Source organism: Athene noctua, chromosome 3 (genome assembly GCF_965140245.1).
Source record: "Athene noctua chromosome 3, bAthNoc1.hap1.1, whole genome shotgun sequence".
NCBI lineage: Eukaryota > Metazoa > Chordata > Aves > Strigiformes > Strigidae > Athene > Athene noctua.
Genome location: NC_134039.1, coordinates 38,697,474 through 38,841,652, shown reverse-complemented (window position 1 = coordinate 38,841,652; position 144,179 = coordinate 38,697,474). Strand labels below are relative to the sequence as shown.

The following is a 144,179-nucleotide window of genomic DNA, read 5'->3' as shown; positions in this document are numbered from 1 at the left end:
ACATGTTGTCCTTTTCTTGCTTTTACTGTTGATTGCCAAGCTTACCAGAAAAGTTCATCACAAGGGAAATGACTATCAGGTACTGGCATTCCAGTCCCCACATTTTCCCTTTTGGCCTTTCACTTTTATTTTATTTTTTTTTCCTTTTTTTCTTTTGTTTTGTTTTGGTTTCTTTTGTTTTTCTTTGTTTCATGAAATGCTTAGGTTGCAAGTGTGAGGAATGAGTGGTTTTAAGAGCAGCAATAGATGAATGACACTGTGTTCCTATATGTTTTTATCCTCTTGCATTCTCTTTGGGGAATGCTTTTTTGCTTCTGTCAGTTTTGATTCCTAAGGCCTTAACATGACTTGGAAAAACTTGTTGGTTTAGGTATCATCCAATTACAGAAGGACTGGTAAGAATACAGCAGAGCTTATGTTCAGTTCCTGTAAGTTCCTCATAGATTTGTTTTTTCTAAATCACCACCCAGTGTATTACCCACACTGCGACTTGGCAATTTCTTGTGGTCACTTGTCTTTGGTTTTGGTTAAATCAAATCCATTTTTCATTCAGGACTTAATAGTTTCAGCTGCTCACCTTAAACAACATTTCTAGTTTACCAAGGTACTTGATTGCTGTACTTAGTTATGATTTCAGTATAACTCAGCTGTTCATTACAGCCAAGTGAGATGATTCAATTTTCTTGCTGATATACTGAATTCTTGTTATAGCAGGAAACAAACATTTTCTTGGTAAGCTAAACTCATTTTTTACGGTGATGAATGACTCACTGAGAAATCATTCTTGACAGTGGCTGCAGCCATTTTTAAACACTATTTTTCTAAGGGAGGAAGACAGTGTTTAGTAGTTTTATTTTATGGTACAGACTAGCACATCTATGAGTATTATTAACATTTTACATCCTTTAGAACAGAACTGTGGCATCCATACCAATATTACAGGTTCTCATTTTATTTCCCATGACAGCCAGAAGGACATTTTGATCTCTTGCTAGGTAGAGAAAGCACATTTCTTTCAAGGTGAATTTATCAGTTCACAAAAGAAAAGTAATACCCACACTTCATTAAGTCAGTCTTAAATACCTTGTACATACAACAGGCCTTTTTCCTCTAAAGGAATGTAGGTAAATCCTAACAATTGTGGGGTGGATAACAAGAGTTGTCTGAGACTGAAACTTATCTACAGTGTCTGCAATATCAATATTTCTCTCCACAGGCTAAAAATTTGGAGGAGTGTTTAGATTTGCATCTTCTATACAACAGTGGTTTCCACTCTGACATTTTATTTGCCAAGTCTTGGCTCTCACATCAGTAGTCTATGCCCCTAAAATGTAAAGCTAATAGTAAAGATGGTGATGGATCTTGATTTGTCCTACTTCTCTCCTTATACTGTTCCCTATGCATGTGCCAATGTGTGCTAGACAGAGGGAAAAAAAAAAAAAAAGATTCTGCAACCTTAAAAAGTATATGCTTTAGAGGTCCTTCTCATGCAAACACATGCATCATTGTATAATCTACACCATGAGTATTTCCATACCTGTTTGTAGGATCAGGGCTGTAAAGTCTGGCCATGATGCTTCAGGAGTACCTGTCAATTTGAAATTACTCAGTCTTTGATTGTGCCTGTCCAGGCCTCTTGAGTAGAGTTGAGAGGAGCACAGTCAGACATGAATTCAAGTGGCTGGGCTAAAATATCTCAGAGGTGAAACTCCGAGACTCACCACTTGCCACTGTGCAAGTGTGGCACAGGTGAAAGTTGCCATGCCTCCAAATTCAAAGAGTGCCAAACTCTATTTTAATAGTTTTCAAACACTTTGCCAAATATGTCACTGACAGAAGTGGCAAAAGGAGGGTGGCCTCTGGATCAGGACAGAGAGAGAGAAAGAAATTTGGACTGTCTGAGCACAGGACAGGAGAAGAGTGGAGTCAGAGACTGAATGAGAAGGAGAAAGTTAAAAAGGGGAGCTAGAACTAAACTCCCCTAAAAAAGGGAGTTACAGAGAGTCATAGAGAGAGAACTAGCAGAAAGGGGCAGTAGGACTGGAATTTAAAACAGAAACCAGAGAACAGGAGGGGCTTTGCAAACAGGCTCATCCTCTTCTCCAAAGCTTAAAAGGGCTAAAGGGCTAAAAGGGTTGTCCACAGAAACACAGTTTTAAAGCACAAGTTTCAACCTTCCCAAAGATAATTTGCAGAGAAAACTACCTATTTCATACACTATCTGCCTGGTGCCATTTATTCTGTTAACTCCAGAGGCTCCATAGATATCTGCCACTGGAACTAATTTGTCTACCTTCCTGTGGAAGAAGCTGATATAATACTCAGAATGGAATTTCACCCTGTCATTTTCTCAAAAACTATGAAATAATAATTAAAAAAAAGCTATATTCCAAGAACATGAAGAAAGAAGATGAGCAAACTCAGAGTTGGTCCAGATGATTTCCTTGAGCAACCATACACATTATGATAGCCAGGAATTGGATAATTATACATTACCATTATTTGCATAAGATACCTCCTCTATCCTTGCCTAAACTACCAATACCATTTCAACAGCAGGTCTTCAATATTTTGGTTTTCCCATAGTTATTTCCCCAAGCCTTATTTAATGCTTACTACTCACCATCCCTGAAGGCAGAATAATTAATTACCTCACAGTTTTTTTATGGTTGTTATGACTGTAGAAAAAAGGTGTTACCTTTACCCTACACTGATATGTGGGGGGAGGTGGAAGAGAATTTATTTTCCCATATTTATTTCAGAACTGTGACTCAAACTAAGGTTAAAAATTATCGACCAGTAACGACCATTCATCTGAGACACCTGCAGCCTGTCTTTTTAGACTACTTAACAATCGAGATGTGAAGCCTAGCTCCCCTTGACTGTATCTGTACAGAAGATGAGGAACATAAGTTTGGAGGCATATTGTTGTTTGGCCTATCACCATGTGTAAAGTCTCTGGTAGAGGCAGAAGTAGAGTTCCATTCTGCAAGGAAAAGTTCAAATATCTCAACCACAATGTCCTGGTTTGAGTAAGTGGCAGGTGTTTTTTGCTAGCAGAGGAAGGGCCTACAATGGTGGCTCAACCCATGACATATGACCATGTCATATAGGTACCTCAACTATGAGCCTATCCTTGCTGTTTCTGATGATGTCAGCTTCATTCACTGCACACCTAAATTTCTCCACAACGGAGGCAGAGCAGATTTCTCACTTTACACTCCTGATCTTTTCCTGGAGAACATAATAGTGTACACTGTTTGGGGCAGGGCTCCTGAAAAAAAGAAAAGATTGTGTAATTAAATATCGTATTGCTCCATCTTTAATTCTGTTGTGTCTGCTCTTACAAATACTCAGCTTTGCCATCCAACTGATCCTTTATTTTGTTTTTCATAGAACCAAATGCAGAAGAACGCAAAATTATTTCTGAGTGTTGATATAAATTATTCCCATCTCCTATTTCTTTTTTAAGCATGATTTCAATGAACTTTCAAGATTTGGACTAATATATACCTTATCAATGTCACTACACTGTATGTACCTCCCACTACGCCTGAAAACTGTGTTTTCTTTCTCTTGCCCTTATGCTTTGCATTTTTTTCTGTTCTCACTTAAAATACCAAAACATCTACAGCAGCTCTTCTTACTCCAGAGCATCCTCTCACACTGGATTGCCCAGCCCATTTTATCTGTCCCACTTAATTTATATGTTCATGCACCTTTGGCAGCAAAGTTTTCTCTTGACCACATTCAGTGCGTAGCAAAAGGCTAAGAATATATTTCTCAAGTCACATATATAATCCACATTCATTTACATCAAGCATTACGGGATAATGGCATCTGAAGCAATGCTCAGCAGATTTGCAATGGACATTACAGATGCTTGATCTCGTCATGACCCAATAAACCTCCACATCATTGACTCCTACCGTAACCACTTCTGTGTAGATGTGACTCTAGCCTCTGCGATGGCAGTGTCTGTGGAGCTTAAGGGAGGTGTCTTCACCATTTTTCCAGTTTGCTCAAGCCTTCTTGTTCTGTATTCTTCTCAAGCCCTTCTCTGTCTCTGTCACAGTTTCCAAATATCAGAACAGGCAAAGTTCTCATTGTCGAGCTAGAGGAAAGACACAGACAGGCTGCAGGAGAAAGCCAACATGCAACTGTTGTAGCAATATCAGACTTCTTCAAAGTAGCCAGCAAGTCCATTCTAACAACAGTATGTAAGTCTTTGCCTTATTCATAGTTTTCTCCTATGTGATTGTACATCAAAACTGGCAAGGACAATCTTTGTGTGGGAGTATTGTGGGGGTTTTGAATTAAACCATTTGAATTCCTTTTTTTTTTTTTTTTTGCATTATTTTTATTTTCCAAAAGAGTAGGTGGGGAGACAGTCAAGCTGGATGGAAAAGGTGTTACTGACTCATAAGGATGAGAAATAGCCAGCCTTAAGAAGGCATTCTGGATTTATGCTTGCTGATTCATAACTTCCTACATACATGTGGGGAAAAAAGTGTGGATTCTGCCCTGAGCTATATTCTGCAGGAAACCCACCCTCCCTTCACAAAGTGAGACAGGAGTTTCAAAACTGTAGGAGGATTCAACTTAAACTCCCAGAAGATGTTCCCATGAAAAACGTTGAGAATAATGGCCTGGAAACACCGTCCCCAACCACTAAGTCCTACTTTCTCTGCTTTCATGGAGAAGTCCAAAACTAGTTAAAGCTCAAATTTCACAGTTAAATCATCAGGTAAAACAAATATACTAACCAAATAGCAGAAAACAGTTGAACAGGAAAGGTAGTAAGGGTTTTGTAGAGAACTGTTTTTCCTTTTCCATGCAAGTGCTACTAGATCGGTTCTTTCCCTTATGTCCCAAGTAATTAAATCAAATAACATAAGAGGAACATTAACAAAACCAAGAACAACAACAAGACAATTAAATAAGGCAACAAGTGTTTCATTTCAAAGGGACTTAAACCTCTGTTTACATCCAAGTAGTTTATTGATTAATTACACCTTCGTATGGCTGCATGGAGCCTGAAGAGGGAGGATTTGGTAGGGAAATAAAAGGGATTTCGGAGAAAAATTAAATGACTCCCATTCAAACTGCTCAAAGCTAAATGTGTGTTGCAAAACACGAGTAGCTGCAGATCTCATTTTCCCTTACTTCTTATTCCCTGAATATGGCTGCACAGTGGACATATTCAGCCTAAGGCACTGTCTCAGTAGTGTGCAAGATATGCCCGAGCTGGAAAAAAACCCAAGATATTCCCAATTTCTAACACCATAGACCAAAGGCCAGATACTGTGCCTAACATGGTACAGGCATGGCCACTCATATTTAAGTCCTTTGTTAAAGTTGGCTTGTTTCTGAAAGTATGTGTTCAGGGAAAGATGATAGACAGTTTTGTGTTCTGAAATCTGTCTCAACTATATAATATATGCCCATGGAAGCAGGGACAGTTAAATCTAGAGAGGCTTAAGTACTGTGAAATTATTCTATCTTTTTCCAGCACTCTTACATTTGCAGGTTTGAGCTTTCTTGTATTTCTGATTCAGGTCAGAATGAGGATCAGAAAAGGAAAATAATAATAGCAATGAGAGAGAGTTGTATTTAAGAAGTTGATACGCTTAAGAGATTTTATGTAGCTTGTGCTGGCAAAGTCAAGGCAATTATTACATAATTTAACCAGAGTCAACCAGAATCATCCTCAAACTCTATGAAGCAATAACATGAGCAATGGGAAACATTTGACATTGGTGGAATTATAGGAATGAACAAAGCAGAAGCTGGTTTAAACTGTTTAAACACAGCACTGCATGGTAAATGATTACACAGGGCATAGTGGAGTCTACAGTTAAGTTCACAGTCTTTCTCTCATATCAGTTTATTTTACTCAGAAAATACTGTTTTTCCATCTGTCCTTCTGGGCAAGCTTTTCTGGCACCTAGAGAGTAAACAGATTAATATCAGGGCAATAATGGCCTCCAGCCAGCAGAAGAGGCTGTAGTCCGTGGAGGTGCCCTCACCCCAGGAGCCTTCAGTGGACTGAGGCATGTCCTGATGCACCAGCTGGCTGTCACTCAGGAGAAAACTCACTGTTTCCTGGATGAAAATACGACAGCTGGAATTGTTATCTTCCACTTCCTAACACCTGCCATATTCCTAGTGTGTTGCTTGCCCTCACACCAGCCTTGGAGGTCCTAAGGCCTAAGGAACCTAGTGGGTCACGGGCAGGCGCTACTCACTGCCACCTTACATGGACATGGGGAGCAACCACCACACACCTCACCAGGACATGGGCATGCACCAGGCACTTCAACAGGACACGGACACCCTGTGGGGATGGGGGCTGCTCCTCTTGAGACATAGGCACCCACAGTGCACCTCACAGCCACGACCCAGGGTGGCTGCGAAGGGCAGTGTCCGAAGCCTGGCACTCTGCACCCGTGGGCAATTGCATTAGGCCCTGTGAACCGTGGACCCTACTCCTAACTCTTAGTGAGCCGTATTGTGGAGCAGGTGGCCATTAGATGCGGGCAAGCTTGTCACGTACCGTTTCCTTTAAAAGGGTCCTGGGAGCCTGGGAACCTAAATGGGACTTAGAACAGAGCTGCTGCTGCTGGATGGTAGGACCATGATCCCCCAGTGGTTGGTGTTGCCTCCACCATAGGCTGCTTCCTCTGAGGCTTGAGTGAGTTTTGTAATTGTACTTTGAGCTCAACTTACGGTTAATTTGTTAAAATAACCCGATCTGCAGACGATCTCTTATACTAGTTTTGTAAAAGGAACCAATCCACAGAGGGTCCAGGTTAAAAAAAAGTTTTGATTTTAACAACTTTTTCTGTTATTGTTCTACCAAGGTTCCCAAATAAATCTGTCTGTTCCCATAACTCTGGGTGATAGAATTAATTGGTGTAGTCAGCAGGATGCATTGGTTAGAATGACGAATTATTCCCCAGATAAATCTATTGCAAAAGGGTTTTATGGAAAATGGATGGCAAGATGCTAAGTGGGATAAGGAGTGACTGAAGGCAATAAGCCATGATCTGAAAGCTGTATGGAATGAATTCAGTAATTGGAAGGATATGTGTAAAATAAAGAAAGACAGAGGCAAGGAAGGGATGTGCTGGCTGTTAGCTGCAGCATGGAAAATTGAGAACTAACAGGCTGAGAATTCAGAAGAAGAAATTAGAAAGTAGAAGAGTGAATTTTCAACAAGGGATTGAGAATTAAAGCTAAATTAAAGGCTGGTAGCAAGTCTGGGAAAAGTACACATCTAAAAAAAAAAAACAGTTAGTGCCACAGGCTATAGGGAAAGCAAGAAAACATGGTGAAATACTATTACAAGGTAGTGATCTAGACACTATAAAAGTCTGTTAGCAACTGGGATGAAGATATTTGGAATAGGGCAGATGGATCTGATAAGGAAGTAAGTAACGTAAGTGACTCTGTATCAACACAGCCCCTGATTAAACAAGAAATCACTACTGATGACCCACTTGAAGATGAACCACTAAAGTTCATCACTTTAATACAGATGATCTGTGAAAAATCAGATAACATGTCAAGAACAACCCGGGAAATCAACAGTTTAGCAGTTGTACCAACTTTGGTGTGATAGGGCAGAAGGAGCATCTATTTGCAAGAGGCAAAAGATTTAGACTTAGGCCCTGGAACTTTCCTTACCTTCCAAGAAGATGCTGCTCAGACCTTATGGGCTCTATCTATTAGACGGGGAAGAGGGGTCCATTAACAAGACTGAGGTGAGGAATCCATGTTCTCTTGGCAGGGCCCAGATGAATTTCAGGGAGCATTGTTTACAAGCGGCTGTTGTAACATTTCATTGAACCAAAGCCCAAGGTGATGAACCTAGTCCTTGTGTCATTTCTGTTACATCCCCCTGATTTGAGATGTGTTGGGAAGGGGGCTGTGGGGACAGAAAAATTAGGTTTTATGCAGATATGTCGGGAGCTATCTGTGAAATCCCCTTTCCACAAGTGCTGCAACAGACCGTTTTGCAAATGCAAGAATTAAGCCCCACAACTAAGACCCTGAATGGCATCAGGTCTTAATCATCTTGGCCTGACCCAGAAGTTGAAAGAGTGCTCCATGAGACCAATGGACTAACCCAATCAAATAAAACAAGACTGTTAGTGGATTTACCAACCAAATTGCAAACAAGCTAGACATGTGAAATGAGTGGTGACACACCTGTCTAGATCAGGGGTACACTCACACAACTTCATTTATAAATGACAGGACAAAAGAAAATGGCCTCAAGTTGCACATGGGGAGTTTTAGATTGGATATGAGGAAAAATCTCTTCATCAAGAGGGTTGTCAAGCATTGGAACAGGCTGCCCAGGGAAGGGGTTGAGTCACCATCCCTGGAGGTCTTTAAAAGATGTGTAGACATGGTGCTTAGAAACATGACTTAGCGATGGATTTGGTAGAGTTAGTTGCACTTGGTGATCTTGAGGGTCTTTTCCAACCTAAAAGATTCTATGACTATGAATACAAGTACAGAAGAGTCTTTGGGTCAAATTGTGGTTTTAATTGCATCTGTGTAAAACTTACTCACAAGCTCTGCCCGCAATCTAACTGAATCAGAAGGTTATGTATGGCCTGTGGGAACAAGAATTTAGAGCCATTATTGAACCCCTGGAATTTTACTCTGAAGCCTGCTACAGGTTCTGTTTGTGTTTTTGCAGTCCCCAAGGGACTGCATTTTTTCTGGAGTCTGATAGAGACTTGGGTCCCATCACCATTTTAATGAGCAGTCCTTTCCCGTATGTAGTGACTCTTGGAGCAGCTAGAATAGAAACTTTTCTTTGTTAACTGCACTGAATAACTTTATGAACAAACACAGAGAAAAGGATCTGTGGTACCACTTCTGTTCTGCACTTTCTCAGACAATGTTGCCCTTTACAAATGAGGAAGGTTGGAGGCAAAATGCAAGGTACAGATCAGGTTTGCAAGTTGTCACAGTATCTGTGATTGTTCAGAGATGAGGTTTTCTTTCAGGCACCTCTAGATAAGGAATTATCTTGTTTACTTTCATCACGCCAGATGTCATCAAAGTAATTTTGATGTTCAGTGGCTAACATAAAAGATTTACAATGTGAAGCTGTGCCAACAAAACATTTGAAGAGCACAAGGGCTGCTTCAAAAATAGACGTGGATTAATAGCAGCAGAGTTCATTAAGACAACAATTTATTATATTAGGAAAAGGCATGATAGTTTCATTAGTAATAAAAAGAAGACTCCTTAACAGTTTAAATCTTAGTGTATTAGTATTTATATTACTCGTAAGAAATTGATATTTAGGCCTTTTTCTTGGCTTTATCCTAGTTGCTAGGTAACAGAGATGCCTGTGACATTCTAATCTTTAAGGATCGAGATGTAAGAAAATCATATCCAACAAAGCTATGTGTGAATAATTGCTCTTTTTTCAATCCCACTCTAGGAAAAAGAGGAGCCGGGAGAACATGCTTTTAACAGTTCTTGGAAGAACTCTGTCAGGGTTACGGAGACCTCCACCTGCTCCCCTCCAATGAAGTTTTAAGATCACATGACTGAAAGAATAAAGTTCTTTTCTCACATTCCCTGAAAGTGACTGAAACCAGCACAAAGGCGAATGACCACCCCGTTTGCTCCTCTGCAGTGATGGGTGCTGGGCTCCTGGTGCCCTGCCATTCTTCCACCTGCCTTTCCAACCCTGAGTGCCTTGTCCTGCCTACCCACAGCGGTTCCTGCAGGCTCGGTTCCTCCACCCCTGTTACTGTGGAGTAGAAGGGAGCTTCAAGGTCAGGGGCATGGCTGCAGTTTTGCTCCCTGGTAACTGGCTGCCAGAGTTCAGCTTTGAGATTTATGGGTGAGGCAGGCTGCAGTGGGTTGTTCTTTTTCCCCCATGCTCTGGTGGGCTGTCAGTCACCCATCAAAGCAGACGCAACAGTGGCAGAAGCAGGTTTTAATGTCATCAAGCACAAGTCATTAGCTTTAACTAGACAAGAGAAACAGCCTTCAGGGATCCACTGTAATCTCTAAAGGAGACAGAGGAAATGAAAATGTGACATGTCTCTGTGGGGTCTGTAGAGCTCCAAGTTCATTTCTTTTAGTGCCTTAGGAAAGGAAAACAAAGATGGATTTCAGCTTTTAGCGCTTTGTTACTAAGATTAATGGTTTGTAGTGCTCATAACTATATTATTCTTGTAACAATAAGAATTATTATCTAATAGTTTTCACATCGTGCTCCTCCTGTGCTTGCAGCTTTGAAGTATCTGTCACACCTGCTTGGTTGGAACAAGGATAATGAATGGTTTACTTGACAAATTCCAACTTTCTGCTGGCAAAGAGCAATGACTTTTTCAAGTAAAGGGATCGCCACAGTATTCTGGGGGCTAGCTCTTCTGTTGATTGCTGGGACCTGATTTTGCCCCTTGTTCACATTGTTTGCAAAGGTTTCCACGAAGAAAAGCAAACTGATTTCAGCAGATATTTCACCACTTAACTTACAAAGAGACATCATCAGTGAAGGCACCAGACAAAGGCCACTTCTGAAGAGTTTCTTGAAAATACTGAAATGTGAACTCTGTTGTGTCCTTGTAATTGGTTACATAAGTCGTGTGTACCATTTTTGTTCCACAGATGCAGCAGTGTAACTCTTAAGAATTACACTACAGTTACAAAGATTTTTCTAATTCAGATAACAAGAATTTGATCATTACTTTTTAGAACACCTGTATGTGAGGATTCATGCCCATTTACAATTAAACAAAAGAAATGGAGCAGAGGGGACTGAAGCCCAGATATTTTATGTTTTTACATATATATATAGTATTTGCAGAGAACCTTAACTAAATATCTAGAGGATGTAAGTCATAAAGTGCGAAGGCACATTAAGTTGGGTATTGTAATTCCTGTGCAGTGTTTTACATGCCTGGTTCCCAGAGGAAAATCCCAAACCCAGAGTTAAGCATTTATCTGTGGTAAGAAGCTGACATTCATTCAGATGAATGTCAGCTTTGATTAGGTAGTGATATAAATACAACCAATTAGAAATTGCACAGAAAAGTGTCTTAGCTCACTCCCTTTTCAGAAGTTGAGCTCCCACTTCAGAACTACCAGCAAGCACCTCCAGCCTCTTGGGATCTGGAGCCTACCTCTTTTCTCCTACAGCTCTCTTTTAAAGAGCTGGGGAAAAAAGTACTCTTTTTTTCTGTCTCCCTGCAAGAGCATGAGATGAAGATCCCTTATCCCATAGACTGTTGCCTAGGAAGTGGAAAGCTGGGACACTGATCCCTCCTACTCTGCCACAGCCAAAACCTGACCACTCTCTTCAGCTCCATTTTCTCCTCTAGATCCCCAAAAGGTTCATTTAAAACATGGAAACAGCTGTGCAACTTGTGCTGTCAGGGAGGTGCAGTCAGTGAGGGCATTTCTGGAGCTGTATCTCCAAGGCTGGATGGTCCAGGTGCTTGGAGAAGAAAGTGGGTGTAGGGCTGCTTATGCTAAGGCTGCTGGAGACAGCCCTGTGGGGACCAAAGGACCTTCAAAGTCACAAAATCCAAGGGCTTTTCCCTGTAACTTTGTGTTAACTCAGGTCACTTGACTTCTGATAGCAGGATGGCAATCTGGGATTTTAATTAACATCCTCCTACACTCTAACAAGTCAGAGGCTAACCACTGAATTTGGCTCTTTGTTTTGCATCTAATAGGTACCACTGGCAGGTTTGGGAGGATTTATTTGTGTTGTCATAAAATCTAAGTACTGCAAGAAGTTAGGAATACATTTTTATTGCTTCCAGATCAGGCTAAAAATACACAAAATCTTCTGAGTTTATAAAAAATTATTGCAGGTTTTTCATTTCTTCCTAGCTTAACATAAAAGGAAACTCAGTATAAAAAGAGATATAAAATCTCTTATACTGCATCATTAGAACAGACTGAGAAGATTCTGTTCTATTTGAATTATACTACATTTTTATGCACATATTGTCCAAGCAGACAGATGAATAAATATACATAGAGTGAATCACACATGCACAAGCCACTACTTTTTTCTAGTCATAAATATATTTTCCTTTTGGGACTATTATTTTCTTTTATATAAAGCTAGTCCCCCAAAATATACAAATTTTCTTTAGGTAATCAGAATGACATGGAGCGAAATCCTGAATGATTTAACAAACTGCATAGAGCCATTCAGTCTGATTCTCCATTGTACACTGCAAACGATGTAAAATGAAGATGAGTGAAATCATAGCCTGGGTTCTTCATGCTTGGCTTGAGGAGAATGATTGTTCAAAGCGAAAAGTCAAAGACATTGGGCTTTTGGCAGAATGAGGAATGTGGAAAGGATTTTGCCCTTTACGCCCATTATGAAAAACATACAATATGTAAACTCATACAATCTCCATGGCTGCAGCAGAAGATTTGACAAGAGTTGCAATGAACAATAAAGATGTCATTTTGCATTATCTGGATCTGCAAGAAATTGCCTTTTTAAGGGTCTGGGGTTTTTTAAGTATAGAGTAAGAGAAGGTATATTCCTGCAACATGTTTCAAGACATGACTCATGCACTACATTTCTCTTGTTTCAGTGACAATTTCTCATTTAGATCTGCAAAATATTTGAGTAATACCAGCCACTTTAATCCTTCAATTTTTTAAATTCGTAGACTTACTTATGTATCTGCCCAGATATATAAATATGTCTGTCTATCTATTTCGAAGTATCTACCCGTGTATAGATAGATAGCCACAACATTTACAAGGGTGTCATGTACACATTATTACCAGGCAGGCATGAACCGCACACATCTCAAACACTCAGAGTAAACATCAGAAACCTTGTAGCCTGGAATCTATGGGAACACTCATTATTTCAAATCCACCATGTCACCAAAACTTACTTTTCATTTGAAATTATATATTTTTATCACGGAATATTTGCCACTCTTTAACAATAGATGCAACATGGTGGCTTTATTGTTATTAATAATTATTCATGCTATCTGGTGCAAATACACACAGTGATACTAACCACAGACTGGCCTGTTTACATGTTACCTTCACCTTTCAGGAGACTGGGCACTTACTCTAATGAAGCTGTTACACAATTCTGTATCTTTCATGGATTTATAGGAGCCCAGTAATACTAGCTGATGGCATCATTCTAAGGGCCTGCTGAACCAAGTTATTCAAACTTCCATTCACAGTAATTACTATCAAAAATGCAGTAATTCAGCTTTTTTTTTGGTAGTAATTAGGAAACTACAATCTTTCCTGGTTTTTCACTTTTGCACTTTGATGAGTATTCAATATTTGTCCTCATTTTGCCCTGAGGCCAAAGAAAATAACAGTGATAAACTGGCTTTAAGGTTTGTTCTTGAAATCTTACAAGTCCTTTTCCTAGGCCTAGAAGGGTCCCAGTGTAACTTAGGCTGTCATGGCAGAGTTACAACAGGGACCTGAGGGAAATAAAGTCATTTTACAGAAGGCAGTGTTTTCTGAAGCAGTGCAGGTGTCAGTTGGTGAGCATCATGCTGACCAACATGCTGAGTGATATTCATCCCAGAGGACCACACTTAGGCACAGTTAGTTACTGCATTGTAGATTAGTGGCTCATAGCAGAAATGGTAGGTGATACATTCTCATTGGTGCAAATAATTTACCATGACTTGAAAGGACCATATTCTTTCCTGAATGAATTGGGAAAGGCTTTTGTTGTGACCTGAAATGCTTTTATGCAATCATAAGACACCTTCTTTATGACCTGGAAACAGTTTCTATCATAGAGGTTTTTCAGAAGATGGGGTCATTCAGGATGCACTCTGTACAGTTAAAGGCACCAAACCAGCCCTAAGTGGCCAGTTTCATGCCAAAACATGAAGCTGTACAATGTCTTGATTGAAACCTAGAAATTTATGTCAGTCATCATAGAAGTTTTTTACGCTTACCACTAAAGAAACCTCAGTCATCCACTCTACCACTCAGTAAAGCCACTCTGACAGCACTCAGGGTTTAGTTCAAATGGGAAAGAAAGGAGGCCAAAAGCAGTTAAACTTTATTCATGTGGCTGCAGCCAGAAGGACTGAAAATATTTTTATTTTGCAGGCACCATTTGTAAGTGCATGTTTTGGTGGTCCTTTGGTCTCAGAAGACAGGGCTGTAGCAGAGAGACATCAGATGACTGTGTACTGTTACACCAGGGGCTCAAAGGAAACACACAACTGCTATGCACCCCCCAAAAAATTAAATCCTCCCCAAAAAGCCGTTTGCAAGCACAGAACTTAAGAGCTGTAATAGACACCATCACAAGGAAAATAGCACCCACCTTTCAGTGCCACTAAAGCAAAGCCAGGTCTATGCTTGCCAGACATCATCTTTACAGATGTCCCTTCTCTTTGTACTACAACCCTCTATCCATCATGTCCTGTCTCTGTATGTCCCTACAGTCCCCTTTTCCCAGTCTGATTCTTGAGTGTTTTCCACCAATTTCTCTCCTCAATTTCAACTTCAATGCAATTTTCTGTAATACTTCAGATCCTCTCTTGTGTTACCCGACAATAGCAAACACAGACACCAGACTTGTGAATCATTGTGGGGATGTGTGGAGTGCTATATACCTGCTCTGCTAATCTATTTCTTTCTAAAAGCATAGTGATACTAATAAGGATCTGAATATCTGAATCATTTGAAGATGAGAAGCTGTGCATAATTCAGTGTTCAGCTCTGAAGAAAGATGAAGGGAATTGCAGGGTTATGTCCTGACCTGCACATTCACACCCACACATCACACATTCGTTGGTCTCATTTCAGATTTAAGAGATTAAAAGGGCAGTCTTCAGTTTGAGAGATGCAAAATTGGCCTCTGTTTCTAATACCTACATAAGGTATTGCAAAATTGAGTGAGTTTAATTGGGATGGAGGAGATTTCCCTCTAAGAGAATATGCTTGTGTTATTGCTTTTCTATGATTAATGACAAATCTGTCAACTTGACTTCTTAAGCACCTAGTAATAACAAGTCAGCATTCATATGTGATACTGGACAAAACAAAATTCAGCAAGGGACCAGAGGGTTTTTCATGTTCCTAAGGGGAAAATTATTTTAAACATTCTGGAAAGTACTTTTACCTTTTTCTTTTCATCTGCTTTAACTGATTTTGAGGCTTTCATTCTCCTAATGATGACCAGAGGCAAAAGCAGATGACAGAAGATTCTCATGTCAGGCAGAGCAGGTTCTGCTGATCACAGAAGAGAGACTTAATTAAAGCCCTGTCACTAGAATGGTGCAGTTATTTGTCACACAGGAGAGATTCTTCAACACAGAAATATTTGTACAGTCTGTTGGTGGAAGTTCAGGGACAAACACCCAGCTCCACATCTGCAGGCAGTTTTCACAAGTGCTAATGTCAGTTGACTGTGAAATTTGAATGCACCAATCAATGAAGTAACAAATTTAAGGCAGACTATTATTCCTAGTTGAGAAAAATTCCTGGCTTGAATGAAGATAAGTATTATAAAACCAAGATCATCTGATCCTGGAAATATTTTTTGTGACATGCCTGTGAGACTTTTAACTCAGGTTATTATTTTCTGATGAAAAATGAGATGGTTCCCACTCTCTGAAGTGTGATTTTTAAATTGATTCTTGAATTTAAGTAATCCTGCAACTAGTTTTAACTCTTCTTCTTTGAATTTTAAAAGATGTTTCCCAGTAATGTATTTGACACCAATTTTGAATAGCCAGTTCAGAACCTGGAATAGCAAAAAATTCTGCCTTTGGAGCAGTGGAATACTACATTTATAAGAATTGCATATTAAGTCTGTGTAATACATTGTTCTAGTTACCATGACTACCTTGAATAAATGTTTGTATACCTCAGCAGTGTCTACATCCAGTTAAACACCCTTTATTGACATTCACTTCCTGCTGCATTTGGCACAATAAACTGAAGCCAGGAACAATTATGATTTTAAAGGAAATAGATATTGCATGTTCACACTTTCAAACCTGTTTTTTCAAAATCCCAGGTGGTTAGAGTAGCACATACACAATTAGAGCATGCACAATGATTTCAGTCATTTATGGAGCAGCCAGTAGGAGGGCTGATGCCTGATTTGCACATACAAAGACATGCTCAGGCGAGCCTTAGTACCCGTCTCAGTATGTTAGCTGCGATAAAGTACAGTTTTCTATGCAACCTGGAGCACAAAAGGTTTTCTAAGTCCTACTTCTTGTCTAATTACTTTGTCTGAAAATATCATAGACAATGGATACAAGTTGAAACTGGACTTTAGGAAAAACTTCACAAGAAGAGCAGTGCAGCACCAGAACAAGGCTGTCCAGAGGAACGTGGGATCTTCATCCCTGAAGGTTTTCAGGACTTGGCTAGACAAAGTCATGGCTGATGTAATCTGTTGGTGGCAACATACAACCATTTTGTATTGGAGACAGTACACATTGACCACTGAAGTCTCTTCTAAGCAACATTTTAATGACTTCTGTCTCTTTTTTAAAATTAAGAGTTATATGAACTAGATGCTGTGCATTTAATATTCCTGCACATTCACATAGCTGTATACATGCACACATATGCTTACACATACAGAAATTGCAAGTAGATAGACAACCTGTACTTTTAAGAACGTTAAATATGCGTGCGTTTTCATTCATACCTTTGCAGACAGGTTCCAAAAGAAGGCTTCTAAATATCCGCTTGACATATGTGTGTGCATTATTTTCGCTCAAGTTGTGGTTGTGGCCTCCGTTGGGGTTTGCAAGATGATTCAGGGAAGGGAAGGTTGCAAAACATAGAGTGTAGCTAGAGTGTAGCTGTCAGCAGCAGTTCAGGTCTTCCAGGCTGGAGGCATGAGCATAACCAGCTGCTGCAGGTATTTTTGCTAGTTCTTACTCTCCTGCCCAGGAGGAACTGAATGTCTGCTGGCTCAGGAGATTGCACAAAGATAAGATAAAAGTGTGTCACATTTTTTAGGTGTTTGAGAGGTACTGATGTTATCTGTCTCTTGCAGTGCAAAACTTCTGAGTTTTAAGGTTCAATGCACAGGATAGGTTTATGAGGACTGGACTCCAAGCTTCCATGAGGGTAAGCTGGTTTTGACAGCTAGACCAGGCTGTAAGTCAGGCATGTGCAAAGAGAAGCAGCTCTTTTGTGCAACCTCAATAAATCTTTGGTTATCTGGCATGCAATAAGAAGGGGAGTACACCTCTGTGGAACAAGGCCAATCTTCCATTAAATGAATTTTGCTGTGCTGGACTGATGCTAATTTGCAGTGCACATTTTGATGGGAAGACACCATCATTTTAATTGAGAGTTGATTTCACTCTAAATCTCTCAGGCACTGCAGTGCCACTTGCAGAAAAAATAACCTTTGGGCCACATCCTCTTGTTCTTTAGTAAAAAAAAATACTTCTAGAAGTTTGATAAAGTCTACTTTTAAGAAGCACATAGAACAGGGCTTTTATCTGCTTTCAGAAATATTTACTACCCTCAAAGGACACTTAAGTTGTAGATTTAATCACCTGTGTATAAAGTTTACAGAAAAAGAAACAAATCCTGCAGATCTGATATGTTTAGCACACTCACTGCCCACAAGACTGGGAGCCAATGTGTATCTTTAAGGATCTGTTTTAGGGTTTCCTTATGCAGAAATTTTCCAGCAGCCAAGGTAAGCAGCAGTGGCAATGCAGCATAAAATTTGTTCAAACACTCTCTAGCATTTACACTTATGACTGAACTGCAGCACTGGATGCAGATATATTGTTAACATATTTATAAAATTCAAAATTTCCTTAATATTGGTGTCATAATTCTAAATAGTATTTGTTCCTGTCTCTAAACCCTTCCTCACAAATCCTTCTGTTTCCTGTTCTCTATTCTCAGCCAAGACACCCCTTGCAAAAATGAGCTTGGACTCCCTGGTGCATACCAAATCACACACTTTTCCATTCACCTCTCCCTGATCCCTGATATTTCTGGCTCGGTGCAGTTCTTACTCTTTCCCAGACCTCAGTTTTCCAATACATTGCACCTACCTCAGCTGGGTTTTGGCAGAAGGGGGACAGTGGGAACCAGCAACTGGCAAGCAGCAGCTCCCAACAGATGCACAGTGCAGGGAAGGAAGGAAATTCTGCAGCAAATGGTGCAGATGGAGCCTGACCCTATTGTGTTTACTTGGCCCTGTCATTCAGTGAACAAATCCTTTCCTTAGCTTTCCTTAGCTCTGAGCAGCATTTTCTGTGGCTGCCACAGACCCAAGTCTAGTCAACAACTCATTACACAACTGGACACTAAGAGTTCTTGCTTTCTTAAATGTCAGATGACACAGGTTTAGTCTGTCACAACGAACAATAGCTTCTGCACCTATGAAGAAGTAACCGTTAGAAACAGTAAAACAATAGGAAATTGCTAAGAGTTACTTTAACAAGGTGTCAGGCAGGAGAGGCATTCCAGATGAAAATGCCTGAACATCTTTTGGGAGGGTGTGTTTGATAAATACAGCTATCTTACTGCTATAGATTCCTGGCAAGCAAGGCACACAAGCCTATGTTATACACAAAATGCAACAAGCTGTTCTAGCAAGCAAAAAACAAACCAAAAAGTCTAAAATCTATCTTCAAAAAACATCACGAGAGGATTTTATTAAATTGTAGAGTAACATCCTCATAAAATTCCCTCTAAGACAATTTATTAAATGATGTTTTCTATTTAGCCTTAACATACAACTTCCTGTTTACCTGGAATTGTAGTATGTGGTTTATTTTGTCTTGTGTTTCTCTCTTTTCTTTTCTTTTCTTTTCTTTTCTTTTCTTTTCTTTTCTTTTCTTTTCTTTTCTTTTCTTTTCTTTTCTTTTCTTTTCTTTTCTTTTCTTTTCTTTTCTTTTCTTTTCTTTTCTTTTCTTTTCTTTTCTTTTTCTTCCCTTCCCTTCCCTTCCCTTCCCTTCCCTTCCCTTCCCTTCCCTTCCCTTCCCTTCCCTCCCCTCCCCTCCCCTCCCCTCCCCTCCCCTCCCCTCCCCTCCCCTCCCCTCCCCTCCCCTCCCCTCCCCTCCTCTCCTCTCCTCTCCTCTCCTCTCCTCTCCTCTCCTCTCCTCTCCTCTCCTCTCCTCTCCTCTCCTCTCCTCTCCTCTCCTCTCCACTTTTTTTCTTTCCTTTCCAAATTATTTCAATGACATGTAAAAGCTGATAGGGAAGTTCATTCCAAAAAAGTTAATAAGGCAGCAGATCTTTATTCCTTACAGAATAAGAAAACTGTGTCCATGGAAACAAAGTGAGAAGTAAAACTTGACATTCCCCTTCTCTTCTGTATGATGTGATGAGAAATAATCAGTGTAGGTATATCTGAGGACAAATATTTTGTTGTGGCAACTCCAAGACACAAGGTTCCAGGAAACTAGCATCAGACAAGCTCCAAATGATGACATATGCTAAAAGGTAACATCTGCCATTTCCCCAACTACTGTGTCTTCGCACACTGCTTTGCAACAAGGATCCCTAAACTAATTGTCTGTAGGTTTGTATTGGTTTTCCAGTCATACCTTTTTCAACACTGAGCAACTTAATCTTTTAGATATCTTTTGAGATATCTTCTACAGGAAGGCTAATAGTTTTTCTTTAATGCAGATTATCTAAACGCTTCTTCACACTATTTAAACATATTTAATTTCTAACCTCAGAAGGTCATTGCCTTCATTGCAGTGTCAGAGGTGTCCAGAGTGGGTGCTAAGCAACATACCTCCCAAACTGGCATCGACATTATGCTGTTACGCTGCTGCAATGCTCCCCTTGGGCTAATTAGCCCTGATTCAGGGGCATAACACTGTGCTAACAGCTATGCTGCTGCCAGGGTCCCCAGATAACTCACATGCAGAGCTAGCTCATGTACCTGTGCTGTCTAGGCAAATCTGTAGTGTAATTTTTTCACTCACACTCCATAGAGAACTTTTTAGAAGTCAGGGATTATGAAGTCCTTAGCTTACCTTTAAATTTTTTTCTGGCAATTCCTCCAATTAGTCATGCATGACTTCATATTTAATAGCTGTAATTAAATCATAATTTATCTTATGCATTAAATGCGATCTACATTAACAGTTTTGCTTTCCCTAGATAGAATAGTTACTCAAGTCAATAGTTTCCTGGCTATTCCATAGAGGCAACTCACATGGTAAAAGCAAGATTAACTTCTGGAAAGTGCTGAAATACCCCTCTTTCCAAAAGATGGTTAAAGTATTTGATCTCTTTTCTTTGCCTGGGGACAACAAAAAGAAGCCTTCCTGGCACAAGAGCTTCATTATTTGTCCTAGTTTTTGCTTTTTCAGTTTGCTTCTTGTAACATCTCAGTTTCTTTGAGTAATTCTTCTTCTTATGGAGGAAAAAAAATCTTTCCTATATCTACTCCTTTTCTTTACCTTATATGGTGAAAATTACTGTAATGTTTTAGCAATGTCTTTATAAACAATTTGCCACCTTTTGGAAGCCTGGTAGCCTCTTTCAGATGTTTCCTGTTTTTCCTATAATAAAAAGCACTGATGTGTTATTGATTTCTGTGCAGACTTGTTTTCTGTTAGTACCACCTGGTTTACAGTTATGCCACTATGTCACTGCTAAAGTGATACTCTGCTTAGGCTGACTGTTGTGGAAGGGGAGACTGGTCCTGCCTCAGGAAGTGCAAACAGACCACACACATGGAGTACCAAAGGCCAAACACACTACAAAACTTGACTGTGACTACTCAGGAAAGTCCACTTAGAGCATACCCAATACCTTAATGCATAGATCATGCTTTCATTGTTCTATTGCGCTTTTTTTCCATTTTTCTATCTTTAAGGTCATTCCAGACAAGTTCCAATGTTTTCCTTTATTCTTTGACATTTGGGCCCTGAATCATGATTACAGCAATCTGAAAAACAACTTTCAAATCTAACATTATTAATAATTTTCAGCAAAGGTACCAAGCACATAGAACACAGAGTGAAAACAAGAAAAGATGAGTATTCTTAGGCTTTATTCTTGCCTTTTTTCTTTTTTAAAAAACCTTGCTAGCTTTTCACAATTAATCTCAAATTACTCATCCTTTTCTCCCCCAGCTGCTGGAAATGGGTCCTATCCTAATTTACTTCCTTCCCTGGCCAGTTCTGCTGCTTTTAGAATTCTCTTTCATCTTTATTTCCCCATCCTGGAACAAAATAGTTCATACTAATAAATTAGAGATTTGCTTAGGCATGATTGTCCACTGTAATCTCAGTTTACTGGGATACTCTTGGTCAAGGTCCATATTTTAACTTTCCTGCTGACTTCCCTAATATCCCTTTATCTATCTAACTTTCTAGCAACAATTCATCATATCAGTTAAAATGACACTTATTTCCTAGTTTGTCATAAATTACTTCTTTAATTTGAGACTGTGTATCTTTCACCTTTCAGTCTGCCATTTTTCTACATTTTCTTTGCTAGTTATATAAACATTATCTGGTTGAAATTGTTTATTTGTCAGACAAAGAGCAGAACATTAAAGTATAAGAACTGATGTACTTTGGTTGATCAAAAATCTATCTAGCCCAATCTACCAATCTTGATAATAGCCAGCAAAAGTTGTTTAAGGAATAGCAGAAGTATATGCAACTAATTCAGTGATCTTCCCCTGAGATATACAACCTGCTTCTGACAGTCAGCTTGCAGACTTTCTGAGCCAGAGGTTCCATCCAAAATAGTTGGCCAGGGCTGTTCTTGCAAGAATTTGTCTGATCCCTTTTTGAACATATGTAAGCTTTTGGCTTTCAGAACACCCTGTGGCAATGAGTTCCGCTATGTATGTATGTGTTGAATGAAAACAATTCTTTTTGTGGGTGTATTTTAAATCCAGTCACTTAATTGGGTATGTCCTAGTTTCCAAATTGCTACAGATAGTGAATCATAGTTCCAAATTTTTCTTCCCTTCACTGTATATATTTGAACTTCCCGCATAGGCCCCAGCTCCTTTTTAAACTCAAATCCTCATCTATTTAATCCTTTATCTAGAAGGAGATGAATAATCATTTCCAAAAGGCATCCAAGAACACTTCAAGCAGACCCACAGAGTATTTGATTTGGGGACAAATGCTCAGGTTCCAAACACAGCCTCTCAGTTGTAAGACAGGTAGCGCTGCCCTGCATCACTCTTCAGTCATCTGTGTGGCTCATTTTTGGACTTATTACAATGTCTTTGAAGCCTGAAAAGTGTGGGGTCACTTAGCAGCTTAACCTGCCAGAGGAGACTTACAGCTGTAAGCTGTGCATCAGAATCATTTAGCAAATATTTGTAAAGCAAGAGCACAGCATGGCAAGATCCTTCAGATCCAGCACATCTGGAGCTTGAGCCTTTGGGACATGCAGGTAAGCAGCCAGACAAGAACCTACTTAGTACTCAGCCACCTCTCTGTTACCACGTTGCTTAAGAAAAATGTGTAATTACTCCAGCAAGCAGTTTTACATGATATGTAGGCAGACTGTCTGTGCTACACTTTAACAGCCTCTAGCTATAAATAACATTATTAGGAAAGCACATTGCCTTAGATGGAAAGAACAGAGATAATCACCTTTCTGACTGTCTAGAAACATATTTAGATTTCATGTTTAAAGATTAAAAATAGACTCAACAAATGCATTCAGTTTTAGACATTGGGTTAAGCTTCTTACCCAGATGATACAATTGACACAATAATGCCAACAGTTTATTAAAAATTTTAAAACTCATTAAAATGTTGGTCAAAGATACGAAACCTTAAAAGGCTCTCTAATTAAAAGGTGAAATTAGATTTGTTCCAGGAGGTAAAACACAAGTGGCTGACACAGCTACTCCCCAGCTGTGTAGGTGTGCCACCCTCCTAATGGACAGATTTCAGCCTGGATTTCCATCCAGTGTTGGGACTGGTTTATGTAAAATATCAACCTGCAAATTCTGGCTGATTTTGAGATGGACATTCTGCATGAGTCCCTGCCAGGTCAGGGATGTTATGGGCTAAAGCCATGTCCCTGCTCTCTCTGTCCCAGGGTCCAGTGGTGGGGCTACTTGGCATGGCCTGCACTGTCCTCTTCCTCAAGCTAAATAGAAAAGCAGTGGCTGCAGCCTATTGCTCACATCTTTCTTGCTCTCATACCTTCAAGTCTTCCTTCTTTACATGGTGGGAGGAAAGACCCTGAGCCCCATGTCTCTGCTTCTGCTTTTGTGCCACTGTGCCCATTCCCCTCCTTTCAAGCACCATTGGCCCATGGACATACTGACCTGCTGAAAAGACTGAGTGTCCCACCTGGCAGGACCTAACCTTAAAGCCTGACAGCCATTTGCCCAGCAAGCATCTCCCCAGGAAGCTGTGTAACCACACAGCATGCATCTCCCTATGGGTAGCATACCTTCTGACCCAAGAAATTGTATACAGCTTTGTGGTCAGCTAAATGAGCAGATTTTCACTGCCAGATTAACCCAGCCACCTTCTTGCAGTGTGTGAATGTTGATGCCACAGCTTTCACAAGTGTTGTTAGGACGCCCAGAAGGGTCTGCACTGGGTGTCTCTGGTATACACCACCCAGACCATTACTGCCGTTTATGTTGTTTCTTTCCGTTTGGTCCATTAAAAGTCCAAGCAGCTTCAGAAAGAGCAGCATTGCTTCAACGCCTGCCAGCCTGACCTGTGACCAGCTGTAACAAGCAGTAGGTTGTCAGGTAGAATTTTGCCAAGTGGATATGCTTATCTCTGTGGAAAAAATTAATTGGCCAGACTTATTGAACTAGTGAACTACCTATCAAACTAGGCCAGCTAGGTTGGACTTCCACTTTCTGTTTGTAGAGATGCAAAATAAATACATGCATACACTGAAACACAGCGCCTAGCGCAAACAACAAGCAGAGGACGTAACTGGTCTGCAACCCATACAAGATATTCATTCATACAGATTACCTGATCTGAACACTCCTTGCTATAAATTTTGTTTTGGTTGTTTTCCTGACAGAAGGGCAATCCCACACCCAGGCACTCCCCATATGTTCTCAGCAAAGTTGTAAAACGAGCTCTCTGAGTCAAGAGTTACACATTGTGAATAAATATACCTGATAACAAACCACAGCCTCCCCAAAGGCTTAATGTTCTACAAGGATATCTGGTGTGGGACTTCATTGGCATGAACGGTCTTGTCTGAGTGCCAAATCCAGATGAGATCTCCCATGTAGGATAACTTATTTTTGTAGTTTATGAAGAGTATAAATAAGGTAAAAAAAAAAATCTGTATTTTTGTCTTCATTGTTTGGTCCATCTGAAATCACATATTTGCACTTTCTGATGATTATCACAGACTTGCCTCTGCTCATCATCTGTTCACTTAGCCAGAACAACTTGTCCTTGATCTTCATGCGTTTCCAAACTTCATAGGATTATATATAATAATCATATATAATACATATAATAATATATAAACTTCATAGGTTTATTATAGTTGTTCATCTCAATTATTTCTCTAGACGGAGAGAATGACCACAAATAGAGATGTGTCTAAACATAGAGACACTTGAAGACATAAAAGCCACCTTTATGTTAACAGTTATATCACATGTGTACAATATTAACTGAGTGGCTGAGAATATAAGTGACATCCAAATGAAAAACAAACAGCTTCATTATAATCCAGGCAGTAGACAGACCGCTGGCTTCTAAAGGATATACTACTTCCTGCTGCTTTCCACATATGTAATGTTTATTTTAAATTCAGTGGGTTTATGCAAACTGGACAGCTCTACAAACTTCTAGTTAGATTGTTTAACTTTCTGGTAAATGAGTGGTACGAATCCCTCTTTGTGATAAAACCCAGAAGTTAAACATATTGCAGACTTTTGCCATAGAGATTTAGCTCCTTAACTCAACCTGTAGCAGCTCAAAGTCCTGGTGTGATGATGAAGAAAGAATCAGGATCCTTGCTTACACACAACATTGAGTCAGTGGGTAATATTTGATATGTGCAATATTTGCTTGTTGGATTCTCAAAACATCTACTTTGCAATTGCTAAACAGGGAAATTAGAAGTTTCATAATAAGATCTTTCTTTAATTAAACCAATTTCTTCCCAGATGATGAGGCTGTTACCACACACTTTGATCACAGCGCCTCTAAAGCAAGGTGAGTTACACAGTCTCTTTGCATGAGCATTTCTTACAGAATTTTTTAGATTAGCTTTAATTGCTATTAATTCTTATGAATATTCCTGATCTAATTTTTCTCCCTAGAGGCATGACCCAGCTCTCAGCAAAATAGATGGGAACCTTTCCATCGATTTCAGTGGCAAGTGATCCCTAAAGATCAATTAACAGACCACTGTTTAGTTATGTGCAAAGCACTGCTAGGGATGGATTTTACAACTGTTTTGTAAAGGAGCCTTCCAGAAACTGCAAGTTTGTTTCCTGTAATTCATGGCCCCATCGGGTAATGCAGTAGAATCCATTATGAGTGCTAATGTGAGCACCAATATCTAGAAAAATATCTCATTTATTCACTGCCATCAGGGCTCTTGAAAAGAGCACCCCATAAATTCTTAATGATAAGTACCTAAAATAAGTGTCACTGAGACACACTGGATCAGAGCAGAAAACAAACAATTTATCATATTCTAAGATCTTTTTAGTAATGTTTAATTATTAGATCTGAAGGGAGTACTGTCCCTTCTGAAGGTGATATTTTACAAGGGAGAGGGACACTTTACAAGGGAGAAGTCCCTGTAGAGGGACTTTTTTTACAAGGGCACGTAGTAAAGGGGGTAATAATTCAAACTGAAAGAGGGTAGATTTAGATTAGATATAAGAAAAAGATTCTTTACTGTGAGGGTGATGAGACGCTGAAACAGGTTTCCCAGAGAGGCTGTGGCTGCCCCCTCCCTGGCAGTGTTCAAGGTCAGGTTGGATGGGGCTTTGGGTAACCTGGTCTAGTGGAAGGTGTCCCTGACCATGGCAGGGGGGGTGGAAGTAAATGATCTTTAAAGTACCTTCCAACCCAAACCATTCTATGATTCTGTGACATTTACGCAGATCATAAAATAAAGTCTCCCAATTAGAGTAGATGTGTGGAAGTCAGTGCAGGAAAAAGGTTGCCTCACTGTTTTGTACTGCCTCCCAGCCTAGAAAGTTAAAAACAGGTTTCAATTTCCAGATAATCTACCTTTGTCCAGAACCAAATATCAACACTTCCCATGTTTTTTGTTAAATCAGTAATAATATATCTACATAGCATTTTGAAGAAATATTATTTAGAGATGTAGAAAAAAAATGAAGACATCAAATAAAGTGCAACATGTGTTGACCATGCCAGGCTATCCAGATATCTTTCCATGATAACTGTCTTTCAGGATGAGTGAAAAGTGGGTAAATCATTTGAGAAGTGTCACTGGGAAATTATTAATTGAGCAAAGAGACAATGGGTACTGTTGAAAGGGGAACTTCTGGCTACCGGAAAGCTAGCAAAGGAGTTTCTAAAAGATCAGTCAGGGCCCATCTTGTTCAATACTGTCATCAGAGAATTTGGCACAGAAATTAAAATGAGCTAATGAAAGCTGGTGACAATTGTTACTTGAAAGTATTTGTCATTGCAGTGAGAGAGCAGGCTATTCTAAAGGAAGAATGGGACAGCTTTGAGTTCTAGAGTAATAGAAATGACATAAAATGCAACATTATGATTACAAAGTCTTTAAATTACCAATACAATTTTTTTCTACAACACACTACTTGAAAATAAATGAGGGAGAAATAACTGACAGCATCAGTTGCTCACAAGATGATTATGATCCATCAATGTGATCTGACTGTGAAGAAGGCAAGGGCAATCTCCATAAATCCTTTTTCCAGAAGACATAAGAAACTATTAATGTCATTGTACTTGTGAAACCTCCTCTATATGTTCTGATTGCTCATGTTCAAGAAAGATGAATGCAAGCTGGAAAAAAATATAGTGAACAAAGTAATGACAAGCAACTGAAAGAGCTTAACTTGTCTAGCAAAACAAGAACTGTGAGGTGGTATGTTTGCTGCACCTGAGGGGTAGAACAGGAGAGAAAAAAAACAGTAGAGCTAGAGGACAATGTCAGGGTGATTAAGGCCAAGTATAAACTGGCCATGGATGAACATAGCCTAGAAATTAGGAAAAAATTTGTAACCATCAGAATGTTATGACCTGGAAGAGCTTTTCTCCTACAAGTCTGGGGCCATATTTTTGCAGTGAAGCTTCATGTGTTTGTAAAGAAGATAATATAATGTGATCACCTGAGATAGGAAAGATTTGCACTTCCAAGTTAAAGTTTTATATACATTGATTTCAGTCTTCACTTACAATCTCCTGGGGTGTTTTTGATGAGTAGATAGGTGTATCTGGGTCATTCAGGGCCCCAGGTGTTAGTTTTGCCACCAGCCCTTGAGGCTGATGACTGGTTGCAGCAAGTTCAAGAGCAGATTAGTAATCAGTCTGTTAGTCAGAGATAGGATGGATGTAATCGTTGCCAGAATATTTTCCCTTGATGCCGCACCACACAATATGAAGTGCATTGAAGAGATGAAACAAACTTTTTTTTCATTCCTTTCCCCTTTTCCCCATATTTACCTTCATAAATATAGCCCATTACATTGACTGATGCATAAATATTCCCAAAGGAAAGAAGCAGGGCAATTCATATTTTTGACTTATTCCTGCTAACAGCTGAATTTAGGATTATTCTCTGTGGACGTTAAAAAAGCTTTCCACAGGTAGAAACTATAGAGATAACAGTGTTTCTTCAATAATCACTTCTTGGTATTGCCAAGATTTATGTTCAGATCTATAGTTCCACTAGGCATCTGTGTGGCTTAATTGTAAAAGAAAGAACTGGCACAAGTTATTGGAAGGATTCAGATACCAACTGTAATTTTTGCATGATTTACTTTCATTAGCAGTCTTCCCTTTTGCTGAAGGAATCTCATGGTGTTGTGTGATGTGCTGTTACCTTTGTTTTACACATGGGGACTGAGAGACTATAGGATTTACTGGAAAAAAAAAAAAAGTATAGAAATACTGTGAAGAGATCACAGGCAAGATCTCACAAGGCCTGGAGTAGTGTTCCAGCCATTGAATAACCCTTCTCTTTCACCCTAGAAAACTTCAGCTGAGGTTACCAGGGGTTCCTGCATGTGAAAGGCTGATGGGATTCATGCCTGGAATAGAAAGTACACAGTGAAGCCACATATATTTCTAGTGCAGCTGAAATGACAAACAAAAAGCCATCAATACTTCCTACGACATAGAAGAGATGTGGCTACAGAAGGACTCCTGGCACTCAAGCCTGTTAATTTTGGCTCTCTGAATAAAGGGTTGTGTTGTCCTGCAAAAAAAGACATTCTGTTTCTGTTGTAAAAGGGGCCATGTAAGAGTGGAGATAGGCAAATACACAAGAGAAGTTAAAGAAGGAAACCTCTGATGCACTATGTGTTTCAGACCTTTATCATTGATTTAACTTGTCTGTGGCAAGGAACTGTTGTTTATAGACCTCATGTTTCTCTCTGATTAGTGATTTGGGCTGCGTTGATTTATAGAGTGAATGGTCTGACTACGTTTTTGAGTTATCTGCTTTACCTACTAGCCCTGTAGAAGTCACAAAGAAGATTTTCCAGTGACATACTCTATGTGGCTTCTCAAACAAGGCCGCACCTCGATTCCTGTGTTCAGTTTTGGGCCCCTCACTACAAAAAGGACATTGAATGACTCGAGCGTGTCCAGAGAAGGGCAACGAAGCTGGTGCAGGGTCTGGAGCACAGGTCGTACGAGGAGCGGCTGAGGGAACTGGGGGTGTTTAGTCTGGAGAAGAGGAGGCTGAGGGGGGACCTCATCACCCCCTACAGCTACCTGAAAAGAGGTTGCAGAGAGCTGGGGATGAGACTCTTTAGCCTAGTAGTAAGCGACAGGACAAGAGGGAATGGCCTCAAGTTGCACCAGGGAAGGTTTAGACTGGATATTAGGACGCATTTCTTTCCAGAACGGGTTGTTGGGCATTGGAATGGGCTGCCCAGGGAGGTGGTGGAGTCCCCATCCCTGGAGGTGTTTAAGAGTAGGGTTGATTCAGAGCTTAAGGATATGCTGTAGGTGGGAACTGTCAGTGCTAGGTTAATGTTTGTGCTAGATAATCTCCAAGGTCCTTTACAACCTAGATGATTCTGTGATTCTGTGAAACTTTGGTTTATATCATCTGTTCAGGCTTAAGCACCTATTAGAAACACAGGATAAAGTTATATTCACACTGCATTACTTCTAGGGACATAAGTCTGTCAGACACCTGAGCATCCAGTACCAGCTGCTAGAGTTAACACACCTCAGACAGGTAATTTAAACTGCCCACTTACTAAAGCAGTCATTTAGTTGGTCAATAAGAAACACCAAGATTAGGGTTGTGTTTGAAATCACTTTTTATCTGAGAGCTAACGTCTCTGAGAGACACCTGCAAGGAAAGATCTTGTGATATCCTTGACATCCAAACCCCCAGACTCTCACCTCTGGGCAGGGTGAATCTGCACTTTTTCCTTACATAGTATTCCTTGAGAAGGAACTAACCTTTTCTATTATGGCCTAGCGGTTGTACTGTCTTTCTTTTGCGTGCAGAGGATTAGAGCCGTATCTCCCCTGTAAAGTGAGATTACATGGATAGGCAGAATATTGATTAGCATAGAACTGAGCAGAATCTTCTCTCCTTTTGATAAAGTATTAAGCAAAGATGTAAAGACTGGTGAGAAACAGAAGGAATGACTCCATTGTCCTAGCAGTCAGCCTGTCCCTTACAGGAGAGCTCTGCAAAACGACTGCTGCAGTTCTGGCCCCTTGCTGAACAGTGGCATCACTGATAAAATAGATGGGTCTTCCTGCAAGCTGGGTTTGAAATCTCATGCTGAGGAGGGCTCCAGGTCTTCTAGAGAAGAAATATAAGCCATTACAGAAAAGCTGGGCTCCTAAATCTCTAGCTTTTCAGAAGTGGCCAGCACTGCTTTTCTGAGTGGCTTTATGCTACCAGCATATATTAAGGATACTCTGATCCTGTCTCCCAAGGAATTTAGATGATGGAACAGCTACTGTTGGTCTCAGATGAGACCTACATGTCCATTTGCTCAAAAGAGATCTCTGTGACAAAGCACAGACTATAACTCTAGCCACCAGAAAAATTTCAGGTTAAAGAGGTAAGCACATACTGAGATTAGCAGCTTTCTATACCAACAGGGTTTTCTATCATGATTTTAGGTTTAGGCTCCTCAGAAACCTTTTATTCCTGCTTTAGGATTAAAATCCTCTGTGGTATATAGCCCTTGGTCCAGTCACATGCATTAGCTGTAAAGTCCAAAATCAAAAACAAGCATGAATTTTCAGCTTTGTTCACACAAAAATACTCATCAAAAGTGCAAATGCAAAAGGTGTCTGCAGGCTGTTGCTCTGGATATGCACTGTGTCAAATTTTGGACCCTGCTGACTTCAGAAGCATGTAACTGAGAACAAATCTTCACCATGTACATCTAAAGGGCTTTGCTTTATATGCATTATCATCAGTTAACTCCCCTTGGGTGACTTAAATATTGAACGTATAAGTGAAGCTAAAGTAGTAAATAATGTGTAACACTGCATTGTTACATATCCAAAAAGCCTCTTTGCTTAATTGTTTGAACTCTGCCTGTTGGTACTGGTGATATCGTGGTATCACTATCTCCCAGACACTGCAGTGACATTCCTTGCAAATACACCAACCTGGCAAGAAGGCATAAAGAAATCACATTTAGAGGAACTTCCTTTTCACCCTGGTCACACTATGTTTTGAGAAAAACTGGCAGAAACCAGCTTTGAGAAAAAGCTTTGCCCTGCTTGGCAGCTGCATTCTCTGTGCTGGCTGCCAGCAGAGCTCCAAGGTGATCTCACCATCACCTTCTCTTTAGCCTCATTTCCTGAGGAACTTGAGCTTCTCTATTCGTGCTGCCTTTCCATTTGTTTGCTTGTCATACTCCTCCTGCCCTGGTAGCTTTTAAAGCTGACAGCTGCTGGCAATCACGTCAGACAAAAAGGGAGAATTTCCAATGGGAGATGGGTTGCTACAAGCCTTGTATAAATCAACAGGTGGGTAGAGGAAAGTAACTAATGCAAATTAGAGAAAAGAGAAAGAGAAAAGTTTCAATATGATCTCCACCAGAACTTCTAGCTGGACAATCACCATGCATGTGTCTGCTTGCTGATCAACATGCATACAGGCTACAGCATCTGCAGCACTATGCTACCTCAGCCCATAGTTAAGGTACATGGGGGTGAAATGAGGTGAGGAAAAAATAGGGCAATAGAGGAAATAGGACTAAATTAGGATTAATGTGAGGATGTGTAGCAGACATGAGGGGACCGGGGAAGTCTTATGGACATTTTAGAGAAACTGTGATTATCGTGGGAAGGTCAGATGAAAATCCATAGGAAGTTGGGCTTCCTTGTTCTCCTTCTCATGAAACAGGATATGTGACATATTTAGAACCGAACCAGCTCAAAGTATAGTGGCAAATATGCAGATCTTCAGAGTACAGCCAAGCTACAAATTCATTAGCTACTGTTTTAATTCCAGATTAGGCCAAATTTGACAACAGATGTAGCTGCGCCTGTGCAGTAACCATATTCAGAGTGAAAAAGTACTTGCAGCTAAGCTTTCGATAAGGGCCCTTGCTGAGTAGTTCCGCTGCTGAAAACAGTACCTGAGTTTAAACTAAGGAAACATTGGCTGCATCAAGTACTGAATGTGGGTTATTTTCAAGCATAAAAGATATCCTTGCCATGGTCAAAACAGGCCCCCATGAAAGATCAACAGACGTCTCCACTGTCACATACTTCAGCTCCCTATTTGCTGCCAGCATCGGATCCTCTCATCATTCATGCTGCATATATGCTCACTCACTCCCAGGCTCCCTCCTGAAGCAAAATGACTAGTTTCCTTGGAGAGGAAGCCTGGATGCAGTTGACAGAATAGTTTGCTCCAGGCTCCACTCCAGACACAAAATGGACTTGGACTGCAGCAAGTTTAACTCCCTCAGCCCATGACAGTTGTCTGATGTTATTCCAACAGGCCTTGGTGTCCTCAAATCCCCTACATGCTGTCATGGCACACCACAAGCAGGCAATACATATTTTGAATTAGTAAATCACAAATGCTTAATAATAAGCTCTCAGGGTTACATGGGGCCAGAGGAGACCTGGGCCAAGGTCTATCCTAAATCTGGCCACGCTGCCCTGAAGAGAGTAGTTACTCCTCAGCAACACGGTCAGGAGTCATCTTGCACCACTTGGCCTGGGCTCAGAGACTACCCTTGCAGCAGCTGTCCTGGTAGCACAGACGCAGACCCAGAGAAGCCAGAGCAGACACCAGAGCTCCCAACAGAAGGACTTTGCTTCCAGGCTTATGGCTGGAATTTGAACTATTCACACCCATAGGTGCCACCTCTCACCATCAGCTTTCACTCAGGAGACTCGGGTGGCCCCTCCAGCCCTTCTCCTCAGAGGCCAGTTAAAGTATTCTCTCAAAATAGATAATGAGGTAATAATTGTATTTTCCTAGTTGCTTAAGGAGAGTGTTAGAAGAGTTAATCCAGGGATCAGAGGTCTTTGTTAGCAGAGAGTCTTTTGAATCCCATGTGTGCTCGTCACAAAAACAACACAAAAAGTGTACAGATCTGAAAATAACAGCCAGGATGGAAACCAAATCAGCCACTACCTTCTAATGGCATTTGGTGTCTTTTAAATGTTTTAGTCAAGTTTGATTTTGCTGGTTTATGTAATTTGTTGTGGAATTTAGCCAGCTGCTGAATCTTTTCATGCAAGTAAAACTTTCCAAAAGAGTCTTAAACTCCAGTGAAGAGTACAGTTACTTGTATGTCAACTACAGCTTCTATTTATAGGATGATGAAAATATCCCCCAATCAGTAACTCTCTAAGAGACAGGCATTTCATAAAAATAGATTACAAAAAACAAACAAAGAAGCAGGCGTGTTTCAGATTAACAAAAATACTGATATTCCAAACTCTCCTCCTAACCCTTATATTTAAGACATTGTTAAATTAGATAGTAAACCCATTCAGACACAAACACACCAGCTTTACACAGGATAAGAAATGTGAGTATTCAGGGAAAAGGAATATTAATATATGGGCATTTTTAATGACTCACATAACATAAAATTAACTGCTTTCTGTGATATCCAGTAGAGGTTGCATGAATGCACTTACCAGAGGTGTATGTGCTTTTAAAGGGTGTTGATTTAAGACCTGATTTGTTTGAAGACTGACTTGAAAGAATTTCAAAGGATGTAGCTTAATTAAAAATATTCCAAACTTTGCATTCCTTGCAAAACCTTTTGACCTCCCATGACATTTAATGCTTGAAGGTGAGGAGTTGACTGGCGGCTTCTCACTTCACTAAAGGCACTCCTTATACTTCTCCCCATGCAACAACCGTCATTAATTGTTGATAGGTGCTCATTACACGAACCTAAAATGAGCGTCTAGAGAAATGGCAGGTTAGCATGTTGCAGGCACCTACTGCACTGGGGGTACTTTTTCCAGTTGTGCCTCAACGATGTCTCATCCTTACAACGATCCCTTTCAAAGATCTCAGAAACAGAGTGCACATGTGAAGGTCTGCGTGTTTCAGCCAACGTGAAATCTGGCATGCCTGTTGACAGAGGAATCAAATGGAACTATCCACTAACAGGCCAGGAAGAAGTCATTAGAGGGACTCTTCCGATCCCTGCTGCCTCCTGTGACAGATGGCCTGCTGTCACCCCCTCCAAGGGGGCCTCTCACCATGCAGGCTGTTTGCATTCAGTCAACACTTTGCTTTTATAGGCCTGTGGAGCCAAAGATTGCTAGACTTTTGAACCCCAGGCTAACTTCTGTCTGGCTACAGCCTCATTTTCTGGAGCCAAAATCTTTTTTAACAACTACACAATAACAAGTAATTAGGGTAAAGTCTGCTAATCTTCTCCTTTGGTCCTGGAGGCTGTGTACTCAGAATTGGTTGGGGTGAAGGTAGAATTACTGCCATCAAAGCCTGAGGTTACTTTGTAAAAGGGGTTGAACTCTAGGTCAAGGAAATGTTAACTGGACAAAGAGAGATCAGAGCAGATAGTGTTAAAATTAAAACTGTCCTACTGAGATAATGCAGAATTGACCGCTTTTGCTCTGGAAACTAGCTGAATGCAAGACATGAAGGGAAAGCTAGTGCATTTCTTTCCAAAGGTGAAAATATAGTTAGCAATAAAGAATCTATTGACTTACTTTCATTTGGGAATTTATTTTTAGTCTCTTTATTCACTAAGACAAAGTAAAAGATCTATTTTTTTTTTTAATGTCACCTTGTGTTTGGGCCATCCTGTTTCCTAAAGCTGTTTGATTTACTAAATTAAATAAGCTATTTCTTAAATACCTTCTCTCTCTCTCTCTCTCCCAAAAGCCCCAGCACAAAATTCATTAGAAATGGAGAGGTTTCTGCTCTTAAGAGTCCTGAGGACAAATTGGATTTCCTGGGTGGCCGGAAGGATGAACAAACCCAGACTCAACACGTACATGGAGGAAACATGCTCCAGAAGAGAATGGTGTCTGTGCAATATCCTGGGTATAGCACAAGGCCAGTTTTAGTGCCTCCACTGCTTGTACATAGCATAGGTTGAGGAGAGATTCCAGTTTGTCAAGGGATTAGAGCCTAACCAGTGAAAAATCTTCAGTGAAAATCTTTAAACATTCAAAATAAGATCACAGATTTTGCCTGGAAATCCATCACAGAGCAAGGCAGCCCTCATTCCACAGTGTGGAGTCACTCCAAAATTAATTCTGCTCGCTGCCATCAAGGATAACAAATAAGCTGCTACCTCCTTGCCGGTATCAAAGCTGACAGCTCCGACAGGATCTGCGGCACTTTGTTCTCCCCTGTTGCTGCAAGGAGGCCTTTGCCTGCTGCTGCCAGTGGATTTTGAGTCCCTATATGGGAGCAGAAGAGCGGAAATGTTGAGGCCAGCTATTTCCCATGCCAGGTCCCGCTGTGTTCTGCCACGGCACGCTGGCCACCTCCCTTGCTTTCGGGAAATGGACAGAAATGCTTCGGCTGACACAGGCAAGGGGTATCTTTGGAAATCCTCAGTATGTGATGGCAATTAGCACAGCAGCAGAATTACCTCGCAGTTCAATTCTCAGGGCAACGATGTGTTTAATGGTGCTGCAATTGCCAGTTGGATTAAACCAAGCACAATAAAGGAGATACCTCTTTCTGCTTCCAAACTGAGCTATCAGAAGGATCCTCTTGTGGATACTCTGCAAAGTTGAAGGCTCCCAGAGTAGTTGGTACAGGTACCATCATGGCAGAAAAAGTGTTTTGTACAAGACAAATGGTAGCAAGACTAAATCTCAGCTGTGTGGTGGCACACTTGAGTGCACAGAGAAAAATGTCTCCAGGCCCGTATCTTCATCCCAAGGAGGTGGCATTCTAGAGCTCACCCCTGGGCTGTGGACAGAAGGAGACTTTCCAGACTCTCTAGAAAAAAAAGTCAATAGCCAGTCTTCTTTAGTTCCCTGTCATTTTATTGGCATTTCCCAGGGGTTTTAGGAGCCGAGGTTGGCACTAGCTTCATGAAGATATAAACTTTCTCCATACATGATTTAAATGAAACAGGTTTCATCAGTAATAGCTTTCTTTTGTGATGGGTAGGTTTTGCATGTATTTTCTTCTAATTATATCAGAGTAAAACAAATTAGTGGTGATGACTAATCATGGACACAAAGCAAATTTTTTTTCTTTTGAAGCATTCTTCTAACATGGAGATAGAAAATGACAAGTGCATTTTTATGCTAATTATGGCCATGTGAATTACCCCAGATAGATGGCACAACAATGATAAAGTTCACCAAAGTGAAGGGTGCATTTCTTTTCTGAAACCTAGCACAGGAGCGGTGTCCATGGTGCAACATACATTGGAATGTGTTTCTTCAAGGCTCAGATCAGAAGTAACTGCTCTCTGCTACACTAGAAGCAACATCGAAATGGGTTAACTTTTGCCTGGTTTAAATGCCTCACAGATTAAACTAACCAGTGTAACCGTACCATGAACAAACACTGTATTTGTGTGAATATAACAAATAGGTCTTCAGTCAGATACCTCTCAGACTGAAACGCAAAACTGTCTCCTAATTCAAATACCTTCATCCATACTCTTTTCTGGTTTAACTCCGCAAAATGGCATTTTGTGGCTACCAGTGAAAACACCATCAAAGCACCACACGATACTTCTTCAGTTAAGACAGCTTTTGTTTTTAGAATATTATTTATAAGCACATTGTGGCTGCTACATAAAGGTCTGTTCAAAATGGGAAGAAAAAGTAGACAGAAAATGATGCTGCAGAATAAAAACCTGGCAGCCCTCTGTGAGGAACTAGTTTCACACATGGGTATTACCCCATTGGGCAGCTAGCAAGCCGGTTTAGGGGTCTTGAAGGCTTGTTTCCTTTAGGAAAGAAATCGAGTGTGTGAGTCTGGTGTGCCCTCTGGTACCATCCCATTTTAATTCTTGAAGATTTTTTCCATGAACCCAACAGAAGCAGGTATCAAGAAGCCGTTTCCCTGCCCAGAAACACCACAGCCTGTCTTTCCAATTAATTCTATGCCCAGACACTGGAGCCATAGTTGGATTTTATAGCTAAGCCAATCTCAGCTCAAGCTAACGCCAAAAGATTCAGTTCTGTCCATCCCTCTATTGCCACTAATTGCATCTTCCTATTCCTGGCACTGCACTGTGTCTGATGCTTTTCTGACCTCATGGTGTGCTACATCAGGGCTAGATCACCAGAAAAAAATATTGATAAGTTTTGCAGAGCTTTTCAGACAGGCAAGTGCTTATGACAGCAAAGGAAGAAACAAGAGTACACAACTGAAAACTGAGAAGAAAGAGAAAGGGAATAGACGGCCTTTTCAGAGGCATCTGATCATCTGATTGCCTGGCCTAAGATCAGACTGTACCCTGCACCCTGACTGTCTGCTCTATCTCAGTGTGATGACCATGACTGTTTCCCTTATAGTCTGGTGACTTTTTTCTTTTCTGTACAAACAACAGCTTGTCCATCGTATGCCTGTTCTTGCACGCACAGACAAAGTATTTTAGTATCATTCAAGCTTTGTCACACACTCCTAGCCTTGGGCCATAACCCATGTCTGCTTCCTACCATCTTTGTATAAAAGAACATTTATTAAAGTCTCCAGTACGAGTCCAAAAGAAGCAAACCCACTGTCTATAGCCAGGTCCGTGATTACCAACAGATCAAAGACCTGCCTGACAAAAATTGTGACTCCTAGGCAGACACCCAAGATACGAAAACAGCTAGAAACTTCTACAGGGAATGAATCAATGTTCATCATCATCACTGTAGGCAGAAGGCACAAGGAACAGAATCATCTGACATTCACTTTGGAATAATACAGGTTCCTTTCTACATTTCTTGAATAACAGTAACTCACATTTACAAGAATACATTATAAAGCCTATTTTTCCTTTTTTCCTCCAAGTAATGGGACTCACACACACGGTTCCTGGGCCTGATTCATCACTGTATTACTTCAGCTTTATTTCAGGGACTCCATTTATAGTGCTGCAACAACATGAACTATGAGTCCTTCCTGTGGTACTCTCAGGCAAAACAAAAGGGTAGGATGGACTTTTAAGTGGCTCATGACTTAGGACTGAGTTGCCTAAGTTCCCTGCTTGATGCTCATCTGTGGGACCAGCTTCCCAGGGTGTGAGGGCTCTGCACTTCCCAAGCAAACTGCTTCTTCCTCCTTTATGCTGAGCAGCCAAAACACAAGGGCATTTAGGTCATTAGTTAATTCATAAAATTATAGTAATGTGAGAAATCGCCCTTCTCAAGAATTCCTAGCTTCTTCAATCATTAGTCAATATTATCAATTATTATGCAGCCTGCAGCACGCAATGTGTTTTCACAGACAAAAGAATCCCCAGTGTCTGATTTTGCCGATAGTTAAGCATGTAAATAACATTATTGACAGGAATAAGCTCACTGAATGCTGTAATAAGGCTCAGCAATCCAAGGATGTAGATAAGAACTGTCATTCTGGAACACAGCAACATGAACATTATTTAAGTCGAGCTACATGCCACACCTAGCTGTGCAGCACTCAGGAAAAAGGGAAATTTTCTTTTGACCTCAGATAATTGTCATATTTATTATTAACATCACAGTAATGGCCCATAGCTCTAATCAGCTCTTATTAGCCAAGGTACTGTATAAACATACCAGATGACTAAATCCCTGCCAAAGGAAGCTTACCTACACACTGAAGCATAAAAAATGAGAATCCTGTTAATTTTATTCCACTGTAATTGATAGTCTTTTAAAACCTTAATACTGTAATAACAAACTGAGGGCTCGAGTGTGATCTCTGCTACTCTTGTGTAAATCCATAAGAATGCCATTCATTTAGACCTCAACAGAGAGGCTGAAATATCTATTGCTGGCATGAAGTAAAAACACTGTTAGAAGAATATTATTAAGGTTGCAATGTCAAGCACTTTGAAGCTTACAGAAGAACTTGTGCACCTAGCTGCCACCTGAGACTCCTCAAAGCGTACAAAGTTTAACTGCTGATGAACCCCTGAAATAGCCACATTTTCTCATCTCTTGCCTTTCCAGCAATATCACCAATGTACTCTGCCTTCTGTCAGATGACATGCATTTTCTCCTCTGCCTAACACCAAAACTGTTCTTAGATGACTGATATCGATATTTTACCTGGAGAAAACAGGGATGTGAAGAGTATTTATACTGCATAGTGCAGAGACACTCGAGACAGCTGTGATCAGTACTGGTCAGGTACAAAACCAGTATAGCTGTGCAGTCAAACTTACCAATTTTGGGTCAAACTTACTGCACAACCCTCTACCTCGCTGACACATCAGCACACTTCCCCTGCCTCCTCCCAGGGTGCTGTGCCATCGCTATTCCACGGGGCTGGCAGCTCAACACTAGGAGCTGGCTCAGCTAAATTTCGTCGCTGCTAACTTACAAAGTTCAAGATGCAGTTGCTTGGCATATGCAAATTACCATCTTCCAACTGCTCAAATGTTGGGCAAAAGGAACTTTTGGGGGAAGCAGTGCCAGGCGCATTCCTGACACACCCTGCCAGATTTTGTGTCCCTTCCTCCAGGCACAGAGTGCTGAAGATGTTCAAGGAAACAGTAACAGATTTTGTTACACAGACAAAAAACAAGGCATTTTCTTCAGAAAAAAAAAAGGGCCAAGTCTTTTAGGATGACATTTTCAGAGGGATATTAATTTCTTTTCATCTTTATAGATCAGCCTGAGGCATTTATATTCGAGCCCAAACAAAGTCTAGCAAAGTTGTAAACATCTGAAAAGTCCCCTTTTAAGAGCAAGCATTGGTCCACCTGAATAACAGACATTGTCTACTGTCTGCTCTGATGGTAATTTGCAAATATACAAAAGATTTTCTTCACATACAGTAGCCTGCAAAATTTCACGTAAAACAAAAAACCTGGGTGAGGGATTGCAAACGTGTGTGTGAAAGGCTAATTTGTTGTTCCTGATCTGTATTCCCAGAAATCAGACACATTTTGTCTTTATTTGTAACAAAAACATCCTGCACACAGAATCCGAGTGTTACTCAATTCCTAATGCTTTAATTGAATATCAGCTCAGTGCTGGACTTCAGCATGGGATGAATTTCAGCCCAGATGAGAGGTGCTGTGCTACATTTCTTCACGGAGAGCTGGGTTGGCCTAGAAACACCTCAAACAAATCAATGTCACAAAAATACTGACACAGAAAATGCAATTTAGATCACTGATAGCACAGGAAATCCTAATCAGTTGAGCAATAGCTGAAGCCTCACTGATCCTGAATTTATTTATTTTTTATGTGTTAGTAGATCCCCAGGACCCCAGGACACTAAAATTACAATTTTTTAAAAATAAGGATAAATGTTCTCTCTCACCGCATTGAGAAATTTTGACTTTCTAGCTCTATGTCTAGTTCAGAATCCTATAATATTACTGTATGCAGGGAGTAAGGATCTACAAAAATCACTAATGTCCCTAATGGTCTCCATATAGAGGCAGATAATGTCTTTGAGGGGTTCAAGAGTGTTACGACCACCAGTCTGTGTCAGAGTCTCCACTGGCAGTCTCTGCTGCTGTGCTGATTTACATCATTTGAGTGTCCAGCCTACCAACTGAACAGCTAATGTGTTTTCACAAATGCTAAATACTAGTGCTTCCAGTCTGTTTTTGTAAGGACATCATTTCCCAGCAAAGGGAAAAAAACCCGCCACCTTTAAACTACAAAGAACTTTTGCCCTGAGTAAACCAAGTGTCAGCCATCAAAATGTTTTTCAGATGGCTTCATTTGCAGATGGGGATTTATTTCCTACAGAGTTGAGGTCAGCAGGAAAAAAAGATGAAGAAAAGAAACTTCCGTAATGCCCCAAAACATGGCTTTAACAGAAAAACAGAAGTTCATTAAAATGAAAGTCTTGGAGTTAAGCAAGGACATTGCCCATTTGGGAAGGTGGAAGATCTTAGTTAGCAGGACTTTCCAAAACACTTGTGCCTCTGGCAAAATGAGCAAAGTGCTTCACCATGGTCTCCACATTATGGTAAACAGACCTCCCACACAGTATCATTTTATGTCGCTGGTATCTGCAGTGCTGGAACAGCCTAGGGACGGGAGAGCGCCAGCATTTCTGCGTGCTTCCTGCGTCCGGGGGATCGCAGCTGTGAAGTAGAACAGGGCACACTTTCTGTTGCATCTCTCAAATATAGTCCTGAATGCAACTTCTGTCATTAAAAATATTTCCTAAACAGACTCCATACCCCCACTTTCCATCTGATAATCATCTCCTTGTGTTTGTGGTAAGTCAACATCCTTCATCTTTGCCTTATGAGGAAAAGCTATGGCTGTGAGCACTCCAAAATTCCCTCAGTGCTTGCAGATCCCTATGATAACAAACAACAGAAAGCATCTAATGTGCTTTTTTCCTTTCCTTACAGAGACAAGCACTTTAATCAAAAGAGAGCAGCTCCCATACCAGCCTTTTGCCTGTGCTATCTACTAAGTTACAGCACATGCTTCTCTCTCAAATTTGGCAATGAAGAAAGGAGACACATGATACAGCACCATACATTTCTGGCTGTTGGGGGAGGGAGGAAAAGGCAGAGTTCATATACCCCAATGTCACCATATGCCATGAGAAAACACCCTCGAGTAGCCTCTATTTCATTTTGACTATGAGGTGTTTGGAGCAAACTCAGCCACCTTCCTTGAATGAAGAATCTCTCTGGAGTCCCAGGAGTGACCCATATGTGCTGCTGTGTGATGGAGGGCTTTGGCCCCATACTTGTGTTCCTGGGGTAACTAAGCAATGCTGAACATGCACACTGCAGGCCTAGGGGGGCACTGAACTGAGCTCAGCAATTTGTTCCACCATCTTCACTCAGGCAAAGGTTTTAGTGATTTATAGCAGTGTGGAGAGAAGGCCTAAGCTGTAGCCTCATTTAAATGTTCAAATGGAATTGTTTTTCCTGGAGCTCTGAATAGTGTGTCATCACCCTTCTCAACAGGGAAGAAATTTTGGATAAGCTTTTCAGAGAAACTGAAGAAATCCGGACAGGCTGGAGCGACGGGCTAAGGCCAACTGTGTGAGTTTCAATAAGGCCAAATGCCGGGGGCTGCCCTTGGGCCACAACAACCCCCAGCAGCGCTACAGGCTTGGGGATGAGTGGCTGGAGAGCTGCCAGTCAGAGAGGGACCTGGGGGTGTTGATTGACAGCCGGCTGAACAGGAGCCAGCAGTGTGCCCAGGTGGCCAAGAAGGCCAATGGCATCCTGGCTTGTGTCAGCAATAGCGTGGCCAGCAGGGACAGGGAAGGGATCTGACCCCTGTACTCGGCACTGGTGAGGCCGCCCCTCGATTCCTGTGTTCAGTTTTGGGCCCCTCACTACAAAAAGGACATTGAATGACTCGGGCGTGTCCAGAGAAGGGCAACGCAGCTGGTGCAGGGTCTGGAGCACAGGTCGTACGGGGAGCGGCTGAGGGAACTGGGGGTGTTTGGTCTGGAGAAGAGGAGGCTGAGGGGAGACCTCATCGCCCTCTACAGCTACCTGAAAGGAGGTTGCAGAGAGCTGGGGATGAGTCTCTTTAACCAAGTAACAAGTGACAGGACAAGAGGTAATGGCCTCAAGCTGCACCAGGGAAGGTTTAGACTAGATATTAGGAAGTATTTCTTTCCAGAACAGGTTGTTGGGTGTTGGAATGGGCTGCCCAGGGAGGTGGTGGAGTTCCCATCCCTGGAGATGTTTAAGAGTTGGGTCGACTTAGCGCTGAGGGATCTGGTGTAGTTGAGAATGGTCAATGTTAGGTTAATGGTTGGACTGGATGATCTTCAAGGTGTTTTCCAACCTAGATGATTCTGTGATTCTGTGAAATGCTCTCCGGACACATGGTTGTTCAGCCCGGCTTCAGTTTTCTAGCAGAAATGCCTTTGGCAGCCACATTTTTGGTCTCTCCCAGCTTTCCTCACCACTCCCCACTCCTGAGAGGCAGGTCAGTGCACTGTGATGCTGGACGGGCCCTGAGGAAAAGCTGCTTCTTCGCACCCACTTTCCCTGTTAGCAGTAGCAGAGTGCTGGGTGCTATACAGAGAGGACCCAGGGAAGCCATGTGGATCTAAATCTATGCAGCAACCAGGAATGGAGATGGAGAATAGATCATCTGCTAGGAAGCTGCAAGAATATGGCAGTGATATTTTCTTACTTCTTCCTCTCATATACATCTTTCCTATCGCTCACTATAACTGGGTCCATGAGACTGTGAAAACAAAGAGGAGCAGGGAGGCTTAAGGCTGGGAGAAAGTGGAGTTGATTTAGGAAATGTAAGACAAACAGCCAGAGAGTAACATGGAAAAAAGAGGGTAAGAAAATGAAAGAGAAGAAAGGACCATGGAGCTTCAGAAAGGGTCTGTGAAAGAACAGAAGGCATAGGGGGAAGAGCGGCATTTAAAAAAGGACAAGAGAAAGAATGGGGAAAGAGAAAAATTATGGCTACAACAACAAAAACCAGAAAGAGTTGGAAGACATTTTGAAGGTGGTCATAGAGTGATTTGAAAAGGTGTGAGCGGGAAAGAGGAAATGCAAGTGGAACCAGCACAATGAGCTACACCATGTTATTGCACAGAAAATGGAAAGCAAAGTGCTAAGCACATCCAAACAACGAGGATAACGTTGGCCTTAGCAGAGCAAAGGGGACACGGATGCCACAGGACCTTCACCCTTTGCGTTAAAGGCACAGATGGGTCATATGAGAAAGCTCTGATCACTCTTGAGGGTACAGTTTTCCTTCCTAATATCTCCGTAAGTTCCAGAGGAATTCAGTACCTCGCACTCCTGCAAACAAAGCAGGCTCCCATTTTTTTAGCTGCAAATTGGGGATATTTCCCCCTTTCCCCTACACACATGGGGCCTGTCCCTCCAGGAACAAAGGATTTATTCTTCACTGTACAAATTACCAGCTGAGGAACTACAATAGCTGCCAAAGCCCCCAGAAGCCCAAGACCTCTGCCCCATCCCAGCAAAGACTGAAACGAGGGAAGGGAAAAAAGGAGGAAAGTTATTTTGAAACAAGTGTGGGGTGGGGAAAGGGGGGTGAGACACTGCAGGAGTAAGCAGAGCCCAGCTTCTGAAAAACTGTTGTAGCATGAGCCATTCCCCTCACTGTGCTGAGGCAGAGGTACCCTAGTGCCTGTGTGGGGAAGGTGAACATTGCTGGTAAGAACCCTCACTGCTTTTCCCTCAAAACTATTTGTAATTAAGAGCTGGCACATAAGTGAGCATGAACACCCCCAGCAAAATCAGAAGTTGAAGCAGATTTTGGTTTGGCTTCACTTTTGGTTTGGGTTTGTCTGCGACCAGAATTGTTCTTGCCCAGTCCTGGTTCAAGTTCAGCCAAGGTTTCTGACTAACAGTCCTTGTTCAGGCATCGCTCAAGGAAAAATCTGTAGCAAGTTTTCTGCCCGATTCTGCTGTGCGTGCCTCTGTGTGAGTGAAGATCATTGCTTTCTTGTCCCAAAAACTGATGAATTGCAGAAGTACCCATTTGGTGTTAGTCATTCAGCAAAGCAGGAAGGAAGTAGGAAGCCCTTGTGAGCAAACTTTTCAAAGCAGCTTGCAAAGAAAGCCAAGGCCCTCCCTGCCCTAGGCTACATCGCTGCACACTGCTCTTTACCGCTGCTTTTTACCCCTTCACCTTAACCCGCACATAGTCACAATTAACATTTGCAACTCATTCAGCCGGAAATATTTGCCTGGTGCAAACAGCTGAGGCATTCGCCTTGGCCCTCTCTCTGTGCAAGGCATATTAAGAAGGGGGAGGAAAGAGGAGCCCTACACTTGCTAAGCAGGAGAGGCCCCATCGTGCTCAACAGGTTCAGTTCATGCTGTGACCCTGCCTGGCTTCCTGCTATTCAGATGTGTTACTTCCCCTTTGTGGTAATGGCCTGTGGCAGCCGGCCAGAAAACACTATTAATTTCAGAAGTGGCCTGACAACAAACCCACAGCAAAACGAGAGGAAGTGGCGGGGAGGCCATCTGTTGACTTCAGCAGAACAGTAGGGACACAGCTATGTAGGTTCTACAAGGAAAGCAGATTAATAATCCACAAAGAGGAAACTGGCTAAAATTATCCGCAGACCATATTAAAAAAAAAAAAAAAAAAGAAAAAAAAAAAGGGAGTCACTTGAGCTGCAGCTGGACAGGAAATTGCTAGAGCTGCTTGCAAATCTCCACTTTGAACAGAGCAGCATAGGGAATGCCAAGAGCGGAAACCGTTCAAAACTGGATTAGCACAAGCCAAGTTTAACTGCAACCCACTTCTACTTTCACAGTTTATGCACTCAATCTAGGCCACTACTGCATGAGACACTGACTCACTTTTTTCCCATGTTTTGTTTGCTTTTCATTTCACACACTTGCAGTTTCTAAAATTACTTGAAATGTGCTCCGGCTGCCAGGAGTTCTGCAGAACCCCAGCTGACAGCCCCAGCTGCAGCATCAGCCCATCACCGTGGTACTGCACAGATTTTGGCACCACCTCACCTTGGGCCACTTCTCATCAGGAAGGATGTTAATGAAAATAAGTTGCAGCAGGAAGTTTTGCAATTGCTGTAATGTCCCTTTTTCCTTCTGCAGAGGCAGGACTCCTTTAAGGGTCCAAAGAGGAAATGAGGTGACTAAGGGTACTATAGAGACTTTTGCTCCTTGCGTTCACCTGCTAAATTGCAACATGGCTGAAGAGCAACAGAAAAATCATCTACAGGCTGCAGACTGTGCAGATCTCTGAAATGAGTTCCTGCGAGACAGATAAGGAAAGCATGAACCCATCTCCTGGCACCTGTAATAGAGTGCCAAAACTTGTAAATAAACCCAGAAAACAGCAGCGCCTTACTTAAAAAAAAAAAAAAAATCCTTATGGCCCGGGGTCAGGTGCATCCCTGGGGTAGCAAAGGGATGATAGAATACTTTGCAACTAAGCTAAAGGCTTTCAAAAGCATTCCCTTCACCAAAGCAAGACAAGAATCCAGCACATGCACTGTTCATTCATTTAGGCACCAGTGGACCAAAGGGGAAATCAAGGCTTTATTGTTTTATGGGCTGTACGAAAGCTATTGCAAGCAATCATTACCTTTAAACATAACCATATGTGTATGTGCAATTAACCACACCCACACAGAAGGGAAAGGGGGAATAAAGCAGCCAGATGCTCAATAGCCAAAAATAGTTATTTATTTATTAATAATTTAAGGTTTTACATTCTTATAATAAATTCCATCTTCAAACTTTTACACTGTGAATTAGACTCTCCCTTATTGGCAACCATGTGCATGTTCACTGTGTGTACACACAGGTATAAATGTTCGCACATACTTCCAGTTTTATACAAAAAAAAAAAAGACGCAAAATATTGCATTTGAGGTGAAGCTCCCTGAAGAATTTGTACAGAGGTAATGCACTGTTTAGCACATCCGAAAGTTTTAAAAAGTGATCAAAAACTCTTTTGCATTCAAAGACAAACTTCCTCCCAGGTGATCTATTTACAAAAGGTAAGGCAAAAAATTAATTTAATTTAAAAATATATATATATATATAATATGGAAACTACATCATGAGCATGAGAAAAAAGAAAATCACCACAAGGAAAAGAAAGATATATGAAAGAAGAGACTGTACTCGCTCACAAAACATGATTTGAAAACTTCTCACCATTGCCATTTCTCCCTCATGGAAAGCTTGCTTCAGCTGAACAGTAAAATTAAGCATGCTGCAAATATATTCTTTGCAATTAAAAAAAAAAAAAAACACAAACAAACAAAAGCAGAATTTATGAAGAAAACAAAACCACAGATGTCCCTTGGATTGATTTCTTGAATACATGTGAATTCAAAAAAATTGCAAATCGATTTAAGATTAAATATTTACACTGATCAAGTAGGATACTACCGAGCTCCCAGCAAACAAGTACTCCAAATACACTAAGCTGAAATCTCTTTCTTTGGCTCCTCTAAATTAAAACAGACAAACAAACAAAAATAACTAGTCTTCACTGAAGACAAAGATGTGTGTCACAGATCCGAAAGCAGAGAGGGAAGCAGGACAGTTCCAGTCCTCTAGAGAAGACGTGCCCAGCCTGTCCCGCCTTACCCTACCCCCCCGGGAAGTCCTCGGACCCAAGCCACTCCGCAAGCAGGGATGAGCACCCTGCCACCTGGTCACCACGGTTCTTCCCAGAGAGCTAACCATGTTCCCTCCCTTCGCAATAGCCGATTCCATACTGTGTAAACCTTTCCTAGCCTGCACTGGCAGCTGCTTTTTGATTGCAGAGGCCAGAAAAAGAGAAAGCTGCGTTTTCTTTATCACTGCCAAAGAGAAACCATTGAGGAGTGATCCCATGAAACAGACAGGAGAAGGGAGGCAGTGGGAGCTCACGTGGACTGCAGGGAATCCACCTGGAAGACGTTCTGGTTGGAAGGGGTGGTGAAGTACAGCTGCTGGTTCGGCACTCGGTTGTCACAGGGGCTGCTCAGCCCCAGAGTCCGCTCAAAGTCTAGCAGCTGACCCATGAAGTTGAAGTTGGGCGAAATGTTAGACTTCTTCATCTTGACAATATCGTAGGCATCGTTCATGGACAGGTTGAGCTTCTGCATGAGGTAGGCCACCGTCACTGTGACTGAGCGGCTGATCCCTGCTAAGCAATGCACCAGGACGCCGCAGTTCTTCCCTCGTGCTTCATCTGTACAGGGACAAAGAGGCAGAGGAGGACACATAAGACAGGGGGTTGGTAACTGATCTCTCAACACAAGTGAGATTATTATCAAGTAGGAAGAAAGGACGATTCTGATCCCAGTGGCCAGCAGCGCAATGCAAGAGTTAACTTCACGGGCTTAAAACCAGGACAAGAGGAGAATCCACCCCCCTACGTGTATGTACCCGAGTCCAAGAGCTGAGAGAACTAAGAACAAGACAAAGGGAACAGGATACGCTGCATGACACCGTTTTAAGTCAGTTTTAAAAGACACGCTTTTGCCTGGAGATTTGCCTTAAATTCTTACAGTCCCCTTGCCCCAGCATGGAAATCCTGCAATATGTCACTGAATGCCTTTTATACAGACCAGCAGACTGCAAAGGTCTATTAAATTATTCTCCAACTGTTGTGCAGCTAACAATGGAGGTATTCAGGCATTTTAAAAGAATGAGGGAAGTCACAGGGGACAGCCCATTAAGAGGAACAGGATGTCAACATTGGTTGAAAATGGGTTCCTTTGTAATAGGAAATGCATTACAATGCCTGGAGATTAGTTTCTTTGTGGCTTCCAGCCCACATTTCTTCCTGCTGGGCTCAGATTACCTACATTCTCCACTATTACCGGTATCATTCAACCGGATTACAGCACAGCTTCCCAACAGATAACGCGATGCCTACCCCCCCGCACCCCGATGGCATGATTTCAGTCCTCCTCGAAACGAGGGAGAGTGCAAATTTTAACCAGAACTCCTTGAGCCTAAAGGGACGTGTTTCCAAAGCTGATGGATAATGTCTGAGAGTTGGCTAACCGAGGCACCGAGCCCGAGGGGTATATCATTATTACCACGAGATTTAATTAAAGCTCCTACATTTGCCAGGGATACCGTTTATGAATAACTTGTATTTCAAAGCTAAACTTAGCTTCCCAGATAGTTTCTTTTTATTATACTGCTCTTCAGTAACCTCAAGAAGGAAAAAAAAGACCAACCGACCAAACAAAAAAAGGACGAATAAACCATCAAACCCGGGCTCATCTACCTCCCCCAGGAAGAGATTTAAAAAGATCTCCCATCCTGCTCATTGCTCAGTCCCCAGCTCCGACAGAAGCGGCTCAGGGAGGAATCCCACAGCCAGTCGAACCAGGTACGCATTTGCAACGTGCAAACGTCGCTTACAATTCACCGGGGCCCCTCAATAACCCCACAAACAGTCCCCACCCGCCCCTTAATTTAAACCGCCTTTAAAAACATAAAGCGGGGCATCCCCCAGAGACTGCCAAAAACGCTGCTACTGCTTCTCGACCGAGATCTCCTGAATTCTGCAATAAGAAGCTGAAATCTGACGCTAGACATATATAGCTGTTAGCAAATAACCGGGTCTCACCTATAAAGGAGATGGCCTCCGGGAAGAACTGAGACAGATTTTGGCTCCAGTGGTCTGAGATCGGGATCTGTTTGTACTTGAATTCGCCGGCGTTTTCAAAGAGATTAGGCAGGTTGGGGGTAACATTCAATATGTATTTAATGCCAAACTCTTCTAAAACGTCCAGATTAGTGGAGTCCTTGGCACAGCCTAAGTAGAGGTAGGGTAAAATCTCCACCGGGAAGGAAGGCTGGTTGTTGGAGAGAGGGCTGCCATCGGAGTCGGTGGCACTGTTGGGGTCTCTGTCAATGTCAGATTCAATGTCTGATGAGGAATCGGAGCTGATTCGGAGGCCTCCCAAGCCCAGGACTGGCAAAGGAGGAGAACTGCTGCTACACGAACTGTCTAGGTTAGTTTCGCAGTGCAGGGCGAACTCGGCCTGGAACTTGCTAAAACCACCTGGGGAGGAAAGCAAAGGGGGGCGGGGGTGGGAGGCGAAATGCAACCTGATATAAGATGGCAAGCCGACTTATTTCTCTGGTTCAGCCCTGTCTGCAAAGGGGCATCTGCTTCCCACCCTCTCGAGCCCCGGGAAAAAGAAAAATAACCATCACACACGCAGGACTAACCTAAAGAAAGGTTTAAGAAAACCGCCCGCTGCAGCGGAGGACTCGGCACGTTCAAAATTAAAATCCTGTGCCGCTTCGCCCTGCGGGGACCTCTGGAAAGGTGTCTCGGCGGCAATTCCTTGTGCCCACCCCGGCTCATACCGGGATCCCCGTTAGCCCTGTCCTCCCCACGCTGCTACAGCGATTCCCGTCCTCGAGGTCTCTTTAAACAAAGCGGGGACAGGGATGCCGGGACGGTGGGGGAAGGGGGGGTGGGGGGGAAAGCCCCCTGCCCAGGTTGGTACCCTCCCAGAGCGCCAGTGTGCAATGCCCGGAGGACGCTGCGGACGTCCCCCCCCCTCCCCTCCCTTTCCCCGGGCAGCGAGCCGCGGGGTTCGCCTCCCCGTCGCCCCCAGCCCCGGCCCCCAGCTATCTCTTCCCCAAGCCCGGGCGGCCCTTCTCACCTTCCAGATAGAACGCCTTGCAGCCTTCGTCTTTGAGGCGCTTGAGGAGCAGCCCCAGCACGGACTCGCCGCCCGTGTTCTCGTTCCAGTCGCGGCTGTGCTCGTCGTAGAGCACCACGGTGTCGGTGCCGCACCGGCGGGCGAAGCGCTCCCGGTCCTCCTCGCTGCTGGCGACGAGGGACCGCAGGGGCAGGTTGCCCTTCTGCAGCCGCCGCAGCATGATGCCGGGGATGGCCACGTTGATGGCCGACTCGATGTGGGACGACTCGTACAACTCCTGCGGCCGACAGTCCATCAGCAACAGCCGGTCGTTGCCCATCTCCAGCTGCTCGTTCAGCCACGCCACGGATTTACTAATCGCCATTTCCGACGCGAAAGGGACGGGTCTGAACGTATCTAGCATGAGGAAGGACGGGGGAAGCGGAGCGTGCTCTGGAAGCGCCCCTCTCTCTCACAGAGGCATGCGGCTGGCTCGGCGGGCGGGCTGCACCCCTCCAACTCCGCACAACTTATCTCCCTCCGCCCCAGGAAAATGAATCACGCAGCCCCCCCGCGCCGCCTCCCCCGCGCCGGGCGGCGGTGGAGTCACGGGGAGGGAGCAGCAGCCCCGGCCCCGGCGTGTGTATAAGTGTGTGTGTGTGTGTGTGTGTAAATGTGAACGTGCGTGTGTGTGTGTGCCTGCGTGCGCGCAGCCAGCCTGCCCGGTCTCCTTTTTTTTTTTTTTTTTTTTGTCAATGAATCCCTGAATGAACCCTCCTAATCGCCGCTGCAAGCTTGAGCCCTTGGGCTTTTCCTCCGCGCAGAGTGAATGAAATCCAATTAACGTGCCGCCGAGCGGGGCTGCCCCGCTCAGCGCGGACACACCGCGGCGGTGCCGGTGCCGCTGCCCCGTCGCCACCCGCAGCGCTCCTCGGCCGCGGCCCCGCGCCGCCCGGCGGCTCCTCAATGGGTACAACCGCGGGACGTCTCAATGGAGACATTCTCGGGCGCAGCCAATGGGGGCGCGCGGAAGGGGCTGTTGCCGCGGCGACGGGCCGGCTGGAACAGGTTGTGTTGATGAATCGTTAATGAGTTTGTCATTCACAAAAACGGAAAGGAATTTCCGCTCCGGATAAGCCGAGTGCAAACAAGCGGCAGCCGCGGCGCGGCGGGCGGGGGCGCTGGGGGCAGGTGAGGGGGCGCGGCCCCGCCCTCCCCTCTCCTCCTCCGCCCCCCCCCTCCTCCTCCTCCCCCTCCCTCCCCGCAGCGGGCACCGGCCGCGGCCGGCGGAACAAAAGGCACCTTTACTCTGCCTTCATATTTTTTTCCCCCAGATCTGCCCCCCCGCGGGGGGGGTGTCTAATTCCCCAGCGCTGACTGCGGCCTGGTTTTGCGGTAGGGCGCTCCGGGAATCCCGTTTTTAGGGAGGCGGGTGGCCTCTGTCCTCAGCTGATCCCTACACGGGTGAAGGGTAAACCCCGAGCTAATCTCTTCCTACGCCGCTCGGGAAACCGGCGGCACTTCAGGAACAGCCTGCGGGCACCGCTAAGGCCCGGGCGGGCCACCCCAAAACCGTGACCGGGGAAAGCGGCCCGCCTCAGCGCGGCCGGCCCCTCCAGGGCGCCGGTGACCGAACCGCTCTCTCCCGGCTGCGGCGTGAGGCCCCCGCCACCGCCGAGCCCGCGTCCACCGGCCCGGCCCGGCCCCCGCACCTGGCGGGTGACACCCCGCCGCCGCCGTCCAGCGCTCCCCCGCCGGGCCCGGCCGGGCGAGAGGGCGCTGCGGTCTCCGCCGTACTGGGAGGCGGGGGGTGGCGGGGTGCAGGCTGCGGGGCCCGGCGGAGCGGGGCCGGGTAGCTGAGGCCAGGGGGCACCGGGTGGAGCAGGGTTGCGCTAAGGTGCGGGTTAGTAAACGCGTAAGTGAAAAGCGAGGAGCGAAAATAAACCGGGAGAAGCCTGGCCTAAATGCTAATCCCGTCGCCAACATGTTTGGGAGTAAAATTGTTCTGAAGCGTCTAATCTCGTTTACACTGCTGCTCTGCTTCAGGGCTCGTTATTTTTAATCCCAGCGGAAGGAGGTTCCCTGGGTCGCAAGTAGCTGGAGAGCGTTGACCCTGGGAGCAGATCGTGGCATGAACAGTCCTGTGTGTTCTGCGCAGAAAACATCCGTGATGTTAATTGAGGTTGGCACGTCAGTCGCTGCAGTTTCAAGAAAGGCTGACACCCAGATGGCATTAACAACATCCTCCCCAGCAAGGATTTCGAGAGGATCCCTGCTTTGCCACCTTTTTCAAAGACTTTGAAAGTGTTACACAAACCTCCCCCAGCTGCTAAGCAGAGGGTTTGGCCAGGCTGATGTGCAACTTGCTGGACACAAGACCACACATACCTTGTCCCACTGCTCAGCGGGGGCGAATTGTCCAGTCCACCTTGCCCACCGTGGTCCTGCATTCTCTCATGAAAAAGATTCCAGGCTGTTCTTGCCAGGTGCTTCACTTGCTCTTTGGCTCTGTGTGTTCAGGGTATGGTGTTTAAATGTTCAGAACAGTGACAGATCAAAGCAGGAGCCTTTGATATTTATTTATTTATTTGTTTGTTGATATTTTCTCCCCCCTCTCTGCTGTATTTAAGTCTTTTGTTTTCACAAAAGCTCAGGCAGGACAGCAGATTCTTCGAGGCATGCACTGTTCGTTGCTCTGCATCAGCATGACAAATAGCACAGTCCTGGTAAAATGAATAATCAGGTCATAATTTAAGTACTACTTCCACACCCACCCCACCCCCCAATTGGCACCATGTTTATTATTTATCCTTTTCAGGTGTATCAGATCAAGTTTTCTTAAATTTTATAAAATAACACAAACCTCAGCCTTACTAACCATGGATCTCAGGCTTAAGAAATGAAAGTACTGCAAAGCACGAGCAACTGAAATTCTCAAACCATCTCAGCTGTAGTTATCTGTTAAGGTGCAGTATGATGCAATGCTTGTCTTACAACCATCTCAACCATTTTGTAATACTCATTTATTCTAACAATAAGCTGTATTTTCTCTGTTAACTTTCATCCCAACAGGAGCTACAGCCAAAAGAATTCTCAAATGATCAATTGTCACAAAAGGGATCAATTCAGAAAACAAGCAGAAGGAGTCATATTAAACTATAGTGAATGTGACCTGAAACTTAGACAGGGACAATTTCAGTATAACATTGTGACAATTCCCAGCAAGATCGGCGCAGTGATAAATACAATTTGTTCCTCATAATCCATGTTATTGTTAATTAACATGATTGTTTGGGGTTACATTGTACTTTGATTACTTTTTCTTAAATGAAGATGCACAGAAAAACATCACATTGCAGAGTTAGGATTCAAACAAAACAGAACAAGCCCCAAATTACTTCTATCAAAAGCTTCCATATTCATATAAGGTAAACTTGCCTCTCTGATGACTAAAATGTTTTAGGATGAAAATATGTTCTGATTATCATCTTCAGGGCATTTTCAGTGACGTTTTATGGCAGTGGTTTAAAATAAAAATCTTAGTCATTCAACATTTTAACTGAAAGCTACATATTATGCAAGCAGTTTATTAAACCCACTGAAGGTACCTGCCTAGTGGTAATGCAACAATAAATAATAATAGCATTTAAAGAGATTTTTATCATTAGTACTGTCAGATCTGATTGAAATGTTATGAGCATTAAGGTTAAGTATATGAAAGCAATAAAATGTTAGATGAAGAACACTCAAGAGAGTTGTATTTCCCCAGTGGAGCTGGGGGCAGAGACTTGTAATGTTGACAGCTGTAGCCAGCTCATTGCATGGCAGCAGTCTGAGGGTGGCATTTGGCAGCTTGGGAGCCAGGCAGGAGATTTTGCAGTGCAGCAGTTAAATAAACAACTAAAACATAAATGACACCCTATGAATTTTTAGTAGTACCTCTCTCAGCACACACCAGCTGAAGAACTCTAAAAGACAATGAAAACTACGTGGTACATGGTTATTTTTGTGTTTTCATGCATGTATGCGCTCACTTTTCCTCTCTCTGTCTGAACCACATTGTCTGTTAGTTGCTGAGGGATGCAGAAGTGGACTCAGTTAACCACACTACCATTTGATGCTTTGTCAGAGACCAGAACTACAACCTAAGCCTCACCAGGAGGTCACTTATCCTTCAACTTCCAGAAGTTTTTATAGTATCTAGACAGAAAGAAGAGCCTGTTCCTGTTAACCATGATCCCCTCATTCATCTAGTCACTGGCAGAGTTAACTTTTGAACCTTGAAATGTTTATTTCTGGGTGGGGTTTGTTTCATTTTGTTCTAGTTTGACACCTCCCTGGCTGTGAATGAGACCTCTTCAGCCCAGCTCAAAGCTTCTTCATCACAAAAAGCCTATTTTGCTGGTTTTAGGACCATATACCTTTTGCTCATTCTTAGCATGTGTAGAGGTCTGAATAGATTTCCAGGAGTGTTTATAACCTGAGCTTGTCTTGGCCAGAGATGCAGACACGGAGGACAAGAGTCTTGCATGGAGGGTGGAGATTAAGAGTTCAGTGTTGCTTTGCCCAATTCCTTATGTCTCTCCCTGTAATAGAAGCCCTGGCCCTGTATTAGGCAGACAGGCTATCTACATAGTGTAATGGGAGAGAGAAGTACCAAAAAGGCAGCTATCTATGACATTTTGAAACCAGGCCAAGTGGGCCACTGTGAGACACTTCACAGCCTGGGATACTGAGGCAGCGATGCAGACGCATCCTTGGGAGGCTAAGTACTGAAGAAATTTCATCTTGCATTAGACATCAAGGATGGGAAAGTTTTTTCCTTATATAGGTGCTTTCTTCCTCTAAAGATGCAGGTTCATGCCTCTTTTCTTGATTTGGAGCAAAATTCAATAGGATCCTGTCTTCCCATGAGAACATGGACCCTAAAATAGGAAAGGTTTGTCTGCTGCTTTGGTCAGACCTTTCCCACATTCTATCAATTAGTATTTATGAAAGCAGGGACTCCAGCCTTGGTTTTCCACATCACGCTGATGACCTGAATCAAAGTGGGAGAGACACCCTCTGTCTCTGCACCGTTTAACATCAGGTGAGTGAAATACACTCTGGGATTGCCTGCTGTACAAGACCAGGGAGCAGGAAACATGCTGGCATCAGGATTTTGGTTGAGAGGCCAACTCAACTCGAAACACAAGAGCTTGGAAAATGTAGTGGAGACAGGCACTGACAGCTCACACACTTAGGCATGAATTTTTATGTTCTTGACTGTCACCTTTGACTGAACCAGCAGATGCCCGTGATTCGGCTAGGTAGTTATTCAGCTTTCATGTCAGAAGTTAGATGTTCACATTTTAGCTAGTTATTTTTCTTAATAATCACTTTCAGGGGGTCTTCAAAGAGAACAAACTGCACGCTGGAACCACTCAGTTCCCTTCACTGTCTCTAAATGGTGCCTACTGTAACCAGTCCTTACTTTTGGTCCGTCCTTTTACCTTACAGTCTGTGATTCCCAGCTCTAGGTTCATCTGTAAATCCCTCTCACATTTCCTTTTAGTTTCAGTAAAAGTGAGAATTAACGGTCTGTCTGTGTTGGTTTGTGTGAATGATCTATTTGAAAGTAGAAGTACACAAATCATCCTAGACCAAACTGGCCATAAAGTTTTGCCTTTGGTGCAAAACTGGTTAGTGCAGGGTGCCTCAAAGGGAGAAGAAAAGTGCCCTATAAAGCATTTTATTTGTTTTATGTAAAGCACAAACAATTTATGGAAATGGCATTTAACTGATTATTCTATGTCCAGTTATTCACATCTAAAATAATTCCTGAAGTTGGAGAAATAAAACACTGAATGACTCCATTTAGGAAATCCTTTTGACTCAAGTGCTTTCCTTGTAACAGCAAATAACTGTATGACCTCAAGCACATATTTAATTGTGCTTTGTAATGAAGTAATGTCATTAGCAATTACTTAGGAATGACACTTTAAAATACTTAACAGCTACTACAGGCATGCATTCAAGAGGTTTTGTTTTCTTTTGATTTATTGTGGTATAAACTAAGTTCCCTTCTGAATCTAACTCATATGCGAGTCCTCCAAATAGTTCCTCAGGGTGTGCAGAAGTGAACAGTTTTGTTTGACAGCAGATTGCTAATGGCTGAAGGGTTCTCCTTTCTTAGAGCATAAAACTAAGCTTGCAGGAGGGCACTGCAAGACACCCATTTAGCCAAGCTCACAGTGTATACGCCAAGCACATAGGCCAGTGCTTTAATCTTTTTTTTTTTTTTTCTCATTTTTAAAAAATTTTTCCACCAGGTACTGCCTTTGCTAGTGGCAGTTTTAGCGGCACTAACCTGTGTCTCACATCAAAGTGGTTTACATTCTGCTGGCAACAGAAGTATAGCATCAGTGGACAGCTCTATCTTAATAAACATGAAGAGAACAGAAGGCTGTGTGTGTACATACTTTTCTTATAATTATGTGTTAATTTGAAAAGATTCAAATAAAAAATGGACTGTATGAAAGAGGCAAAAGAGAGAAGCAGACTAAATTTTAAAAGTGGTACTGAGACTGTGAATGCGTAACAGTACTGATATGCCCTTAAATTTGGTGGCGGTGATTAGATTAATAACTTAGTTTACTAGTTGGAATCTAGATTCATATGGTTCTGTTACCTTACCTGAGGAGAACATCAACTCCTATTCAAAAGCCTTGATCCATTGTGCAGGAATATCATGCTATTTGCATAGGGACAACAATGTACTTATGTTATTTCTTTCCTAATACCAAGGAGTTCAGTAGAGCCCAAAGCGTGTTCTCGTGTTTTGCAGGCTGGTGTGTTTCTCTCTGCTGTTGCCTGCTGTTTGGGGACAGCCTGTATCATGCTATACTGGGTACATACATCACACCAGATGAGGCTGCTGAGAAAATGCTATCATCTCTTTAGTGCTGCCCATTTTGATTTGCTTGGAAGGGCTTACTAGGCACTAACTGTGGGTTTACCTGGGGAGGCATTAGTGCTACTGCTGAAGTATGTTCCTTCAGTAGCACTGTCCCATTTTCACACCTTTCACTCATCCTACAAGGAAGCAAACCAGACAGCATCAAGCAAGTGTAGAAAGGAGCTCTCTGCCCAATGCTAAAGATTTATTTGCCTCTACATTTATGAGGTCCCCTGCTCCCAATCTCTCTCTTGTCCTGACCGTATGAATAAAGCCTGTCCCTGGGATGACTGAAGGCTCGTTCAAGACCATGAAAAGAGTAAACAAGAACTGTGTTTGCACAGTGCAGGGTAAATCAGCTGTGCAGAGAGCAGAGCAGGGGTAGCAAATTACATAAGAAAAAGATCTTCATCCTGGGACAGGCATATTCAGGAAAAGAAATGCTACGCAGTTATCTTATATTCTGGTTCCAAAGAGAGGCAATTAGGAGTCCAACCCAAGCATGAACAGTTCATTTTCCGCTGTCTGTTTTTCATATGGCCACTGGAATGTATCTTGGGGACCCTACGGAGCTGAGCATACAGTTAGTCTTCAGGATGTCATAGGGGGAGAGACGCAGACAGATATATATCCTGGCACCTGCAACTCCCATTTAGCACATCTGCTCTACTTTTCACAGATGAAAAGTCACTCATGGAGACCCCTCCTGGGCCAGGCAGGACCTGCACCAAATGGAGTAAATGCAATGCCAGAGTTGCCTTATTACTGAATCAGGGGGTTTCCCTGATGACCTGCTACTGTCAAATACAATTTGGTAAAAGCTTATTGAAGGAGAAGCACCAAACTGATGGCCTGACCTAGTGCTAAAATGTCCTACTCTATCCAAAAAAAGGGCTCAAATTATGTGTTGAATTTGAAGCACCAGCTGTGTTGCTGGCTTCTAGGGGGACAGCATGTGACATAAGTCTTCATGCTGTGTGGTGCAAAGGCCTACTGTTCAGGTTTAGCTTGCTACATTTTGCACACTCCCACCACCACCCCCACCCCCCCCAAAAATCAAAAACCCCCCAAAAACCCAAACCAAACAGGATATAAAAAGAAAACTGCCAAACTACAGTGGCCTCAGGGGGTCAATCACCAGAACCCTTAAATCTCACAGATAAACGTAGTAATTTCTTTTCATCTGTAAGATTGAGAGACTTTGGTTGGTGGGAGAGGGAAGCCAGTAGAAAGAATTTGGTGTAAATGAGGAAAGGATAATGCCCTAAACATAGAGCAGTATTAAAATGTCTGAGGCATTATTGGATTGTGCACATTAGTAGGAAAGCATATATTTAAGGTGCATAGACCTTTTGAAAGGCATACTTCTGAAGGTATAGCCATAAATGGGTATGGTAGTTACCTCTTCATCTTTGATTCAGTATTTAAGAGCTTTGCAGTATACAACATACCTTGAAGACTGGGTGTGTACAAGTGTAATCTCTGTAAATGTTGACAAGAGAATTACTGCTGTTAAGTTTATCCTGGCTTTAGTATGCTTAGATATTTATGAGGACTTAATGGTAGAACTGTCCTATCCAAATACCAGGTCATCACTATGTCAGAGCACAATGGCATGGTGATTACAGTACTGTTCATGGTCACAGTTTATGTTACTCATTTGGTACACTGGTGCCACCAGCATACTGCAAAGATAAGTTATATTATTACTTTCTCTGAGCAGTTTTGTAGTATAGCTGTAAAGTATAAATAATTTTCACAAAGTTTCCTATTCTGGCTAAATTATGCACATAAATCTCTGTTCAAGTGTTCACAAGAGGTTGTTGTAGAGATGCCTCCCTATGCTTTCCAGTGATACACTGGAGCCTTCCTGCTCTTTCTTAGAGGTTTTCTCTGATAATTGTTATAAATATTGGTTTGTTTTTGCTTCTAGTCCCATTTTGCACCGGTCTGCTTCATTTCATGTAGCAGTCCCATCAGATCAGAGAAGTTAAGCATTTCTGGATCACAATGGAATTTGAATAGGAATAAGACAGAAGTATGAAGGAAGCAAGGCTCAGGATTCAGCAATGCCCTGCTCCCTTTTCAGTCTGCACCTCAGCACAGGGGAGTGCTATCCTGCAAATAAGAAGGTTTGTGGCCAGCTGCAATAACAACATTCAGAAAGGTGAACATTACCCAATACGGAAGTCAAAACTGAGTAGGTTGTAGGTACAGTTGCCTCTGTCTCTTGTTTCAGCAAGGAGAATCCAGAAGATGGTGGCCAGCCACATATAATCCCAGCCCTGCCCTTGTATGGGGCTCAGTCAGATTTCCAGAGAGCAGATATCCCTGCAGCACTGCCATTTTTGGCAGTTTCCTCCATGACGGGTGGGCAGGATCCCAAAGATATAGATTATCCTTTTTTTTTCTTTCCTGAGTGAAGTGTAACTTTATTGAATCAGGGAAATCACATTAGAATTACGCTATGGATGATGTATCCTAGATGGTTAGGTCTTCAGATATGTAGAGGAACACTCAGTGAGTCAGCCCTGCAATTTTTGGTGGAGTAGGTCTATTCCGGCGTGTGGGTGTTTGCAGAACAATTACGTAAGTGTCAGGGTAGCGAGGAACTTTTGACATTTCTGGCAGCTTAACTGAATTCTTTTCAGTCAAAAATACACTAATTGTTGTTCGCTTGCATTAAACACACATCATTGCCTTAACTGGATTTGGGGGACATTTTTTTAAGCGTCAGTTGTCAGGGCAAGATATTGGAGCAGTTTTATCCTTGAGAAAACAGGAGATTTTTCACAGTTACAGTGAGACGAACATTTGTGAGAACCGTTTTAAATCATATAAGAGGGTGCGAAAGTTGCTGTGCCATATGCCTGGAATTTACTATGGTAAAGCTAATTACTGCCACTGAATGCAAGGGCCCGTCAGCATTTTCATCATCACACCCACCCTCAACACCTTTTCTCTTTTTTTTTTTTTTTTTGAGTTTTAGTTTGCCTGACTTTTTTGCCTATGTAGCTTTTGGGCTGCAGAATGTTAATGCAGCCTTCAAACTAACACTTGAAATGCCTTATGGCTTATAGTCAAGGTGAACAGGTTCAGCACTCCGCTGAAGTGTGGTGGATTAAATTACGAGGCAACGGCTTTACTATGTGTATTACAGAGGGAAAGAAGGAGAACTGGTTTGTCTCCCAAGAGTAAAATACCAAAATTAGTCAGAGTAGGTCAGTGTCCAAATGATATTTTCAGAGAAGATTTCTCTCTAAAGATTAAATATGAAAGAGACAAAAGCCGATAACTGCTTTCTTTCTTATTTGATCCAAGTTGTGCCTTTGGTACCAAAACCCTCCAGTCAAAGTAGTCAATGGATTTTCTTTTTTGATATGGATAAATATGAAATATTTCAAATGATCATGACCTTGATATACTGTCTCTTCTCTACATGGTACAGTCAATGAGCCAGGTCACAACTCTGAATGACGCTGGGTGTCCAGCTGACATGATCATCTAGCAAACCAGCATTTGTCCATGGCTCTTGGGGAGGCAACAAATGGCTGTAGGATATTTTTCACCTAAAAAAGTATATTTTCTGAAGTCAGACAGACAGAAAGAAGGGCTCTGTTACATGCTCTGTGGGCTCAGAGGGAGAACCAAACCTAACAGCTGTGTGGGTGCTTGTCCACACACAGCACACTGACTATGTTAGCAAGTCCTTATCAAGACTGGAAGTATGTAAGATGAGGACTCTACCAGTGACAGTATGTGGTAAGGAATCACTGGGATAGGGTATCACTGGATAACCTGTGTTCTTTGGGCTCCAACCAATGTATTTTTGGCCAGAAATTTTCCTAATTAGTGAGGACAACTTCAGCCTGGATGTTCTGGCTTAATGATATGTACATTATGCCAGCTCAGACTCTTAGGACAAGGGGGTGTGTTTTATTACTTCTCTCTGAAAATGGCAGACTCAAAGTTTGAATCTGAAGTCGCTGCAATCATCCAATTGCTTCTCCAAAACTTAGAAAATTCTGGAGATCTGCAGTGTAAATTCATGACCTTATATCACTTGCAGCCTGGTGGACTGAAGGGATTCATTGTTCTGGTGTGTGCAGGAGGAATTGCTTAAATCCAATGAACAAAAACAAAGGGACTCTCAGTGCCTCATATTTCCTCCCTAGGATTTATGCAAAGTAAATAAAGGAACTAAGTCTTCTGCATTGAGTGCTCAGGATGAGAGCACTCTTCACTCTAGCCCAGTGCTTTTAACTGCCACCCGTGTTGATTCATGTAGTTATTCAAAGAAAACTGGAGGCAAATAAGCATGAGTTCTTGCATACCAAGAGCTCTCTATGCTCACTCATAAAATTAATCTCTCTTAGGTTCAGACACAGACTAATTATTTAAAAACAATTACTCCCGCTCCTTTGAGATTCATTAACACCACACATGGTGCCTCTGCTATGTCAGGTAGACAAGAACTGTTACATACAGGTAGGGAGAAGTCAACTACCCACATTATTCAGCTTCAGGGCAACTCAGAAATGTATATTTCCTTTGAAGGGTTTTGTTAGATGGACTTTTTTTCCCCCTGTAAACCTACAAAAGTAAATGTATGCATTATTGGTTGGTAAAGCTAAGAGATACATTGCTATAGGAAAATACTGATTACAGTCTGCTAATTGTCCAGCTAGAGACTGGACTGGAAACAAATAGAGCAGTAGGCATTCTGGTTTTAGTGGCCAGGCATCTGTAGGTAAATTGACCCAGTTCTCTTAATTGATATATTCCACAACAAATAGCAACTGTAACATTAGAATAGTAGCAAGAAACAATAGGAAAATTCACAGCCATTAGAATAACAGCAGTCTGTGCTGTGAAAACCATTTTAGGCATAGTGCCTCATCTCCCTGTGAGTGGTGTTACAGCCGTTTTTCAAGCTAGGTTAACTGACACAGTAAGGCAAAAGCAGTGCCTGAAATAGGACCCAAGATGTTGATTGTCTTTTTATTCTTATAAGCATAGTCCATGTTGATTTTGCAACTGACTCCCTGCAAAAATATATTGCATATTACTTTGGAAGGCAAATGAGGCCCAAAGTGCAGAGAAATTAACCAAGAGATTTTTATTCTCAGGGCTTGGAACTGATCAGTCATTCTGATCATCCATTAAGATGGATTCAGTAGGTTGCCTTTAGAAAGAAGGGGAAAATGAACTTCTGACCACAGAGATGGTAGAGATGAGATGGGAAACACATGCCAGAGGGATCAGGTCCAGCTGTGCAAGGCAAACTCCAACTAGGGATTACAAGTAAAGTGAAGGTAATCCCAAAACCTCCCCTATGCCAACAGCTGCCCTGTGGATCTGTGCCTCTCATCTCCTTTCCTCCCAAATTCCCACCTGACCTTTATACTCAGGCCTCCAGAAACTTGTGAGCTGCCTCCATTCACTATGGGTTGAAGAGTTTGTCAGGAAGCAATTCCTGGGCATCTGATGTCTATCCTACACAGACTGTTGTGAGGCACATCGATGAAAAGGTTACACGGGCCATCAAGGAGGGAGCTAAGCATTTGCTGAGGTTGTTTTTGCCTCAGGCCACCCCTCAGAGCAAGAGCTTGTTTGGGAGCAGCCAGGAGACTTTTTTCTTGCTCGAGGTGTGGTTAGGAAATGTGCCTGAGGTCAGGGAGGAAAGAGCAAGGTCTAGACAAAGCGGGGCTGCTGAACTGAGGTAACAGCACCCATGAAACGTGGTCTCTCTAAGAACATGATGCCCACCTAATCTGGTCTCTGTCTTGAGCAATTCTTACTGGCATGAGGAGAAAATGCCTTAGCAAACATATTCTTAGCTAGAAATTCTTTAGCTCGTCATTATCTGCCCAGCAAGTGCATTTGTTGAAACTCAAGGTGTCTGTTTTCATTTCTGCTGCTGAGTGACAGGGCACCTCACACTTCTTCGTGGGCTTGTTCTAGTTCACTTCTGGAGGAAGTACAAAATGCTTCTTGAGGAGTGGCAGGGAGGACTTTGTTCTCTGACTCCTTTTCTTCCCTCAAGTCCAAAGAAGGGTTTCTAGGAAGCAATTTGTTGGGTTTTTTTAGAAGACATAGCACTTCTAGGAACCTACAGTCACTGTATACTTGGAAGAGAGAAGATGGGTGTATCATTTCAGAGGAACTCAAATGAATTCCTACAATCTGTATGTCAAAGATTTCCTCCAAGGGTTTTCTTAGCACAAGGTCCATGTTCTTCTGAAATTTTCCATATGTTTTAAGGACTTTCATGTGGGTTATACTTGCTGTGGAGTGGCCCTTGGACCAGGGTGAATTTTACCTTCCAAGAATCAACTTCAGCTGAAGCAACCCAAAGATCACTTTTTTTTTTTTTTTTTTTTTTTTGTCCTGCTGTCAGTGACATTTGTGAATGATGGAAAACCATCCATATGGCTAAACAGACTATCTCCACTCCCCCACAAGTAGGGACTTAGAGGATGAAAGTAATATTCATCCTGATCATCTGTTTTGTAACAGGATATTTATCTCAAGCTTTCAAGAATGTCATTATTATTGGGGGAGGAGGGGAATGGACAGTAAGACAGGATCTGTAATAGATTATTGATGCTGGGAAGCAGGTAAGCCAGAGGGAAGGAAGCCTTCCTGAACGCCTCCAGCCCTGCTGTTTCCCAGAAAGAAGGGCTATGGGCCCATGATAATACAAGGAAGAGAAGGAGGAAGCATTCTCAGCAGGGTCAGTTAGGAGTCCAAGAAGATTAAGTGGAGTTTGAAAAATGGTAGGACCCTGAAAGGGAAAGGGACAACACCACATCTAATGCATGTGAAGAGAGGACTCCCCTAACATGGACTAGGGACCAGGCTGTTAAACTGTTTCTGTAAGCACATCCTTGAAAGCTGATCCTGTTGGCTGCAGGGGGACTGGCAGTGCAGAAGTCTGAATCTCAGCTCTGGGACTCTGGTCCAATTAAGCAAATGACACAGTTCTGATTGATACTGGCCCAGAGCATGGCTCAGTGGTTGTGGCAGCCTAAAACCGACAAGTTAAACTCCATTTCTGAACTAATAAGCATGAAAATTTCAAAGCTTTTTGCTTCCAGTCAGGATTTCTAGGGTGTTATTAATAGCTTTGGTGAACTGTACTCCATTGATTTAAAGCACCTGTGCTTCTGAAAGTCAGGATTTTATCAATTTTTTATCACTTACACAGGAAGCAGTGCTGGACTTAATGCTATTTATCCAGCTGGACGTATTGACTTTGACTTAGGAGATCAAAGCATTCGGGTTAGGGATTGTGTAACATCTTCCTATAAGAACTGTCAGGGGTAAATTTACCAAAGCCTGAAACTTTGATTGATGATCATTTTGCATGAGTGTTTAGCATCAGAAAGCACACAATAGACCCTTTCTCTTAATGGAGCTGCAGGCTGTGGCACCTTTAAACATACATATTTTGAAACACATTTCATCACCTCCTGGAACATAACAGTGCACAAAACCCTGGAGGTACACTTGAAAGTGAGCTTTCCTTCAGGTCCAAGGAGGTGACCCAAGATCTTTTAAGATGCAGCTTGCTGTAGTGCAAATTGGGTCCCAGTAAGGAGAATTAGCTATTAGTCATCTTTTTTTTTTTTTTTTTTTTTTTTTGTGTGTGTGTGTGTGTGTGTGTTAACCTTTTGCCATTGTAATAACAGCATTTCCAAATAGGTAAGAGACTGGAAAGTGCTAGCTCAGGAGCTCAGAGATTCAGTCTTGTGCTCCCATGAGTCCTCCTTGCAGCACTGCAGGCAATAGCACAGCCTGTAAGATCCAGCCCTTCCTCTGAGGCTAGGTAAGAGACTTGCCTAGAGACATATCACCTTCTGTGAACCGACTTCCCCAATCTATTTATATGTGAAAGATACTAAATATGCTTGTTAAACACTGGCATTCACCGATTATTGAGGGTTTATTCACATCCTCTAAGTTTTAAAAGGCAGGACACTGGCCCCCTTCCCTGGGGTAATGAAGAGAGACAGCACAGAACAGAGCTCAGCAGGGGATCCTAATTTAGGGGTGCTAGCTGCCCCCTAACAAAGAATACCTTCTACAGAGGGCTATAAAGGGAGCCATGGAGTGTAATCTCCTGCCTCTGTCTGAAATGAAGTTGTGCAAAATATCTGTGCCAGCCTCAGTGGAATTAAAATGATAGCGGTCCACTCATCACAGGAGGTGTCAGCATGAGAGGCAGTTGTCTGAGTTTTTCTCTCAACATAAAACCCAGTGTTATATATTGGCCCTATTACTGCCCATTCATGGGTTTGAAAGCCATGCAGGACTTTGATCTGCTCTGAAAATTATTGCTCTTGTACAAGACAGCATTACTCTTTTTTTTTTTTTGGCGAGGTGGTCAGAGTGCAGACAATGCCCAAAAGATGGGCCAGCCCTACTTTGGTACATCCCAACTTCTGGCTGTGCCCTGGCCCTGCAGGTCGAGGCAGAGTGTGGCAGCAGGGAGCTCTGCTGGCTGCACTTACCCAGGACTTGGGCATCTGCAGCCAGCTTGCTTCTACCCAGAGAAGGAAGGGCATTTTGAGTGGTGGTACAGGGGCTTGTCGTTGCTGCCTCTGTTTTGTCTGCTCGTCATAGGCTTTGTCCTGAGTTTGCCACTGCCTGTGCACAGCTGGCCTGTGTTACTGCAGTGTACAGAGGTCTTCTGTCCCACAGAAGGACGGTAGTTTGAAAATGTTCTGTGGGTTTTTCCTTTCTTTTCCTCTTTTTTTTTTTTTTCTTTTTTCTTTTAGCTACAAACAAACAAACAAAACCTAAATACTTGGAGTGCAGACTGAAGGCTCAAGGACTCAGGATGATTAAAAGCAGGAGCCAGAGACATCCAGAAATGATTGTTTTTAACAAGACAGGAACTTTGCCTGAAAACAGGATGACCTGCTGCAAAAGACGCCAACAAATCCCTGTAGAGCTTTAGAAAAAACAAGCAGGCGCCTGAGTGTGCTTAAAAAAAAAAAAAAAAAAAAAAATCCTGCCTAGTAATAAAAAGGGATGTGAGGGTAAACAGGAAAAGAGCACTCCACACTGCGAGCAGCGCAGAGGAGGAGAGGCTGGGAAGAGCGCTGATCTGAAAACCTGATATGGAAACCGAAGAGAAAGATTTCTTAATAATCCCCAGGACAAACTCCCTGTGAAAACACAAGCCTCAATGCAGCTTTGAGTGGCAGTTGCTAGCTAGTTCCTGTGTGCCTTTGTACGGGTAGTATGGAGGGTTTGGGAGGGTAGCATGGGCTCTGCAGATTTTGTTGGCTTGTTTCTGTGGCTGTAAAGAAGTGTCATTTCTGACTTGCATGAAATAAAGGCTTAAGAGACATTTCTACGGCATAACTTTATTTCCTGATGATGAAGCTACTGCAGTTCTGCACACCTGTGCTGCAGTTATACTGCAGTACAGCTCACTCTCCCAGTTTTAGTGTGAATCTCATGACATATGTTGTTTTCCACTAAGCCCTAGCTCCTCAAGTCTTGCAATTTCATGACAGTCTCGGTTTTCATGTGTCTGAAACAACTCTTTCTAGATTTCATGCCTAAGAAAGAAAGTCTTGAAATCATAAAGACAGCTTACCATAATTCACAGAATGAAGCCCCTGTTATTGCTATTTTTTGGATGGTAAATTTTAAAATCAAATACTATTTTGAGGAATTAGGATATTGATATTTGGGCTTGATCATGTTGACAACTTCTACTTGTTGGCAGAATTTGCAGACTCAAATACTAAGCAAGTTTCCCACTGCAACCCGCGTACTGTCCGTGAGACACCCACAGTGATAAACCTGATGGGATACGTATGCAGCATCAGGCCCAGGGACAGCAAAATCATTTGCAGCAGGTTTCTCCTCAGTGCTGCTTCAAAGTTGTAACTTCCTCAGAACTGGAATAACAACTTACCACAGCTTGTGTTCACATGTGGCCAGAAGTGGATTCGGCAGGCCATAAAATCCACTGACAGTAAAAGACTCATCCTCTCAAATGTAGGGCCTGGCCTGTATCAAAAGGCAGGTGAGTGGTATGACTTTGTGTTGGGGCTTTTGGCATGGAGGTTGCTCCCCCCTGGGCACCAGACAGCTCTGTGCAGTGGCAGCAATGCTCCTGCACTCACCAAAAGAGCACAGCTTTTCTGGTTTGGGGGGTCCTGTGGAAAATGCTGCAGTTCAGACAAACACCTATGGCCTTACAGGCACTGATGGGAGTTATAGAGAGGATTTGGGGTCACCTCCCCTGGATGCAGCCCCGGGGCTCCTCACCAGTCCTGATCAGGGAGTGCCTCCACATCCCCCCCCGTACCAGTCTGCCTTCCATAGAGGCTCCAGCCCCCTTTGAGTGGGGGAGAACAGGGAAGGAAGACCTGTTTGTAAACTCTTCAGGTAATGGAAAAGCCATTAGCCTCCACCCACCTGGGTATTGCTTTAAGGTTGACAAAGAACAGCTCCCCTCACCCAGGAGGAGGACTGGTGCTGGGAGTGCTCAGTGCAGAGGCTGACCTGAGGCTGGGCATCTCAGACTGGGGGCCCAGCTCTGCAGCCAGTCACAGGGGCAATAGCTACCCCTGCACACCTTTTCAGCCCCTGCATTTGATGCAAAACACTTCCCACTCAGGAGCTGTTCTGTTTCATCAGTTCACCTGCATCATTCAGTTTTGCACCTGCTTTCTCAGGTAGCCCAGGACCTTGGGCATGGGTTTTTATTCATTCACTTTTTTTTATTACATAGCAGACATGGGGTTTTCTTCTTTGCTTTAGTGTAAATAAAAGGTGATTTGCTGCTGTTAATGTATGTGACTACCCATAGATCAAATACTTATCCATGGCCTGCAGCATTCTTCAGCACCGCACTACTCGAGATTAAGAATTACATAGTAGATGCTATGATCAGAGAAATTTCCATCTTCCAAGAAATTAAATTAAAACTGAATTAATTTTTTATCTCATCAAGATAGATAGAAATACCAGCTGCTTAGTCCACTTGCTACCTAATTATCTGTTACTCACATGCACACTCACAGGGACACAAACACCTATAGCAGCACATTTTGGTTTGCCTCTCTAACTTCTAAATTCATTTATGAACATGGAACACCTACTTGCAGCATGTAGATAACTATGTCTGTAGAAGTATCTTGAAAATTTTATTCTTACAAGGTGTTCTTGTTCTTAATTTCTTCTCCATAAGCAAGAGGTGCTTTAAGCTCTGCCTTAAAATGAATACAAATTGGGTAGGATGTCCCAGGTCCCAAATTCATCTCACAAATTGCCAAAGGAGCACAGCAGAAGCAGCATCACTAGATTTCGGGGCAGCTGCTTAGATTTCTGCGAATATTTTTTTTTCCACAGATCTGCCTTAAGTAAGAGGTAGTGGTTTCTGTTTGTCACTTTTTATTTGAATGGTGGATCTTATGAGCCTTTTCTTTTTGCATTCGCATTTGAGGACATTTTAACTCTTACAAATGGATTGTTCATCTCAGCCTCTTGGAAGAGAGTCATGGAGGACTTACGCCGTTAGTGCAGAGTAACTTTTAGACCATTCACTCTTTAATGGACTATGAAGTAATTGATTAATTTGGTTCTGCTCAGTGGGGTCTCCAGCTTGGCCCAGTACTGCTCCCTCGGTGGCTGCCATGCCTTCACCCTGCAAACGCCTGGAAGCACATATCTTCTTCAATGACAAAGAAGGTCATTCAAACGAGACATTTTGCTGCAAAAAGCTCCCTGTTTTGGGTGGTGGAAACACAGCCTCTTCACAATACCGTGCTCTCACCAGGGGGACCCTGCCATTAGCAAGGGCCCACCAGGCAGCACAAAGGTCATGCTGGGCATGGAGAGGTGCAGCCCGATGCTGGTGTCCCTGGCAGGGGACAGCTGTGGCCACCACCATTGCCTGAGCTGACTGCAGGGAGGTGGCTCCTGGAGAGAAGACAGCAGGGAAGAGAGCAAAGAAGAGACAGGTTGTGATTAATGTTTGGAGAAAAGGGACTATTTAAGCAACTGGCCAAGGCTGGCAGGGACCTCTGGAGACCATCCAGTCCAAGCCCCCCTCTCAGAGCAGGGTCAGCCAGAGCAGGTTGCCCAGGACCAGATTCTGCACCTCTAGCTGTCAGTGGTGCAGAAGCAAGCCTGAAGTTTGCAGCCTTGAACCCCAAGGTTTGGTATGGCACAGCTTATGCCAAACTCATGCTAAGAGGTTCTGAGCTATGAGGGATGATGCTCTGCAAAGATAATTTCAACAAAGCTCTTTTCCTTTGTATTCCAACTAGTCACAGATTATTTTTTCTTCTCCAGATGTTATTTTGCATCATCCCTGCCATATGGAAGAAAGGAATGATGCTGTTCTGATCTGCTGCCATAAAAATATTAAATGTTGTTTGTGTGATCTTCAGAGTAGATTAGAACTAGGAATTTCCACTTTGGGGGGATTTTTGACATGTTGAAATTCATTTTTCTTTCAATCTAGACAAGCTACAGTGGTGTCAAGTTTTCCTACAAATTAGAAATCTTGTCAAAAATGGATTTGTAAAATATGTAAACATTTTATTAATCTTTATAAACAGTGCTTCAAAGCAAGATGTTCACTGATAACTTCCTTTTACTATTTTATATAACTTGATGTCTAAAAGTAAAATTTTATTTTTTGGCCATCTAGATTCTCAAAATATTCTGTGAGAAAGGACTCTCAGGGACAGTCAGCACCAGCATCACTGCTCCCTCTGAAGACATCAATGACTTCTGGGAACAGAACATGACAAAAACACGAGTGCTTTTAGGAAGCCCAGTGTTGAACCATGCCATTTAGCACAAGGAGTTAAAAACAAAATACTGTGAAGATGGGAGCTGTGCGTAAGCATCTCTCCAGTGATATGTGTCATCTATGATCAGTTATACCTTAGCTGCGAGGCATGATGATGGAGCAGCCAGTGCAGGGGTTACTATGGTAGGTGCTTGTTTTCCTAACGTTATAAAGTGATAAATGGATTTCCTTTACATGAGTTGGCTACTCCTGGTAATGGAAATAATACAGACAACACAAGTAAAACTGCTTCTAATTCTCACAGAGGGTTTAGGTATCACCACGTTACCTTCCCAACACTCTGTTTTCTGAAGAGACGTGTTGGCCGTGGTGGCAGTGAGCTAGCGCTCCCCAGGCAGGTTCTTCATTCCAGCTGATAAATCCTCTGGGAGCTGGGCTGGGAGTGCAGTGCTGTGCACTGGCACTTCAGTGGCTTGAAGAAGAGCTGGCCTGGGTGTAGGGTTCATGCTCCAACAAAGCCATGCTGGAGACAGCCTGGATCTCTCTGCTGCATGCCCCAGCCACTTTTTCGTGTCAGGAGGTGGTGCACTCGTGTCCCAGCCAGCTCTGTGTAGAGCTGACGGGTTTGGGCTTAGGCCTGCAGGGACACAGCCATCCTACTTCTTGCCTCATCCAGCTCTGGAAGGAGTACAGGCATGTCTGCGTCTGCTTCCCCTGAGCCAGGAATCCTGGCTAGTTTGAGCCATCATCCTGATGGCACTGTTTGTCCCCCAAATAGATCAGTAGCCCAGACACTGGGATAGAAGCAGACTCAGGGAGACCAGCTGGCATCATTATACTTCTTCAAGAATTAGACAAGTTTGTTACTCTTACAAGGGCACTTAAGGTACAGGGGAGATTGGACTTTGCATCACTGAGTTTACATGCTGTGGCCTGGACTGTGCCAGTCCAGTCCTACATGGGGATGGCTTCTTATCCTGCAATGCTGAAAGGTGCAAAACAGAATATGAAATGATTTATTAGGGTCCCAGTGCTCAAAACCAACACAGCAGAAAGAAAAACAACAAACAACATAGAGCTGTATCCACATATATTTTGGAAAAGAGTTTGCAGTAGCACACAACCAGTTTCTGAGGCATTTGACGTACAAAGTGCACCTTATGGCCTTTCCTGGTATGAAATTCAGAGCATTTTCAGAGTTTTTTGGCAGTGCAGACAGCAAGTTATTGTTGACTAGATGAAGTGATGCCACAAGTGGGAAGTGATAGATGAGGAGACAATGACAGCTCTCGGGGCAGAGACAGATGCATCTCCGTTGCAGCGCAGGGACAGATGTATCTTGTTTGGTCCAAAATTACTTGTAAGTTGTTACTGTCCAGTGTCACCGCTGAGTGAAATAAAGCCAAACTGATTACTAATACAAAGTCTCAGTCCTTTTCCTGTAGCCTGAATCTGTGCATCATAGCTCCAGGTTAAATCATATGTATTGGGAACGAACATAAAATAGCTACAGAGCTCAGAAGTGCAGATGATTGGGGAATCATATGTTAATGAGACAAAAATTGTATTTTTCCTCCCAAATGCAAATGGACTATTTAAAGAGGAGAATTTTCCTTGGGGGAAAGACCATTTCTGAGGGGTATTTTTTTCCATGGTTTTTCAGCATCATCCCAGCCCAGCCAAATAAATCAAGCTAGCAGGAACAGGGCAATATCACCCATAAGTGATGAAAGAGCTGCTGGGGAAGGGGGGAAGATGGTCAGGGACAAGTTGCTGGGGGAAATACCTGAGGCTTTGGCAGGGTATTGAGCTACCTCCTGAAGAAACCCAAGTAGAGTCCAACTGGAGTTGAAAGGTGATGCATGAGGGGGAGGAGGAAACAGGTGAATTCTTTTTCTCAAAAATGATCGTGTGGTAAAAGAGGACCAATAACTATAAGGAGAACAGAAATATAAGATGGGACAAGGGGAGAAAATGCTTAGTAAGGGACAGAAAATGCCAGGCCTTCTCATGGTCCACTGACCCTCTTGCCAAGCAGCTGTGTCCTGCAGCTGATGGATAATCCTGGACAGGGAATAGCCAGCCAGGGAATGCACTTCATGTGTGAGCTGTATACAAGGCAGTACTTCATCCAAAGGCCTTGGTGGAGGAAAGGGAGCAGAGATAATGTCCTGATGGGTCGTGGCAGGCATAGGTGTGATGTTCTTTCATCATGCTTGTTTATTGTGTGGCAGCTGGGCTGAATACACTCATTTATATTGCACTGCACAGTGTGTGAGTGCTCAGCAAACAGGCAGAGAGCCGAAAACAAGGTAATAATAAAGGCTGCGGATCAAGAGCACAGTGAACTAAACCTGATCACAAACAAAATTAATATTGCACTACAGAACAGTAGCTCCCGCACTAAAGAAGGGGTTTGAACGTGTGGGCAGCTGGCTTCATGTTTATAAACCATCCTAGAGGGTGCCTTGTGAACAGCACAGGGGCTCAGCAAGGGTAGAGTAGCACTGCAACACTATACTGCAGCTGAATTTAGAGGATGAGGTAACTGAATTGGGCTTGGGCAACCCAGCAGAAGTCCAAACTTGGACAGTCGTGCCAGGCTATACACCTGTATAGATAGATGTAGCTTGAGCAAAGTACTCCACGGGGACTATCACAGCCTGAGCAGCCTTTACTGGTGGGATTTTCTGAAGAGAGTAGAAGAAAAACAAGCTAGATGAGCAGGATAAGCAAGAAGGAAATATTTCAGACTCATCTGTAAAGAACCCAAACTATAGCAAAGTGTCCGGAAACGTGCCTTCTGAGAGCACCCTTGCACGTGAAATGCTATGCTATGATAGGGAATTGAAGAAAAAAAGATTGGTGACTTTGCAGATGAATGACCAAAGTGCTGACATGAGAAAATGAGAAAATTGGTTTGCCACAGAGGCATTTGTTAAGCTTTCAAGTGTTGAGCAACAGGAATATAAAACCACTTTCAGTTTGGTGGCAACAGGCAACTGAGGCAAGAGGGGTACTTGTCTGAATTAAAAATTGACTTTTGCTAGACTGGTGTTCCTGGCAGGTTACACCTGCTTCCCACCCTGTGCCTTGCTGCCACTCTGTCTGGAGCAACGTGCTCTTAACAATAGCTGGTGGCTGGAAGGTACAGTGTGTGCTGCACTGCTCATTTCCCCTTCCTCCCAACCTGATTGTTATTGCAGCAGTTGGGAGCAAGAAGGGCTCTTTAACACCATTAAGCTGTGAGAAAATGTGTCTGTGACAGTGAGCGTCTGACTTCATGTAATATGAAGAAAAATGTTTAAAGAGAGATGATTGCCTTCCTGTAAGTACTTTGTACTGTAAAGCACATGTATATACACAAACACCCGCATGCACGTGCATCCGGGAGGAGGTGTGTGTCCATGGGGGGAAATCCTGCCTGCACCAGTCAATGACAAAAATTCCCACTGACCTTGGCAGGGCAGGGCTTCAGCAACTGCCTGTGCATGTGGTGGGATGTTGTGCAAGCGGTCAGACACTCACAAGCACATTTATTCACTGTAGGGCTGGGGGATGGCAGCTTGAGCAGTGCTAGCAAGGCACTGAAATACAGCTAGGGAGTGAGGGCTCCTCCTCAAGCCAAGCCCCACGTGCCAGCAGCAGTACGTTGCCATTTTGTCATGGCTTTCTGCGTCACATCAGAGATGGAGCAGCTTTGCCTGTGACTCATGAGAGCGTTCCCAGGCAGTGACCTTGCCTACCTCAAGGGACTGGCAGGGGTCTTTGATCACTTATTTGGTTTTGGCTTGGGGACTTTGTTTGCTCCCTTGTTTGTCTGTCTTTTTAAAATTTTTTTGATTAGTCTAAAAATTGGTGAACTGCCTTCATTTACTCTGCTCCAAAAATAGGTAGCATAGTTTTCAAGGGTCCGTTAGAAGGGCCAACAGGCCCTTGGATAACCCTAATCCTACATTCAGTGATTTCATCCAGTTTATTTTACTCTTGGCTCTGCCTTTGGTGAGGCAGAAGTTCAAGAAACTCACCTCTACAACTGACTTCAGTGGTTACTGTCCTGAAACCTATTTTAAGGTTGATTATAATGGTATTCCGGTGATTTTTTTTCAACTCTTTTGGATTTGTGCAGCTCTAAGCATCTTTCAGTGGTAATATAGATGGAAGTTTAAGATCCTAGGGTAATGAATGTAAATCTTAAGTTTCCTTAGGTACCTTTTTGAGATTCATTAAAAGTAATTTAGGCGCCTAAGGTTTAAAGACCTGCTCTAGTACATTTAGCTATAACGTGCCAAAACTTAAGTGGTTGTTTTCACATCAATCCCTGCATGCAGTGGGCCAGTCACCTGATCTTATTAACATAAAATATGTATTGTATTTATGGATTCCTCCTGTTCATAACTGTCATTTCGTAATAGCTGGATTCTCATTTTTTTCTGTCCTCCTCTGGTGCTACAAGCATCACAAACCTGCATCACCACGTGTGACAGACCTGCCACCTTCATGCTGACATCACACTTCCCAGGCAGGACTCCTCTATGGGGCACAGAATTAGGTGACTCCCAAAATCGGAGCTGTGATTCCTGTAGGAAAACACTATGTATCCATGCCTGGGACCAGATTTGAGGCAGTATGCCAAGTTCTTTTGAGAATTTGGCCCTAACTGTAATTACCATAGCTGATGGCTGCCTGCTTCTGAAATCTGAAAATCTGCTGCAATGTTATGGGTGCTGAACATTCAGAAAATCTGGTGATAAAGACCATCAGTCAGTGGAGTGCTGCCTCAGTTTGAGGTTGATGTGAAGGACAGCAGAACAGGGTCCAGAGCTGATAGTAACAGAAAGCAGAAATGCATTCAGAGTATTAGACAGTGTCTGTTCAAGATTCCAAATACCTGGTGAAACCAAACTAAACCAGGAGTATTACAAATAAAAGTCAAACATACCTATTTCTACCTAACAAGTTAAAAATGCTAAATCGCTTCCAGAGCAAACAGTCTGAATTACCTTTGCAAAAGGCTAGCATATCCTCAGCTCCTGTGGAAGAGCTCTGGACTAAGATGCTGAATCCAGAGCCTTACAGTTGCTCTGGGGAAACGCATCCCCACTTCCATGCAGAGCTGTGGCCCACTGGCCATGCTCTGTGTTTCACTGGAAAATCTGGTAATAATGCAAGCTGCTGAAGAAAAAAACCTGCTGAACTGTTTTGGCGCTCTGAGGTCTGGATGGGTGAAATTCATGTCAATCTAATGAATTTTTGGTTTTCATTAATTTTAAATATGTGTACGAATTACTTTCAGAATATCATTATCATCTGTAATTCTTTTTTTTCCGTGAATCTTTACATTGACTATGTACATATTCTTTACACTCTCCCTTTGGCACATTCTGTATATGGAAGCCTGTACAGGATAACACGTAAAGGATTGTGGTAACCACTCTATAAAGGTGTAAAGTGCAGCCATTGCCACAGTACCTACAAACCAGATTCTATCAAATTTACCTTCAAACAGGGATCTCAGCTGCTCCTGAACGTATCTGCCTGACCCCCACATGTGTTAGCAACATGCTGCAATGACATATATGTGTTCCCACGTGGCCTATCCCCGCACTGACGGCCCAGGTTTCTTTGTTCAGAATCACATTATGCATGTGTTTGTTATTCATGTTTCTGCTTCCCCAACTTTCCTTTGATGTAAATTTAATACAACTTTTTTTATCATTATTTGAAACAGAAACTCTGGGACAAAAGAAGCATCAAAGATAGGATATACTGAATAACATTAGTCAATGTTTTATACTTTTTTCTGCAAGTCTAAGCCATAATAAAAATACTTAATTCTCAGAAGGAAAATAAAAGTCTCAACTTTTATTCAGCAGCTACAGACTTAGAGTTAGGGTCAGACTGGGATGTCATGACACCAAGCTGTCCAAAGTGTACTGCACAGGGTTTGTGTCACAGGAAGCAGGAGCAGATTCAGACTGGCTTCAACTCTGCTAGAGACATTGAAGTGTCATTAGCTTCTAAGTAAGTACCCTGCAAGTCCTATACAGTTTTGGAAAATGAATGGAAGGCCGCTTATGTGAAGGCTGGGAACGATGCTTAATCTTAAACTTTACATTCCTCTTCAAATGTTTCTGAGTGACACCTTCACCTGTTATTAGCTTGTACAGTGTATGAAGATAACACCACTCTGCGCTTAACCTTTAAACCAAATTTCTGTGATTACTGGCCCTCGTTCCCAAAGTGACTGTGAGAAATGAACAGGGCAGATGGGAGCAGGCTTTCCCAGTGGATGCTACACAACATTTCTGTAATGATTTAAAGCTATGTTAAACAATAGCTTGTTCACATTCAAATGCAGAATATCCTAAGATGCATCATGAGGCAGGGGAGAGAACTGAAATTGCTTTTGTGGAGATGCTAGGCATAATTAAAGGCTTATGTCTGAATCTCACAGCTAACAAACTGCTGTACAACAAGGGAAACAGCTCCCTAAGTAGCTTTTTACAAAACACTAAATATACTATCATAACAATAAAACCTAACTATCCAGCTGCTGGTGAATTATGTGCATGTGGTACTGTGGACATCATGTCCCCTCTCTCCCCTTTCAGCTGCTGGAAAATAGCAAAGGTCCTCCAAGGAGCAGCTGAAAAATTTAATAAAAATAAGTCAGAGCTGCTTAATCTGCTTTTGCAATCTGGCTGCACTTTTTCTGAAAATCATGATTGTTCCTTTGGCAAAGTTCAGGGTGAAGTGAGAGCTGTTAGCATGGCCCCAAAGAGGGGGGGAGGGAAACCGCTTGCTGTCTCCCCTTTTGACATAACAAAGGCAAATGTGTGAAGGTATTAGAGCCCCACTGCAGAGCAGGAAGAGGGAAACAAACGGCACCACACCATATGCCCATAATCCCAATTAAAATGCATTCAAATTCATTTCTCTTCTCCTCAGCTTCCCTTTTCCACACCAGTGAACAAGTATGTTTGACAACAGAGTGTGGGAATTTCTAGTTCACTGAGCAGATTTCTTTTCTTTTTGCCCCTGCATCTACCTGAGGCTGCTGCTCCAAACCCTCGCTGTGCACTCCAAAGCAAGCCCTGTCTCCCCTCACCATGCAGCCACGTGTTGTGCACCATGCCACGGACTCCAGGAGAAAGCAAACTGGGAAGCAGCAGACGCAGCATTGAGGCAAAGCGTTCTCAGTGGCAGTGCTGGGCTTAGTAGGAAACCCTTGATGATGCTGTGCTTAGCTCGCCACCTTTCCCAGGCATGGAGCTTCCTGTGCTCGAGGAATACACATGGCGAAGCATCTAGCAGGTGAGTGGGACCTCCTGCCTTCAACAGGCATGAAGCAGCAGGCACGGCAGCCAAGGGGATACCTACTCAGTGCCACTGACAAGGGGGCAGGAGAAGAATGTGGCAGGGTACTTAGGAGGCTGGAAAAAGCCTTGGAGTCAGCGGGGTCATGAACACTTGAGAGGAAGGCATGTTCATTAGGGGCTGAATGGATCGAGAGAGGGAAAGGATATTAGTGTGGCAAATCAATCTGTAAGCAACAAATTGATTTTCAAAAATGCAAAAGGATGCACTCACCGTTATAAAATCGAATTGGAAGAGCAACAAATAAACACGGTCTATGGTTCATAAAACCATGGTTAGATAGATAGCAGAACCCTTTTCTCAGGCAGCGTAGAAGGCAACCTCATCTGCAGCTTTTCATATTTCTACTTTTCAGAGTTCTAATGCAAAACTAATTACTTCCCTCTAAAGGCCCTTCCCTCTCCTCTTCATCGTCCTACAATAAAAGCTATTAACTGGACCTATAATCACAGCATTGCTTTTTCGTCTCTTGCTTCAAACTCTGTTGCTTTCTCCCTTGGAGCATCTCTCAGATCTCAACCAAGAATTCAAAACACTTGCTTATAACTTTGCAGTCTGCAGGTTTTGGGGTTTACATCCCCCTCCTTGCCAGCCTTTTCACATCTCCATCCCACTGCTTCCTACACAGAGTACAGCTGCCAGATTCATGATACAGAGATAAAATTCCATTCTCAAGAGCTACCTTAGTAAAATGTTCTTAACATACAGTTCCAGATAGCTTGCTCTGTCTGCATTTTCTTTATGCTTTCAGGTTCACCATATTGACCTTTGCCCCTTCAGCAGGTGGAACGATACCAACAGCAGTAGCAGGGTGTTAACCTCTGTGCTCACTCATGTCACAGGGAAGGTGCACAGTTGAGGAAGATACCAAGTGAGTGGCTCCAAACATGTTTAGTCCAGCAAGAGGCTGCTCTATGAACTGCTAGGAAACAGGGTCTAATGGACCAGGGTAATTTCTTCCTGTTGCACCAAGCTTGACTCCTCCCAACACTACAAATCTCCTCGGTCCTGCTTCAAACTCCTCGGCGTCTCACACTGTCTCCATCCACTCTGAGGTTCTCATTGGTCCCACTGTATCCGCATTCTCTGTGATAGCTTTCAGTGACCTGCCTGCTGGTGTCCTCAGAAGAAATGTCTCTTACACCAGTTCGCTCCCATCAGCTGTCTGTAAGCTTTCTGATGTCAGAAGGTCTCCAGGAAAGATCCAAAGGTGGGGTCACATATATCATTCTTCAAAAAGGCTGAAAATTTCTAGAAATTTCATCCTGAAAAGGATACCTAGCATGGAAAATTTCATTGGGAAATTTTCATGTTGGGAAATTTGTGGGAATAGCCTCTTACAAAAAGAAATGCAGGAAATGAGGGCTATTTGTGGCGCTCCTAGTCTGTGGTTGAAATAATTATAGGAGCTTTTGCCCACTGCTTTCCTAACTGGGAGTAAGGGCTCCCAAATGAGCTAAGTGATTCTGTATGTCAAGCCATACTAGTACTATATGAACTGTAATATTTCCTTAAAATCACCTTGCAGACAATGTACTGATTCAAACTCAATCCCATAGCTGCTGCAATGTCATTATTATACAACTTGTTATCCCACAACAGAAATGAGCTTGGTAATTTACACACAACTTTGAAAATGTGCCTGCACTTCTGACTGTGTTACCCATCATGACTTCTTAACAGCCACTTGGACAGGCATCTACCAAACAGCATCAGGCCAATCAAAAGAAACAAGTGAAAATGAGGCAGATTCCTCCAGCGTATGCTGAGGTTACGCCCATGGTCATTCTTTGCTGTGTGACAGTGGAGGCCACGGTGTTTCTGCAGTGTGAGGTAATCCACCAGAGAAATCTGCAAGAAGGCACAACATTTTGAGGTTTCCTCAAACTATTCAGGGTTTGGCAGACCCATTGTTTATACACCATTAATACCAAATTGATGCTTTTGGGAAACTCCACCCATGAGTGATCCAGAAAACTTCCTGATATGCTCAACAAGACTTCAGCCAAGTGCACTAATTGTAGGCTGCAAAATACTTGTTCAGAGGAAAAGGATTGGAGAGAAGAGAGGGTGAAAACACAGAGAGGAAGTGATAAGCCAAGAACTGATGGGCTGCAGTAGGGTGGACAATATAGGCAGAACAAAGCATTAGTGCAGAAGGAGGCAGAGTCTGTGGGTATGTTTGGGAAGACTGTTCGACCTAATTATCAGAGGCTGTACTTAAGCAGAATGGGGTTCATGTTTGCCTTCTCCCTGTATCTCTCTCTGCCTCCATTCAGCTTCTGCTGGTGTTGCCTTTTCCACACACCCCTAAAACTTAAAGCCTCTTCTCCTTGGAGGTTTTGGGGTCTGGCAGGGCTTACAGCATCACCTAGAAAATGACACTGGGGCACATCTCTTTCTATTCCCATTCTTTCTATAGCTCTTGACCATGCTGTGACAGCAGTACAGTTTGATTCTGTTGGCTGCACTAGCCTCTTGAACAATCCACTTTTGGATGTAATGGGTTTCCTGATTGAGAAAATATCATTAAAACTGTGAGGTCTGGAAAACATGAGATACTCTAATGCTTAAAGAGAGTATTAAAATGATGCTTACACCTGGATTCTGTTGTTTGGTAACACCAAGACCAAATCAACCCAGAGTTTAAATCACCAGATCTTCTCAATGTTGGCCAAATGCGTCTTCTCAGTCAGATGCTTTTCAAAGCCAAGCTAACCCAAGTACACAGACGCAATTAACATCCTGATGAAACTCATGGGCTGAAGGGAAAAAAAATATAGGAGGTTGTTAGAGGTTGAGAGTCTAGATTACAAAGGCAGATAAAGCTGACTGCTTACATCATGAGCCCTGAGGTGAAAGAGAAGTTATGTGCCTTTCCCAGCTTGCTTCAGCTATTGAGCTCCCAGGATCCTGGGCACATGCCTGTGCATGGTCCTGCCTTTGGATAACCCCACACTAAAGAGAAAAAAATGAAATAACTGGCACCCCCGAGGCTGGCTCCAAGGAAAATGAAGCAGATAAACCATGGAGCAGCAGCCAAAGCACAAACATACAGGCACTGAGGTGGTGCTCTGGAGTATATCTGTGTCTGAGGTCCCAAGAAACCACCTCATGACCAAAATTCCAGCAGCCACGAGTGCTCAGAAGACACTAGAAAGGTTGATGCAGCCTCTGGCCTGGGAGAAGTGAGTGAAGGAGACAGCGCTGAAGGGCACAGCTAGTACAGGGAAACCACAGTGCAATTAAGCAAATACAGAGGAGGAGAGAATATTGGCATTGGGAGGTCTCCTGAAAATGTTTAGAAATTAAGCTCCATGTGGTACAAAAAATATTTCATTTCCAGGGCAGTTTAACCTGAGCAGCTTCTCTGGAAGCGAGGAAAGCTGCTCTGGGTCTCCCACATAGCAACCCAAGGGACTGGGCTGTACGAGGTCCTTATTGTCAAAATTCTGAACAATCAGAAAAAGCCAGGCAGAGCCAATGTGTATTTCTCCCAGGGCTTTTTCCCTCTAATTTAAAAAAAAAAAAGAAGTCAGGAAGAATTACAGGTTCAGTCGAGAGCCATCCTGGAGCTGTGGAGCCTGGAGAGCTGCCAGGCAAACTGGCAGGAAATCAGGAAGGCTTGTGATGGAAACCTGCCTGTGTTTCATCGGAAGTTCATCCAAACAGAGATGCTTCTGCAAAACATTTTGCTTACGACAAATCGGCATTCTCTGACAAAAACCTGTGCTATTGGAAACCTCCCAGCCAGTGTTTCTTATGGCATAAACGTTCCTTAAATAATAATAAAAAAAAGAAGAAAAACTGGGTGTGCTACAGCTAACATTAATGGGCTACATTATATATAGTTTTGTGAGTGATTCCTTATATGGGGCAAATCTTAAAAATAAGACCTTGGGCATTTCAGTCTGGTTTTTCACAATGAGTGCTGAAGGCTCAGCTTTGTTACCGTACAATGTACACAGATGTAAAAATAATGGTAAGATGCTGGGTGAGGATAGAGTGCTTTTATTGTATCCGTCATTTTTTCATTCTGAATTGCTTTTTTCAGATATTGCAGATTGTTAGTTTTGCATTCTTCCCTGTTCCTCCCAAATCCATTAGACAGGAAAATATGGATAATTTCCTCCCAATACTCAGATTATGTAACAAGGGCATAACTCACTCACTTTGAAATTACTAACTTGAGCATTTTGATAAAAGACAGAAATGTGGAAAACACATACACAACTTGGAATAGCTGAATAGCTGAGAGCATTTTTCTTTATAAAAGAAAAAAAGACAAAACGGGGGATATTTCCTCTTTCATAGTTTTGAATGACACTGGAAACCTCTCTTATTCTAGCATCTCTTCCAAAGGAGTACCGAAAAGATTGCAGGATAAGTTCTGCATACAAATTGAGGACCTAGTCCTGCATACTCTTCATTTACCTGAGTGCCAGAGCCAGAAGTGGGAGGCTCTAATTCAGATACCTGTGAAATAAATAGAAAAGTATGTATTTAAATATAAAAGATCAAGTTATAATGGCTATATTTGTTTTCCATGTAGCTTTGAAAGAAAACAGCCATCAGCTGCTATTCAAATTTTATTTCTTTGCCCCCCAGTTATGTGAATACAGTGCACAAGATTAAGGTATTTTCAGCATGTAACTTCAATCATGTGAGAAGACCCACTGACTTCAGCCAGCGACTTCCTATTGAGTCAGCAAAGTACTTATGCTTGCGTGTGATTTTATGACTAATCTCCCTGGCTGCATCTGCCCTGGTGGGGAGGTACACTGGGCAGGATGTCCTGCGGCCCCGGCCCCCAGCATACACCCTAGCAGCATCCTGGCTCTGGGCTGGGACGCGATCAGCATGACCACAAGCTCCCACATGCTGCGCTTTCGTTTGGGAAGAAATGCCTGTGCCCAGAGACGGCAGGAAGTGCAGCGTACTTTGTGATAGTCTGCAGCCGGGGTGATTGAGGGGATGACTGGAGGGGCATCTACTCTGCTGCATGGCCAAAAGCCCAGCTTCGTGCTTAGTGTTACCCACATGCTGAAACTCTCTGGTAACTTGGAGTGGTACTATATCAGCCCTGGCTCGAACAAGGCTGTCACAACCTCTCTAATGAACCTCTCACAGTCTTTCAATAACACAGCTATTTATAGGCTAGGTCTATACTGAATAGATTGCAGAAGCTGCACAAAAGCTCACAGTGTTTCGGCAATGAAGCTGTGGAGAGACATCAGCGCAGATTGAAACCACTCGGTACAGTTACATACAATTAAATTTTATAATCTACTGTGCTTTGCCTGATTACGTTCACTGCTTAACTGAAAAGTTAATGGCATCTTATTACATTTATAAAATTGTCTTAGAAATGAAAGCTGGTCCTGTGAAGTAAAAGAATTTTCAAGTCTTACCGATCAAGAGCCAAGTCCTGCTTTTGCTCGCAACATCGATTTTTAGGTGTAGCATCACTTAAGAGAATACCCCCAGTAATCAGTGCAGAACTTGGACATAGTCAAAAACCATCACCAACCATCTTATGTCTCTCTTTCAAGATGTTTTTAGGCTCTAGCAAACATCCTGGGTCTTGTGCTCCCAGCATGCATCATAGGGTGAAAATATTAACAAAAAGAATGATTAAAAAATCTTCAACAAGTGCTCTTTTGAGGAAGAATTGCTCCTGGGAGCATACTGCCCTCTTCATCACCCAAGTGAATTGCATCTTATGTTTCCTCTTGAGATGTGCAAGATGAAGGTAGCATGAAGCAGCAGGACCCTTTGCACATGGCTCACCTGAATCTTTCTTAGAAGAAACCAGATAAAGGATTTTACTGCTTTGACCTTTCCAGACTTCTGTCTCTATGACACTTGTCCATAAAGTCCCAATAAACAGCAGACTACTGCAAACATGCTTTGCTTATGAATCTTATAAATCTTCTTCTAAGTCTTCTTATGAATCTTCTAAATCTTCTCCTGAATGAGAGAACTGACATTCGATATGGGTGTTGAAATAAGCGCTGTAAGCCTCTGGCTTCCACCATTGTGGCCAGAAAAGGCTTCAGGCTTCAGTAACACCCTCCAGAACAGAGTTCCTTCTACTTTCTCTTTGTCCTAAGGTTTTATCTCTCTAAAAGGAGCAGGGACTGCCTCTGGGAATTAGGACAAGGAAAAAATTTGAGACAGAGGTACTATTTCATTACAATACAAAGCACTAAACCGATGAAAAAGATATCTAATGGTTGTCTTCTGGCAAATGCTTCCTCTTTAGCAGCTCTGAAGAGAAGTTGGGTCCTTCTGTTTTACCCAGGTCTGTAAGGGCACATAAGCCATAAAGGGGCTTACAAATCTATCTGCTACTCTGAGTTGCAGAATCCTACATTTAGATGGCATTGAGACCCTCAGCATTTCTTCTTAGCCCACTCCTGCCTCCACAAGTGTGCTGAGCCCTCTGATGCCCAGATCTCTGCCATAGGCATGGGAAAAATCATGCGATCCCAGTCACCAGCAGACTCAGTAGCCCCGTTAATGCCAAAGCTTCAGAGGGATTCCTGAACTAGATATTACTGCACTGGTCTAGACTGTCGCTGCTTCCCAGACAGCCAAATTTATATCCAGCCCTCCTTAGGTGAGACAGTGACTTGTGAAAGGTTAGGTTAAGCACATGGATCCAAACCAAAGTCCATGCTCCACTGTACTCTTATGAGTAGCCTAGAAATTCCCAGAGATCCTTGGAAAGAAACACGTAAACTATCAAAGAGCATCTTATCTGATCCTGACACACACGGATGGCTTTTTTCCACTTGTTTTATTAATTTTTGCTTTTGAAGACAGGGAAAATGAAGTGGGACAAGGTAAAGATCTTAAGTTGGTTGTGTAGCTTGGTGGCAGGAAACATGTGAGTGAAAATAAGCTTTAAGTTGCATTTACAAATACACTGGCAGTACCATGCCTACAACAGCCGACTCTTACAAAAGAAGTATTTTGGAAGGGATGAAACATTTTGTCTCACGCAAAGTTCCTCAGTGCTCACCAGTAAAATTCTTCAATAGCAATAAATAACCAAAGACCTTATTTCCATATTATTAAGACATTTAAGTGGAGGTACAATACTAAGTTATAAATATGTTCTGTAATAGGTAATAAATGCAGCTTATTGCTCACTGACTAGCTTAGAAACTCACTTTCTTCTGCTGGATTTAAAATTTCTGGTGAAATTGGTGAGGAGTATACTCAGCACATCCTGTTAGCTGAGTCAATTGAAACTGCACCTGTTCTTGGATGCAAGTCATAACAAATGCAACCCATATACATTGTAAAGAAAAAGACTTGTATGCACTTTTTCCAATTAACATCTGCCTTTTGGCAAGTCATTAACCTATTTTCTCACAAAGAAACGGCTTCAATTGTATTACGCATCTGAAGCGTGCAGAAGTCCCCGAGGGGGCACTCTGACAAAAACATACTGTTCCTGGATCCACTGTGAACATACATATTTATTAATTGTTTGGGGCAAAGAGCACAGAATTTCTGATTTTTACAAGTCTTACAAGGTAAACAGGTTACATAAAGCTATGTCCCTGGAAATACATTCACATCCCAGCTACCGTCACTCAGAAAACTCAAGAGTGGTTTTGTGCTGTGATATAGCAATGAAAATAATTCAGCAACATTTTAATAAGTATTTTAGGAAGAAAAAAACCTGTTTACCCTAAAAATAATACAGCATATTTGTTTATTTAATAATTAAATATAAATAATTTAATTAAATAGAAATAAAGCTGGGAAGTTGTATTTCTCAAATCACTCATGCTACAGGGATCCTAAAATGTTGAGAACCGATTCTACCACAATTTCCCCAGACAGAAGATTAATCAAAATTTAAAAATACAGTTTAACCATAAAGATAATGATAATGAAACAATGAATTATTATCTTACACGTGTAAAAGCAAGAAGCAACATTCTCCCAAAGATGAGGGAGTTATTCAGATACATTTGCCTCCAGGAACTGGTTTTCCAAAACACTGAGTTTATAAAAAAATATGTCAGCAGTAGTAAAAAGTAAATACCGAAGATTTTTGGAGAATGGAGTCGTGTGTTTAAAAAAAAAAACTCAACCAAAACCCAAAAAATGGAACAACCTCCAAAAAATAAAAAAGGAAAATCCAGAATACAGTTCGACTTGTGAGGCTGGGCCATAAAGCACAATGGATTAATGGCATAAACTGGTGTCTCAATCTGATTTTGCACTGGTATTTGAAAACCTTGGTGTTCAGATCAAAAGAAAAAGCGAAATGCCTTAAGGTCCAACACTGCAACATTTAGCCATTTGGTGTCTGCCTCCAAAGTAATAATTAGGAACCTCTAAATGTGCTCCCAAAGGAATTGGATATTGCCATCCAAATGAAAAACTGAAAAAAAAACCTTTATTGCCTCAACAACATGCTTTATGTAATGCCCAGGATAAAAATTCCATTAAAATTTCACTAAACTTTGATAGGAATAACAAATAAAATTTAAGACGCAGTAGTAACTGACAGTATTCTTTCAATTTGGAAGAGCATTTTTGTTTCAAAATGTCTGCAGAAGCTCGTACAATGAATTGCTGCGCTACTGTGTAACGCTTTGACACTTCAGGAACTTGAAGTTGGGTTCCTCCAGAGTGTCTCCCAGTGATGCTGGCAGGAGAGGTTATTCCTGCTGCCACCTTCTTTCTCTTCCCCCACAAACCTTGGGGATCTACTGCATGTCATTCATGCATGTCATGGTGTTATTTTTTTTTAATAAGTAATTGAGCCATTTTTGCAGTAGCTAGCCTGGATGCTGGAAGCAGTCTTTCTCCAACAGGATAGACTATTTACATTTACTATCAGAGGGATAACTTAGCTTGAAAAAAGCTGAACTGCCTCAGATACATGGTTCAGCTTGTTTAGGACAAATGCATTTTTAGTACTTCACTGCAGTCTGCAATACAGATATACTTTCCATAATCATTTAAAGACCAGTGCAATTATTTTTTCACATAGTGCAGAAGCACAACTAAGGCTAAATAGCAGCCATTCTCCTCTAGCTCTATAAGATAATTCAAATTAGTCAAGTCACCAGTTACTTGCCAGAGCACAAACCCTAGAGTAAATGCTTCTAGGAGTTTAACTGGCCTCTTTGGTGCTTTTAAAGGAAGTTCTTCTATTTCATAGCTTTATTTGAAATTATATGGATCAAGGGAATGAGATACCTAGCCCACATCAATGTTCCTTTAAAAGAAACATCACATTAGCTGGCTGTGGTTGTGTTTTACAAGAGCTATCACAGCTTGAGGAAAATACCTCCATCTTGTTCTCAACCAACCATCTATAGTTATACACACATGCCAAGTGTCATGTATGTTGAGTTTCAGTATCAAAAGACCCCTCAAGAGAATAAGAACGTATCTTAATTTGGAAATGTTACGTTAGTTCACCAGATTCACGAACAGCAGAGGAATAAACTGGATTAAGTAGTAAATGCTCCAGGTAATAGGTACTGAAAATAAAGAAAGAATAGTTGATAGTACCCAAGGCAGAAAGGAAAATTTCAGCAGATTTTATTAAAAAATACAGAAGTAAAAGAAATTTCCAAATCTTGTTGATAAATAATCCTGAAAAGCTTAATTAAAAAAAAACCCTACAGATTTAAAACATATATATGTGTGTGTGTAGTTCACTCAGAGAAAACAAGAAAAAAGCAAAGGGTTTTAATAGCTACATGGTTTTGTGTCTTCTAATGGAGCCAAGAAAAGGCAAAGACTACAACAGTATTGTTGCAATAAATGCATAGAGCAAAGTACATCTGACCTAAAAGACAGTATTTACATAACTATGTGTTATATAGCATTATAAACAATTGCATAATCAAAGGTCAGGCTGTTTACACTAGAATATGTAAGACCATCTTTTCACAAAAAAATCCATGGCTAGGATGTTGCATAGAATTAGTTGTATCTAAAATTTTTATAAGAGACTGCTGCTTCACTATGAACAGGACTACTTAAGACTGAGCTGAAAATATGTAGTACTTGTTGGTGAAATTCAGAGTTTACCAAGAAAGTGAGGTGATGTCTGGCTATTTGAAGGTGATTACTATGAGAGAAAATGAAAAGCTATAAAAGAAAAATTGATTGTTCATTGCTTTGGCTCAAACCGCAAGAGTATTTGCACACTGAGTTTCTGTACTTAAGCTGAACTCTATTGATGTTAATGAGGTTCAGCCTGGGAAATGGGCTTTATCTATATACAGTCAGTGGCAGAATTGGATTAAAATGCTCCCCCCATTTCAAGTTTCCTATTTTTCAACATACTAAATGTGAAGCTGCAGAAATGGATGACTATCTAGTTTTGATTGTGGATTTACAACTGTTCTGCAATTACTATTTTAAAAAAATAACAGGTAGACATAAAGAAGCATAGACGTTTTCTATTAAAAAACAAGACCTACAATCGTCTTTCTAAAGATTGCATTTTTATTAAAAAGAAAACCAAAATCACCATACATTGCAAAGTCTTTCCTGATTCATGGCTGCATTCATAACGCATTAAGTGATGGGAAACATTCATAGCATAAAAAGCTTGAGCACCTGTGGAATTCTTTGGAGGATGAGAATCCTTTGTATCTATGATAAAGATTTTGCATCATTGTGTGTTTGGTTCAAATATATTCTTCAGAAGTATGAAGCTGAGTTTTATTTTTCTAAATATGAAAAACAAATTTTGATGAGGATGAGGTAAGCAGAAGTGCTCAACTGTATCAGTATTGCAGCTGAATTCACACAGATGTAATTACAGTTTCAAAGTTTAAGTGACTTCATTTTCATATTTGTAACTAGAAGTTTTTACATTACAACTTCTTCCAACCATCACTAAAATGTTTAGAAGACATAGAGTAAGTGTTGCCACTTTTTGGTAAAATATTTGAGAGTATGCAAGGGACAAAAAAAACCTCTGGCATTTTTGGAGTTAGGGCTAATTAGGTCTTACCTAATTTAGGTGCTTGAGTACTGTTGTCATAGCACAAAGAGCATTATTTTCACAATCCTTACCCAAGCTAAAATAACTGCATAGTGTACTTCCATAATACTTGCTATTCATCTAAAAATATGTAGTTTGTTGCTTAGTCATATTTAAAGACCTTATTAGGATGAAATAAGAGTCCTGTAATGTTCAATGGGAATGATTTTAGAAAATATTTTCATCTGGGCTACACTTTATTAAATATATAACTGGAATATCTGCTTGCTACCAATGTTTAAAATGTGTTGTGTATTTTTTTCTTCAGTTCTTATTACACTGACTCATAACAAAAGGAGGATTTATTTTTTTTTTTGCTTATAGGAAAATCCAGTGAAGTAACATTATTTTCTTGGGAATATATGAAAAATATTCACCAATACAGTTCATTTTCATCTTTTATTCTTCCCGTTTTCCCTGATGTAACATTTTTTTCTGATTTTCTAAACATTCTTTCAATTTATCTTCAGTCAAAGTCAAACGTTGTTCCAGGATTGAAATAGTCTGAATGAAGAGGACAGTAATTTCAATTTGGTTTTATATTACTTATACAGTATTATAAAAGTATGCAACATAACTATATAAGAAAAATAGTTTTAACACAACAGGAAAAAAATCTTAAAATGGCTTTTCCTTAGTTACTCCACTATTTACAACTGTATTTAAAAATAATGGCTTTGTATCTATGGAGATTGTTTAAAGGTTTAAAATTGTTTTCACAAAATATTTTTGCTGACAGAAAAAAAAATCTATATCTGAATATATAAATTACTCTGAAATACTATGCAAAAGTTGCATCCATATTTCAATAGAAAACCAGCCATCACTGGTGACCCAAATTATGCCTTCCAGAAACCTAAAAGAAACTTCTAAGGCATCCCCCAACAAAGGAAGTGAGAAAAATATACTATTAAAAGGCATTCTTCAAGAGATTACCTTCATCAGAAAAGGTAGGTTTCTGGACACAGGCTGGCAGTTTCTTTTTAATCCAATTTAGTACACAGATAATTTTCAACTAATGACTTGATAACTCAAGAAATACGTTTTGAGAAGTAACATATATATTGCAAAAGAATGCAGAAAAAAAACCTTAGCCACTTCCTTTTGATTTGATGTTAATATATTACAGACTACAGAATAGCATCTTAAAACATAGATTGGCTAAATCTGGATTACCAAAAAGAAGTATTGAGCATTTACAAACAAGTGACTCACAGTCACTAACTGAGACTAACTAGTATTTGTGCAGTTTCACTGACACTAGGAATTATTCCACTGTTTAGATTCCTACCTAAGCCAACACCTTAAACACTATATTTGAAAAGGGATTTATTGATATATTGCCAATTTACTTTGTTCATCCCCTACTAATGACTGTTCAAGATGGAATCTGACAATATCTACTCAACAAGTAGCTTCCGGCAAATCTACGCTGGATCTCACTACTGAAAAATAGTAACTCTTTTCCTCCAGAGTTAAAAATACAACAATAATCTTTGATTATGTAGCAGGAAGCTTTCACTGTAGCCAACACAAGACATGCGATCAATATTTGCTGAGAGGAAAAAATCAAAATAGTCGCTTGACTATACAACTACTCAAAATAACCCCATAGACTTTAATATTCTGATTTCTGAACATGGTTCCTAGTGGGGTTTTTTTGCTTATTGATAGCATTATTATTTTCCACTGCACTGTTATTGCATACTTACTAGAGTTAAAACATCCAGCTGCTCCACAATGTGCTCCAAAGCATTACCCAGGGAGGGGGAGATGCCTGTTTGCTTTTTCACATTATGCACAGCTGATTCGCTCTCATTCTCTGACTTCCTTTTTGAACTTGTTGCCAAGATTGAAGCAGGGGGATACTGCAGATCCTCACTGCTGACATCATCCTTGAATACAGAAACATCATTTGAAGATTCAGTTGCCTTTGTCCTCATTTAATTGAAACCACACAAGAAGATAGGGAGAAAAGTCTGGCTTTTAATTTTTTTAAAAAATCTGTTTACACATATATGCACACACACAAAGGCCTTCAGATTTGCTTCCTGTAGCAGGTCCAGTTCATAATGCTTCAATCAGTTCTGACCTAAGAAAGAATCTCAGCTGGTATGGATGAGGCAATAAGAGAAATCTCAGCAGTCTTCATGTACATGTTTCGGGTACATACGATTGAGGAACTACATGCTGTAACTACAGCTTGAATTAAAGTTCAAATAAATACTATTGCTGACTCAAGTTTTCTTCAAAAAGATAGCTCTAGTTAACAAAGGAATTCATTCACAGCAATCATATGGATGAAAAATCCATATGTGACTAGATGATCACAAAAGTTCCTTCCAACTTCATAGACATGAAACCTTTGTCTAGTACAAATGAACATCTTTCAGAATAAAAAAAAAAAAAGTTTTTAGTCATTTATTCAGTGGCATTACTTTTTGAGAAACTGATTCCTTTAGAAAATGGGAGGAGGAAACAACAGAAAAGACCCACACAATGCAAAGTTAAGAGAAATAACTCTGATGTATAAATATTGCTCCAGAGTAAGTGAGAGCACATGATCTTTTCAGTCACTCCTGGTTTTGTTTGTGCCTTGACGTTCTTAATGGCACTTCTGAGTCACAAAAGGTTAAATCATCACTAATTCATTAGAAGGTCCTTCATAACAACTTTACCTGATTTATTAATGGCTTTTTGAGATTTCTTTGAAAACTACTTACACCTTCAGGTAATTTTAGTTTCTTTTTACATTAAAATAAACTGAGGTTGTCAAGTTTTATTATCTCTGTTTCCAATATCCACAACATTTACAAAATGAAACTTTTAAATGGTTAAAATTTAACTGTTTCTCTAAAATTTATCCACAGCTGATGAAAATAGCCATTAGCTATGCAAAGGAGAAATGTTAGTCTTACCTGATGTACTTAAAATACATGATATTTACAGTGTACCCAAAATATATTTATGCTGTAAGCTGAACAGATATTCAAGAGTCTTAAAATCATTGTCAGCCATTAAAAAAAATTCTAAGTCTACAAAATAATCTTGTAGAATGCCAATTACCAGGCAGAATTAGTGGCAAACCTTCACAGTATTACCTAGGCAAGTTGATGAGTTTCTGTCATGAATGATTTATGAGCAGTTGACCCTGCCTTAGAATCAGGTAGGATCAGAGTGTGATGGATGAAATACTACTACTATGATAATGTCATGATTTTAAATATAAGTAATACTAAATCATATCAATATTATGAGGAACTTATACTGCTGCATTATCTACAGTACTGTTCCTGTATCTTCAGTGCCGTCATGCACATTCCTGACCAACTAACATGCTCTGTTCTATGGACTCACTGTTGCCAATTCTTCAAAATCTTTTCTTCCCTAAGTGCTGAAGTTGTGCTATCTACATCAATGAGAAAGAACTATGCAAGAGACAAGCTGTGTCCACCATCCATCTGCAAGGGCTTTTCTTTTTACTAGCAAAGTACAAGAGGAAAGCAAAAATGGCACACACAAAGTCAGAAGACGACTGTGGTGGGGTAAGTGGGTTTCGTATCTTAGGAAGTGGAAGGCAAAGAAGAAAGTCTCACCACCCTCTCTGGGTTAAAAGCTCCATTGTGCGGTTAAGTTCTGCAAGGACAGGTCTCAGCCCCCCAAGCAAGAACCCATGAAGTGTAGAGCATGAGCTTGTTAGGGATAGGAGGACATACCCATGCATATACTTCAGATCTTCATTTACAGCACTACAAAACCACAAGGAACCCTTTTCTCAAGGCTTGACAGTACCATGTTATTTGGCGATTTGTCACTTTCATTGATTTCATTATGATGAAAGAAACAGATAAATTAACTAGAAGATACCTCCAGTTCCCTTTCAGCCCTCTTTTCTGCGTTTGGTGACTGATCTGTGCAAATGAACTAAGCACGTCAAGTAATACAGGTCTGATGCAAATAATACTGAAATCCATCGGTGATTTGTATTTATACTGGGTTGTGTCAAAAAATAAAAAGCGTGTTAGACATCAAACCACAGATTTCAAACATTAAACATCTGAGGCTGTTCTACAGAATGTCCTAATGGTTACAATATTTGCATTGGACTACAGAGAACTGGCCTTCTCAGTCTAAGGCTATTTAAACTTAGGGCTCACAGTGCAATGTTTTGTCAGTCAGGCTGTTGCCTTTTAAATGCACAAAACTGTGGAAGAAAGGGTACTCTCTTCAGCCACGCTGTTCAAATTTTGCCACTGGTCAACAGAAAGCAGCTTTAGTTCAGCGGTTAGGACACTCAGTCAGGAGCAGGTAAGTCCTGTTCCATGAAAAGCTTTGTATTTTATATATAAGGGGATAAAATGAATAAAGACTTCATAGAGAAAGGATCTGAACCCAGAACTTCCCCATTCCTAACTCGATGGTTTAATTACATCTTTCTCTCCAGTACCATGAATTTCAATTTCTTCTCAGTATGAAAAATCTTGTGATGTCAACTTCAAATTATTCCAAAGAATGGTACATTGTGAAAGAGTCACCTGTTAGCACAAAATGAAATAGAATACAAACAGTTTGATTTTTAGACAAGGTAGGCAGAAAAAGGTTTTCTCATTTAGTTTTACTTTGTTTAGCTCCTTGCTTTAAAGTGTTGGAAGCACTCAAAAGAAAGTGTTCCAAATATCTCACAGTATTTTGGCTCACAATATATCCCATGTACTTTTAGATAAGCATGAACTATACAGGATTATTGCATTTTAAGACTGTCCATATCTTCTCTTTTCAAATTTTGTTATATGAGATACCATTAATTCAATCCTAGAAGAGCTCAGATTCAGGGTGTTATTTCTGACGTACCAAGTTATATCTGAGGTCCTTAGGAAACAGGATTAATAGAAGATTTTTGGCACGCTTACTAAATCACGGGATGGAGATAGTCTCAAATGCTGATTATCACAGAAAAGATTAAACTCAATTTGGCATTCAAATATTAAAGAAAAAATATTGCCATACATTAAAGAATTCCTGCCTTACAACTAATCTTATGATGAAGAACATCGTTGTATTTGACTACAACAGGAAAGTCTGTTAGAACAGACTTCCTAGTGAGATTTCTATAGAAAGATAGTGAGATTACAGAAGCCTTGCTTCTGTCTGTAAATTTGAGTACTTGCCCAGAAGCTTCCAAACCTCAACCAGGACTGGCTAAATTTGACAGAGAGGTAGAGGGCTCACTGATTCAGCTGCAAGAAATTTCAGGAAAATTGGAGGTGGGGCAGATGGGACATGTTGAAGGAAAGACAGGTATAACTCAAGCACTGTATCTTCTGCATGGCAGCAGCAAACTTGCCTAGTCATCATATGCCTTATGATGCGCAGGCAGTTGATAAGGCAAGTTAAAAATGTCAGTGAAAAACAGCAGTTGGTGCAGAAACAATTTGTAAAGCTTATGCAATTATCCTTTGTAGACACCTGTATGTGTCCTCTGAAAATTTTGACCCCTTTTGCTCATTTTAATCAAACCTAATGAAGAGGTGGGGGTCTCAGAAGTAATTAAGTTCCTGAAAGCTTCAGGAACCACTTGCCAAAGTTTCCCACCTGAGGTTAATGCAGGTCTACAAGTTCACACTCCTTAGCTCCGAAGGGGAATAAGGATGCCAGTTCCAGAAGTGCAAAAAAGACCCAGGCTGGAACCCATGTCTTCACAGACACCAATAAACCTAGCAGAGTTTGTCTGATCTTAACAAAGTTACTTCTATTAATGTTTGGAGAAGTACATTCCACTCTGAGATTGGTGTTTCTCAGTTTCTTTTCAAACAAGCCTGCTGTACTTCAGACTGAAAATAGAGGAGAGATATCAGTTTAAGCTCCCACAAAGTGATTACAAATTTTGCTTTTAAGGCCAATCTAAATAGATTCTTCCAACCCAAGGAGGAAAGCTGTCAATCCAGGTAAACAGAGGAAATGCTAAGCTGCTAAAAATCTCACCAAACATATTTTTCTTACAGTCAATCTAATCAAAAATTCAATGTATCAGACAAATAGGCTGTGAAAAATACTTTGTAGCTCAGTAAATTGCCACCAACACTGCCAAGCCAGAGTACTGGAAAAGTATTCTTGTAGTTTCATGGGTTAAGCAGGAAACTTGAGATTCTTCTGTTATATACTCAAAGATGTATAGGGACAATGCGACATGAAAGTGCTTGTATAAATAAGGCAAAGGCCTCGATGTTTGTCAAATCTGAAATGATCAAATATAAATAAGCAAATAATTGACCTTTCAAAATTAGTAAGAGAGGAAATGAAATGAGACAGTTTCAAATTTTCAACCTAAGTCGTGCCAAAATGGTCGTTATTTTTATCCCATTCTAGAAATTTGCAAAGATTTTTAAATGTTGTCAGACATCAAGTCTGCTCCTATAGCCTTGAGGTGCCTGCTTTATATTTTAACCTTTCCTAGTATCTAAATTTACAACCTTCTTCAGCTCAGTGAAGGGTCCAAAACTGCTGAAATCTAATGCAACACTGAAATGCCAAACCTTGTTATACAGGAGTGACACTAGTTTCAGTAGATTTCCTTTAATTTTGGATACCAATCAGTTCATGTCCACCACTTTCATTCAGCATAATATTTTATAAAAAAGTTATTTTTAAAGAAACTCTTTCTACCCATCAGCCTATTTTACATAGTGTTTCAAGAACTAGATGTTCCTTCCTTCAAATTAGCCTCTTTCTGAAGTACTTTAAATACTACCAATTCATAAACAGTTCTATATGTTGCCAGCACTGTAGTAAAAATGCCTCATGATTCAAAAAACCAAACTATTCTGAAAGACTTCAGAGCTATAGCTTATTTCGAGAGAATAGATTTGAATCAGGCAATCAATTTTAAATCGTTACTTCTGAGCAAAGCTAAAAAGAAAATTAAAATGTTTACTGTGTTTCCATTCACAGCCCGTTAGTAATAAAATGGACTCACATTTGAGCAACTTCATGCGAGTTACAAACAAGGAGGAGAAAGAACAGATATAATTAATCAATAGAAAGTTATTACCATGAGATTACCGAGCGGATGTTCAGTAGAAAATTAAATTTAGCTTATAGATGATGTCACAAACAGAAAACGATAATTGCTCATCTTTGTTTTCTGTCAAGTAAAATAGCCAAAACTCTGTGGGTAGTACTTAATCAATTTGTGAAAAATCCTTATATATAACCTTATCACCTCTGCATAGTCCCAAATGTTTTCCCACAAAACATTCACAGATCACACAGAAACAAACACTGCATCCCAGTCTTCCTTTGCTTCATGAGATATTAGGTAGATTCTGAGTAAGATGCATCCATATATAATGCATTTTTATTTATAGAGGAAAAAAATTCCCTCAAGGAAAAATATATGAAAAAAATCCAAGTGTCTGTCACTCAGTTGAAAATCATTAGTCTCCAATCTTCTAAGACCTTAAATTCAGAAAATATGGACAACAGCTTCCAAATTAATATCTTAATGATCTTATAAATAAAACGAGCTTATATGAAAAAGTGACATTGGTAATCTTCCTAATGAATCATAAAAATTGGCATGGTCTGCTTTTTAAAAATAATCCTTTAAAATTTGAACACATGGTACATTTGCCTACTAATACAACATTTCTGATACTGTGATTAAAACAACTACAAACAATTAGTCCTAAGTAGGGCATTAAGCTCAAACAGACCAAAGAGCAAAGGCATAAGAGAGTGGTCTCCCACCTTACCAGACCTTGATGTCCTGTGTTGTTTGGTCATTTGAAATCATGGGAACTTTCTCAGGAGAAAGAATACTAATATCATTATCAATGTTTTTTCTTCCATTTTGTGAACCTACCCTTGAACAAAAATAGTTCACTGTGGATATGATAAATGGAACCATTTGGGAGATGGGGTTTTTCTCCATTTTTTTCATAGGCCATAATTACTCATGGATCACTTTCCATTGCTCTAAATTATTTTTTTTTTCCAGTCAGTAAGTGATCCACATAAAACAGCGCTCTCTGATCTATTAGGCTAACACTGAATATGTTAAATCACAATATGTTTTATCAGTTTCTACTGCAGAAAACTTCCCTGTAGTTTCAGCTGATGACAGCAGTCTTCATTTCCTCTCCTCTCGCATGCACATGAATCAAAAATGAGCAAAAACTTGCTATGTAACAAACTGCAGCTTTCTGCCCCTTGCTGTCTGACAAGGTAGATCTGGTATAATTTATTTGCAAACTTTAATCAGAGTTTTGCATTCAAGCAAGATAAAGATAAGCTGTGCAGTGCATCCAAAACAAAGTTCTGCCAAGCATTTCTAGCTTGAGCAGAACTCTTTCACAACAACTCAAAACACAGAATTTCACAATTCAAAGTCTTACATGGCTTCTTATGCATCTCAGGCTTCTCTAGTTCTTAAAAGAATGTTCAAGCTAAAACCAAAACCTGAAAGCACTTAATGTAGGTGCACCTCATTCAATCTGACAAATAAATATTCGGTCTCCTCCTCTGTGGCACAGGTATCATCACTGAAGGTAGCACATCCTTCAGTTTAGAACCTGACCGTGAGTAGTGGTATCAGGATACAAACTCACAGCCAACAAACCAAGACAGACTATCAGACTGTATTCCTTAGCAAAACAGGCATTTTCACCTAAAATGGCATAGCGCTTTAATCTTAAAAACAAGAAATTCAGCTGGAAGCTAACTGAGTTTATGGAGGTCACGAGGCTAGTACAGTAAAACGAAAAACAGTTGCTAACTTAAAAAATTTTTTTTTTTAAAATATCAGTAGAAAAATAACTGAAATCCTGATATATTTACAGCTATGGTCTCATTAATCAGATTTATTTATTTCTACTGGGATTACAGCTATGTTAAATTTAGCATTGCTGTGATGGCATGAAATAATAAACTTCTGTTCACAAGCACATATTAAGATATCCTGAAAAGACAGTTTTATGTAAAGAAATTATATCATACTTTACAAGTGTTCTTTCACACACATAATGAGAAACTGGCTACGTTGTTTTGTTATGTCAGATTTTTCAGATTGCTGCTGATGGTCTGAGAAAACACTAAACCAGTGTACTGAGTATTCTGCAGTTCCACTTGTACAGAATCTAGTAGAGAACAAGATTTTCTCCATATTCCATTCATGTCAAGAGAACACAGAAAAAGAACCAAAAATAAGCCTTGCTTTCTCCAGGAAATATAAAAATTAATTCTATTTCCCCAATAAAAAACTCTTGTAAGTCCACAAATATTTGAGTGCATCCAGTTAGAAATAAATATTTCTAAAATATTTTTCTAAACTCTTAGATCATCAGCAATACCTAAGCTTTACTTAAAAACAGATAATTTTTTTGAGCTTGCTCATTGATGTTAATTTCTGACATCAGTAGTTCCCTGCCCAGTCATAGTCTGTTTCAGTAAACAGATCCACAAACACTGAAGAGCTATGCTCTGTTTCCACTGGATTTAGATAAACCTAACCCTTAAAATGAAATACAGTACCTAAATACAGTAGCTGTACAGCTTGTAATGGAAGAAAAAACCCACAGTCCTCTCAAACATGTTCTAATCAAACCACTACATTTTAAGCATTTAGAGAGAACTGTGGATTTCCCACCACAAAACAAGCAATACTGCTGAAAAGTTAATAAACAAAAAAATAAATTTCATGGACATCCCACACAAACTACAAAGAAATCATTAGAGGTTCAGTTTCCAAAGGCGAGAATTTCCCTGCCAGGAAGTCAATTCTAAATATAACAGTTCAGGAAGACCATATTCAAACACTTTCATGAATTACAAAAATACTTGCACCATAGGCACTAAAAATAACAATTTTTAAAGGAAGGTAATAAATTATATTCAATATCTTCATCAAGAAGCATGATAAAGCTGAGGACAGATAACACGAAACCACAGAAACATTCCCACTACTCACAATTACAAAATAAAGTAGTCAATTTTACTTTAGGCAAATTACTTTGGACTGCATGTATGCACACCCAAGGGAACATTTTATAGTTAAAAATCAATGCTAAAGTTTCAAGTGATGACTTCTTTTTACCCATACAGAGTCCCAATAAAAATTATAGTACATACTCTGCTTGAACTTCTTATCCATACTAGGGCAGGGAGAAGCTGAAGGAGGGCAGGAGGAATACTTGTAACAGAAACTGGAAACATAATGAAATAGATAGTAGAAATGAAATAGTGACAGCAAATGGATAACCCTATATGGACAAGGTCTCCTTTCTAATACTATAAATAGACTGTTCTGCTATATTTGCTACTACAATTGCTAATGAATAAAAAAAGAAGTAAAAAACCTAGGACTTTTCTAGCACATGGGCAAACTGCCTATATTCCAAGTAGCAGATTATGGAGGGCATCAAATGGAGGGAGGGTGGGAGAGTGGGTTACCTCAGAGTGTGAGTGTGAACACAGCATCCTTACCAGGAACACATCTACTCCAGGAAATAACAGCCATTCTTCTGGACTGCCTGCTCATGACTTCTTTCTGTTCTCTTCACCCTACTTCAGAAACTAACTGGAAGTCTCTGCTTTAGACCAACAGCTAGCTAAATAAGTCTTAACTGAATTTACAAAGAAACAATAGCTGGTAATAGTATGATATATTGTGCAGAGTCTTAAAATATATGTAAGGGCTAGTACTTCATCTATCTAATTCTAATGGCTGGCAGTCACCTAGTATATTCGCTGGTATTGTTCAAAATGAATTTACAATGAAAAGAGATCATTCAACAAACCCAAAGAAATTTCTCATTCTTGAAGGAATGTTTACTCCTAGGAAAAAAAAAAAAAAATCAAAGTCTTTTTTCTTTTTTAAGTTTAATTTTTCAAACTTAAAATTTGTAATTTATTTCTCTCACATAAGTGTCTTTTATACTTAACCTGTTGGGGCAAAACTAATCTTGATCAATTTACACTATATGTAAATGTGAAGAGCTAAAGGAACGCACTTCTATCTTAAACCTTACCTCACAATAAGAATGAATAAACAATTACTGAAGACAAAACCCTGAAAAGACAGACTTTGCCAGGACAAGATGAAGGATTGAAGGACATTAGTAACCTCCTCCTAAACTCTGCGGAAAGCTGAGAAGAGCTGCAGTCCCTGTGCTCCAGGCTCCATAAACCAGGTGTCTGGTGCTTCACAAGGGTGGGAGACTGCTGCACAGCAGATCCAGCGTAGCACTGTCTAACGCTGCAGAGCCTCCCTTCATGCACCTACACACACCACATTAGCAGAGCCCCCTGCTGTAGAAGCAGCACATAAGATCTTTTTTGCCAGCCCATACATAAGTATGTACTAATATACACATACATATCTACACACAACCTTCTTACAAAGTTATAGGGAAAGCCAACATAAGCTCCTTTCTGTTGGCACAGCTGCACCCATACCAGGGGGTTTTGACAAGATAACAGCGTTGATGCTATGGTATGAATTATTTTTTTTTTTGGTACTTCATAACTTTCATAACATTTTGCATAGACAAACCTAGCTTGCCTCCCATTAGGGATGCTAGGAGGTGCAGGGTGTCCTCACAAAGATTTCACAGAGAAATCTTCTCTTGTAAGCTTAGATCTGGCAGCTTTGACTTCCCTCCAGAGCAGGGGTAAAAACCCAGTATACCACTTGACTGGATGGCTATCAACAATACCACTGGGTTTCTACTCCTACCTCTATGGAGCAAACAATCTCCCTCCAATTAAAATTATTTACAATAAAATATCTAGGAGTAAAAAGCATTAGAAACTAGGTTAGCATTCCAGCATAGTATAGTCCAAAGTTAAATCCAACAGGTACAGCAGAATTGCTTTAAGACTTTGCCTAAGAGCCAGATGCTACTATTTTTTTTTTTTTTAAATGCCCAATAATTTCACACCTTAGAACTGAAAACCCCTGATTATAGAGAGGAAAAAAAAAATTTTTACTATGTAAAAGAGGAACATTGTTCCTCAGCTTTTGACCAAGGCTTTTGTTAATAAAATGTTACACCTATAAGAGATGATGAAGAAAGGTTTGGCAAGGACATCATATATTTTAACAATAGTGTCACAGAAAACTCCCATAATAATAAAATGAAGCTTCAAAACTTTCCTTGAAAAGTCAAATTTATGTGCTTTTGTTAGGTTTCATTTAATACCTGGAGAAAGAAGAAAAAGTCTACACTGAGTTATTTCAGAGCTCAGCATTAGTAATATGCTGAAGGTTTGGATAAGCTATCCAATTTGTGCAGATATAAACAATACTCTACTGCTAAGCTTAGTTCAGAAGCAGAATTATCAAAAATTGCTTTAGTGGCGCTAGCATAACTGTACTTACGTCAGTTGTGTTTTACAATTTGCTGTGATAGGAATCAAATTAGAGGACTGCAGAAACTGAGAAATTTGAGAATTGCATACAAATATCCAAGAAATGTTAACTTTGGAGTGGTGTGACATACCTCTTATACTTTTGAAAAATCATTTATTTTAATTAGCACTCTATTACAAACTTCTGTCAAAATACACACGTTCAGTATCAATTAAAATGCTAAATGTGCTGGCAGATAAGATTGGTAGGTAGATAGGTTCTGATTGGCTGTATTAAAAAAAAGAAATTCAACAACAATAAAAACTACAGTTAAAGCATTAAGGTTGCCAGTAATAGCTTTATTTTGAAATGCTTCATAATTTTCTCCCACTGTTGGGCTGTGACAGTTGGAACCTTGAGGAGACTAAAATAAAAACCTTGCTGATTTAAGAATATGTTCTGCAGTTCTGCCAATTCATCAAAATCAGAATTTAAGAACAAAACCTCTGTGATAAACTGAGAGAGTGGGTTTCATTGCTCAGGCAATTCGTTAGCTACCAGGCTCTATGGACTTATATTCTCCCTATTTGACACTTGGTATTTGTATTTTAGCCAATTTCTTCCTACCTAAAGTGACAAAAATTAACAAAGCATTGGAGGTGATGAACTGTCAGCATGGGATAAATGGCAATTCCACTCTGAATTTGGGTGGTCGAGGCAGGGGGAAGGGTTGGGACAGTGTCCAACTCAGTGAGTTACAATTCCAAGAACATTTGTTATTCTTAAATTTCATGGGAACGTATTACTAGAAGAGGTCTTGATGACTGAATCCAGTCCTCAGGTACGAAAGAGTTTGCATCTATACCATACGCGCTGAGCAATCTCTTATTTTGCAACTGACAACATCTCCCACAGCAATTTCTTGTATGATTATTTAATTTCAAGAAGCATAAATATGTACAAAATTTAGATTATAGCATAAAACCTTCCCACTTCTGCCTCAACATACGTTTTCAGTATCACAATGGTCACATCCACAATCCTGTTGACTTTTGTTAAAATAAATACGGATAAATAAATAATAAGAGTAGTTAGCTGAAATTTAGGGGTTTGTTCTGCAAATGATGCTGGGAGAAAGCTCCCTTTTTCCTTAGTTCTTTGTGTGAGAATGTCTCATGGATTAAGATCCTGATTCATATTGTTATGGTGTGACATGGCTGGCTATTTTGCAGTCAGCTTTTCCTCCCTGCCAACCTAAAAGAAGAGGGGGAAGAAAAAAAATCTAGTACAAACTTCCGCCTCCCTCAGCAGCAAAATGCTACAAGGCCAACAACTTGAGGAAGCTCTGCCTCATGATTCTTACAGAATTCCTTTGACACTGAGTTGCAGAGAGGCAGCTGGCAAACACAGCAGAAGGGAAGCAACTTGGTCTAGTGTCCAGGACAATTCACAACTTTCTGTTCCAGATCCAGTTACTGTCGTACCTTACTATCCTTCCTTGGTACAAGAGAAAACTCCACTTACAGTTTTCCATTGTCTGTGGTGATGCTTATGTGACCAGAAAAGCTGAAGTACTACAAGCAGATACACAACAGTAAACATGACCAATGCTTACTCCTACATTCAGCAAGGTGTAGCATCTTTTGTACAGAAGACATTCTGAAGAACAGTCTCACTGTGGATTAGCACATCTCTCCATTTAATGTATATAAGTAGAAAATAATCATGTAATTTATGATTATTCAAAAAACAGCATAACATCACATAGGGCAGTAAAAAAATACATACAAAAAGAAATATCTCCTTAGAATATAAGGATATATAAAAAAGGCTATATATATATCCACACACACACCACTTTTCCTATATGTATTTTATATATAATGGTTTTATATGTGTGTATATATATACATGGATGTATTCCATATATATATGCATACACACACACAAAACACCTTACAATAGAACAGAAATAAACTACAGCTCTGTCCCCTATAACATGCAAAACTTTAAAGCTGTATGTACATATGTAGTAGGAAAATAAATGGAAAACACTAAATAAAGGGTTTACCATTTGAAGATAAATATTAAATTCCACTGGTCACATCATATTATTTTATTCATACATCCACCTAGGTTAAGTTAATTTGTTAAACACCCAGGCAATTCTGCACACATTCCATATTTCATTATGTTTGCTGCTACATTAGTAGTACTTGTGGTACGTGATTGGGGTTTCTTGTTTTGAACAGCTAAACTTAAAATATTGATTAACATTAGTAGTCTCCATGTGTTCAAAATGCAAAAAAATGTGGCTACACAATTATATATACTAAGTCATTGTTTAACTTGCTTACCATCCCACTGTTCTAGTGTACAAAAAGTATCTTGGAATTTTATTTGTGTTAGTGATATCCAGATCAGAACCTTCACAGTCTAAAACAGTATTCAGTATCAATTGTCTTTATGTGGGTCTACACAATTCAGTATGTTCTTGTATGAATGCTGTATCAAAGTTCTGACAACAAAAAATTAATCTACATCATCAACTTTCTTTTTGTTGTAAAGGAACATCTTTTTAATGTGACTAATCACACTGGCAGCCAAAACAGGAGAGTCAGTATGTTCCACAAGTAGGACTGAAAGCCACAGTACGTGTACAACCCAGAGCTGAAGCACAAGGGCAGAACTTGCTTGTGTCACTGTACCTCAGTAAACTACTTGCTATCTGTTCTGTAAATCTGGTCCTCTGGTTAGACCAGGACAAAGAGAAACCAGAAACTTTTACACTATTCCTGCTTTCCATTTCTTCAGCATTGAGGTCTCATGCTTTACTGAGCAACAGAACAGAAATTTTGTTAAGAATCATCATGGATTCAAATTAAAGCCCTCTTGTTTTGCAATAATGACTAAGTTGTAGCCTCTCTACAGCTTTTCTATTTTTAGAAAAAAACTCCCTTATTTGTACTATAATATTTTAAGACTTCTAAAAGGAAGTGTTTTATTATCACCAGCAGCAACCTGGTGATAGCAAGGACTTGTGGAACTGTGTGTCCATGCAAGATACAAGAGGATGTACCAACTCCCATACTCTAATGAAAACACAGTGTCACTGGCAATCCCTGACATTTATGTCCCTGCATCCTACGGAAAATAATTTATAATAACAACAGCAGCAAAGGACAATATTAGCACAAATCTTTGCTAGAGATCAATCAAGTTAAGCACCTACCACTTACATATAAGATATTCCTGCTAAGAACAGCAGCTCAGATTCTGAAATGTGCTTGTGCTTCCTTGTGCTTATGGCCATGTGGCACTTTCTTTGAAAGTAAGGCACATTTTTCTAAATAGTTTGGTTGTATGGGTTAGAATTGGATTATGGATATAAGTGAAATGAAATAAAGATATATAAAGAAATAAATATTTAAATATTTCACTAAATTATCATTAATGAAAAACTGCATTAAATACTATCCACTGGGGTATAGATAAGGAATATAAACACAACTATGCTAAAAGGCATGTAAAACAATAGCATACTGTTCCATCCCCTTTATTAATTTCATTTGATTCAGGGTGACTCTGTGTTTGCAGCTGCATAGAAGAGCTAAACAACACGGCATCAATTGTACAGTACCAGTTACGACAGGCAGTGGTCTATTCAAGATGCGGAGCTGCCATGCTTAGTGGGATATGGAAGAAGGCATATCCCTGCTGTGTGACACACTCCACACTTGATGTTAAAATGACAATAAAAATGAAAGCAGTTGGCACTATAATCCCAGATCCACAGCTGGCATTCCAGTCCTAAATGCCAAAATCCTGTTGGGGGTTTAGAGCCTTTTCAGATAAAACATGCAGTTGCTTTTTACAACTGTAAAAGGCAGAAAAATACAAATGACCATAAATTAGAAGTGATAAAATACTGCTGATCAGGATAACGGAAGGCCTCAGCAAAAACTCTATAGCCATTAGAACTAGGAGCAATAAAAAGGACATTTCAGCCCACTTTCCTAAGGAAACAATGCTGAGACTATCATTTCTGTCTGCTTGTACCCGCCCCTCACTTCTAAGTTTTGAACTTGTTGCAGATTTAAGAAGTTCTGATGAAGGAAGAGATATCCTAGAGAAAGCTGATTTCATATAAGTTTCCTGAGAATAGACTGCCAGCTAAAGCAAAAAAATCAGTAAATACTCCCACTGGGAGAAAGGCTCTGGAATAAGTTTACACATTATTGGAGACCAGAGAATGCATGAGAGAAACAGAACTTAGAATTACCTCAAAGTGAGGGAAGAGTTTAAAATAAAACCTTACAGTCAGCTATGAAACACAGATTTGTAGGAAGCTAGGCTACATAATTTCTGCCATTCAAGGATTATATGTACTTTACAAATACCAGGAACAAAAGAAGTCCTAGCAATGGCACACTTATTAGCTAGAGGTGTTAAAGAGTGATGCAGAACTTTTTTAACGTGGTTAGTGAAGCATTTTTATCTTCCAATTTGGAAGATAATAAAATGCTGCAATTGTATTTCTGGCAAAATACTTTCTATTCTAACCATAGCAAAAAAGACTGTTAAACAATTTACACTGTATGTAAATATTTTTACATCTGGGGTTACATAGTTTGAACTCAATGGTTTTGAAATAACTTAAAAAGTAAGGTAAAGATGTTGATTTCTAACATATCCTGGAATAATGGAGAAATACTAGGGAAGTGGGGAAGCTGACATTCCATCAGTAGTTAGAAAGGATAAACAGGATAACTGTGTGGTCAGAGGTCACAGTCAGCTTGAGAATTGTGTCAGGGAAAAACACTGAACTGTTGATTTAGAACATATATAGCAAATATTTAAGGCATAATGTCAAGCAAATCAATATGGTTTGAGAAAGAAAAGAAATGGTCTGTCAAATTGAAGAGCTCTCTAGTGAAATACTTAGTCAAACTGTTCCTGATAAAAGTACTTGTTTTTTAAAAAAATCCATCATATGCATGCTAAAATTTTAATTAACACATTTTAGGTTGTAATGCAGTATGAAGTCAATTATCTAGCTAGTGTTTCTTCAAAAGCAGTTGAATCAGAAGGTTACTACAGAATTATGCTGGTTTTAGTGATTCCAGTGAAGTATGTTCTTGTTTCAGTCCCATGCAAAACATATCAGCGATCCGGAAGACCAAGTTTACAGACAACACAAAAAGGCATACTGGAAACCTATTAAAATAGTTGGGGTTATCTGGCAATCTGACTTCAGTCAGCTGTCCAAATGTAGCCTTATGTACACATGTAAGATCTCAGAGATGAAGACACTCTAAAGTAACCTACTATAGAAAGTTGAGGTGTTGAAAAGAACTACAATGACTGAGTAAAATGATAAAACTTTGATGTTATAAAGTTATCGAGTGAAGAACTACAGTAACTTCTTACATTTAATTATAAGTAGCTGAAAGTACTGATCAAGAGGTAGTATTGTACTGTTGTACTACACTGGCAAAAATTGGAAGCATGGACACAGAATTCCTGTCCTAAGAGATGTGTAAGAAATGAGGAAACACCTATAAAAATGAATCATGGCTTGGAAGAGTAATCTTTTCAGTGAGGAACATTTGGCATCGATTTATCTAAGAATATGTTAAGGAGGTTAAGGCTAAAGTAGTTCATTCTCTTAAATCTCTATGTCGAGAAAGGGGTCTTCCTCTTCAATAAAACTACTGCGATAGTCAACTCAGAGTTGTGCTGCAGCGCCTATGCTTCAGGTATCTGATTGTGCAGTGTGGAACTAACATCTTGGCAGTGAGTAAGTACAATCTCCATGCAGTTAGAATATGTCAGAGGACAGCACCCCTCCCTCCCTCCCTCCCTCCCTCCCTCCCTCCCCTAAAGTACAATACCATGAGGGAACACAAAAGAAAAGGTACATCTTTTCAGAATAGTGATGCCGTGTATCTCCACCTATGGTGTCAGTCACACAGCTCCTGCTTTTTTCTAAACACACACACACACACCCACCCCCAATACTATGTATTGCAAAATGCAGAATGGCAGTGGAATCCAGTGCTTCTCTTCCAGAAGAACACCCCAGTCACTAACCATGGACTGCTTCTCACTTGTTTTCCTCTGATGCCATATACTTTGTGTTTTTACTTTACAGTGGTTCAAATTCAAGCATGAAGGATGAAGCTGCCCCCATTCAGCTTCCGTCTTGGTTCCCTGCTGCTTAGGTTACAGCCATGCAGACAGAAGAAAGCAAGCTGAAAAAGTAACTGAATCCAACACACTGCCTGAACAAGAGGCAGCCACCTTCTACCACCTCCTTTGCTCATATTTTTCCAATGCATCTTAAAATAGATGAAGTTCAGATGTGTCATGCATGTAAAACACCTGTGTATGTTACAGCACAATTACACTGGATACATGGCTTCATGACATCAGTCAACTTCAGGTTACAACCTGCACTAAACTCCTGCTTAATCTCCAAATAATTTTTTCTCGTTATTTCCTTTGTGCCGGTATTAGCATTAGGATAGCTGAGCAGATCAGGGAATTGACTTGGATGGAATTAACCAAACAGTTGTTAAGTTAAAGTGACTGTGAAATCATCCTTTAGCATTGTCCTACCTAATTTCTGACCACAAAACTATTTTGGTGGAAGATACAAGCCAAGATGCTTTCACAGTTTTTCTATATCAAACATCTACCTGATGAAGGAACGTTTTTGCCCTTGGTGCTGAATTTTCTTTGATGAGTCCCAGTCTCTCATTCTTGTTTTAAGAAACCTATGTAATTTTTGGTTCTGAGTGTTTCCATTATCTCACATGAAGCAAGTAACTAAGTCTCTTACAGCAAACTAGACAGTAATGCAGCAAAGTTTGCAAGGAGAGATGTGTTGTATTAGACCAACTGATATATTTGGAAAAAAACAAGCTTTCAGGCAGAAAGCACCCTCTGAGTTTAGATATCACTGTAATCTAAGTGATAAATAGAATTTGCTAGCACTTGTTCAAGCACTGTTATTTAGAAAAAATAAGAAAATATTTAAACAGTATGAAAGTGTTTGCTTTTGTAACAAACTTCCATTAACCATTTTGAGTAACATATTGGTTATATATAAATCTATACTTCATTATACATTTAAGGTTCCACCACAGCTGCAAGCATGCTGTGCTAAACTTAGACTCCAGTAGTATTTAAGAACAAAGGGTAATTCAAGGGCAGTATTTTAGCTTTAGCATCTTGTTTTCTGACATGCTTGATCTGTAACTCAGCTTTATTATCCAACTTAAGATAAACAAAAATAAAACCTTGCAACCTTCTCCAAGAGTCACGCACAATGAACTAAACATTTCCTTGCTTCTCAGTCCCACAAAATGTGTGATCGCAGAATTATTAAAGTCCCATGAATACTAAGAAGTTCAAAACTTAACTTTCTACTGCATGAAAAAAAATTAAAACAGGTGTTTACAGAGTAACAGAGCTACTGAACGCTAACTTCATTAACTTCCATTAAGCTAAATGACTCACAAATGGCATTTAGATCAGTAGTAAATCATCATCTAGGTCAGGAGGAAGCTCATTACAGACTGACAATCCAAGTGACAGAAACACTTTTCTACAAGTGCTATAGTAGTAATTTCCTGTGTGAAAGGCTTGCTGCTGTTCCTGCATTCCACGGGGGACGTTTCTTCTCAGAGGATGTTACTCTTCCCCAGGAAGAGGAAGGAACCAGTTGTTATTGGATGTGTGGGCTGATAGCTGTCGGGCATTTTCTGCATGCCGCAGAATCAGCTGTGAGAACTGTGAATACAGTTTAGATTCCCAGCCGAAGCAGGGAGAAAACACTGTTTGGGCAGACAAGGTCAGAGCATACATGTACAGTATCTCAGGAAGTTGAAACAGAAATAATACATGGAACTTCCATCCCTCTGTTTCTCAGAAATGTGCTGATTTGCTAAAGGAACAATATACGACACGGATCAACTTGAAAAGCATTCCTGAAGCATTTGAACTGTTGCCGTAAGTAAGTAACCTATACAAAGTAAAATACTGCCAGTTCTACAAGTCATCTACCGCAAGCCATCTATCTTACAAAACAGTACCAACAGTCCAGCAATAGCATCTGTTAGTAGTGTCACTAAGGGCAAAGGCAACATAATTAAACAAACTGCCTTGTGAGGAATCTAAATACTGAAGCTTGATCTTTTATATGTCAGGGTGTGTGTGTGTAGGTTTTTTTTCTGTTAGGTCCTTCTCCTGAGCTTCCTGTCCTGCAGTAACTCAAGCTCCCTCCCTGTGTGCTGGGACACTTACAGGGCAGGTCACCCATAGCTAGTCCCTGCCTAGTTCAGTATCAGTGAATTCAGTGTCACATCCCACTGGCTTTTTCCTCAGCGGCAGCACTAATATATTACCTTATTCTAGTAACTGCTTATTTCCAAACTTGGTTAAAAAAACCCCAACCATCAAGTATTTGATTCAAAAATTATTAGGGAGAGAAGACAGAGACAGACAAATAAACACTACAATCTCATAAGGTACATTTCCTCAGGAAAGCAGGCTAAAAATAGGATAGGAAATATTATATTCTTCTATTCTCTAGTGCCCAAATTCAGAATTCTCTCTCCAATGAAAACCTGACTTTCTCTCAAGCTCCAGTTCACTCAAATATAATGAAGCCTATTAAGGAATATCAAGACATGTATTATTACCTAATTACATAGCGGCACAACACATTTCCTGTTCTCCCCTTGTAAACCAGCAGTTACATGCTGTGTTAGAATAGCATCACTGCAAAACACAAGGGCCATTTGGATCATATTCTTCTTTTATTACAAATGTTGAGTTCACCTTCATGTATCTGATCTTTTAAGTATTATTTGATGCTAGATGTATCAAAGCATATTGCTTTTAAGATTAAGTGCACAAATCTTTTTAAACATGCCTGTGCCTCTACAGAGGCTCAAGATGCAAGTTCAGAAATCTACTGTTCAGTAGCCAAATGCTTCATCCTTTCGGCGCCTGTGACAGAAGATGAGCCATTTTGTTCATATACACCATACCTTCTTTGGAAGGCCCCTAGTTGGGCAACAGAAAAGGCTGTCTCTAGTACCTCGTGGTTACTCCAAATGGATTAGGTGCAGCCTTTGGGAGGGATGCAGGACCTTCCTTCCCTGAGAGCAGTTGAACATGTTTAGCTGCAGAGCTGTGCAGAGAAGGCAGCCTATCCTCTTCCACCAGCCCCACCCCTTCATAGCATACAAAGAGTAGAAAGGTCTGTCTGCAGTGTGCTGCAAGCCAAGATGACACTAAAAATTGCTTGTTTAAGAGCAAGATTGGACAGAGAGGATTCATTTGCAAAGGCACAAGACCAGAGTTTACAAATTCTTATTTTTATTCTGTCACACTGAACACTGAGTTCCCCTATTTACAGCACTTCATCTATGTTTTTATAAGATTTAACATCAGGGATTCAGAGCCTGTTTGAGAGGTTTTGGTATGCTCATGTATGGAAAAGGTGCAGACAGTTTTACCTCAAAACTCTGGAGAAACGGGATCTCTTCATGTTACTCCTTACTATCATTCCATGTTTGTGATTTGGAGTTCAAATCACGGAGTTGGCAGTTTGTTCAAATATGTATTTACTGGTGATCAGAAGAATGGCAGTATATGAAAAAATCCATAGCTATTCAGGGAGTGGCCTTTCTTATTTCTCTGCCTAGGAGCAATGAAGGTAAGGTGATAGGAGAGGCTGGGAACTGTCAATTTTTATCAAAGCCCTTCTACTGGTGGGATCGCCCCTCAGTGCAGAGCTCAGTCTAATTGGCAACTGAGTTTTGGACAAGGAACACGAGCAGGACCTTTTTCTCTTTTTCTTAGAGGACAACAATTCCAAACTGCCTTTCAGAGGGATAGTGCTAGAACTTTCCTTTGGTAGAGAAAAATGTATGCTTATCATGTAATGATCAGAGTTTAAGTGAAAGGCTAAATGTCTGAGGTCCCAAGAAAACTTAACATCCATGAAGTACAGAAAGCTGTTGTGCTTTCAGATGAACTATAACAAGCAGTAAGGAGAACCACTGTGCACAGTGAAGTGCTATATGAGTTTTGGTCTACCGGCTCTTCCCTTTGATGTCTAAAATTCCTGTTCTTTCCTTTCTTCCTTTACCCCTTCCTTTAACCTCACTGAAGACAGTTAGTGTAAGGCTGATGCCAGGAAAGGATGTAGATCAGAATAAATTTGAAGTTACATGGTAAGGAGATATGCAGTGTTTTCAGCTGTTAGGATAAAATTTACTTTGTCACCCTCTTCTACAGGATTCTGAAGTTGTATTATGCCATGCCAGGAAGAGATACTACTCTAAGATCTTTTCAAAATAAGTTGCTGTGAGGAAGAACAGTTGTGTAAGACTTCAGGTACACAGAGATGGAAGAACAGACGCAAATTTTGCATTCATAATTGCTGTCCTTGCAAATTACATAGGATGTCTTTTAGGTTGGGGTGTTTTCTGGTTGTACTCAAAATAAAGGCAGAAAAAATTATGTCAAAAACACCTAAACCCTGAAATACATACTGGGGAAGCAATGTGTATAGGATAAATTGAGAGTGCAGATACTTCTACTTTTTACATCAACATACCCACTAAAAATGCAGTACAGAAACAAACAATGTCTTACCTTGAGGAATAAAAGTTGCACATGCTCTTACTTCTTTCACATATTTTACAAGTGTGTGTGTGGGGGTGGAATTTATTTGGTCATTTTCTGTTTTAAAACATAGTATGTTCCTTTTGCTCCAAACAGGAACAATTGTTTTACTTCCCCTTTTAATAATTAATCTGGTCTTAATTTTGTAGAAATCGTACTGTAAATGAACAATAAACATGTCTTGGTTTTGGTGTTAACTAGCACTGGAAGAAAAAGAACAAATATCTCTCAGCCAGCATAGACAGTCTGACTTCCAAATTACAGTACATTGCTTTGCTTCCTCCAAATCCTGTTTACATGAGCAAGGTCAGGAGATGGAACATTAAGAGAGCCTCTACAGTGATTTCCTGCTGCTGTCAGTAAAAAATACCAAGACATCATCAACTTTCCCTTGTTCCCAACAGCATATCAGGGACCGGAGGTTACTGATGTATTGCCTTACAGACTTGAAAAAACTCAACCTCCCTCAAAACTAAAAGTAAAATCAGAGGATGAAATAGGACAAAATAGTGCCAAAGGGAAACAAGACTTCCAATTCTTCCTTTTCAGTAGTTTAGAAAACAAAGTCAATATTAAGCTGCTTCACACACAGAGAAGAAGAGGTAGGAAGGAGGCAGTAATGCTTTCAGTCTTCAATGAGACAGGAAGGAGAAAGAAACACCACCCCCAGCCCCCAAAACTTGACCCCAATTCAGTGAACATTTTGAGAGTGTAAAAGGCTAGAACACACCCCATTTTTAATAACCACAACAAATGATGGCTTTTACCCTTGGAAAAGTCAGGGCATTATGCAAATACCAGGTAGTTAAGCATATAAAGCTTGTTTTCATACTCATTTCAAGTAACACACAGGAGAACTGAATACATGAATAATCAAATTCAAAGCTATTTTCCTGACAATAATACACAGACAGGAATTCTTAATGTTTTTGTAATTATAGTCCAAAAGAAAGCAGCTCCATACTGAAGATTACACTCAAGTTTTTCCACTGACACAGTGACCACGGTCCCTCCACTAGGTTTACAAAGGAAGTTGCATCAGCATGAATCTTAGATGAAAACAAGTTTTTCACCATGTTCAAAAAAACCTGGCCTTAGAGCTTTAAGTTAGAACACAGATTGAAAAGATAAGGTGTTTAGAGTTCAGAGAGTTTAATAATTTGATTGTTTTCTAGCAAAATGTCTACAAGAACATCCATACCTGCCTATCTTGGCTTAATCTTTGAAGCAAGAAAATACAAGTAAATTTAAAAAGCCCATGTAAGTAGGCATTTTAAGTACGGATGTTGTTATGGATTGTTGGCTTTGATGAAGCAACAAATTAAAATTCCTTGAAAAGAAGAGGAGGAGTGGGAGGAAAGATAATACCAGTATTTCCTCATACAGATAAAGCTCAAAATATAAGTGAATTGCTAAGGAAATAACATATATTTTATATTTACAGTAAAGAATCAAGAGTGTTAAATTTTTAAGTATTTGTTTTTCAAATATGGTCCAGGCAGTCTGTTTTCAAGAACAGATGACAGTGATACTTAGCTGCACCTTAATTATCAGGAGTTGTGTGTCCTGTTTTGGGCTTCTCAATACAAGACATTGACATCCTGGAGCAAGTCCAGCAGAGAGCAAGATGGTGAGGGGGATGGAACACATGATATACAAGAAAAGACAGAGAACCAGGTTTGTTCACAGCCTTAAGGAGGAGGATACAGGGAGATCTTACTGCCACCACAAATATCTAATGGGCGGATAGAGAGAACACAGAGCCAGACCCTTATTAGAGGACCACAGTGGTAGAATTAGAGGCAGACAGGTTGGAACATATGATATTCTAGTTAAATATATTGAAAAAAAATATTTTCACTAGTCAAACACTAGAGCAAGCTGCCCATAGAGGTGGTAGAATCTTCATCCTTACACATATTAACAAATGAAATGGACAGGGCCTTCAGGAACCTCATCCAAGCTGGCCTTGCCTTAATGGGGAGGTTAGATGAAATGACTCTAGACATCCCTCTCAACTTATGCTTCTCTATCATTGTTATTAAGAAATCTTTACAGAAGGGAAGAAAAGGAATACCTTTTTGCTCTGCCATAAGTCATCTTAGGGGCAGTAACAGCATATTTCCTATGACCAGTAGGACAGGACACAGTTCCAACAGCTGAAGAAGAGATTCTCAGATTCTCAGTAGGGAGAACACTTTCTCCTATTTCCTGGAGTAGCTTGAGATCTATGGGAGTTTGCCTGGTTACTGTTAAGGAATTTTGATAGCCATTCAACAAAACATTATGGGGTTTTGTATAGACTTCCAATCTCCTTGAAGATATTTCAGGGAGCTTTAGGGAACTTATCAGAGGTCCTACAAAAACTTCAACAAAGCCGGTTTTTAAATTCTTGAGACAGTGATCTAAGAAAGGCTGTATCTTCTTCAGTAGCAAAAGTAAATATGTTGATTAGCTACTTCCAGTGGTTCAGGGACTTGCCAAGGTGTTTTGTAAATAACCTTAGGGCCCTGCTGTGTTACATGTGTGATAAAGACATTGAACAAGAACCCTTAAGGATATGTAAGTGCAGGGTGCATTTTCCTCCCTGCACATATCAGAAGAGCAGAACTGCTTAAGCTAGAGCAAAACACTTCAAAAAAAGTAGGTATAGACAGGACATCTGTAAATTAACCTGGCAACCTGATCAAAGATTTTTATTTTTTGAACATTTGAACAGCATTCTTCCAGTAGAAATAGGAACAAAAAGCCATAAGCAATTTTAAAGTGGGTCTTGACAAGTTTGCAGAAAAAAAAAAAAAAAAAAAAGGTGTACAGTGATATTGTCTTTGATAACCAGCAGAAAAAGAGCAACCCAGGGTGGTTGGAATCAGAAGGAGGGATGGGGGAGGACAATGAATTACACTAGGGGTTGGTAACCTCAAATTAGAGGAGGATTAAATTTAAAAAAACCCAAACCCACAAAAAAAATGCACAAGCACAGTATCTTTCAAGTGAGGACAAACAGTATCAAGAGGAAATCTGGCAGTGAAGGTATGTTCGGAAGAAATCCAGCATCTGCTCTTCCCCTTTTGATTTTGATGAAGAACACATGAAACCTCTATACATTAAGGAAATCGAGCCAGCTTCAGATGAAAAGTTCCAAATCAGTGAGATCCAGAACCCCTTGGAAACAAGACAGAGACTGGATGGCTGGCCAGATTAAAAAACAGATGATAATTCCACAAAAACCAGAAGCTGGTAATGCAGCAGACACTGGACAGGATGATGACACTAAAAGATGAACTGACATTAGAAAGTAGGGAGGATCAGATAGCTTGGTGAAGGATCCTAGCAGCAGAGAAAACATGCAAATGGTTTCTGGATTTGTGTCAATAATGGTGTGTTGGAAAGAGCAGTTGTCCTTAAGGCTGTAGTCTGAATAACAAGGATACAGAAATATTGCTAGATGAAAAAAGATTCAGATGGTGAATGATGAGATGTAGAAAAGTGAGAATCAATGGTGAACAGGAGATCAAGATAATGGAAAAAAAATGTAGCAAGTACTGACACTATCAAAAGGCATGAATTTTGAAGCAACATTTTTGTAATAAAGACAACTGTAAAGCCAGAGAGCCAGCAATCAAAATTATGCTCTCTTTAGTGGGTCAACTTATTTCTACTATGAGTTCTAGACAAAGTTTTATAAACTGCTCTCATATCAAAAGAATTAATGACAGAGATGAAATGACTGGCAGATTTATAAGTATGTAACAAAGAATTACAGTGTAAACATATATTTGAATGCTGATCAGTATTAACATCAGGAAGTAATGAACACAGTATTTTAAAGTGGTAAGTAGCCAATAAGTTATATCCACCACAATCCACTATCTGTCAAGCTACTAACAGAGATTTCTGATAGTCTGCAAATTACTTTTCATGGAAGTTATCTTAAAAAAACCCATATTTCTATTGTGAAAACACAACTGTTAAACCTTAAAATATATGAAATTATCATCTCTCAAATAAAAGTTATGACAGGATTGCTTTGAAGAAAAGGTTTCTCTTAGACATCAGCCTCAGTATCATGATCTTCAACAAATGATCTTAAATAATTTTATAAAGTACCTTCACAACATACCTCTTCATAAAGCATTCGTGACAAAATAGAACAACAGAAACCACACCTGCTGTCTATTCATATATATTAACCCTTCAGCCACACAAACTTTTATTATGGTAACTAAAATTGCTCAAGATACAATTTATGCCTTCACAGAAACAGATTCAGAGCTAAAAGAGAAATTCTCATTTTAACCTAATTCTAGAACAGTACGTCTTTTAGATTTCATACCAGGAGAGCATATTTCTCCTCCTACGAAACTACCGTTAAAACATTGCCTTCCTTTCCTCCCACATGCCATACCAATGTCATATGAAAAGCTAACACTATAAGTATCTAATCCTATGATTCTGTCTTAAAATGTGTTACCTTTTTTTTTTTTCCTCCTAGAGAACTACTAGATGGAGATAAATTAAAACATAGTTTTTGGCATTTTATTGATAAGGCAACTATTCTTTAGGTTTCCCGTTATTTGCAGATAGAGTTACAAAAAGTGTTTTAGAATAAGCCACAAATTTTAACAGTAATATTTAGATGTAGTTAGCATGGGTTTATAATTAGAATTCTGCTTAGTATATGGGAAAATTACTAGCATGAAGTGAAAGCTTTGCTATTACACCATCTTCTGGTTAGCCTTAGAAACTGTGAAAGAAAGATTAAGTTAAAAAGTTAGGATATTGATCTCTGAGCAGTCAACAATCATTAAGAAATAGGTTTCATTCATACAGACAGAAAGAGCACATTTCTGATAACATGTTAGTTTAAGCTATACCCTATCTTTCCACCCCTCTCCAGGAGGCAACTTACCAGAGTACTGAAAGATGAAGAGGAACTAATTTCTATAACAGGTGGGTCAAGTGTTTGAGTATTAGTCACACCAAAGGTAGGGTTGACCTGTTGAAAACGAATTATGATATTATTATTTCAGGACCAATAGAGAAAGGGAAATAAGACTGAAATAAAAAGGACCCCTTGCTACATTAAGGCACCACTATTCACTAAGGACTAGAAACAGTCTTTAAAATCTGTGAAAATAAAGGTAGGATGTTACAGCCAACCATGTAAAATGCAATTATGTAATAAAGAAATAGAATCCAGATATGCATTTATTACAGAAATACAATTTATACTTCATAAACATCCATTATCCAAAACTAACTCAGGGGATTTCTACCACAAGAGGTGCAAGTATTAAGAAGTTCAGTTGTATGACAAATAAACAAAAAAGCAGTTAGAAATATAGTTTGAAATGGATTTACCAAGATAGCCATGCAATTGACAGAGTGGCTAAGGATGTTGCTGAAATATTGAACAGCAGGTAGTATTCAGACAACTTCCCAACTCTGTAACTGTCACTTGCAGGTGCTTTTGAAAGTTTTTGCATGTTCACAACTATAAGGGCTCCTGAAAGTCACCGCTGCGTTTTAATTTCCAGCATCAAACACTTACGGGTGCAGTTGTAGGCAGCCCTTCCTATTCCTCCTTCCACCAGGAGGACTGTCCCCAGCAGAAGTGGTGTGCTGCCCTGGATAACTGGACTTGAAAGCTGCCTTCTAGCAATGATGCTTAAATAGCTTGTTACAGTCCAAGGACAGCAGCAGCCCTCCACTTGTGGAAGTTTCCATATACAACTACGCAGCACTCTGTTTTTTATGTTACACTGGTCCCCAGCCTGTTGTAGTTTACTTAGGGCACATCCTCACTCACAGTCTCATACTGCAGCTTTTAAATCCCACTACAATTCAGCTTGAGCTAGGATCAGCTTGAGCCACTCCGGCTCAGCAATGCATAGGAGTGTGTGCACCAGGTCAGTCCCTAAGCCTGAGTTGCTTTACTGTTGTGGGTGCAGTATTAGCACCAAAGCTGAAAGTGAGCACATACTTAGCAGCCTGGATTGATCAGTTCCCAACTCACAGAAGCTCCTCAAGTCATCTATTGCAAACAAGCAGACGGACTGTTGACAGGCTTGCTTCTTACGCACCAACTCTGACTGTCAAAATAACTTGAAAAACAGGTAGGAGGTAACACTGAAATCTGTGATAAGTTAACCAGCCAAACTGGTGGTTTTAGGAACAGCACAGGAAAAACTGCTTTATACTGGAATAATGTCAGAGGCTGATTTGATCAGATATGTCATCACAACATCTGCAATTCTGATGTCTTAATATCACAGTCGGACTACTTGCTTATTGTTGGTTATAGAAGTTAATCTATAACTTCAACAATATTTTGCCAATGTCCTTTCCTGAAAGTGAAACATTAACAAAAATATAAGAGAATATGAAGTTTGAGAAAGCTGCTGCTTTTATTGATCTTACAGTTTTACCTAAGGATCAGAATATCCTCCCTATAAAAATCTGTGTGTGTATTTTCCCTACTATTGTATTATCTAGGTGTATCACAGTCTAATGCTTGCCCTCTCAGCATGATGAATGGAGGTACTGTTATTATTTTATGAACTGACAAAATTCACAGAAAGACTAGATGACTTTCAAATCACCAAGTCTAGTGCAGTAAAGAGAAATGAACTCTCCTTTTCAACTTTTAATCAGTAAACTAACAGCAGCCGTATCAGAGACAGAATTAATTCCAGCCATCTTAATTGAAAGCAGGAAAAAAAATAAAGAAAAACAACAAAACTCACATTTGCCTAGCGACAGGCTTATATTTTAGTTTCTGAAACTTTATTAGATACAAGGGCCATTTTATTTTGCCTTTTCAAGGAGAAAGACCCTACCATTTCACCTAAAGACTGTCAAAACTCTGGCTCAGCCAGAGATGCTCAGTCAGTAACAGCCACAGTTCTATTTCCACAAGCAAAAATCCCTGATACTACAGTCCATATTGGGCATACAGACTTTTAGGTCAGAGATCCATTTGTTAAGTAGATAGAATGTGATGTTAAAACTGTAATTAGTAGCTAGGGAAAGCAGGCAATGGTATCTTGTACTGCTTGAAGTCTTTTTATTCAGTTCATTTGGATTTCCGTAACTTACATGCAGAAATTTACGTTAACTAACAGAAGCAAGAACCTCCCTGGTAAATGTGGGTGGAAGGGCAGGAGAAGGAAGAAGATGAACAGAGCTTACTAGCAAGCAAGAACGTAAAAAGACATTTAAATACAGATGTTACCCGATTATTCGAGATGAAAGTGATCCTCGCACTTCGCAGCACTTACAAACAAGCCTTCCTTCAGGGGGGATATTAATTCTGGTTTTAAGTTAGTTAACCTTTCTGACAAGCAGTGCTTAGCTCTTTCTTGGATTCAGTTTCAACAAGCCATTCTTCATCCATGATCTTTTTTTTTATAAGTATTGTCTTTTAAATCAGATTACAGTTTCATCAGTCAAGAATGAGCTATCCAAAGACAAGCAGGAAAATCCGTTCTGCTACAGGGCCATCAGAGCTGGTAACTTAAAATTCTCCCTCAATTTGCAGATATTAGGATCAAGTCTTGCTTTCTTCCAATTTTGTCAAACAGGCTTGGAGGAAAGAAAGGGAAAAAGGAGAACCAAAGCTAGGCAACATGGTTTAAATAATAACTTTCCATTTGTCTAGAAGTTCTACCATTTTAACTGGACTTCTCCTTTAAATTCTTCTCTACGGAAACACGATTAATGAAAGTCCCCTCTACATATAGTATTTCTTACTACTTTATCAGAGTTAAGGTGAGGAAGAGGGGAATTGCAGATTTTACACACATCCCCCCGTCTATTTAGATTATGCAGATAACTGTTCCAAAGAGCTTACAGTTATTTAGTGCCCAGCACAATCAGGGTCATTTGCTTCTGACTTTCAGCCAGTCCTGTAACAAATATAATTAACACATTATCTGTCTGTCAATCATACTATGGACATCTACACTTAAAGTCTTTTTCTGACATGCATCATTTGGGGACTGAAGAGAGGGCAATGCACCTTCAGCACTCTCCAGAAGAGGGACAGCAGGTGCCTATCACCTATCAGTACTCTAATGTAGAGGAGCTACGTTATTACTAATAGCTCTCGAAACATCTTCTTTGAGATTGTGAATAAAGCCAAATGCCGGGGGCTGCCCTTGGGCCACAACAACCCCCAGCAGTGCTACAGGCTTGGGGAGGAGTGGTTGGAGAGCTGCCAGTCAGAGAGGGACCTGGGGGGGTTGATTGACAGCCAGCTGAACAGGAGCCAGCAGTGTGCCCAGGGGGCCAAGAAGGCCAATGGCATCCTGGCTTGTGTCAGCAATAGCGTGGCCAGCAGGGACAGGGAAGGGATCTGACCCCTGTACTCGGCACTGGTGAGGCCGCCCCTCGATTCCTGTGTTCAGTTTTGGGCTCCTCACTACAAAAAGGACATTGAATGACTCGAGCGTGTCCAGAGAAGGGCAACGAAGCTGGTGCAGGGTCTGGAGCACAGGTCGTACGGGGAGCGGCTGAGGGAACTGGGGGTGTTTAGTCTGGAGAAGAGGAGGCTGAGGGGAGACCTCATCGCCCTCTACAGCTCCCTGAAAGGAGGTTGCAGAGAGCTGGGGATGAGTCTCTTTAGCCAAGCAACAAGCGATAGGACAAGAGGGAATGGCCTCAAGTTGTGCCAGGGAGGGTTTAGACTGGATATTAGGAAGCATTTCTTTCCAGAACAGGTTGTTGGGTGTTGGAATGGGCTGCCCAGGGCAGTGGTGAAGTCCCCATCCCTGGAGGTGTTTAAGAGCAGAGCTGACATAGCGCTGAGGGATCTGGTGTAGTTGAGAACTATCAATGTTAGGTAAATGGTTGGACTGGATGATCTTCAAGGTCTTTTCCAACCTAGATGATTCTGTGAGATCATCTCCTTGTTATATACATGAGAGATATTGTAGAATGCGTTAAATGCTCTTTTGGATACAGGGTTACTAAATAAATACATGGTATGATTAAGTTAAGAAAATGTGGAATGTTAAGAAAAGTTAAGAAAAGCTGGAATGAAATCCTCCTCTGCATATAGTTCTGCTCATTGCTTTATCAGAGATAAGGTAGGATGGAAGGCATTTCATAGGGGCGCAGAAACTGTCATAGGCCACATTAAAAGATATTATCTATATAGATAGATAGATAAATAAAATTGTTAAGCAATAAGTCAGAAATAGCAAAGTGTCTAAAGAAAAGAGCACAAAAGCATGAAGGCTATAGCTAAACCCTTCTTGAAGATATTCATGTTTAATGTCACACTAAACATTAATGGGGTAACGGAATGAAGCTAAGTGTAAAAATTTCAAATGACTTGACATTTTCTGACAAGGTGGTGTAGTTAGCTGTCAAATAATCTCACCAAACATATTTGGAAAAACTTAACTTTAGAAAACAAGAAAGAAAAACAAGAACACTAAAAAGCAAAGTAGAGAGAACTGTCATGTATTAAAGGTTTTCAGAAACAGTCTTACAAAGCTTTCCTTTAATTGCCTGGTAAACTGATATATGAGTACTTTCATTATCTTCTTCCAATATGATGATACAATTGCCACATTTTGATCCACAGCACAAGAAAATGAAGGAAGGTTTCTACAGAACCTTTAATGTAAGGAATTACAGATTTCTAAAGACTGAAGTGGAGCAAAACCAAAATATATTATTTAAAGAAAGCAAGAGGCAGAAATAAGGATCACTGCTTAGGACAGAGAACTAGGGAAGTAACAAAAGAAGCAGGTTCAACTAAGTATGTGATTCTCAGCCATATGCTTTAAGTAAATGATTACGCCCCTACAAATATCCCTCTGTTGATTTTAATAAAGTATATCCAATCTCAAAAAAAATCCCCCATCTTTCACTTTACTTTTATAATGCATTTCATAACATTCATATTAGATCAAAAACCTCTTTTAATTTCATTATTTTTTAGGAAGTTTTAAGTGAATCACAAAGTATTTCCTAGGAAAGTGATGTAGCTAGCTGTGAAATAGTCTCTTGAAACATAACAAGAGAAATATAATTTGATTAAACACTGTTCTTTGTGTTACACGGGAGCCCTCAAGCCAAGTAAGCCATATATTCTTATTTCTACTGCCACCTAGCGTATATTTTCATTGCCTTCATCTAAGAAAGTACAACTGAAATTATACTGAAAATTTTAAGATTTAACTAAATCAGTAGTAGCTTTCATGGTCAAGATATAAACTCAACACATCTTAATATGTGCAAACCTCAATGCTATGTTTTTAAAAGAAACTGTTATTTCTATCTTCTATTTGCTTTAAAAAGGTGTCTAGTATTTGAAAGATTAATTATATGCAAACACAGGAAATTCAGAAACACAACTGTCAACAAGTGGAATGCATTTCTTTTAGTATATTGCACTAAAACTGCATTAGTGATTAAACGTACTATTTTCAAATATGTCCAAAAGCTCCTTATTTCAAAGGAAGGCTATAACTGGGATTTTTTTCTCATCTAAATTTAGACATACTGCTAGACACCTGTATCTGAGCTGGTCACCCAAGATTACCTCTATGGTCAATGGAAAAAAGTAGGTGCCTTCAGAGAAAAAAGTCATTTACTTACAGTTCCAAATTTTCTGAACAATTGTAATGATTGTAAGCTCTAAATCTCTACTTGATTAAATATTCAAGAATCACAATGATCAGTGCAGTTAGAGTACAGGTGTAAAGATTTATAAGTCAAGAACATGAAATTCAACATTGCATTAAAATTCAGGCTACTGCTGGTCTGAAGAGAAGGAGATACAAGCAAGGAATTTCTTGTAAAAGTTAATTATGCTTCAAAAAGTAGGCAGAAAGAAAAAAACTAGAGAAGGTATCTTAACTATTGCTGGCTCTGTGTATATCTTTGATGAGTAAGAAAAAGTTCTAAGAAAAGGTGAGAGTATGCTCAAGCTCCACATTTCTGTCACTGTCTTGAAGGCAAAATACCAACAATTCTTAATGCCCTTGTGCAAGCTGTTTTGTTCAAAACAGCTCATCCAAGTGATGATGTGTGAAAACATTACAGCTGTCTCTGAACCCAACAGAATAAATCCCGAGCAAAGTTCTGGAATAGCAGGGACCTTGCCACATTGAGGCAAGGAGAGATAAGACAAGTAATAATTATTCAAAAGCAGTAAGAAACCTGGATAGGCATGAAATATTAGGAATTTAAAAAGCATGGACAGAATTATTTCCCTTTGGAGTTCTACATGGACATCTGTTGAACTTCTTGTGTTCTACCACTTTGAATGTCATCCTAAGGCAATCATTCCTATTATAGAGGTGACTAAATTTAACCAGCTAACTGTAACGCGGGCAATGTATTATAACACATCTCAAGTGTCTAGATGACATTGTAGTGGCTTGTAGCAAACCTTAAAAGGTATACTTTTAAATATCCCATATTTGAACTGTCTCCTCTGCCTGCCTGAAACTCTTGCATATGTTACCAAGTCTCTTAAAATACTGTTACTTCAGTTTAATTAAGATAATCACCTTCCCGGAAAGCAGGTAGTTCTGCATTTTACCTGAGGTACAGATGAGATACTAGCTACTGTGTCATTACAATCGCTGTGCTGTACTGGAATAGATCACCCAGAGAGACTGGGGAATCTCCACCTCTCTTCAAGGCCCCCTAACTAGACACAGACATGGCTGACTCAATGTACCACTGGCAACAGGACCAGATGACCTCCAAAAGCTCCCTCTGACATGCCTGTCATTCAGTTCCTCCTTTTCCTCATATAATAGAAACATGATGAGCCACAAAAAGATGAGGGTGGTGTTGCAGTGGAACTCACTAGTGCCACAATTCTCTATATTGCCTCTTGCTTAGAAAGAGGTTGGGATGTTTAAAAAGAAAAAAAGTATGTTTGTTTTACTAAAAGGGGACAAAAATGTTTTTCTTTTTTTTCTTCTCCAGATTACAGCATAGGACTATACAGTAGGACTAGAAATGCTGCTTTTTCTGTTACAGGAGGAAATATTTAAGAAGGTGGAACACTGAAAAGTTTCAAGCATAGTTAGTGCCACTAAAGCGTGTTACTGCTGCTAGTAACCTGATACTAGTTTTGTCTGGATAAATTATGTCTCTGTTCAGATGGTGAGGTCCATTCTTCTTTGCCGCAACAGAAAACCCGTAATTTTTGTTGAGACAGAGAGGGGGCAGTTAAAAAAAAAAAAAAAGACAAAGACATTCTGATTAACAAAACTTGATAACTTCACTTTAACACTCTAAATTATTAAATCATTATATTAATTCTGGAAATAAGATGCAAAAGAGATCCCAATCATTATTATTATGTTATTTAATTTAGAAATATAAAAATACAGTACATTAATTTTTGTTGAAACTATCAGACACTGTTCTATCTCAAAGAATATCATGTTTATTTAAAAGCAAGATATTCTAATATGATGTTAGCAGAAAACTAAACACAGCAAATGCTTATTCTAAAATCCTGAAATCAGGATAGAAAATATACCACAAGAGCCCAAAACTTTGCTAAAACAAATTAAAAAGTCATAGAGCCCTCTCACTACTATGGAGCACGTAATCCAGAAGCCTGTAACATGCTGCAAATGTTACAGCCATGAAGAAATGAAGGCATTAAATTAAGTGAAATCTGTCAAATAATTTATTGATATTCAACTATCAAATTTCCTTTATGTGCCCTTTCAGTATTGGTAATGACGTGCTTCCTAGCCTTAGTTTAACTTTAGCCTGAACTCAGTGTTTTTCCAGTTTCTCAGCTACCTGAGAGCAGGGACAAAAAAAAAAAAAAAAAAAAAAAAAAAAAAAATCTGGAAAATTTCTTTAGAGAATATTCCTATCTTTGACAGGCATCCAAGCAGAAGAGGTCTGGAAAAGAAAGCAACTGAACCCTGCAGCTATAAACTACTGTGTTTATTAGCACATGTTATAACTGGGTGCAATTTGAATGGGTCTCGAAGCAAACTGTTGATACAGCAAGAGTGGTTTAAATCTGCTGGCAAATGTTGTGACTGAGTTTGTTCCAGCACTGACCACCTATACTGAAGGCTGCTACTAATAAACTTAACTTCATTCATTGACCTTACAATGAGTATGACAGTCTAGGACAGAAGTTTCTTTATGAAGCTTGTCATACATGCAGTTGGCATGCTCTTGTTCTGATTAAAATGCTAAGCATCAGAAAGCTTCACATCCAACTTGACAAGAGAAGCAGATACATGAGTATATTTAGTTAATGATTCTATTAGGGTTTCCCTCCTCCATCAAAATATTTTCAATCTTCATACTATTCGTTTTATATATTTGTATTGCATACATAAACACACAAAAAGCTCAATATCCTCAAACCTCAGTGTTTTAGAAGTATGAGCAGAAAACAAATGCCGTGGCAGCAGTATCTGCATTTTAAATGAACAAAACCAGGTAATGATTAATTTCTATAGTACATGACAGCAATGTGAAAGTTCCTAGATTTATATCAGATACAACTCTTGGACACTAGAGGTACCTGGAGAATATGAAAGAAGAGAAGCTAGCCAGATCTACCAACAACAGTCACAAATATATCCCAGGGGTTTTAGCATAAACAATAGTCTTGTCTAAGGCATAGTACTGGTTTCCTATTTAGCATAGCTCTCAGACAACCTGACAAACATGGGATTTTCCAAATACTGACACAGAATATTTGACATTTCACTTTGGTTCCCTAATTCCCAGTATTTCCAAGGGTTGCTGGTAGAAGATTTAACAGTGAAGTAACTGAAGAACTAAATTATCAGGAAAACAGACTACATAGTGACATAAACCATACTACTAGCCTAGAAAGGCTTTCTAAACTTTTAGATAGCAAGATCTCACAATACCTAAAGGTCTTGGAAAGAGGGACAACTGGTGACAATCAAGTATTTGACTTTCAGTAATAACATCACCTTGTCCTGCAACAGGTGGTGCAACACTTATCACCTAATGTTAGATTTTGAGTAGTCTCCTGATACCTTCTGCAACAGTTGCCACATTTCAGAAAGCAGACTATCACCTATGTTTTGTTTAAATCAGGTGTAGAGAACAGACTTACACAAGAAACATGAAAGGAATTTACCAGGATAAATCTGACAGCATCAGCTAGTCTAGTAATGTTAAGGGGGATTCATAAATTATGGTTACTTCCAGAGTATTACACATAACAAAAAGTTCCCTGGTATACATAAAACTATAAATGCTAGACAGACAGCGTTTACATAAGCTTCTCGTTTCCTTTATTAGTGTACTTATTGCACTCACCTCAACTGACTGAAGTTTTTCATCATGCAGATGAGGTGACCTTGGGTAAATATCAAGAAGATGAGGAGGACCATCAATATGTGTTCTTCTAATATGGTGTTTAAGAACTTCTTTATAATTAAATGAATCAAAGTTGGTTTTCCATAATAGTACCTGTAAAAAGGCATTATATCAGCAACTACTTGAAGCCTATTCAGTGCCCAAAACATAACTATTCAGTGAAGTCTGTTATTACTAATAGATCACAACATCAGAATGAGACTGCTGTCATCACTTAGTCTGGTATCTACTACAACACAGGCCCTTCCCCAGAGTATCTTGTACTTCAAGTCCAATAAATATGGTTCAATCTATTAAAAAAAAAAATCTCTAAAAGATGTCTCAATAATCGTAAAACAAAGCAAACTTCTCTCCCGCTGGACTGTAATAAGTTCTTTTTCTACCAAGTCAAGGAGTCATATACTATCAAATTTCTGTCCCCCATAAAGGCTTGCAGGTCAAATGAGAAAGTTTGAGCAGGTAAGAGAAACAAGAGGGTTCCACAGAAATCTAAAGCACCTGGTTCCAGTGTTTTAGCAACAGGAATCTGTTTTCTGAACCTCATCCAATTACATTCAAGGTAGAAACAATGTACAACAGTAACATCATGGCCAAATGCAAAAGTAAGGTAGTAAAATGCAGAGGTAAAATAGCAGAAGGTAGTCTATCCAGCCTTACAAATACATCACAAAACCAAATCATAATGCACGATATTGCTTTCTCATGTCACAAAACAATTGTATTTGTAAGTCATTTAATTAAGTTTACCATAACTTTGAATTATTTTTGTCAGATTTGTTACTTTAAGTGCTAAGGGAAAAATTAAAATTAAAAAGGAGGTTGATAACAACTAGGAGATGACAGTTTCCAAAAGGCTAATGCTGATTTTTATAGCTGCTCCCTAAATTAGAGGAAACAAAGATGGGACCATGATCTGACTTAAAATTACTTGCCTGTCCAGCCAAAAATATTTTTGACAACCATTAGAAGTATTTTTCAGAAATTATCAAACTACACATAAGTAGCACAAATCATATATTTGTTCACAGAAATTCCAAGCAGACTAAATAATATTTTTAATATATTCCTAAGTAGCTGCATTGTTACAAGTTCAGTTCAGGTTCAACATCTTTCATGACTCGAGTGGAAGATCCTAATTGTGTGCTGGGAAACAGTGCACCAATAAAGATGGATCCTAACTCACTCAGACATTAGTAACAGTGAAAGTGGGATGCATGGATCTCAGTACAAACTACATAAACCTGCCTCAGAACCTGGCACTTGCAGGACAGTTAAAGTGTTAGATCTGTTGATTCACAGCAGCTCACTGTGCTGTAAGAGGTAGGTCCTGCTTTCTCTTCCTCCTCAGCTGTGTAGTTCCACTACCTCCATCACCCCAATCTAGCATAAAGTTATTCACATTTTTTTTATGTAGCTTTCCCCATTTTTTAAGGCCAATTTTCTGCTCATTTAGCAATTTGAACTGTCTCAGCATGAAGTTTAAACAAGAGTTTAGGCAGGAGGCAGCAGAAGTAGGGCCTTTCATCAATGGTGAACATTTGAGCTGCTCAAGCTCTATGTTTCATTTTGCTCTAAAGTGGAAGGCCATGCCGTTGCAGCTTCATCATTACAAATAACAAAATTAGTAAAACCAGCATGGAAACATCCATATATGCCTCAAGTATCTCAACTGCAATGCAAACAATGTAAAAGTAACTATGCATATATGTCTATAGAGCAAGTAATCTGTGGTAAACTTACAGTGAATCAGCTGCCTCCAACTCCTGCTTGGACAGACAGTATCTTTTGGATACTACATGAGGGATAAAAGATATTTTTATAGCCAGCCTCTCTGTTCATCAGCTTGACATTGCCAATCTGCCAGCAGAACTCTTCAAATGAATACAGCCTACATTTACTGTAAACTAACTTAATTCTATCACAGTGAGTTGAGGTCCCACAGTTATTCTCCTGGCAGACATAGAAGGTGGCTGTGGACAAGTCAGCAAAAAAGGATGTTCATGGAGTACGTATGTGTATACAGCAACAGAAAACGGACACTGAGGAATAAAGTTCTTACGCTTATTATAGATAAAGAGATATACACAGGTAGTTATCACACAATGGTTAGCACTGCACATTTTAAAACTTACAACACAAAAGTCAAAGTTACAGCAAAATAACGAGCCCTCTCCCACTGGAATGTTCATAAGAGAAAAATGTCAACTGATAAAAACTTGCCTTTCTGTAAGGCAAATAAAACCACGATTTCTTACTAGACGTAATACAACAACTTTTAAAATTCAACATTTACCTAAGAAAGCACTTCCTGATGAAACTGGATCTTCCCTCTTATGCATTCAGCATAAAACCACTATACCAAACTGCTGAGAAACACGATTCATCTTATAGATTTTGCACTATAATACCTGCTCACTCCATGATCCCATTGCCACCAGCTCTACAGCATGGAGTCAGAGCAGAAACAGGGCATGGACGTGACCACACAGAACGTGCACATCATTCAGTGGGCCCCAAATTCAAAGGAACCTTGTAATAAGACAGGCATTCCCAGGGTATGCTGGCATTTATTTGGGAGGCTGGGTTAGGCTTAATACTGTAGGTCCTTTGCATCATCAGATTCTCAGATGAATTTTCTGTCACGTAACCTAGTTTAACACATGTACTTCACTTCCTCAAGTTAAGTGTAATACACCAATCATCATAAAAGAAAGGACTAATAAAAACGTAAGGTCAACAAATCAGGATTACCTAGGAATCAAAATTTCATTTTGTAACTAAAAAATTCTAATTAAAAAACACTTGAGTACAGAAAGTAAAAGATTAGACTAAGGAAGAAATAAATAAATATATTTTCCCCATTCTTGGGCATATTTTTTTTGCTTGTAAAATTAACATTGGAAGTTTGCTAACATTTTTGCTTTTCCAGTAGCTGCAAGCCTTGGCACTGCTTCTCATGTCTTGTGATAGAAAGCAATTTTGTTTTCTTTGAGTGCTCTCAAGTCATTCTAGAAAGTGTGCTATCTGAAGCAGCAAATAAAAACCAGAAGCAGACTGTATTCTTTCTAATGATACTGAAGCTTTAAATTAAAAAGTACGTATTATTTTTCAAGACTGAAATATGTTTCAGCTAGTAACAAGACAAACTCCACAAAATAGAACAGAAAAATGATTTATGGTGAATTCAAAAGATCTTAATTTCTACAGCATGGCTTTCTGTGTCTACATTGAGTTTTTAGCTTTTTATAACAGGAAACAATGAAAAAGAGAACGAATATTAAGGAACATTTCAGACTGTAAAACTCTTAAGTCTTGGGCTACACAAGTTCTTTCTCTATGGAGAATGTAAAAACCTGACAGAGTTGATTCCAAGCCTGACAGTATTTTTTGTAATTATGAGATTTATCATAGTAGATGAAGTGTATGATTTGCTGTTTACATTTTTTTGTTTTAAAGGCTCAAACAACTCTTCCCTATATGAAATCCAGTACTTCACTGTTTCACCCATGTAAATTAGCAAAGCTAACACAAGATATTTTTCCTCAATTCTAGCCAAAGTTTTCCCAGTACAACTTAATTCTTACAGTTACAGAGTACTGACTTTAAAAGAAGTGAAAAGTTAGCAGAGCATGTAGGCATTAATACTAATTGAACACAACTACTTTGTTGACAATGAATTGTAACATTTAAAATATTTCTCTTTAAAAGTCATTAATTTAGTTTAATATGTAAAACACAACTGGCTAGTATTGTGGTCTTCTCATTGTGACATCCAATTGAAAGTAGTTAAGTTCAATTTAAAAATGATGTATTTATTTTTCTCCACAAATTTACCTTTAGGCTAAACAAAGTCTATATAGCACATTACTAGACAGAATGCATGAGAGCATACTGTAATTAGCATGTTACTGCAACACACTATATTTAACTCTCCGCCGCTGTAACAAACATTAAGACATTTAATTTAAAGAGACAATACCACAAACCTGAGCATCTGCTCCACCTGAGGCAAATTTTTCACCACCTTTTGAAAAAGCCACAGAAAGTACAGGTCCCTGAAAGACAAAAAAAGGGCACAGATTAAAATTACCCTATTACTGTAATCATGGTATTTTAATGCAAAGAGAAAAACATTTATGCCATTATCTAATATAAACAGATTTTTCAATTTTAATAGAATAACAATTAACTGTAGAGAATTTTTTGCAAAACAACTTGAAGAGTTAATATTGCACATCCGTAATGCAATGCTGCATTGCAGTTACTACAATCAATACCAGGAAAATTGTGGCATTTTCCTTAGATTTTTATGCTTTAACTCTGCAATAAAAAATTATCAAATATATATCACATTACTTAAGACAATGTGTTTGAGTGATTCATTTTCACAAGTGGGGTTTGTTTTCCATTAAGAGGAAAGAGAGAAAACGTCTGCCATTCTTCACAGAAGTTACCTTCCATATGCTTCCCCCTCCTTAGAAAGCACTGTTTTTCAATAGACAAAAAGATTTGACAATTAAGGGAGTGAATTATTAATGAATTCAGAGTATGTTCTATTATTTAACATTAAGCATGCATAAAATATTGGCAGATTAACTGCATGGTCACAGGCAAAACTGATGCATTACTTTATGCACTTGCAACAATGTACATTAATACAACACTTTGCTGTCCAACAAAGTGTATCTTGCAACTTGCAGATAAAAGACACAATAGCATAAATGTTACTTTCCCTTTGAAAAGATGCTGAATAATCTATTAAAATGTCTATTGAAATAGGATTATTGTGTATACCTTGTGTCCATGAAGAGTATAAAGAAGTCTTCCTTCTAAGAGGTCCAAAATCTTAAGGGTACCATCAGTAGAAGCAGTGATGAGATAGTTACCAGAAGGATGGAATGATACACAATTAACCCCTGCTCTGTGAACTAATTTACAGAAGACAATATTCAAAGACTGTAGATATCTACTAACAGGAAATGTACACTTAATTTCTTTGCTCTTTTCTACTTCCAAAAGAATAACCTACTTCAGTTAAAAGAAAAACAACCAAAGTGCCAGGACATAGTAGACTCTACAAAGTCATTTTTAGCACGGAACTAAGCAAATAAGAGAAGCATTGCAAAGGAATAATCAGGATTCAGACTGTATTTTTAGGGTTGATAGACTACAAAAAATTACTTACAAAATGCCAATATGACCTATTTGTCCACCTTCCCCATCAAGGAATGAAATCATATAATCTAAATAAATTACATTTTGTTGCAAAGAGCTCCATTCTAAAGAAAATATAACAAACTAAATTATTTTTACTTTTGTAATGCTGCAGTAGCTTGTTCATTCGAATATCCCAGAGCTTCACCGTATGATTGGAACCTGCAGAAGCTATACATGTACCACTTGGGTTGAAATCCACAAAATTTGCAAATCTAAATATAATAAATGAAAATAGATTGATTACATGTTGCCACAGAAATATTTGGGAGTGTGTGTGTGCATATATATATGTGTGTGTATATCTATAAAACCACCACAGAATTAACATTTAGTTGCTACAAAATTGTGTGGAATCCACACGTATGGAAACTCAAATAAGGTATTTCAAGCAACTGAAATAAACAGAAGAAAACAAGATGTGCATGATAAATCAGACTGTACAATCTGGCTTTTGTTAAAAAGATAGTATAATTGTCCTGACTCAAACCTTTACAGTTTGTGTTGGAGTACAAAGTTCCTAGAAGAAAGTGCTGCAAAGAGATTGAAAACAGCAAGTAAAATAACTTTGTCTAAGAACAGAATATCTAGCTATCACAATCTTTTAGCTTGGAAAAAGGAAAGAGAAGGCATCCATCAAATTAGCAAAGCACGTATACAAGATTAATATTCCATTGCATTTGTTAATTAAAACCCTCATCTCAATATGTTTAAGAAAACTGCAGATAAGTAAAAGCAAGTGTTTTCTAAACCTAAATGAGGCAGGTCACTGAAGCCAACAGAATAAGGTTTTCAATGAGCGAAGAACTCAAACTTCTATTCTTGAAGCATCCATTATCAAAATGGAGGAAAAACATGAAAACATTCAAAAATCCAAGAACAATCTGACTTCCCTCTGGCCTGCTCCTTGACTGTTAGAAAACAGATGGATAAATGTAGTCAGTTAACTTCTTTTAAAAAACATGAAATTAATTATTTTAGTTTACATGGGTGGTAGAAGTTTGATCTATTTTCAGATATAACATATATAGACGTGAATACCACAAAACATTAATCTCAGATTACACATTTATAGTTCTCCTTTTTTCTAGAAACACTTACCCTCCATAGTCTAAGAAGTTATCAATACAAGTTTTATTTCTTGTATCCCAGATCTTAACAGATTTATCCTCACTGCAAGATGCTATTAGTCTTCCATCAGGTGAAAATCTGGAACATGTAAGTGTACACATTGCTAAACAATTGATACTACCTAGATTAGCACTAGAGACATAAGTAACAAAACATCAAAACCAAGAAAGCCTGTTTGAAATTAAATTGTATAACGTTCAGAGGACACTTGAATTTCTCATATTTCTCATGGAGTAAAAAAACTGAAAAACTTCTCACCTCACTCCTCTCCCCTCCATTTCACAATCAGCTACAATTAAAAACACAGCAACAACAAGAGAAGAGGGAGGGAGGGAAGTTAACAGCAGCCTAAGGTTGTCACTTCAAATGCCAAAGATATTATTACAGAAAACTATAGGCAAAAAGACAAAGAGGACACAGTAAAACCTTGTGTTCAATTTTAACCTACATATACATTCTCCTGTGAGTTCTCTCTAGACTTACAGACTGTCAGCAAAACATTCATGATTATTCCTAGACTAGCAGACTTCTTTTTTTAAACAGCAAAATTGATTTCTCTATAATTTCACCAATCATTACTATTTTTCATACTGAGCAACTGCATAGGGACATTAGAATACTGTTCAAGAACTTTCATATATGATTTATTTTTTAACGATCAGATACTTTGGAACTTTGTAGGGCTCTGCACTTCACCAGTGTTAAATTTTTTTCTCAAGAGGTTTAAATCAGGCCTCAGCTGCAGACTTTCCATTAATACGGAGGGGGAAAAAAAAAAAAAAAAAAAAAAAAAATCAGCAAAAGAACAATCTTTTCTTGTCTTTGAGGAGCTGCCCTGCCTTTAAATAGAGTGCAAATCTTAACTTGCAGTACAAAGGCTATTTCTTCTACCTTTTCCAGTGATGTAAGCTTAACTCATTTTGACTCACAACCATTCCTTTTATGCCACTACTGTTCAAGAATAGTTGAAAAAACCCCTACTGTGCGTAATAAATCCTGAAACAAGTGAATGCTGAGAAATAAGTTCATACAGCACAAAAACATACCAGACTGGGGAAAGCCGGAATACTGACTGAAAATAAATACAGAAGGTCCTATTTGTCCTTTAAAGTGAAAGAATTAACACTCAACAACAGATTTAATACGTACACATATTACACAGAGCAAGCTTTCAGACTTCAACTAGGAAATTATATAAAATGTGTGTGCATAAGATTGATTTATTAAGATTTCATTATTAGTGATAGATCATCATTTATCATTCACAGATTTTTCATCTCTTAGTTCTGCCCTGGGAAATAAACTCCCTTTTTTAGGAGTTCTGCTTCTTTACAAAGAGAATAAAAACAATGCTTACTTGGCACAGCGAACCCAATGAGTGTGTTGGAATAGGGAAAACAAAAGACACTGATGGCGAACACTCCATATTTTTATTGATTTATCATTGGATGCTGAAACTAGAAAGTGGCCATCATGCGAGAAGCTCACACTACGAACAGATGCTGTATGACCTTTCAGTACTGATGATTCTCCATGACTAGAGGAAGGGAAAAAAAAAAACCACATAAAACCACCAAAACACAATTATATTAAACAGAGAGTTTAAAATCCCATAAAACTCAAAGCTATCCAAACATATTTGGAATCTTATACAATGAAAAGGCAACTTATACAGGCTAAACCTTAGTGTTGCCAATTTTTTTTACTTTATTTGGATATTGATTATTAGAATAATACTTTGAAGTAGTTGTATTTAGCATGACCAATTTTAGAGAACAGTGCAATTAACTAGCAACATTAGTCTCCATACAGTATTTGAAAAAGAATTTATTATATTTTGATAGTAATCTACAAAACGCTTAAAGTAACACCAGTCTTTCTAAGATCATTCTGAATAGCTCTCATAATCACTACTTCTTAAGAAGAGTCTAAAAAGACAAGTCAAAAATATTTTTTCCACAAATGCTGTTTCCTTCATCACTTGTCTCCCCAAAATGAAGTGCAGCCATGCAATCCTTACTAAAAGAAATACATTCTTTAAGCCAGAGAAATACTACCAAGAATAGTCCTACACACATGAAATTATGACCTGTGAATTGCTATATTTTTCTTTTTAAACTACAGAATATTCAGTAAAGAACAAAATGAGACAGTAAAGAACCATGTTGCTTGTGATCCCCAAACTCGATTTCTGTCAAAGCCCAGGAATGTGGGAGGGAAACAGAAACTCTTCTTGGGTAAAGACTCCAGTATTCACATTGCACATCAATGAAACGCATAGTCAGCACTGTCCAGTTACACTCACATGCAGGGAATCCATAGCCTGACAGTACGATCTTGAGAAGCTGAAGCAAGTAGCTGCCCATCTGGTGAGAACTGTACGCTGGTCACTGCTTCTGTATGGCCTACAAATCTGTAAGCTCTGCACTGTGTCTTCAGCTTCCACACCATAAGAAACCTATCCAAAGAGGAGGTAGCTGGCAAGAAACAAACAATATGATGAGTCCATTCACTGTCATTAGAAAAATCAGAGCTAATGACTATGAAATTGGATTCACCAGTGAACTTATTGGGTATTAGGGAAAGGGAGCAGTTACTGGGTTTTAACGGGATACTTGGCCTGAGCAGAAGTCTGACAGACAGCTATGCCAACACCAGGCTTTTGGAAGGACATCAGAAGACTGGGAGGAGGAGTAAAGGATAATTCTTCACAGGTATTTAAGTACCAATTTTTTTCATACTAACATTTGGCTAGTTCAAAACACATTGTGAAGTTTTCAGTGTGGTAATAAAAACAGTATGAACTTTTTTTTTTGCAGTCACTTTACAGGTGGCTCACACTATCTACATTTGAGAAGGCAGACAACTTTTACCAGAGCTTGATCGTTTCCAGGAAACTACAAGCAGCAAAAGCAATGAGCAGCTGAATTAAACTGACAAATGTGATCTTCCTACACCTCTATTATCTTCATTTCTGCTAAATGCTAGCATGCAGGACATCAATAAAAACAAGGGATTCACACTCCCACCCCTCAGTTATAAAATTCCTATCACTAGTACAGAAAGGGAAGGAGAGGAGGAACCTCCTGGATGTTGAGGAGGACATGAAAAGGATGGCTCTTCCCTTCCCAACCTCTTTCAAGCACCAACATAGCACAAAGTAATGGAATCCATTTATTAGCGTGTGTGTCAAGGCAAGCCTTGAACAAAACATTATATATTAAATTCTCCTTAGAGATTCAGCACAGAGATATCATTTCACTCCCAAAAGACTGGCTTCTGGTAAAAGATGTGGGACCAGACTATCTCTACATCCATATCAATAGGCCAAAATTTGGCACAGAAGTACAGGATATTTTCCCCCCTTTAACTTTTCAGAACTCTATTTTACAGCAGGCTCTTTCTAATAGTACACGAATAATTTCTTTTTTCCCCATTTGATTCAGAAAAATGTGACCTAGAGCAGCATAAGACAGAAAGGAAAAATTGAAATGTAAGCTAAAATAGAATCTGAAAGCATCATATTGGATATGTGGAACAAACAAGATCGATGGTTTCTAGAAGAAATAATGCACAAAATAGCAAATACCTGTGGTACCTTATGAAGTGCACAAAGGCCATGTAGTACCAGTGGTCTTTGCTTTCAGTTCTAAAAACTGAAGGAAGTATATTAACAGATGACACTACATAAAGTCAAAGCCTGGTTTCTTGTAACTTGCTCTCTCACAGATGGATTATCCATTTGTTAATGAGACACAAGCAGGGATCTGAAGTTCTCTGTTCCCTGGGACGGCCACAAGCATATTCCTTATTCTCCCTGTTCCCTATGCTCACACAGCATCCTCTCTCCATCCTTAGGTAGGATTCTCTCTTGAAGCCACGTACATGCTCATTACCATGACATTCAAAGGCTATTATTATCTCTCATACTGCAGTTCCAGCCCAGCTGACACCACCACAGGGGTGAAGGAGGGAAGAAGTTCAGGACCTGCACAGGAAAGGGTGAGTAACTGGTAGACCTGTTGCAGAATTATCTTCTTAAAGCACATAGGCTGATGTGACTATCTGACCAGCATAGGAGAGGCAAAAACCCAAAGAAACTTTCAGCCAAAACTCTGAATCTATATTCAACTTTGGCCCCTATCCTTCCAAGGAAGCCAGGTCTCTTTACCATTAACAAGACTAGCCAAGTTAAGCTATTCCCAGTTCAGACAGGCTGCATTCGGCACATATGGCCAATGCCTACGCATTTTGATGCAACAGTAAACATCTTACCTTAGGTAACCACAGGCACTAAATACTATAGGGTATTTATGAATATTATAAATACTATAGGGTATTTATAGACTATATGTCTATAGGGTAACAATGTTGCCAGTAATAATTTCCATTATCAATACTAATCTTAAAAACAGTTTTATACATGAAAAATGTACTTTACTATTATCAAATAAACTTCTCTAATTCTTTTCTTATTCCGTTTTAAGGGATTTTGCCTACTTCATAACAACACTTCTCCAATTTACACAAGCACAGGATCTTAAGGGTTGCTTCTTAATCCTTTATGCATTTTTCTCCCCTCAAGTTCATATTGTCCATGCATTTAAGTGTTCAGAAGGAGGGGAGCAAGAACCTTCCAGGACAGATTACACATGAGGTCCTACAGAAACACAGACCAGACCCAGCTGATGTGTTCTGTCAGCACTTGCTAAGTATGCCAGTGCCCTACAGTCTGACTTTCAATTACCAGACCACCAGCCCACAACAGATGTCCAAGGCTAAATTTAAAGTATTGAAACTGAAACAAAAGAAACACAAAGAGTAGAAAAGAAAATTTTAGGATGGGCTGTACCACAAACAGGTATGTTGCCCATATATCCTAGAAGACATAACATAACCAGAACCATGTTTAGAGGTGAAAGACAAAATGTGTCCTTGATGTAGTAATGACAATATTCGGTCAATTGAAAAATATAACTAGAAGAAAATGAAAATTCCCACTGAGCTGACTTCAATATGCAACTTAGTCCAGTTTACAGCCTCAGTGCTTTTTTTTCCCCGTACACGCCCAAGTATAGTTGACACATCTCTAGGTAATTTGCTTTTCTGGTGATGAGTCATAACAGAATTGAACACGGAAGAATTAAGACTTGGCCTTAAGCAAAGGCCAGTTTACACACTGCTTTGCTGCAGTCCTCTAAACAAATATCTGGGCTTCACATTCGCCACAAAAATTTTTTCATGGTATTTGATATGAAACCAAATTCAATTTATAAGTTGTGAATATTGATGGTATACATTTTCGTATATACACATATATATATGAAGACAGAAGCTGCCGCAATATGGAATTACCATTACACTCTATTTCCCAGAATACCACAGTAGCGACTACCAGTTGTGCAAAAAATCAGAAGAGACGTACTCTGCCAGGCTTTAACAGCTAGATGTACCCCTTGGGCACCCTTTCTTTCCCCCATATACTGAAGCACCTCCAACATAATTATCTCAGGCAGTGCAAGAATTACAGGTCAGATGGAGTACAGGGCTGTGCATGTGATGCGTGTGTAAATACTCAACCAGCACCACCACCAAAAACCCCACACGCTTTACAGGAACCTTGCAAATCTCAGTGTGATAAAGTGCAACATCACTAAACAAACACACTTACCAGTGATTTGCAAGATTTCCTGCTTGCAGGAAAACAATTATTAAATGAACCTCTGTCAAGGGAACCAATCTGAAATTCTAAGTGCAGTGGATAAGTTACAGTGAACTTTTAATAACTTGTGTAAGTTCAAGTTCATAGCAGTTTTTAGTGAATGTCACATGTACTTATACAAGTGGAAAAGAACTGAAAAGAGGTCAACACACTAGCCAACATTTTTAATTCTGGATTTTATTTTTTCAAAAGAAATCCCAAAGCCCTCCTACATTTATTCAGTGTCAAGCTTACATTCAATTTCTTTTAAGTCACTTAAAATCAGTAGTTTAAAATATACACAAGTGTTCCCCAAGTTTTCAAAGTCTAACAGCATAGAAAATCTTTTAGATTCAGATTTTCTAGAAATCTGTACACACTGAAAAACATCTGGATGCGAGTATTTGTGTAGAATTGCTGCAACTCAGTTCAAAATTAGTAGAACTTGAAAATTGCAAGGTGGTTGGTTTTTTTTTCCTTCTCTTTCTCTCTCCTCCTCTAGTTCCTCTACCACCCCCAACCTTTTTTATTCCCATTGGGAACAATTTTTTTAAATTTATTTATAGGGCCAGGTTATTTATGCTTTTTTTTTTTCTTTTAGTTTTTAAGTAACCATGAAAATAGGAGGTGGTAGGGAGAAGGAGGAAGGGTTCAGATTCATACAGAAAGAGTAACTTTCCAAACTTTAAGAAGTAGGTTCACTTAGACTTATTGCTTAAAGAGGTAAGGAACACTTTGGATGTCAGTTTTAACATGAAGGTAGTTCTTTATATGAAATGTAGTTTTTGCCAAGTCCTAAAAAAGTTAATTGTATAAAAGTTGCATAGTCTATATTCACACCATTTAATTAATTACTTTCATCTGAGGAAACATGCATTGCACATACAACTTATGCTCTGTCATGTAGGAGAGAACCCAGGCCTTTTTCCTGTCATTTCTATTGAATGTAACAGTCTAGAGCAGTTTTTCACAAAAGCACATACTTTATATAATTTATTGCCCCAGTACATAATGACTGGCTGCCTTTTAAAATTTGATAAATGGTTCATAACTTGAAGGTCCACAAAAGAATTTATTCCTGCAGAGTGGAATGGAATTTCTCAGGACTGTCTCCCTTATATAGTAAAAAAGTTCCCTTTTTCCAAAAACAAAAAATCAGCTTAAGGGGGAAAAAAAAACCAACCCTAATAGCAAATAACGTCCTAAAAATAAGTCAAAGACTTAAAACAACCCATGCCACACAGTAGCAAGCATTTTTAGCATGATTCAGCTCTACATTCCCAGTTCCAAATTTTCTTATGTTCCCCTTCTATCTTAGACCGCTTCCACCCAAACCTCTCAAATCTTTAAAATCACTAAGATTCAAGAATATTTCTTAAGTTACTCTGCTTTTTTTTTTTTTTTTCCAAAATCTTCATTTATTTCAGGTTTCACTTGCTCCCTTTTAACCCTTCAACCTACTAACACCTGCAGCAAATGCCCAGCTACTACATTCCTCAAGTATCCAGATTCTTATTGCTCACTAGCTCAAGCTCCTACCTGCCAGCCCCACGTCAAGGGGGGGCTTGCTTACTACACTGCGGCTACTGAAAACATTTGTCACTCCAGTGAAAGTAATCAAAAAATCTGGAATGCCTGAAACATTAAGTGTTCAATTTAAGTCATACAAAGCTACAAGATTATTTTTTTCAAGTACACAATGTATCTATCACATCTACTGCCTATAATCACACCCAAAACAGATTAGTGACAATTCAAGAATCAACGTTCTTCAAAACTCAGCAAAACAGGATATAGAAAACATCCTAAATAAATTGTTCTGTGAAACACCTAACCAAAAATCTTGGTTTCGTCCAAACTGCCCTTTGCCTTTTCAACTGTCCTCACTTCAGGAACGCCAACTTCCCAACCTTACGCGAGGTCTCCATGGTACTACTGTGACTAGAAAATGCATGCTACATTATTTCAAAACTCTATCTAGGGCTGATGCATGCCAGCTGGTGCCAAACACCTAGCCCAAAATAAGACAGCCCAAGTTTTCCTCTGCATCTCCTTCCTCTAACCCACTGACAGACAGGAAATAAAAAGGATACACTGTATGGTCACCTCAGCTATGTGTCTCTGGGATGACAGGCTTACGGTGGAAAAGCTTACACAGAGGTAACGTAAATATTAAAGATATAGCTGAGAAACGGCAGTAGCCAATACAATTTTTGCTTTCTTTCCTTCTCCACTACCCTTAAACAGAGTTCTCATAAGGCAACTATTTCTTCCCATTTGTGGTATGGCCAGCACATCCCTGGTTCCACTGCTACTGCACTCTAAACACATGAGAACTCCTGACTTGCCCTCATGAGGTAAATTTTCCAGAATAGGCACAAAACCGCAAAGCAGTGCCAAAGCCCATCTAGAAAAACTTCAATTTCTTCAATGTAATACAGCTAGTTGCCACCCTGAAACCCTTAAGAGCCTGTAAATTCCCAGAAAACTGCAAAATATTACAAGGCTTAAGCCTCAACTTTCCACATAGATGCTGATTCAATCACATGCTACTGTAGCATTATTTAGGGTGTTAGATACATATCTTAAAATGTAACTGCAACACAGGTCAGTTAATTCCACTGCAAGAACCTTAACTTTTACTTTGGTAAGTAAAGATTTTTTTACTTTCATGTAACACTATCTTGCAGGTTTAATGTGTAGAACTTTTTTTTTTTTAAAGAAAAAAAAAATCCCTCCTCAGTCCATTCAAAAGCCTTTGATTAACCATAATCAAGATAGGCCAAAGTAAGAAAATAACGGATCAAAGTTTTACAAAAATAAAAGGCATTAGATCTGTATTCAATGTTTTAGAAATTAAATCCAAGTATTTACTTTTGCTTTCCATACAGTTCACCACAGCAATATAGTTTTTACACCACTAGGAATGCATCTGAAGACATTCCAAGGTATACAACTAAACGTCACTATCAGCTCACGCATATAAAAACCTTGTATATCAGAGTCCATTTGATTTGTACTACCAGCAGTGATTATTTCTCAAATTTCCAAATCTGATTTTTATCTGCAGCATTACAAGCTCCCATTTGCACATCAGCACGCCCCTCAGTTGTACGATAAGCAGTAAGGCACTTTCCCGAATGAGGATGATAAATAGTCCCATCTTCTTTGAAATGCCATATAATAATTTCTGGGATAGGAGACCCATCTTTTGGGCAGCTCCTCATACCTATGAAGTCTTCATGCTCAGGGACTTCAGCACACAGCTCAGTTACAGAGTTAAATCTAATCTCCTTATTTGATGTGTATTCAAAAAATTGATTGCCTCCCTGACCATGACATCCGAAAAGAGAAAGGTGAGCCCCAGTAGGATGATGTTCTGGTAAGACGTAGTCAAGGCATTCGGAAGCTATTCCTGCGCTGCGGATAGCACCATGCCAGCCAGGACGATCTTCCGGTACATGCAACTCAGCAAATATGTTCTTTAAATACCAGTTAAAACTCTTGCATTTTAAACGCTCTCTTAGTATCTTTCTCTCAGAAATATCTCCATAGTTTTCTTTTTTTGCTGAAGGATTTCTGTTGTAAAAGTGCTCTTTGTACTCATCCATCCATACCTCTGCAGCACGTGCCGTGTTCTGAAGGAAATTCGGTCTAGCGTAGGGCGCACGCTTTGGAAACACATGGCCTACATGGGAGCATGGATGAATTTCCAACATGCCTCCACACTGCCAAACCCTAAATGATAATTCTAAGTTCTCCCCTCCCCAGACATCCATTCCCGTATCGTAGGTACCCAGGTACTCAAAATACTTCTTGCTGACAGCAAACAAGCCACCAGCCATAGTTGGGGATCTGATTGGGTCAGTTTCCGACTTGCGCCTGAGGCGTTCATGTTTAGGCACCGAGTGCCACTGGAACGTCAGACGCCAGTCAAACCCCCCGATCATGGGCTCTGCCGTCTGCATGTAGTATTCAAATGTTTTCCAGTCAATGGTGTCAATGACAGGACAAATAATAACAGTCTCGTTCTCAGCAATCCTCTCAAGCAGTGGTTCCAGCCAACCAGAGACACATTCACAGTGACAGTCTAGAAACGTGAGGACATCACCAGTAGCAAAGGTAGCGCCAATCAAGCGTGCACGAACCAATCCTTCTCGTTTGTTGGTTCTTATCAAACGAACTCTTTTCAGACTGCTTATGTATTTTTCAAGTTCAGTCTTCAAATACACTTTATCACTCAAGTCATCCACCAGTATAATTTCTTTTAGAAGCACTGAAGGTGATGTTTCAAGAACACTATGTATTGTCCGCAGCAACGTTGACCAGGCTTCATTGTAAAAAGCAATTATAACAGATGTTGTGGGCAGTCTTCTGTAGTCGTAAGATTTAGTTTTACAGCCACTCAGTCGATTATCTTCAATGTGCCGGTGAAGGGAGATTTTATCACTCAAATAAATATTAATCGCATACTTCTCAATCAGCTCTTCTTCCTGTTTCTTTTCCTCGGGACTCAGCTGCAGGCGAGAGGGCTTACCCCATTCTCCAGGGGCATAAGGATCAGGCGGGGATTTGTCATAAACTGGACGAGCCAAATCCACAGCCTCTTCTGCTCTGTCAGAAAAGCGCCTCTCCCACTTCCCTTTGGTGATGCTCTCCCCGGCCAGGGAGGCACCGAATGAAGAAACCGACAGCTCGACCACAAAGTAAGCGATCATCAAGAAGCCGAGAAAGAGGCAGCTCTTGCGGACCCACGTCCATCTTCTCGCCAGACGGATCCTCATCGTAGGCGATTAAGAGCAGCCCCTAGCAGAGCAGAGCTCGGGGCGCTCCCCAGGACGGAGGGGGCTGCGGGCCCTCCCAGCTTCGGGCTGGGGCCGCCGGCCGCGGTGGCAGCCAGTCCCTCCGCAGCGGGCCCACAGGTTTCCGGGGGACCGCGGGGGAAGCGGGGCAGCAGAGACGGCACGGAGCAGCCCCCCGCCCCGCCGGCCTCAGCGCTCCCCTCGCTTACTTCCTCCTCCTCCTCCTCCCCTCTCGCCGCGGGACAAACCCCTCCTCCCGCCTTGTGGTTTGCTCAAAAAGTTGTCGCTTAAGGAAGGGGCAGAGACTCCTCGGCGCGCCCGGCCGACACGGGAGCCCGCCCCGCCTCCGCGCCCGGACCTGCACCCGGAACCGCCCGGCGACCCCGCCGGCTGCCAAGGAGGGAGGGAGGGAGCCGCCCCGCCCGGAAAGGAAACGGTGCCGGGCCCCGCCGCCGCACTCACCCAGCCCCGCGGCGTCCGCGTTGAAGGTGACGCCCGTCACCGCCGCTCTGTGGCCTCGGAGAGGCCGGATCAGGACGGGGTCCTCCTGGGGGAGAGGGTGCGCACCGTCAGCCTCCGGGGGGGGGCGGTCTCCCCTCCAGCCCCCCACCCCTCGGGAACTGTTAACGTCCCGCAGGCGGCGGGAGCGCGGCGGAGAGCGCACCCTGCACCCCGACCGCTCCCGCCGGCTGCCGCCGCTCGGCCCGCAGCGCCGGGCGAGCCCCGCCGGCCGCCGAGCCCGCTCGCAGGGCGGCGGCCGCAGGTCGCCTGCCCGAGCAGCGCCGCCCCGGCTGCCCGGGGCCGGGCCCTTACCAGCGCGGAGGCCATGGGCGGCGCGGGGCGGGGCGGCGCCGCGGGAGCAGCAGCTGCCGCAGCGGAGCGGAGCGGCGCGGGGACCCGTCAAGCGCACCGAGGCGTGGCCGGCCGAGCCCCGAGCTCGCCCGCGGCGCCAACCCCGCGTCTGCGGATCCGCTCGCTCCGCGGCCGCCCCGCGCGGGGCGGGGCCGCAGCGCCGCCGGGGAGGAGCGCGGCTCCTCCTTAAAGGCGCAGGGCGCAGCGCCCCCCGCCTTGCCCGGGCACGGCCCCGCAGCAGCGTCCGCGTTGGCCCGGCCCGGAGCTGCCTGCTCGGCCGGGCCGGGGCAAACGGAAGTCTCTTGTCTCCGAGCCTGTCCGCCGGCTGGGACACAGCGGTTGCGGCTGGGAGGGGCTGAGCTGCCGCCGAGCGGGCGCGGTGCGGTGGGTGCTGGAGCAGGCGAGGCGCCGCAGCCGGAGGTGGGAAACTCCACCTGTGCGTTGTTACTATTATTAAAAAAAAAAAAAAAAGGCAAGCCGAACCCTAAACCGCAGATTTTCCTACCAGCCTGTGAGGGAACCCCGCAGTGCGGGGCCGGTTCTCTGCCCGGCGGCAGCGCGGCGCGCCGAGCTGCACCGAGGGTGTCCCGCCTGGGGGGCCCTGCGGCCTGCCCCCAGCCTGGCGGCAGGTGGAGCACGGTTTCGCTTGCCTGTGCTCGAAGGCCTTTTCTTTCAGCTTAGCCCAACGCAAAACGGAAGCAAGATCTTCAAAGCTAGTGGGAGATGTGGCCCATGTTACCTCGATTTTGCTGCTTATCAATGGATGCGGGATAGCTCTGTTCAACACCTCAGGCTGATTTGGTATTAAGCCACCTTAGGCAGTTTGGCCTCTTTGCCTTTTTTCTGCTTGTTTCTTACCCTGTTAATACTTTCGATTTCCAAGTCAGGACTTGTGTTTGTATCATACAGAGCTGTCTTTAAACAGGCCTTTAATGCTCTAAAAAAGTACTACTTTATTTAAAAAAAAAAAAAAAAACACAAAAAAAACCCCCACCAAAACCCCGCAGAACTGCTGGTGTTAGTAGTGCTGTGAATGTTTGTGCAGCTTCATGGTAAACTAGATAAGGCAAGCAAT

The 144,179-nt window shown here is 40.6% G+C and overlaps 3 protein-coding genes across 9 annotated transcripts; all 3 read right to left on the bottom strand.

The window, feature by feature from the left end:
- Positions 1–45,892: 45,892 nt before the first annotated feature.
- DUSP6 (dual specificity phosphatase 6) lies at positions 45,893–50,894 on the bottom strand. Of its 2 annotated transcripts, XM_074902765.1 has the most exons (3): positions 49,861–50,891; positions 48,810–49,247; positions 45,893–47,414 (listed from the first exon to the last, which is right to left on the bottom strand). In XM_074902765.1, exons 1-3 carry the CDS (start codon positions 50,261–50,263, stop codon positions 47,107–47,109), a joined length of 1,149 nt encoding a protein of 382 aa, XP_074758866.1. In that variant the 5' UTR covers positions 50,264–50,891; the 3' UTR covers positions 45,893–47,106. The 2 variants fall into 2 exon arrangements, with proteins under 2 accessions (XP_074758866.1, XP_074758867.1); XM_074902766.1 differs by lacking the exon at positions 48,810–49,247 and having other exon boundaries at positions 49,861–50,894.
- Positions 50,895–70,465: 19,571 nt separating this feature from the next.
- Positions 70,466–143,220, bottom strand: POC1B (POC1 centriolar protein B). Of its 6 annotated transcripts, none has more exons than XR_012633404.1 (14): positions 143,066–143,219; positions 142,715–142,799; positions 134,055–134,226; positions 133,107–133,286; positions 131,720–131,827; positions 130,718–130,833; positions 130,199–130,332; positions 129,391–129,459; positions 125,345–125,497; positions 115,947–116,033; positions 89,697–89,879; positions 81,381–81,422; positions 79,545–79,708; positions 70,467–78,224 (listed from the first exon to the last, which is right to left on the bottom strand). XR_012633404.1 is itself a non-coding variant. In XM_074902763.1 (13 exons), the coding sequence occupies exons 1-13, from the start codon at positions 143,078–143,080 to the stop codon at positions 78,606–78,608; spliced, it is 1,536 nt and encodes a 511-aa protein (XP_074758864.1). In that variant the 5' UTR covers positions 143,081–143,220; the 3' UTR covers positions 70,466–78,605. The 6 variants fall into 6 exon arrangements, 2 of the variants coding, with proteins under 2 accessions (XP_074758864.1, XP_074758865.1); XR_012633406.1 differs by having other exon boundaries at positions 70,480–70,953; XR_012633405.1 differs by lacking the exon at positions 70,467–78,224 and adding an exon at positions 78,685–78,797.
- Positions 137,434–142,422, bottom strand: GALNT4 (polypeptide N-acetylgalactosaminyltransferase 4). The gene has a single exon (XM_074902761.1). It carries the CDS (start codon positions 142,232–142,234, stop codon positions 140,483–140,485), a length of 1,752 nt encoding a protein of 583 aa, XP_074758862.1. The 5' UTR covers positions 142,235–142,422; the 3' UTR covers positions 137,434–140,482.
- Positions 143,221–144,179: the final 959 nt, after the last annotated feature.

What these genes read in the sequence shown, in the direction of transcription:
- DUSP6 (XM_074902765.1), bottom strand. Translation starts at nt 50,263, where the DNA reads ATGCTAGATACGTTCAGACCCGTCCCTTTCGCGTCGGAAATGGCGATT. An exon ending in CAAGGCGTTCTATCTGGAAG is followed by an intron (nt 49,248 to 49,860) that starts GTGAGAAGGGCC and finishes TTTCCTCCCCAG; the next exon opens with GTGGTTTTAGCAAGTTCCAG. An exon ending in GGAGGCCATCTCCTTTATAG is followed by an intron (nt 47,415 to 48,809) that starts GTGAGACCCGGT and finishes GTCCCTGTACAG; the next exon opens with ATGAAGCACGAGGGAAGAAC.
- GALNT4 (XM_074902761.1), bottom strand. Translation starts at nt 142,234, where the DNA reads ATGAGGATCCGTCTGGCGAGAAGATGGACGTGGGTCCGCAAGAGCTGC.
- POC1B (XM_074902763.1), bottom strand. An exon ending in AGCTGGATGTTTTAACTCTA is followed by an intron (nt 81,423 to 89,696) that starts GTAAGTATGCAA and finishes TTTATTTCACAG; the next exon opens with GTATCTGAATTAGAGCCTCC. An exon ending in CTTCTGGCTCTGGCACTCAG is followed by an intron (nt 78,798 to 81,380) that starts GTAAATGAAGAG and finishes GCCTTCTTGCAG; the next exon opens with ATTTCTCTGGTGGATTACCT.